This window comes from Perissodus microlepis, unplaced genomic scaffold (genome assembly GCF_051167445.1).
Source record: "Perissodus microlepis isolate ML-2025 ecotype Zambia unplaced genomic scaffold, ASM5116744v1 scaffold_38, whole genome shotgun sequence".
Lineage (NCBI taxonomy): Eukaryota > Metazoa > Chordata > Actinopteri > Cichliformes > Cichlidae > Perissodus > Perissodus microlepis.
The window spans coordinates 1-116,000 of NW_028182060.1; the positions used below are offsets into that span (position 1 = coordinate 1).

The following is a 116,000-nucleotide window of genomic DNA, read 5'->3' on the forward strand; positions in this document are numbered from 1 at the left end:
TACTTCCAAGAAAGAGGGAGAACTTACTCTTCTGCCACTCTCACATTCATCTTTATCTGTCATCAGTTCAGATAAAAGCATCACTGATTATTCTGAACACTGTTTTAAAGCGTCTGCGTCACTCTAATTTCTTCTTAAAGTTGGCAGACAGGATTATGAAGAAGGACATAGTGGATCCCCCCTTTAATGAGCATATTATCAGTGAACACTGAATACAAACAACCCAAATGCTCATTAAAGAAGCAGGTTGGCTCATAAAGTGCTCTGTACTTATTTTATGCAAGTGCTGTTTGTTTCTGGAAACAACCACCATCTGTAATCAACACAGGACTTATTGAACTGTCAGGTGTGCAGACAACATGGCACATTTTGGGAACACCTATAGTTGATGTCTTAATTATGAAAATAGCTACTATGTAGTTGATGCTTCCTGTTCTGCCAGAGCAGGTGCAGCCTTTGTGGAAGTGGGTTCCACTGGACCTGCGTCTGTGAACGATCCATTGTGGGTGATTTTTTTTGGCCTTGCATCTGTGTGTAAGGACCAACCACAACCATCTAAAATCTTTGCATGTTATTTTATCTTCTGTGTAAGAACATACACAGCATACCCCGATGATCAGCTTCAAGGGTTCTCAGCGTAGGATGCATACAGTATGTCATGCTGAAATATAGAGCACTAACAATAGAACCCACTAGAAACCAATTATTTTAGCCTAGTTCCTTAAATCTATGGCATTTTTCCATGCTGACTGATATGCTGCTCAGTGTCTTTTGCTGTCTGTGTCATGATCCTGGGCCATGTTGGCCCAGCATTCTTAGTTTCCGTATGTTTTGTGTGTTGTTCTTTATTTATGCCATGGTTTCTGTTAAGATGTTCCTTATTTGATTACCCCCTGTGTGCCCCTCTGTATATCTGTGAGCCCTCGTTTCCCCTCCTTGTGTTTTATTCCATGTTTTCCCCAGCCCGTTATGTCCGTGCTCTCCCCGTGCTGTCTCTCCTCCTCTCTGAACCTCCGTGTACTTCCTGTTTTACTTTGACAGTCTCCCGTCAGTTTTGCGTTTACTCCTGCCATGTCTCGTTATGATTATCAGTGTCACCTGTGTTCCCCGTGTGCTCCCACTTCCCTCGTTGACCCTCTGTGTATTTATGTCTGCGTCTCCCTCAGTTCTGTGTCGCGTTCTCCCTCATTCATGGCCGTGTGGTTCTCTGTGTATTACGTTATAGTTTCCCAGTTTAGGTTGTATGATTTTTCTCTCCAGCAATAAAGCTGTGTTTTGAGTTCATTCCTGCCTCCGTGAGCTTGCGTTTGGGTCCTCATCCTGCCTGCACACAGCCGCAACCATGACAGTCTGCTTTTAAATCAGATGTCACTCTGAACATAAACACAAGCTACAGCAGCCCAGCTGTCTTAGCTGAGTACAAGGATACATTTACTCTCTTTGTGTAAAATATTGTGATGATTTTACATTATATTAGGCAGGCAGCTGCCCAAATTAAACCGTGACTATTAGCAGTTTGGTTATTTTGAACGCCTCGGCTGGAAAAAATTCAAAATGGTTTGTAAGGTTGGCCACAGCTCTGTATGTAAAGGGGAGTTAGAAGATTGCTTCATATTTTAAGATTGATTAAGATTAATTAATATTTTTAATTGTTTTATTTTACATCTCACCTTTTACACTGCATTGAGTTGCTGCCATGTGATTGGCTGAGTGTGCATCGTTCTTTGTTTCAAAATGGACTTAATGCTTGGTTGAACATACAGTCATGTTTGTCTAGTTGTGATGTTTATCTCTAGATTCATTTTTTATTTTCATGATGAAAAATGGTTTGTTGGTTCATACTTGTTACCAAAGTAAACTTCAAAACAGACTTTATTATATGATATAGTTTTAAAATTGGATAAAAATTGACTTCAATTCAATTCAATTTTATTTATATAGCGCCAAATCACAACAAAAGTCGCCTCAAGGCGCTTCATAGATACAGAGAAAAACCCAACAATCATATGACCCCCTATGAGCAAGCACTTTGGCGACAGTGGGAAGGAAAAACTCCCTTTTAACAGGAAGAAACCTCCGGCAGAACCAGGCTCAGGGAGGGGCGGCCATCTGCTGGGACCGGTTGGGGTGAGAGAAGGAAGACAGGATAAAAGACATGCTGTGGAAGAGAGACAGAGGTTAATAACAGATATGATTCAATGCAGAGAGGTCTATTAATACATAGTGAGTGAGAAAGGTGACTGGAAAGGAAAAACTCAATGCATCATGGGAATCCCCCGGCAGCCTACGTCTATTGCAGCATAACTAAGGGAGGATTCAGGGTCACCTGGTCCAGCCCTAACTATATGCTTTAGCAAAAAGGAAAGTTTTAAGCCTAATCTTAAAAGTAGAGAGAGTTTCTGTCTCCCGAATCCAAACTGGAAGCTGGTTCCACAGAAGAGGGGCCTGAAAACTGAAGGCTCTGCCTCCCATTCTACTTTTAAATACTCTAGGAACAACAAGTAGGCCTGCAGAGCGAGAGCGAAGTGCTCTAATAGGGTGATATGGTACTACAAGGTCATTAAGATAAGATGGGGCCTGATTATTTAAGACCTCGTATGTGAGGAGCAGGATTTTGAATTCAATTCTGGATTTAACAGGAAGCCAATGAAGGGAAGCCAAAACAGGAGAAATATGCTCTCTCCTTCTAGTCCCTGTCAGTACTCTTGCTGCAGCATTTTGGATTAGCTGAAGGCTTTTCAGTGAGTTTTTTGGACATCCTGATAATAATGAATTACAGTAGTCCAGCCTGGAAGTAATAAATGCATGAACTAGTTTTTCAGCGTCACTCTGAGACAGGATATTTCTAATTTTAGAGATGTTGCGCAAATGGAAGAAAGCAGTCTTACATATTTGTTTAATATGTGCGTTGAAGGACATGTCCTGGTCAAAAATGACTCCAAGGTTCCTCACAGCGTTACTGGAGGCCAAGGTAATGCCATCCAGAGTATGAATCTGGTTAGATACCATATTTCTAAGATTTTCAGGGCCGAGTACAATAACCTCAGTTTTATCTGAATTAAGAAGCAGAAAGTTAGCGGCCATCCAGGTCTTTATGTCTTTAAGACATTCCTGCAGTTTAACTAATTGGTGTGTGTTATCTGGCTTCATGGACAGATAGAGCTGGGTGTCATCTGCATAGCAGTGAAAATGTATGCTATGTCTTCTAATGATGCTGCCTAAGGGAAGCATGTATAATGTAAACAGAATTGGTCCTAGCACTGAACCCTGTGGAACTCCATAATTAACCTCAGTGTGTGAAGAGGACTCTCCATTTACATGCACAAATTGGAGTCTATTAGATAGATATGATACAAACCACTGCAGCACAGTACCTGTAATACCTACAGCATGTTCTAATCGCTCTAATAGGATATTATGGTCGACAGTATCGAACGCTGCACTGAGGTCTAGCAGGACAAGCACAGAGATGAGTCCACTGTCAGAGGCCATAAGAAGATCATTTGTAACCTTCACTAAAGCTGTTTCTGTGCTGTGATGAGCTCTGAAACCTGACTGAAACTCTTCAAATAAACCATTCCTCTGCAGATGATCTGTTAGCTGTTTGACAACTACTCTTTCAAGGATTTTTGATATGAAAGGAAGGTTGGAGATTGGCCTATAATTAGCTAAGACTGCTGGGTCTAGAGATGGCTTTTTGAGTAAAGGTTTAACCACAGCCAGCTTGAAGGCCTGTGGTACATAGCCGACCATTAGAGATAGGTTGATCATATTTAAGATCGAAGAATTAATCAATGGCAGGACTTCTTTGAGCAGTTTTGTAGGAATGGGGTCTAAAAGACACGTTGATGGTTTGGAGGAAGTAATTATTGAAGTTAACTCAGAAAGATCAATTGGAGAAAAAGAGTCTAACTTAACATCAATGGTACTAAGAGTAGCTGTAGATAATATTACATCTGTGGGATGATTACTGGTAATTTTTTCTCTAATGATAAAAATTTTATTTGTGAAGAAGTTCATGAAGTCATTACTAGTTAACGTTAAAGGGTTGGTTGGCTCAACAGAGCTCTGACTCTTTGTCAGCCTGGCTACAGTGCTGAAGAGAAACCTGGGGTTGTTCTTATTTTCTTCAATCAGTGATGAATAGTAAGATGTTCTGGCTTTGCGGAGGGCTTTCTTATAAAGCAGCAAACTATTTCTCCAGGCTAAATGATGATCCTCTAAATTTGTGACACGCCATTTCCTCTCCAGATTACGAGTCATCTGCTTTAGGGTACGTGTTTGAGAATTATACCACGGAGTCAGGTACTTCTGATTAGAGACCTTAGTTTTCACTGGAGCTACAGTATCCAGAGTCGTACGTAGTGAGGAGGTGAAATTATTAACAAGATAATCAACCTCTGTTGGGGTAGCGTTCAGATAGCTGCTCTGCTCTGTGTTGGTACAGGGCATTGAAGATGATAACAGTGGGTGGATTATATTCTTAAACTTAGTTACAGCGCTTTCAGAAAGACATCTACTTTGATAAAATCTACTCTCCACCGCTGTGTAATCAATTATTGTAAATGTAAATGTTATCAGGAAATGATCAGACAGGAGAGGGTTTTCAGGAAACACTGTTAAATGTTCAGTTTCTATGCCATATCTTAAAACAAGATCTAGAGTGTGATTAAAGTGGTGGGTGGGTTCTTTTACATTTTGAGAGAAGCCAATTGAGTCTAATAACAGACTAAATGCCATGTTGAGGCTGTCATTTTTAGCATCTACATGGATGTTAAAATCACCCACAATAATTATTTTATTTGAGCTCAGAACTAAATTAGATATAAAGTCTGAGAAATCAGACAGAAACTCTGTGTAAGGCCCAGGTGGACGATAGATGATAACAAGTAAGACTGGTTTCTGAGTTTCACAGCTGGGGTGGACAATGTTAAGCATCAGGCTTTCAAATGAATTAAAAGTCTGTCTTGGTCTTTCATTAATTAATAGGCTGGTGTGAAAAATTGCTGCCACACCGCCCCCTCGGCCTGTGCTTCGAGGTTTCTGGTAGTTAGAATGACTCGGGGGTGTTGATTCATTTAAACTAACATAATCATCCTGCTGCAACCAGGTTTCTGTAAGGCAGAGTAAATCAATTTGTTGGTCAATTATTAAGTCATGTACTAACAGAGACTTGGAGGAGAGAGACCTAATATTTAATAATCCACATTTCACTGTTTTACTCTTTGGTTCAGATGTGGATACTGTACTGTTCTTTCTTTTTGATTGTTTATGTTTAAGTTGTTTGTTGCTGGTTTTTAGTTTGTTTTTTGTCTTTTTGGAAGCTGACACAGTCTCTATGGAGATGGGTTTTTGGGGGGGTAGCAGGAGGAGAGAAGCTGCAGAGAGGCGTGTAAGACTGCAACTCTGCTTCCTGGTCCCAACTCTGGATAGTCATATTTTGGGGGGTTTAATAAATTTGTCCATATTTCTAGAAATGAGAGCTGCTCCATCCAAAGTGGGATGGATGCCGTCTCTCCTAACAAGACCAGGTTTCCTCCAGAAGGTTTGCCAATTATCTATGAAGCCCACATCGTTTCTGGGCTTCAGCATAATATAAAATAATGTGTTTTCACGATACCTGATTTTTAGCACTATGTATGCATTGGTCAACTTTCAGATCTATGAAGTTCAGCTAAGTTATCTATGTTTTTATTTTTAGTTTCCATTTGCATTTAGATGCACGGCCGATTCTCTGATGTGTGATCTGTTTCTACCTGTGCTGATGCTAGCAGGACTGAAGCTGATCAAGCAGCAGTAAATATGTGAAGCAAGGCTGAAGGATACACTCATAAAATGAACAGAATCATAAGAATATAACAGCACGAGCACTGCAAATGCAACTAAAACATGTTGACATCAAATGGTATGTTATTTGAAATCTACATGAAATAATGACACATCTATGTTTTCCTTTTTTTTTTTTTTTTTTTTTTTTTTTTGTATTTATTTAGTTTTTCCACAGTTGTGTAAATCAGTCTGTCTGTGGACTGGTACAGCTGAAAAGCCGACGCAGCCAGTTCCTCTTCTTCTTCTTGGGTTTTTTCTCTGGCACAGTCTTAGCTTCAGTTTCGAGTTCAGCTGGATTGGTAGTTATCATTTTCTCTCTGTCTTCTGTTTGTTGTAGAGAGTCATGCAGAGACATATCAGTTGATGTCAGGGAGTCTTCTTCTTCTTCCTTGTCCTGTTCTTTGGTGTCTTTTTCCACCAGAAGCTCAGATTTTCCATTTGCTGAGTTGGAATTTTGTTCATTTTGCTCCTGTGTGATGTTAATGTAGGACGCTTTGACTTCTTTCAACTCTTGATAAAGAGTCTCTACTTTCATGTCATGAAGCTCGTTGTTGGAGCACAGCTGGGATTTAAGCTCACTGATTTCCATGTTCAGTGTCTCCTGGTCCTGCCTATGTTTATCTTCCTGTTCCTTGAGTTGGTGTTGAGCTTCTAGGAGCTGTTGTTGGAGTGTTCCTATTTGCTCTTGTTGAGTCTTGTATTGGACTTCAAATTGAGCCTCCTTCAGACCTACACAGTCCGTGTGTGAAGCCTCAGTGGTTTGGGTAGAAGAATCCACACACTGCTCTGTGGTAGGGTCGCTGACGTCTTCGTGCAGGACACGGATCATGTCATCCAGCATGACAACTGCTTGGTTGTCCTTTGCTTGAACCTCTGTTTTGCTCGTATCAGGCTTATTATTATCATTAGCCTCCTCCAGTTGCTCTATGAGCTCTTTAATTGTTTCTTCATGCTGTTTTTTGTCGGCGATCATCTGTGCATGAAGTTTGGTCACCTTAGACTGGTAATAAGAAGCCCTCTTATTAGCAGCTACCAGTTTCCAGTAAAGCTCATTCTGGTGGTTTTGGGAAGCTTGTAGTTGATGCCTGAGAGCAGCAATCTCACAACATGAATCATACTGGACTCTGCCATGATGGGGTATAAATCTGGGATTGGGCTGATGTTGCCACGTCCCTCCATTTGGCCCAGGGTTTTGTCCACTGGCGTTATTCATGTTTGCCTCTGTCTCCATATTCACGTCGTCCTTTGGTTCTGACATAGGGAGGGATTCAGGGTTTTCCCTTTCAGAGGTTCCTTCAGGGTTTTCTGACACTTCTTCATTTCTCAGGTTGCTTCCATCAGCCACGTTGTTTTGGGCTTCTAGAAGAGCCCGAGCATACGCCCGAGTAATCGGTCGTCTGGCTTCTTCAGCCACTCTTTTCTGTTTTTGCCCCCTTTTTTTCTTGCCTTTCACGACCACTTCGGTTTGAACTTGTGCCAGAGGACGTGTTTCAGGATTTGGTGTTTGGGGTTTTTTGAGGTCATTTTCCGATCTTTGCAAAACTGTTATATTTGGGCTCATGACCACTTCCATCTGTGCTTCTGCCATTTTATATGCGTCTGCGTCTGCGTCTGCTTCTGCTTCAGCGTCTGCGTCTGCTTCTGCTTCAGCGTCTGCGTCTGCTTCTGCTTCTGCGTCTCTGTGTCTTCCTTATCTTGGTTTTAACAAACAGGTTGTTTTGTTGTTCTGCCACCAAAGAGTTGCTACAGTTGACTGAATTTCTCCTTCCAATGACAGAATGTGATGACATCACGAGCTTTGTGCCTTTGATTCTGTGATTGGATAATTCCAAAATAAAATGTACACAAGTTTACTTTTAAAAAAGTCATTTTATTTTGTAGTATATGTTGAATTAACACTATAAAAGCTACTCGACCAGAATTGCAGTTAAAAATAAAACAAAAGCAAAACACAAGTTTTTATAAATGGTTGTTACAAACAAACCTAACCAAAGGAGAAGACGACTGTTTAGTGGAAAAATATTAGACATGCTCACTCATAATAACTGTGTAATAATGTAAACTAAGACATGTCGAAAACATTGATATTTAGTTAAAGGTATTTATTCAAACTATCCAATGACCAGCATGTTTTACTTAATGTCTGTAGGCACTGGGAGCTTGGTGGTTGCCTAGGCGACAATATGTCATCTATGTTTTGTTTCTAATTCAGTTTCACTGGTGAAACTAAGAAACAACAGGCTGTAGAGGGACACGTTAACAGAGCTTTACTAACTCTTACTGTCATATCCAGTGTGGACAAATCTGTATAGATTTATATTAATATATTAATCATTCATTTGAATAACCAAGGATGCAAAATAAATATCACAGGAGAGTTTATGAGACCACAAACACTGATGAGGTCCAGTTCAAAGAAGCAGATTTTTTGGGGGGGATTTTGTGCAAGATTGATGGTTATTCTACATTTTAATAGTTTTAATGATAACATTATCACACTCCTTTTTTAACAAATGTAAATTAAATGTTTCAGTCTGTATGGAATTCAATTTAAATTCTCATCTATAAAATTGTGTAAAAGTATTTTTTTTTACTTCTTAAGCATGTTTTATTATTATTATTACTAACCCTGGTTAATGTAGCAGTTTGAGGAAAAATCCCACTGCAGACGCTCTGGTGCTGTCTCAGGATCGTTAATTGTTTTTGCAATATGTGTGGAAATAAAAGTTGATCACATGTTTAGCAAAATGTTTGCACCTGGAGATAAGACCAAAGTATATGAAAAACATCTTTCCAGTGACTTTCAGGTAGAATTTATGACACATGTAGTTTTTTTTCTTTCAAAACTGTATATTTGCTGTTAAAATGGAACAAATAAAGCCCGGCCCATATAGCCCTCCGTACTTCATGCAGACGTGCGGTCTTGAAGCTACATTTCACATTAGTTCTCCCTCAAAGTGCATTCAGAAAAAAACCCCACTTGTGATAAACCACGGCAGACCCGGAGACATTTTCAAGCTTTTCAGTATGCTTTATTGAGGCACACGGTTGCTGAATACACATGAATGGCTGCCGCATCCCAGCTGCCAGCCAACACATCCACAACACCAACAAGTCAGACAGCGGAAAGCCTTTTAAGTTGGCGAGGCGTGCTAGCAAATGCAGCGCAGGTACATCCATCTCACCTGCAGCAGCATCGCTGACCACGCCCCCCTCCACACCACTCTTTCCTCATAGTTGCTCGCCATCGTTGCTCTCAGAGGGCAGAAGGTCCCGATCAAAGTGCACAGGTAACTTCCCTTCACATTTCACGACAATGATCCTGTTAGTGAGAAGCCTGCCTTCATACTGGCAGCTGGGTTTCCTGGCTCCCTGATGCTTTAGCTTACATTTAATTATGCGAAACGTTGCGGTACTATACGTCATGCCGCTATTTTCATCGTACCTCCCATCACCTCTACAAATGGATTTGATCTTTGCTGGAATGCTGAGGATGAATGTGTTGGTTTCCTTACAACTGTTGTCAATGTTGTAGATATTCCTATTTGATATTTCTGTGTTACACTGCTTTTCAGTCATCTTAGCATCTACATGCTGTCTTCTAAACTTTTCATAAGGTCTTTCTTCAGGTCGGTTCTTGCTTGGTTGAAAATTGTTCACTTTGGAAAATCCCTTTGCAAAGAGCAGCACGAGCATCATGCAGACAAACAGTGTCTTCATTGTCTCCTGGAGAAGAAAACACATGGGCATTTTTTCACATTAAGAATTTGGTAGATACATCCTTTTGGATCCTGAAGCTCAGTAAGTCGTCTTTGTGAGCTGCAAACACACAAGACAAGAGGGCTGATAGACCTTTTTCTTTAAATGAAAGAAGTAGTTTTATTTATAGTTTTCTTTTTGATTTATTTATAATCTTATATAGAAATTTGTTCTGTTTATTTTTCAACTGTTAGGACGATTGAAAACTATCAAGCTTTATAAATATCCTGAACAAGCCTGATGTGGACAGACAGACTCCTGGAAGCAGATTCAGGCGTGATGATGTCATTTTCAACTGGAAAAAGAAGCTTTGAAAAGCTGAAGTAGTTGTCTTTGAATGTTTAGATATTTAACCTTGTTGTATTACTTTATATTTTATATTTATCGCATTAAGACATGAAGATATTTGTTTTTGCCTTAAAATTTAGTGTTTTCATTTGTACTTTTTGTCTTTTTTTTTTATTGTGTCATTTTGCCTTTTTTACTTGATGTGATTTGGATAAATATATATTTATATCTACAGATATATTGAGAGAGTTTTTCTCTGGGTTTCACAAGCCCATTTTATAGATAAAAGTCCAGGTCATAATAAATCTGGTTCATTAAGAACAAAGTTTAAATCCTATTTAATGGAAATGCCTTTCTGCACTCAGTTATTCTTTCCTGTCATATGTTTCAGTGTGCTCTGCAGTAACAATGACACACTGCAAAATAGAAATAAAACAGAACTCAAGACACAATGGATTTTCCTTCAATTTGTATCTGTTTATGTGTAATTTATAGGATTTTTTATTTCAAGCTTTTCCAAATTAAGACACTCACCTTTTTTTTCCTTTACTAATGAGCAGTCGGCTGATTAACCTGCAGTGGTTCAGGTACAAGTTGGTTGTCTGGAACAGCAGGTGATGAAGATGTCGTGAAGGGTCTGTGGTTAATGTATATAGTGGGTTCATTACATAACTGGATAGGCAACATCTGACATTCAGTTCAAATACAAAAAGATCTTATTTAAACACAAATCAGCAAAAACAGGTCTCTCACCGTGCAAGCATACAGCTTACGTAAGTTTAGTATGCTCACCGAATCCAGTGTTTAGTGTAGCAGCAGAATTATCACAGTTTATGGAGATGTTCAACGTGAGCCTGCTGCCCAGCTTTAAAAGGAAAATCATTTAAAATTATACATAATAAGTTCTTACCAAAAGAGGAATGCAGACGGAGATGAGCAGAGATCTCTTCTAGTGCAGTTCAGATGCTGCTGTGAGTTATAGTTCACTTCTGTCACAGAGGAACAAAGTGTGTTTGGATCTGGACACTTTGATTTTTATACTTCTGATCAGCACCACCTCAAATAATCCTTTGCATCCACACCTACATCACTAGCCCACCACTTCTAGGAAACTTTAACACTTCCCTGCTTGTGACTCAGAAAGATAATGCAAATATGATGATCACTGACCACAAGAACCTGCATGTAGATGCAGCCTGTTTTTCCACATCTGGCTTTAGAAAAAAAATTCATGCACAAACAAATAGATTTAAAATAAAAAGACGTGTTGGTATATTTTGACCTTTCAAATAAACTATTAACACTTCTTTTTTCCCTTTTTTAAGTATATGTTTTGGCAAATAAAGTGAGTGTATTGACCATTTGCAGTTAAAATGTTGGACAATCTTTTTATTTTTGTTTTACTACCAGTTGGTTGTAATAATTTCATATGAGGATTTAAATGGATGTATAACAAAACAAAGGATAAAAGTGTATATATAAAAGTATATTTAATGAAGCTGATCGAACAACAGTGCAATATGTCATGATGACAGTGTTTACAATTTTGGCAGGAGAACAAAAGATAAATATTATAAAATACAAGACATGAAAATCTCAGAGGTCAGGGGTCGGGGGCCCAGGAAGTCTGACCCGCAGATTCCAGGTCTGACTTCAAGTACATAAAATATCATCTTTCTTGTGGGGAAGGAGCCTGAGTTAGAGCAGGAAGTTACACCATATTGATATTGTTGGGGTAGCCTCAATGCCAGTATTGGACTCTCCAGTTTCCTTGAAGGAGGTTTGACTTTGTGCCATTGTTGGCTGGACTCTGTGCTCATTGATATCCCAGTATCAGTGAGTTAAGACACCATGCATTTATTTTCTGTGTGGCACACAACAAGAAAACAAGCCAAGAGAGAACACATCAGCCTCCAATGACAGTTTATTAAAAAGTTTATTGGAGGTTATTTGTTGTGTTATTGAACCTCTGTGTTAATGAAAGTGTGTCCTTAATAAACGTACTCCATAAGGAAGTGTGTTCACAAGTGCACAGAACACAGTAGGGCACAGGTCAATGATCGATTTTACAATTGTATTGTTAGATCGATGGACACTCTCGGATACTTGGATACTCAGGTGATTAGAGGAGCAGAGATGATCAGCTGATCAGGATTTGGTGGGGAGTTGGATCAGGTGGTGGAGAGATACAGGACAGGCCTGACATACACAAACGTATAGTGAAGGTGCAGAGGCTCAGATCTGTGACATCGTTAAGTCCCAGCTCAGTGTCCATATTTAGATGTAACAGTGCTATATAGACTTTACCTGGTAACTTGTATGAGTAATGTTTTCATCTCAGGCATGTAAATTTCATTTGTGAATATATTTTTAATACTTGTACAACAGATTTTTTTGAGTGTTAAATAGAAAATATATGCTGAAAATGAAGTGATGGGTAGCACTGTTTAGTTCACCCCTGCTCTCGAAACAATGTAGGTGGTCCAATTAACATATTTGCATTTTTTCATTTGCTTTTGCTGTTTCACTTGCAAAATATTTCCAGTGTGACATTTGATCAGGTCTTGTAAACCTCGTCGTTAACCAAGGCTGCTGTACTGATCACCGGATCTTAACTTAATTGTCACAGTGCACTCAGAACAAAACAGCCATGCAGAGATATGAGTCACAGTGACATTAAAACTGATGAAGACAGTCGTCGTTAGAACCAGCAACCTGAATGAACTAAAAAAAATAACCTAAATTCAACTGGTCTAAAATATCAGGATCTCAGTGTTAAGTCCATATTTTTGAAGTAGAAGCTTTTACTGGTTTTACTTAAGAAAAAGAAATAATAAGGATGATTATGATGATTATGTTAGTTTAAATGAATCAACACCCCCGAGTCATTCTAACTACCAGAAACCTCGAAGCACAGGCCGAGGGGGCGGTGTGGCAGCAATTTTTCACACCAGCCTATTAATTAATGAAAGACCAAGACAGACTTTTAATTCATTTGAAAGCCTGATGCTTAACATTGTCCACCCCAGCTGTGAAACTCAGAAACCAGTCTTACTTGTTATCATCTATCGTCCACCTGGGCCTTACACAGAGTTTCTGTCTGATTTCTCAGACTTTATATCTAATTTAGTTCTGAGCTCAAATAAAATAATTATTGTGGGTGATTTTAACATCCATGTAGATGCTAAAAATGACAGCCTCAACATGGCATTTAGTCTGTTATTAGACTCAATTGGCTTCTCTCAAAATGTAAAAGAACCCACCCACCACTTTAATCACACTCTAGATCTTGTTTTAAGATATGGCATAGAAACTGAACATTTAACAGTGTTTCCTGAAAACCCTCTCCTGTCTGATCATTTCCTGATAACATTTACATTTACAATAATTGATTACACAGCGGTGGAGAGTAGATTTTATCAAAGTAGATGTCTTTCTGAAAGCGCTGTAACTAAGTTTAAGAATATAATCCACCCACTGTTATCATCTTCAATGCCCTGTACCAACACAGAGCAGAGCAGCTATCTGAACGCTACCCCAACAGAGGTTGATTATCTTGTTAATAATTTCACCTCCTCACTACGTACGACTCTGGATACTGTAGCTCCAGTGAAAACTAAGGTCTCTAATCAGAAGTACCTGACTCCATGGTATAATTCTCAAACACGTACCCTAAAGCAGATGACTCGTAATCTGGAGAGGAAATGGCGTGTCACAAATTTAGAGGATCATCATTTAGCCTGGAGAAATAGTTTGCTGCTTTATAAGAAAGCCCTCCGCAAAGCCAGAACATCTTACTATTCATCACTGATTGAAGAAAATAAGAACAACCCCAGGTTTCTCTTCAGCACTGTAGCCAGGCTGACAAAGAGTCAGAGCTCTGTTGAGCCAACCAACCCTTTAACGTTAACTAGTAATGACTTCATGAACTTCTTCACAAATAAAATTTTTATCATTAGAGAAAAAATTACCAGTAATCATCCCACAGATGTAATATTATCTACAGCTACTCTTAGTACCATTGATGTTAAGTTAGACTCTTTTTCTCCAATTGATCTTTCTGAGTTAACTTCAATAATTACTTCCTCCAAACCATCAACGTGTCTTTTAGACCCCATTCCTACAAAACTGCTCAAAGAAGTCCTGCCATTGATTAATTCTTCGATCTTAAATATGATCAACCTATCTCTAATGGTCGGCTATGTACCACAGGCCTTCAAGCTGGCTGTGGTTAAACCTTTACTCAAAAAGCCATCTCTAGACCCAGCAGTCTTAGCTAATTATAGGCCAATCTCCAACCTTCCTTTCATATCAAAAATCCTTGAAAGAGTAGTTGTCAAACAGCTAACAGATCATCTGCAGAGGAATGGTTTATTTGAAGAGTTTCAGTCAGGTTTCAGAGCTCATCACAGCACAGAAACAGCTTTAGTGAAGGTTACAAATGATCTTCTTATGGCCTCTGACAGTGGACTCATCTCTGTGCTTGTCCTGCTAGACCTCAGTGCAGCGTTCGATACTGTCGACCATAATATCCTATTAGAGCGATTAGAACATGCTGTAGGTATTACAGGTACTGTGCTGCAGTGGTTTGTATCATATCTATCTAATAGACTCCAATTTGTGCATGTAAATGGAGAGTCCTCTTCACACACTGAGGTTAATTATGGAGTTCCACAGGGTTCAGTGCTAGGACCAATTCTGTTTACATTATACATGCTTCCCTTAGGCAGCATCATTAGAAGACATAGCATACATTTTCACTGCTATGCAGATGACACCCAGCTCTATCTGTCCATGAAGCCAGATAACACACACCAATTAGTTAAACTGCAGGAATGTCTTAAAGACATAAAGACCTGGATGGCCGCTAACTTTCTGCTTCTTAATTCAGATAAAACTGAGGTTATTGTACTCGGCCCTGAAAATCTTAGAAATATGGTATCTAACCAGATTCATACTCTGGATGGCATTACCTTGGCCTCCAGTAACGCTGTGAGGAACCTTGGAGTCATTTTTGACCAGGACATGTCCTTCAACGCACATATTAAACAAATATGTAAGACTGCTTTCTTCCATTTGCGCAACATCTCTAAAATTAGAAATATCCTGTCTCAGAGTGACGCTGAAAAACTAGTTCATGCATTTATTACTTCCAGGCTGGACTACTGTAATTCATTATTATCAGGATGTCCAAAAAACTCACTGAAAAGCCTTCAGCTAATCCAAAATGCTGCAGCAAGAGTACTGACAGGGACTAGAAGGAGAGAGCATATTTCTCCTGTTTTGGCTTCCCTTCATTGGCTTCCTGTTAAATCCAGAATTGAATTCAAAATCCTGCTCCTCACATACGAGGTCTTAAATAATCAGGCCCCATCTTATCTTAATGACCTTGTAGTACCATATCACCCTATTAGAGCACTTCGCTCTCGCTCTGCAGGCCTACTTGTTGTTCCTAGAGTATTTAAAAGTAGAATGGGAGGCAGAGCCTTCAGTTTTCAGGCCCCTCTTCTGTGGAACCAGCTTCCAGTTTGGATTCGGGAGACAGAAACTATCTCTACTTTTAAGATTAGGCTTAAAACTTTCCTTTTTGCTAAAGCATATAGTTAGGGCTGGACCAGGTGACCCTGAATCCTCCCTTAGTTATGCTGCAATAGACGTAGGCTGCCGGGGGATTCCCAAGATGCATTGAGTTTTTCCTTTCCAGTCACCTTTCTCACTCACTATGTATTAATAGACCTCTCTGCATTGAATCATATCTGTTATTAACCTCTGTCTCTCTTCCACAGCATGTCTTTTATCCTGTCTTCCTTCTCTCACCCCAACCGGTCGCAGCAGATGGCCGCCCCTCCCTGAGCCTGGTTCTGCCGGAGGTTTCTTCCTGTTAAAAGGGAGTTTTTCCTTCCCACTGTCGCCAAAGTGCTTGCTCATAGGGGGTCATATGATTGTTGGGTTTTTCTCTGTATTTATGAAGCGCCTTGAGGCGACTTTTGTTGTGATTTGGCGCTATATAAATAAAATTGAATTGAATTGAATTGAATTGTGTTGGAATTTGTCCAGTTTAACAGCTGCAGTTTAACAGATGAAATCATGTTCAGCGCTTTGTCCTGTCAGTAAACAGATTCTTTATTTGCACTGAATGGGACAGCATATATTTTCACTGCTTTTGGCATAATGACAATAAAAGATAAATAAAAGATAGTTTCAAAGTCTGACCTGCAAAGCCCGTCCACCCAGTGTCCTCCTCAGTCATGCTGGTTGCATGATTGCTGTAGAAGTGCTAAACTACTGTGACCTGATTAATTGAACTGAGCTCACACTGCAATAACTAATCAGTGAGGTGGTAGTTTAAGTACTTCATTACCAGAATGTATAAATGAAGTACATCAGAAGATGTTGGGGAAGAAGGACTTTACCGGGTGGGCCTGGACCCCCGAGGCCTGTCCCTGTGCCGACCTCGTCTGAGTCTAATAGATTTATAAGATAGAGCTCATCAAAAGACTAAGATATGAATATAAACATGATATTTGTCAGTTTAATTTAATGTTAAGTTAACCAGAAACCTTTACTCTTCCAACTCCTCTACTTTGTCTAACAGTTAGCTTAGCTTAGCCTAGCCAAGTTTTCTTTGGGTTTCTCGTGTTTGTTGTTCTAGCGTGTAAAAGAAGTCATCTTGCATCACTTCTGATTGGTGAGCATGACTAGTACAAGAGAGACCATCAGTTTATATAACATCATTTTATATAACACTGTATTTCAAACCTCGATCAGGCAAAACATGGAGGCTAATTGCAGTTTTTGCAAATTGCTAATTGCATGGTTTCAAATTGCAATTTTGATTTTAAGTTGACTAATTGTTCAGACCTGCTCTGGGGCCTGTCTGAAGTATTAAATTGACATATATTTGTCTCCACACCTACGCAGGAGAACTTTTTTGTAAGTGTGAAATGGAAAATAGAAGAAGAAGTAGAGATGTGGGTGTTCCTATTTACATATTTTTATTTTCTGTTTCTTTAGCCAAACATGTTATTTGATCAGAGCACCTGCCTGTACACCTGCTGTTAACCAAGCAGTTATTTTCTAGCTGCTACACTGATCACAAAATCATGACATATGAATGACAAGAAGTGTCCAGTGTCACGTACCGATATTAATGACAACAATGATGGGTCAAAGCAACATATGATGAACATTTATTACGATATCATGATAAATGTAATGCAGTGGGATAACTTCTACAGTTATTATGTTAGCGATGATGCCTCTTTGCTTTTCATTTATACACAGCTTTGTGGCGTATGATGGAGTGTCAGGGCCACATTAAGATGATAACCTGCCACGGCTGCTGTACCCTCTACAACACGGCTTGTGTCGATGATTTAGTGAAGCAAACTGATCAGCTGTCTTATTGTGTCTTTTGTGTGTTTGGTTTTGTGTTTTCAATGAACTGAAAGCCCTCTTTAATGCACGAGGGTGTGACCATCAGTGTTGGGTAAGTTACTTTAAATTAGTAACTTAGTTACATTACTAGTTACTTCCATCAAAAGTAACTCAGTTACTTCAAGTTACTCGCTACTTTCAAAGTAACTAGTTACTAGGGAAAGTAACTTTGGTTTTACTCAGACTTCTCTTGTTAATGTGTTGCTAACTGGATACCCAGCAAGAGTGCCAGTCTTCTAGCTTGCTTACTTGCCACAGTGCACTGTGCCACCTACCAAAGGAAAAAGTAATGTGCATATTTCCACGAGAGAAATCCCACGCCTGGACCGTCGTTGACCGCCGCATGATTCTAGCCTACGTTACAGCGTCATGTGCGCTTTTTACATCCAACACAAAAACTGCAGTCGTGGTGCTTTCGATTGTATTCAGAACTCAGAAATTCTGCCTTCCGAATAGGAAGATGTAGGTAACACCAGACTGCAGATGAGTTGCATACAGAGCTGGACTGGGACAAAAAATCAGCCCGGGCATTTTGACTAGAGACCGGCCCACCATTATAGCAAAAATCATAAAGCCTTTGAATGAAAACAAACACTGTTGTGACAGTGATGTTCACTGTCTTGATGGTATACATGTATCAATCTATCAATCGTTTGTTGTAAGACTCAGATAATTATTTATTAAAAGCTAGACATTTTAAATGAGAATAAGAAGGTATTTCTTTGTGCCCCCCTTTCCCTGTTAATGCCCTACCTGGCCCCCTGGCAAAACTTTGCTAGATCCACCCCTGCACAGTTACCAGCTGTCAGCTACATAGAAAAGGATCCTGGTGTTATTTGTCTCTCAGATCAGTTCATAACTTCCCTTCAACTCATTCATGTCACCTAAAAGGTAAACCTGTTTCTCCATCACCTGTTCAGCTCTGATGATTCAGTAAGGACATCTCCTGGTCTCATCTTCATGTTTCCCTCTCACCACATATCCAAACCGATATCATGACCAGCAGCTTTACAGCTGTGGCTCCAGCAAACATCAGCTGATACTAGAAAGTAATATTAAATAAATTCTAACAACAGCTGATCAAACGTGCTGCTGTTGTTTAACGTGACATCCGGTGGTTTTCTCTTTCTGGCGCAAAGCAGATGATAAATAAACAAGAGGGAAAAGCCAATCAGCTGATCATTGATCAGTTTCATGATTAAAGTAGCAACAGGAGAGGGAGGGGAGAGAATGAGAGAAGAAGAGGCAGCTGTGCAGCGTAAACACAGAATAAATCCAGCTTTGTGTCTTTTTCATTGTAGCTGAAGTCCGGGACAAACTGTGTTCCTTTTCACCTAAATACGAAACCCGTAATATTTTCTCTGAATACGAGACGATTCCGTTTTTTAGGGAACGGTTGGCAACTCTAATAATTAACCGTATGAACAAAATAAAGTTCAACATCAGTAACATAGCACCACCCAGCTGTATAGAAACTCCGTCATGCTAGCTAGCACGCAGTATGAAAAAGTCAGCACAACGAAAATAAACTCCACCTAAACTTGGTTCATATCTGACCCAGATAGACTGCAGGTTATAACTTCTTACCTGAAGTTCAGTTCACCTGACACTCAGACGGGCGGCCGCTCCTGCCTCCCCTTTCTCTCATCCACCTGCTGGCTTCCACCACTTGAATTGAATGAATGCTTTATTGGCCATATGCAGGTTGCCCCGCAGAGGAATAGGACCCCCCCCCGACTTACACACACAACAAAGACATCACATGGGAATACAGTCGGAGATCGGCAGCGTTACAGAGAAAACACTGAAAAAGTACACAACAATGGGAAAAGTACAAGAGGAAAAAAAGAGACCTCTTCTCACGCTGGGCACCTATGGGAGGACAGCATGAGAACAGGAAACAAAAAAAAACTCCTCTGCACAGAGAGCACATAAATGTCCACATCACAACATTAGAGCACGTGACAAGCCACAGGGGTTGGATAGGGGGGTGAGGAGTGATCCGAAGGAACACAGCAGTCGTCCTACACAGCGCTACCATTTCAGCGCGGCACACAGACCCGCCGTCTTCCCCCACAGGAAACAAGCATCGAAGGCGTTTGGAAAGGGAGGGGGATGAGTGCATGCTTATCAGTGTAAGTGTATGTGTGTGCGTGTCCAGAGTCCAGCTGAGACAGTGTCCTTCGCCCTATCAGGCTAAGTAAACAGTCTGCCAGCCAACCCAGGTGGCCTTGCATGGGATGGGAAGAATAGTCATCACACAGTCGTTATCAGGGAGTTGTTTTGGTCGGCTCCAGCCTTGGGCCTGAGCAGCTGGCGCCGTGGTGTCCATATGTTGAATATTGTTGATTTCTCCTTTATGCGAGCAGCTCCGAATTTAGCACTCTGACACTGGTCTCTCGATCTCCCGTTGAAGAGCCACGAGCCTCCCCATGATGGTATCAAACTTCTGTTCCGTGGTGTTGTCATTCTTTTGCTTCTGAGACCCCACAACTGCAGTGAGCCGTTCTGCGATGTGATCCAACTTTCGCTCAAGGGTGTCATTTTGAGCAGGCCCCTCTCTGATGTATCCCATCATACGCTCAATGTTGTTATTTTGAGTCTTCACGGCAGCCGTAAGCGTCTCCAAGGTGTTAACCATGCTGCGTTCGTTGAGAGAGGTCGCGCCTCGTCCCATCGCTTCAATTCCAGCGGTCAGCCTTGGGGGGGTTTGAACAGCTGGTTCCGCTCTCTTATTTCTCCAATAAGTCAGGGCCAAGCCAGCTCCGATCAGCAAGAACCCTGTTATCATGGTTCCGAATAGGTAGATATCCTCAGCGTCCTCGATCGACAGTCCCGCCAGGCACAAGATCCTCCAGGTCTGCCACCCATCCATCGTGTATCCGGCAGGGAAAGTCCCTCCAGGGCACTCGGGCTCTCCCGAGCCCAGACTTCTCGTTGAGAAAAGGGTGTCAATAGCATTCAGAGACCAGTTGATCAAATCCATAATTCTCTTTTAGGTTTTAGAGAACGACAGTGAGAGACTGTTCGAGGGAAAGTAATAGAGACAAGACAAGGACACAAGAGGCTAAGCAGGGAAGATAAGGGGAAGGAGGAGAGGAGAAAAAGTGCGACCGCCTTCGCCAAGAGCCAAGAGAGAGCTTGCTAATGTTACTGAATCTGTGGAAGCTCCGCGATAGCCACCACACGAAGTAACGAATAACGAGCCTATCTAAATCCCAGTAACGAGTAACGCGTTCCTGATTTTGGCATAATAACTAGTTACCGTGCTCGTTACCACAATAATAACGTAGTTACTGTAACGCGTTACTTAATAACGCGTTAGTCCCAACACTGGTGACTAGGGATGGGTACCGGTATCCGGTGCCATGATGGCACCAGTTCTGACATAAACGGTAGTAACCAGACCGAAAAGCAGCGCACATTTCGGTGCTTTATTTCGGTGCTTTATTTCGGTGCTTTTTTTTCCTGAGCTGTGATACACTTTAGATTCTAGCCAATCATTTTACGTTTCCGAGGATAGTAGGCGGGTCCAGGTACGTACGTTCTTTTAGAGCAGAGCTACAGATTAAAAATGCCCAAGGAGGACCGGTCAAATGTATGGCTGTACTTCACAGCAAAATATGCAAACTCAGCAGCCTGCAACAAGTGCTTTAAACTGATACTGTGATACTGTCAAAGGAGGTAACACCTTGAATCCGATGAAACACCTGGCGACGCATAGCGTTTTTTTTAAAAGCCGAGAAATGCGCCGTATTTGATAGCTTGCTGCGAGACCTCACACCGTGCACATCTACTGCGGGTGGGTTGCCAGTTATCGACCCGGAGTTAGCAACATCCCCCAAAAACCCGAAGAATAGAGTCCTGGCCCCTAGCCCTGCCAGTGTAGCAGAAATGATGACGGATGATGATGGCAGCAGCAGCCGTTCTTCTCTGCGTGAGTAGGTTAATGTTGTTCGTGTGTAATTTACGTTGAGTAGGCTAACCACATTATTACATTAATGCATGTAAGGTGAACTAGCAAACATCATCATAGCTACATGCGGCTGTCTTGTTTGATGGCAGATACTCCCTTCACCCTGGCCAAAAAGGCTAAAATGACCAAAGAAAAAGTGGAAAACAGTTAAACATGAGAGGTTTTTGGATAAAGTTTGTGTTTTTTCCATTGTTTAAGCACTGCTTCCAGCCAAGAGTGATACCATATATGCCCCATAGCTGCAGAAAAGGCTAACATTGTTATCTTTTTACAAAAAAACAGCTGAACATGAGAGGTTTTTGGACAAAGTTGGTGTTCTCCATTCTTTAAGCACCGGTTTGAGTACCGTTTAAGCACCGGCACCTTTTCAAAAGTACCGGTTTGGTACCGGTATCGGATAAAACCTAAACGATACCCATCCCTACTGGTGACCATCCACATCCTCTCATCTGTCCAGTGTCAGCCATTCATTTTGTGCAAATGGTCTTTTTGCACCATAACTTTATTGTCCTGATACTGATCATCACACTGTGTATGTGCGCTAAAACAGCAATCATTTCACTGCTCAGGTTACAAAATCTCATAAGATGCTGCGTGGCCGTACAAGATAGACTTTGGTTAGCAACTCTCTGAGGCTTTTACTATGAAGCAGAACGCTGTCTTTTCCGGCTAACTTCAAGAGTCGAGTTATCCTTTGAACCTAATCTGCTCCAAAGCAATTTATGTTCCAAATGTGAGATCAACAGGTACAAAATCACCACCTACTAACCAGTAAGACCAAAAAGAACAAAATAAAATCACCAGTCCTGGAAGATCCCTCAGACCGCTGTGTGCAGAGAGTAGGAGGGTGTAAAATTTTTCAGCAGAGTCTGACGTCTTTGTCTTTCCATGATTAGCAACGATAATGAATATAGATTCTCTACAACTTTACTGTTTTGGAAGTATTAATATATGATCCTAAAGCAGGACACCTGCACTGTAATTAATGACCTCACATCACATGTTTAAATTACGCTTTTACATTTAACCTTTTAATCAGACCAACAAAAAGCTCATACTCCATTTTAGCAGCGGTCATTGTGACACTGATGATAAAACTTGTGTAAAATTGCAAAACTGTAAAAAGAAATAAAAAATAATTTATTTAAAAAAAAAAGCATTTTTGTAGCTCAATGTTGAAATTACAGTTAACTTCACTGGTTGGCTGTTTCACCGGTAACACTTCAAAATAACATGCTAAGGTTTAATAGGTTATAAGGAATACACTCTGAGCCCTGAGCCCTGGGCAGTGTTGTGCTAATAAGGGAAGGTTTGTGTGTGCAGTGAAACAGTAAGTTTTGTATTTCATAATTTATTGATTTTCTATTATCCTTTCTGACCTACATTAATGAAGCAGTCATTAGAGCACCATGTCTGCTCTAATAGTTCTGTAGTTTGATGCTTGAGTCATTGCACACTTGTTGAAACTCCCTCACCCGTCAAAGCAGCGTCTGTGTTATTCGCGTCCAGCAGATGGCAGTGTTTCACGGCTGTGTGAAGCTTCAACTGGATTGTTCGTTTAAATTAGATGGTTTTATAGAATAGTTTGTGTTTGCCATGTTACAGTGAGGAGGAAAAACTCCCTTTTAACAGGAATATCTAGACATGAATGAGTATTCCAGTGGGGCACTATCTGTGCTATCTATAAGAAATATTAGGAACAACAAAACAAAGGATCGCGTCCAGTGGCATTTTAAGAGAGTGAATACCGAGGCTAAATGTCTTTGTAAAGCAAAAGCACTTTGTTAGCCTTTACAGTGTAAAGCTATGGATCAATGTGCAGTGAAGAAAAATCGAGGTAGCCAGTCTGTCCTTTCCTAACCAATCACAGAGCTCCTTACATTGCACCATGTGGCTAATTTGCATTTTACTGATATTGCTGGGCTGCTGTTAATCATTTTGTCTTTATATTACAACAGAGCATTGACCTTTAACCTGTTTAATTCATACTGAGTATTTAAAAAAAATGTATTGTCATAATAAATTCTGCCTCACTGAAACACCATTTTGCATTAGCACCTGACTTGTCACTGATGATATCACTGCACGAGCAGCTTTTAGGGCAAAAGGGGAAGCTACATTTAAAGGCTTTACTATCTGGACTTTTTGTATCCCTCCCATCTGCTCATAGCAGATGGCTAACCCTTCCCTGAGCCTGTATCTGCTGGAGGTTTCTTCCTGTTAAAAGCGTGTTCTTTCTTCCCACTGTCACCAAGTGCTTGCTCAAAAGTGATCATTTGATTGTAGAGGTTGTGTATTTATGTTGTACTCACTAGCCTGCATAATGCAGGGTGAATACTTATTTTGCTGTAATATTATCTTAGAAAAACCTGGTTGACAAAAATTTACACATTATAGAAATATAAAGCTAACATGGCCACCACTTCTGCTACTTTTACCACAAATAATTTCCTGAAGCACAGTAAAAGTCTCTCTGTTACCGACTGTTAGAAACCCAGCTCATATTTGGAGACAGTGGCTTGTAGCCTCCTAAAGGAGAGAGAAGGACATTTGTTTTAGTAATAATCTAATAACAGGCCAATTTTCTTCCTTCATCCAGACTTCATTCAGCAGAGAGCCATAAGCACAAGAAATGAGATGATGAGTGAGATCCACATTTTTTTTCTCAAACCCAGAGATTTATTGCTACGTGATAATGCCCACTTACAAAGCATGGAAGCTTAGTTGCAGTTTACACTCACTGATCACATTAATCAAATGTCTTTATGTTACAGGTTTAAAAGTTTTATCCAAGCACATCTTCTCCATCACTGCTGGCTGGACACCTGTTCCATGGATGTGTCCTCTCTCTCTGTTTTCCACCCTTTCCCTGTGTGCCAGTTCCCCTCCGTCTGTCTTTTATGCGCTCGCTGTCTCTCGCTTATTTTTGTTGTGAAATGTATGAATTTGTAACCGTGTTAAGAAATGACATCAACTGAATGCAAGCAAAACTTCCAACAACAGTCAAGTATTGCTTCACTGTAAATCTGCAACCTCTGAACAAAGATCCACAAAGTTCCTTTTCCAGGACGTCTTTTTAATTCAGGAAAGTCTTCAGTTTTCATGTCTTGAATTTTCTTTTATTATAGTTATTAAAATGTACTGAAGATCGACCGATGAGCTAAAAGTCAAAGCAGAAGAGAGGACTTCTAGCTTTTTGCTTTGTCTTGCCTTGTTTTAACGCTGTGAAAACGCAGTGCAGAAAGAAAAACTAAAGCTTGTAGTGAAACAAGCAGCAGGTTTTACAGTTATTTACTCTTAATTATACAGTGACTCTGCTGTAATTCTATTGTAAAGTGCATTTTATAGCAACTCATAAGTCAGATGTTTTTCTTTACTTCTGTGGGGTTTTGTTTGTTTGTTTGTTTGTTTATTTGCAGTATAGGTTTTCGAATAAAATGGGGGGGATGTGGTTGTTAAACTGTTGCTTTGTGGAGCGGTGACACTGATGACTAGGACAGTGTTGTAAAAGGTGTAGCATAAAAAGAAGTCACAGAGGAATCCGTGTCCTTTTTCTTTCTGTTGCCTCCACAGGTCTGTTCTCTCCTTTCTGCATGACCCTCAGCTGCACACAGGTCAGTCTTTGGACTCGTCATTTTGATCTTCTATAATGTTTTGCTTGAGCATGTCCTGCTTTTCTGTAATGTTATTTCTACAGTTTTAGCAGTTCTTCTTGAGGGAAAGAGAAAGATCTAAAAATCTTATACGTTATATATGTTAAATAACATGTGTAGTGCTCACATGTAATGCAGATGTTAGCTTTGATCTAACTTCCAATAAATCCTGATTGGATGTTGTTAGCGTTAGCACTTGTGTTTGCTTCTACACGTTAATAGGAGATGCCCATATAACCAGGCTCTGCATAATGAATTCACTGTTACCATTTACCAGCTTCAGAGAATTTCACTCAGCAAAGACGTCTTTACCAACTGGTGCTGCAGACGAGTGCCTCCTGATTGAACAACTGGAACCAACCACTCATAAGTCAAGGAAAAAATGAAGGTAATCTTTAAAAATGGTGTTACAAATGCTGGGCAAAACAGAAGAAGGTGTTTCTAATTAAATACTAACATTTATGAGATGAGGTTTATTCTACTGCGTAATTATTACGCAGTAATTACGCAGTAATTACGTAGTAATTGCTGCGCAGCATTAACTAAACATTTCCAATAACGTTTTTTACTGGAACTCAACAAGCTCTTAAACACCGATTTGGGAAAGTTGATCATGTCCTGAGATTTCTAATGTAATTCTGTGTTTTTCTTCCTCAGGGAATCACGAGGGTTCAGTGTTCCTGCTTGCTGCTGCTTCTGCTCTCTGCTGCTGTGCTCACACAAACCTTTGAGTTCAAAAAGGAACACATCCTTCCAGAGGGGTCAAAAACGTGCAATGACATGATGAAAAAGATTAACAAAGAAAATACATGCAAGGCAATAAATACTTTCCTGAAAGAGAAGGTGGCATCAATTAAGGCTCTGTGTGAAGACAAAAAAAAATGACACCATCTCCCACACGTGTGACGTCATTGACTGTAAGAGGACGAGTGAGGAACCTTGCAAATACAAAAATCTAGACCTTGTCAGATTATAATATTATTTTATGCCATGTTAGACCCTTAATTAAAGATGGTGAATTATTATGTAGTTTTAGTTTGCATTATTCTCCTGAATTAGAAGAAGGTGATAACTATTGCATTTGTTAAGCTGAGTTGCATTACATTAGACTGCTGGTTTATTGTGAATGAATGATATTGTTTTATGATGCATTATACTGCTGAGTTATGGGAAATACTGTTTGCAGAAAGTCATCGCCTTATTTGTCTGATTAGAAGAGAACAGAACACACTGGAGTTTTCTGTCCCATCTCAGCAGGAGCAGATAAACAGGGAGCCAAGGTTGTAGCTTAGGCACTGTGTGAGAGAAAGAATGTGAATGTTTAGGCTTTTATGATTAGGTGGGGGCCACTAGAGGCTATAAGAGTTTGATCAATGCTCCACCATTTTGAGATCTGATGCTGTCTGCGTACGGTGTCCATCTCCCACGCGTGTGATCATTAAAATCATCGTTTGACTCAACCCGGCCGGACCAGTGTTGTTATTGTGGTTTTTCCTCTTGTATCCATCCCCAATATTTGAATCCGTAACAGTTTGGGGGCTCGTCCTGTGGTATTGGGGTGGAATTTTGGAGGTTTGGACGGTCCGAGGTTGTCGAACGGACAGGCACAAGCCAGTGGTCTGACGTGAGTGGGCATAAGCCGGCTTATACAAAGGTAAGGCACTACCTGTTGAATTATTTCCAAAGTGTGCCAAATTGGACATGATAAAATTAAAGTCTACTCACTGAAGTTACTGGTAGATGTCTGTTTGGATTTTGATGAAAAATCTCATGAGAACTGTGACAGTACTGAGTAGTTAGAGCAGTTGGACTGCTGAGTGAATTTAGTTGGATAGGGAATTGGTCATTTTGTGGGTTAGAGTCCCCATTGGTCAGACAGGTTGGACCTGCGTCAGTCATACACTTGTTTTGGGGTGTTGACTGTTGTTTCAAAGTATTATAAATTTTTCAAGAACGGCAGTTGGACTGCTAAGAAGCGCATAGCCCGGAGGTTACGCTCCCTCGACCTGTCGGCGAACAGGGTTAGTTCAGTTTGGCTTAACTGTGGGGTACGGGGCATCCTGGAATAAGCTAGGAGTTAGAGGCTCCTTACCGTTTGGAACGGTATCTGCGCTTTTTTGGGCAGCAAAGGTTGGACCTTGGGTGTCGGACACTTTTAAATTGAGTTAGGGACTTTAGAAATGAGGCCAGAAACTGTTGGACAGATACTGGTTAATTGATCACAAAAAAGTTGGACTTTTTCGGTTGGACCGTTAACTTAAATTTGTCAAAATTGTGTAGGCGCTAAATCTGCCAGGCCTGACAGTGGTTGTAAATATAAGACGTCTTTGTAATATAAAATAATAGAGCTGTGTGTGAGACGAGGCTGTGTGTGACGAGAGCGCGCTGCAGCGCTGCGAGCTATTTTTAGACGGTGTGTGAACATGCAAATGAGGTGGCTGCTGTGAAGCGCACGGAGGACTTTTGCTTCCTGTTTAGCGTGTTTTTTGAGTTTTATAATTATAATTTGCAAATACTGTTAAAGACCTGTAAATAAGACGCTGATTTTGCTGATTATAATATTACAAATAAGGTTTTGAATGACTAGGGTGAATGTTTGATGTCTGGCTGAGGTTTGAAATAGACGAGACAAATCGTGCATGATTTAGACCGACACTTCAGTCGGCAGAGTAAGACTGAGTGATAAATACAGCTGTGATTTGTTTCAGTTTTATGGTGTGAAGCAGGATTTATAAGATTTTTAAAGTGACTCTTGGTTCAGCCCAATAATATAAGCGGTTACATTTGATTTACTGTTGGTTTGATCATAATATAGGGTGTGATCAAGCACGAATTTCAGCTGTGTGTGTGACAGGAACTCTGCATGCCCATAAAAGGCAACGGCCAGACTGTGAGAAGTATGCACCGAGAGAGAGAGAGAGAGTAAAATCTAGTCAGATGAAGTGAATCAGGATGTTTTCAGAAAAGTAATAGTAAGTGAATGTTTTAGTGTGTTAATACAGGTGGATTTCTCCCAACCTGGAAACCTGAGTACAGCGACAAAAGCATAAACAGAATTGGGACGACAGACAGGCCAAGCTTTGGCTCAAAAGTTTACAGCTTGACCTCACTTTGTCCCCACCCTGAAAAGAAACTTAAAGGACATCTTCTCCTCCAGTTATCGGTTACCATCACTGGAAATTTGCAGGCAAGTTTTTGACTGAATTGTTATTGGCACCATGTGTCCCTGAATCTCACAAGCAAGCTCTAACTCCTGGCTGAAGACATGGAATGCTGTTATTTAAGGTGGGAAATCAAAATTTGGGAAACAAAATAAAAACACACACACAACCAAAGAAATATATGAGAAAGGCACGTGTTAGAGAAATGCCTCGTTTGAGAAAAAAGTTAAATTAACCCACCTACAAACGCACACACACGCAATGAAGAAACAGCTTTGGGTGCCTTGAAAAGCGCTATATAAATCCAATCCATTATTATTATTATTATTATAATTATTACATTCATGAACACGTGAAGATTTTCCAGCAAGGTTAAAGCAGCGAAACTTAACATACACCTGTTGTTGAATGAAAAAGTTTATCCACTACTAACAAATAAACTCTCTGGGTTGCAGGACAACAACTTAACTTCAAAAAAAAAGACACTGGTCTGACCAACCAGTGATGACACGACAAATTTAGTGGTTAAAAGATTCAAATTGTGACATGTTTTCTGCTGATTGATTAATACAAGTGATTACTGAATGAAAGAAAATTCTTTTTTGGGCTTTTAAACATGATTTTAAGAATTTTAACATGTACCTGTGTTGTCCTGTCAGCTTGGTGGGTTATGAGTTGATTATATAGTGAGAAAAAAAACAAAAAAAAGGGGGAGAGAAGGCTGACACAGGGCCTGGCCCCGTTGTTTCTCCCCTCTCTGAATAACACAGCCAACACAACATCATTTTCCTGTTTGTCTGTTTTTGTTTTGTTTTGTTTTTGTTTTTGTTTTTTCTCTTTATGCTTGATTACAGGCTGCTTTGCCGAGGCTGACCTGGACTCCTGCTCTCCCCTCTACCATCTTTGCTCTCTCCTCTACCATCTTTGATGTGACCCTGACCAAATGCTACAGCAGCTGGACCCACAACAACAACCTGAAAATGTCAACAGAGCGGCAGGAAAACGATCTCATGCAGCTGAGACGGAGAGCATTAAATCCAAGGCCCGTTTCACTACACGGGGGAGATTTCCAGACAGCTTCAGCTAACAGAGCTCTGACGAGACGCCCATTAAGCCCGGATGAAAAGTGAGGCCGAGCAAAAGAATGCTGACCTTAACAACTCTGCATTAAAACTGTGCAGGACAGTGACTGACCAACACGGATGATCGGGCAGCAAAAAGGGCGTGCCAGAGACAGGAGGAGTAACTGAGGTCAGGAGGCACCTCAGAATGGACAAAAGCACCAGAAGAAAATAAGCTGAAGGCACAGGTGTCGGGGCTCGGCCAGGAGCTGACCTCTGAGAAGAGCCGGACAGCAGAGCTGCAGAAGGCCGTGGAGCAAAGCAAGGAAAACATCAATAAACTTCAATCTGACGTGTACGGAAAAGACTCTGAGGTTTCTGCCCTCAGTAAGAGCTCAAGGCATCAGAGCAGAAACTGAGCATGGCTCAGGAGGAGCTGGCTGCTAATCGAACCCATCAGTCAGGCTTGGAGCCCCAGACACAGGACTTGAAACCAGGCTGGAGCTTGCTGGAGCAGGAGGTCGCCAAACCTGACAAGAAGCTCCTACAGCAGGAGCAAACCCTGAAGGAGCTACAGAAGCAAAAGGGTCAAGTTAAGGAGGAGCTGGACAAGGAGAAGATGCAGGACACTGGAGAAAAGGACTGCCTCAATTGGGGCCAGAACCAGTATGGACAGAACTTTGAGTAGCAGCACCAATGGATGCAAACAGACTGAAATGGAGGAGGGCAGGACCCCAGGGCACGCCTCAGGCCGTGGTTTACCCAGAACACCAGAACAGGAAAGTGACGAACACAAACACACACAAACACACACACATCTACATGCACTGACTCAGAATGAAGAGAAACACACATATGAACACATATGCACTCGTTGATTCACTGCACACACACACACACACACGCGCTGAGTCAATTGAGTGAGAAATGACACACACACATGCACACGCTTGTGCAATGAAGAGTGATACACACACACGCTGCTGCAATGAAGAATGCTTTACTAACAAATGCTTATGCTGACACGCAAAATGCTGCACACAAACATCCAAATACAGAATCTGTTACAACAACAAGAAGCCATTGATTGTTTATTGGTTAAATGCATTTCATGTCACCCAGAGGGCGTTTGTGTAGATTTAGGGGACAGGGTCTAAGGCAGTTTGGTTATGAAAACAATGTCTGTGCGTGATGTCTGTTTATGGCTCAAGGCCTCGACTGAATTGTTTACTGTGCTTCACACAGCCTGATAAGGAGCAGTGGTACAGAGTGAAAATGATGAATTAACGGTGTGAGCCTTATTTCGGAGCGCCACATTTTTGTGATTGAGACTTAATTGAAGGAGGAACACACTGAAAAAGAAATAAAATAATAATAATAAAAAAAATAGAGAAAAAAAGGGGCCAGCCCTTGGATTTACGTAAGCATCTCGTGTGTATTTAACACAATTGCCTCAGGCTTTAAAGATCTGTACGAAATCCAACAACTCAATTTGTTCTCATTGAGATGACACGATACAATCTAATAAGAGTGGTTAGCTGCTGAACTCACGGAATCCACAACACCGCATAAGATTTCAAACTACAGGAAAATCACTGGAGTTATAAGAGGCAGACAGCGACACACACACCACATGCATGCTATTGCTATTTATTGTGGATTAACCTGTCAAGGGCAAGAACAAAATAATTCTGCATCAAATACAGGAAATCATAGCTTTCCTGTATTTCCTACATTGTTGGCATGCTGGTTGGTGCTGTTGCTCCACAGTAAGAAGGTCTTGGGTGCAGGTCCACAGTCTGGCTAGTTTGCAGTGGTTTCTCTCTGGGTGTTCTGGTTTCCTGCCACAGTGAAAAGTCATGCAGCTATTAGAGCTAGGTTAATTGATGATTCTAAATTATCCATGAATGTGAGTGTGAATGGCTGATTGTTTCTATCTGATAGACTGGTCAGCTGTCCGGGGTGTACCCTGCCTGATAACCTATCACTTTAGGGTTATTTCCCGGCCCTGCTGCAACCAGGATAAAGATAGGAGGATGGTAGTTGTTGTAGACCCATTCAGTTTTTATGGTAACCAGGATCTAGACTTTGTTGAACCGCATGCAATATGAAGACAACATGTAGTATTTAAGTGACCAAGTAGAATTTGAATAAAAGTTATTGAATAGTGTTGAAATAAACTGACAGAATTGAAGGATCAAAATATTCCAGGATCTCAACTTACTCCATCTGAACATGTTTCAATCGTGTTTTATGAACACAAAATGCAGGTTTACTGAATATGAAAAGGTTGTGTTGATTTAACTCAGTTGTTTAAGTTTCTGTCGGAGCAAAACATTTGTGTGCAACCAGTGTCCACTGTTAAATCAAGTAAATCCAACACGTTTTTTGTCAGGGCAAAAAGGAGTTACGGTCCCTGTATTCCTACACAATATTGTCCCAGGAGGGAGAAAAACCTTCTGGCGAAGTTTTGGTTGATTTTTGGGTTTTGCTTAACACTAGGTTGATTTCATCAGTGAGGTTTGGATTGTTTTCTTTCTCTAAGAGAGAGAAAGATGGTTTTATGCTTGGACATGTTTGCAATGGGCCCCAGTATTTGTTATTATATGAGTATTTTATTGGTTACGTTTGTTTTTGCTTTTGTTACAGTGCACTGAAATAAGAACATCTGAGAGGTGTGATCCACCGGTGGCGATATTTTGGTATTTTGTGAGTTCCTGATTTAACAAATCAGCTCTTTAATCCAGGCCTGAGAGATTGAACTTTAAAGCGCTATAAAATATTCTTACTGGAAACAGTCGCAAAGTGTTTTTCTCCATGATTATAATGGGCTGGGGAGAAATTCACTTATATGGGACACTGATCACATGAGAAGTCCTGAGCCTAAAAGGATTGCAGCGAGTCAATCCAGTCAAAAAACAAGGAACTGTTTTCCTTTAAAATGATGACGTCATCTTGCTGGTGAGGGAGGCTTGAATAGGTTGCGCGTGAGACTCCATTATCAGCAACTTCTGGTATGAATGTGTGTGGATGTATGCATGTGGCTGGACTGTGATGGACTGACGACTAAAAGTTCTAATGGACTTGATACTGAGACAAAAACGGTGCCGACTTTAGGATTAGTAAATGTCCACAAACAATTCACCCAGCCTATAAAAAAAGGGTGGATGTTTTGTCTTGCTTTGATTTGTTTTTACAGGAACAGAAGGATGACAGAGACTAAAGGGGGAGACTGTAGCTTCACATGAGCGTGAACTGCAGACTGAACCCTTTGGTGGCTAATTTTGAGTTACTGATGTTTGCATTAAGAAAATTGTGTTTTAGTAGCTGTGTTTCGATTAATGTATCACATTATATTGTTGGGAAGGTTAAATGCTAAATTGAAGAAAAGGTTTGATTTCACTCATGACTGAACATGTTATTATTAACCATAGCAGCCCACTGTAAAAAGTCAATTAACTTTTATAGAGGAAAAAAGAAAAGAAAAAAGCCAAAAAAAAAAACCACTCTATTGAGGTCTGTGAATAACAGGGGAATGATAGACTTGTCACATTCAAAATGGAGATATGTAAGGATAAACACTGGTCCCCATCTTTTAGGTCCTTTCATTGAAATAGTCAATAATTCAGAAAAGTAGAGATATAACCGACAGGGGCATGTGCTGAGAGGTGGTGCTGCACAGGAACAAGAGCAAAATAAAGAAAATTTTTGTGTTTAGCTTTGAGAAATTCAAATTAAAATGTACCATTACACTCAGAGGATCAATATGAAATAAAATATATGCTAATTTTGTATGAAGTACATGACTGGTGACTGTTCTGTCCTGGGCTTTTGTTTTTACAGCACCCACTTGACCACACCAACAGTTTCTCGCCACCAAAAGGGGGTACTTGCAAAGAATAGGGAGGAATATCATCAAAACTGGGAAAGGTAAGCCCCAAAAGGGGGTGATAACACCATAACTTTCACTTATGGTCAAATTCTCAAAATTTGACCCCCGGCTTGAAAAATTCTTCAAAACATTTAGAGACGGAGTGGAGTTTTAGATAAATATAATGTGCCAAACCACATGCGGATGGAGAGTTGGAATCGATAAGATGGTGAAATAACACGCAGGAAAATATTGACCATGTTGATTATGTTTATTCAAGTGTGCAGAGATTGGCTAATCTGACCAGGAAATGTTATAAAATGAATTGTCGGAACAGTCAGCGTTAAAGTCACCTTTGACAGTCCAGAGCAAGGTTATTATCGTTCATAATTCGGTCTAAACTGCTGCAAGTGAATTGGAAACAAAATTTGAATGAATTTAGGACACTTCATACTTATAACACAAGTGATGGTAAGCCATAACTTGATTAGGTAAAGCTATTAAGATAATTGTGAGCTGCCTTGACACAAAGAAAGTGGAGTCCTTCACCCTGAAAGGATGGAATGATGCTCTGCCTCTGTAGTCAAGTTCAGACATAGGCCTTAAGCAATCATGAGCCACTAATAAGCGTGACAGAATTAATAAGCTTAAATAAAGCACATTGGGTGAGCGACCCTGACAAGAGAAAATCTATGAGCACGCAATGAAGTGGATTTGTTAGAGCCCGTTTAACATCTGTCTTTCAGAAAGATAAATAAATAAATTGATTTGCATTAACAGACACACATTAAAAAAAAAAAAAAAAAATCCCATTTGACACTGATCAATCCCTGTTCAAATAGAGTACATGTAAACGAAATATCGAAAACTAGAAGTGAAAAGAAAAAAAAACATTTTCATTAACAGAAATAAAAATAAGAACAAAAAAGGAAAACTAACTAAAACTGTAATGAGCGTTCACAAAACTAACTAAAATTAACTGAAGTTATAGCAAAGTGTGTTTAGTTTTCATTGAGGTGTGCGTGTCCTACCATAGTCAAGGGTGAAAATGAAGTTTAGTTTCCAGATTTTTTCTTGCCGTCTCATTATGCCAGCAGGTGGCAGCACGTTAGGCGAGTCGTCTGTGTTGCTGCTCCGTCCACGCGCAGAATCATGCCAGGAAAAGTCAGGAGAAAGCGCCAGAGTCCAATTTGGGATTACTTTAAATATGACTGTGTTTAGTATAAAGCAAGTGTCTTGTAGTGGAAAGAGACAAATTATGAGGGACACTTCTAAGGGGAAAAATCCCACTTTACAAACCTTAAAGTGCACTTGAAAAGCCCACACAAGAAGGCTGACCTGGCTTACCTTGAAAAGGTAAGGGGGAGCACACTCCCCCTTTTGTTTTTTGACTCCCCCTCCTCAGAGAGCTCCCCCCACTCAACCCTCATCCCCAGAAAACAGAAGCTAACCCCATGCAAGGCAGCGTGATGCATCCCGAGACAACAGGACGGGGACATCTACATAACTGTGTGAGTCAATTGCCTTCTAAAAGTTTATCAATTCACTTGAACCAAAATTACGAACACCGGCGCTGCAAGAGTTTATAGTTTCAATACCCAAGGATAAGCAGAAGAGCATGACTGATATGATGAAACTGGGATTTTGTTACACTTAATTATTACAAACACAACTAAAACTATAACTGAAACTGATCAAAACTAAACTGAAACTAAGGATTTTCAAAAAAAAACTAAGCTAAACTAGCAAACAATTGGTAAAAACTAATTACGACTGACATAAAATTGAAAATCTGAAGTCGAAGCTAAATAAAAATAAAAACTAATGAAAATTGCAAATCTATTAGAACCCTGATCCAGACTAAGATGGCATTGGACATCTTCAGGGCGGAAAAGGGTTGGTGTGACCAAGGTGTGGGTTGGCTTGGTGTATGTATATTTCGAGATGATATGGCTCTGGATGGACCAGTTACCAGGGCATGGAAGGAGGACTGACTTATCAAATGAGGAGAAGGAATTTTCTGGGATTGAAGATCCTCTGGGTGAGTGGTTGACTAAAAACATGCATAAAATAAAAGCTATTTTTCGTTATTCCTTGGTTATAGATTGATAATTGGCCACATTTACAGCTGTATTGACTTGTTGTGGACATAGTCTACTTCATGTTTAAGCACTCTAATTAACAGATTGAAAATAGAGACATTGAAGGAAGAGTATGCAGCGCCACCCTGTCAGATGCCAGTGACGATGGGGCTCAGTGATGAATCAGGTGAGCTGGATTCATGGCTGAAGCAAAACAAAGTTTCCCCTGCTGTGGTCAGTGAGGGAAAAACAGGGGGACATAAAATTAAAAGAGGCATGGATAAACGTTTATTTGTGAAGTTTGTAAACGGGATAAAAGGGGGTGTTTTACTGTTATTTTAGCATCAGCATTATTATTGCATCAGAATCATATAACAAGCATTGCATTAATGAGTTATTGAAGCTTTTGACATTATATTAACATTTGTGTTCCGGTGATTGTCATAACCTCAGGTTAATCTTCTATTTACAGGTGTCAGGATAATCGTATGATCTTTCATTGCAGGTGTAACCATGATCATTTTTATACATATTGCAGTTTGTTGCTCATTATAGAGTTGTGCTCGAGTTAATAAGGGTTAAAAGCTACAGTCAGCGCGATGGAAAATGCACCACGTGAGGAAAGATAAGGAGAAAAAAATAAGTCCCCCCAGACTGAGCTCCAACAGGGAGGTCAGTTTGAGAACAGAAAAAAAACACCTCTGCACATAGCACATGTTATTCTTTTGCCTGCAGTGTGAACATATGTGGGTTAAGTAAGAAAGTAGCCGCTTCTGTCTAATTTAACTAATTTTTTTTTTAAATAAATTATTATTATTAACAAACAGGAAAAGTGAACACATTTTCTTTTGGCAATTTACCAATCAAGTAAAAATATTTTAAGTTGCGTGGACAACAACGTGCCCAATAACAGCTTATGTCTTAACTTAATGTGATTAACTTGAGCACAGCCTTTTTTGCTAAAATAAATGTACAAGTTTCATTTAACTTACCTCTACATGCTTGCGCAGGTTTGATGTGGAATTTTTAAAAGCTGCTAACTCGGTCTCTCTGGGCAAACACAGCTTACACTGCATAATAAAGCTGTTGCCTTTCTTGCACTTGAAGCCGAAATGGTCCCTTAAATACGGCCGGGGGTTCACATCGGTTTCTTCGAGTTCAGGGTCAGCAGAATTCGATGGGGTTTCTTTTTTCGCTGGATCCGTACCACCGATGTCAGACTCCATTTTTATCGTGACCCAACGCTAATTTGTTCTACTACCCATCATTCCCTGCAGTATTTCCGAAGCGCAATGTTTTTTTGGTTTTTTTTGTTTGTTTGTTCTTTTAATTTACTCAGTAACGGGTGTGATTGAAAATGTAGCGAAGTACAATACTTTTTAAAAAATATACTTAAGTAAAAGTAAAATTACCGACTTGGAAAATGACTTTAAAAAGTACAAATACACAAAAAAAAACTACTCAATTACAGTAACGCAAGTAAATGTAATTCGTTACTTTCCACCTTTGGAAATTATAAATTTTGGGAAGTGTGCAAGAAGAAAAACCAGAGTGCATGTGGTGATGTGATGTGTGTGAGAGTCCAGTCCTACACCTGGTTCAGGGCCCGAATAGCCTGAGGGAAGAAGCTCCTCCTCATTCTCTCTGTTTTGGCCTCAAGAGAAGTGCTTCCCAGACCTCAACAGTGAGAAGAGTCCATTATTGGGATGGGAGAGGCCCATCATAATCTTCCTGGCTTTGGTCAGCAGGTCAGGAAGCTCTGATCGAATGATGCGTTCGGCTGAGCGCACCACTCTTTGCAGATCTCGTCTGTCCTGCTCGGTGCTGTTCCCAAACCAGGTGCAGATGTTTCCCGTCAGGACGCTTTCGATGGTGCAGGAGTAAAAGTTCTTGAGCACCCTCAGTGGCAGATGGAAGTCTCTGAGTCTTCTGAGGAAGAAGAGACGCTGGTGGGCTTTCTTAACCACGGTGTTGATGTGACAGGACCATGACAGGTCCTGATTGATGTGGACACCCAGGTATCGGAAACTGTCCACTCTCTCCACTGGTGTGCCACTAATGATGAGGGGCTTGTAATTCCTGCTTTGTAGTGAAGTCCACGATCGGCTCCTTAGTCTTGCTGACATTAAGGAGGAGATTATTCTCCTGGCAACTTCCTTCATTGTACAAATAAAACTTACATTCAGATTCCCTCTCACCACATATCCAACCCGATATCATGACCAGCAGCTTTACAGCTGTGGCTCCAGCTGTTGCACACGTTCTTCTCTCTGCCAAAGCAACACTGTCCTGTTAATAGGATTTATTTTATTCATATATAACTTTGTAAAAAGCATTTTAATGCTGTGAGTAATGATTTTACCGCTGGGTGACTGTTACGCGGCTCAGCTCAGTCGGACCAGGATGGCCGAGTGGTGAAGGCGTTGGACTTAAGCTCCAATGGATATGTGTCCACGTGGGTTCAAACCCCACTCCTGGTAGAGAAATAAACCTATAGCCAGCGTACAAATGATCCAGAGGGACTGGAGAAGATTGTGTCTGTTTTCTTAGGAGTGACAAAGCCACACGGACTTTTGGATGTGCTGAAAATTCATGTGGATGTGTCCTGTTGAATACAAAAATGGCTGTGGTGTGGAGGATGATCCAATCCAACATTATTTATAAAGCACTTTAAAGTACCCAGCGCAGGACCAAAGTGCTGTACAGTAAATAAGTAAAAAAAACAAACAGAATAAAACAAAACAGAATAAAATAAAACACATAGTAAAGATTAAAACAGCCCTATATTAAAAAAACAAGACAGAACAGCATATAATCAACTAAAACAACTAACATAAAAATAAACTAAAACTAACATCTTACAAGGTGTCAAAGGTCGGAGTGAAGAGATGAGTTTTCAGGAGTGATTTAAAAACAGGCTGAGAAGAGATCTGTCTAATCTCTAAAGGCAGATCGTTCCACAGTTTGGGAGATGCTGCAGCAAAAGCACGATGTCCTCTAAGTTTCCACTCAGTCCTGGGTACATTCAGGAACAGCTGACCAGCTGACGTATAAGGCTGTAGCAGCTCAGAGAGATAAGATGGGGCTAGGCCATGGAGGGCTTTAAAAGCAAATAAAAGAATTTTAAAATGAATCCTATGAAATGGGCAGCCACTGAAGTGAAGCTGAAATAAGGGAGATGTGCTCAAACTTTCGAGTGGCAGTTAAAAGACGACCTGCAGCATTTTGCACCCTCTGTAGATGAGTAATGTATGAAGCACGGACCCCCACATAAAGTGCATTAAAGTAATCCAGCCGAGTGCTAACAATGGCGTGGATAACTGTCTCAAAGTGTTGCCGCGAAAGAATTGGCTTTATTTTATCAGCTGCCTGAGGTGAAAGAAGCCTGATTTTACCACTGCCTTAATCTGACTTTCAAGCTTCAGTTCAGAGTTCACTATGACCCCCAGGTTTGTGACAGCTGGCTTATCAGTCACTTTAATTTTAAAACTGTGTAATTTTAAAATTGTGTATATACTGTATACTCTGTGCATTTATTATCTCACTCTTATTGCCTGTTTATGCCCTTTCCTTATCTTCAACGTCATGCTGCTCTGTTGTATCATAATTGCCCCTTGAGGATAAATAAAGTCTTTCTCATTCTGATTGTGATTCTCTGATTATACTGGGCCAAGGTATCTAAATTCACATTGGGGGTCTCAGTGGGGCTACCAAAAACCATCACCTTAGTCTTTTTGTCACGGAATTTTAAGAAGTTAAGAGACATCAAAGCCTTCATGTCATCAAGACACTGAGGTAATGGCTGTACGGAATATGGGCCTTTTTTCTTTATAGGGACATAGATCTGACAGTCATCAGCAAAAAAGGGAAATGCAATGCCGTATTTTCCCAGCATAGAACCAAGAGGGAGCAGATGCAAAGAAATGAGGAGGGGGCCGAGAACTGAGCCCTGTGGGACACCACTCAAGAGAGGAGCAGAAGATGACACATGGTCACAGAGAGTTGTCTTCTACTGAGGCTGAAATAAGTTCATGTAGTTTTAGAAATTTCCACTGAACAGTCTATTACAGTGTCACAACTAAGCATATGCATAGGAACTTAAACACTTTAATTGAGAATAATAGAAATTTTCCATTCCATTATCCATGCTCCATGCAGATGAACTCAACACTTCCTTCACTTTGTGCCCGCACAAGTCTGTCAGATCTGTGTATTTATATGAATGTGATGTGGTGTTTTTCCTGCAAGTCTCTGTTAACTATGAACCAAAACTGTTTGATTGTTTTTATAATTAGATTAAATTCCACTTGCCACATATTGTTTGTTTTTTTTTCTCTCTAACTTACTATGTCTCCATCTTATTGGCTCCCTAGTAAATGTGTTTTGTCCGTTTAATCAGTTATTGACAGTGAGGTGCTGTATTAGGTTTTATGGCTGTTACTGTCAAAAGGAAATATTCCCTATGAGAGGTCTGTAATTAGCACCTGGGAAATGGTCAGCGAGGCGCTTTTGTGCTTAAAAGAAAGCAGGAAGAAACTAGAGAGAGAAGGAAGGAGTAGTGACAGTTTTAGCGCCCTCTGCAGTTTGTGTGTTGAAGTGCAAAAGCTTACAGCACCTGGTATTCCCAGGCGGTCTCCCATCCAAGTACTGACCAGGCCCGACCCTGCTTAGCTTCCGAGATCAGACGAGATCGGGCGTGTTCAGGGTGGTATGGCCGTAAGCGAAAGCAAAGCTGTCAAAAAGACCTTTTATCGGTGGCAAATGTCACACAGTTTGATATATATTATTGTGCTAAACGTCATATGTTACAGCGACAACATTGAGCTGCACAAATGATTTTCTCGCAGTAACATCGCGATAAGAAGACATGTTCGTTGATTACAGCACAGTGTAAAAGTGACAGAGAGCACACAGTGTGTTCGGACGATTTGGAAGTCCAACATTTTTGTGGTTTGGAGATTTTAACTTAAATATAGAAAACAAAAAACGTAAGCGTGTATGTGTCGTTACAGCATGTATAAAAAGGCCGTTTCTGAGGTGTGCTTTCGCTTAACAGCGTGTCTGAACTGCACTTGACTTGATCTCTGCTCATCTCCAGGCTTCACTTCTCATTCGGTAAGAACTCGTTGGCTTTTGTATACTTCCAAGAAAGAGGGAGAACTTACTCTCCTGCCACACTTATACTCACATTCGCATATACTCATATCCAGACATTGGCTTAAAAAACATGCTGGCATCATCTGGCTTCTGTGAGGATGCATATCATACATATGTAATGCAAGTACTGCATGTCAGGATGGAGGCCTGTCTTTACTGATTTATGTTCAAATAAAGTTTATCTTTAATTCCACCTTCAGGGCATTTCAGTCGCTGAAGTCATCTTCACCACCTGCTCTTCCAGAATACGGACTCGTGCCTGAACACCTGCAGTTAACCAACCAAACACTGATCAGTAAAGCAAAAAAAGGTATATGTTCTCATTTGGAAAAATTCGAATTACAAGTTTTATAAATTTCTAATATAATAATTACATTTAGCAAAAATGTTGTCTCTTTGTGATCACATCTATTATCAATATCAGTGCTTACACAGCCGTGACGTGTATGAAGATAACATTTTTTTGTGACAGCTATTTCCTAACTGCATCCTTCAGGCCTGGTGGGTGTGGCCCTGCCAGGTGGTTGGCCACACCTGAAGACCATCACACAGCTGATCAAGCCTTGTCGGAGGAGCTACTTAAGAATGCGGTGGCGCTCTCTCTGACGCTGGATCATTGCGTGACTTCACGTTAGTCTCTCGACCAGTCAGTACGGATAGTCTGCCGCATTGTATGTGTCTTACGGCTGCCTGTTTGTTATCTCCCCAGGAGAAGCGTGGAGACGAGAGGGCAGCGAGCACGGGGTGCTCAGACACTGAGGAGCGGAGACAAGGAACACTAGCACTGGGAAGAGGACATTTCACGGGAGTCGGGAACGCACTGCGGATTTATTGTTATTTTCCATTCACTGTAAATAAACGCACTGCTTGCATTCAGAGCTCCGTGCCTGGCTCCTCCTTCCTCACATCCCCACGGTTGACGCTGGCCAACCGTGACAAATACCTTTTCTTAGATTCATTATTAGTTCAACATTGACAAATAGTAGTTGGCTAATATCAGGAGCCAAAAACAAAACAAAAAACAAACTAAATAAATATTTCAGATGCTGAAAATAAATTATTACGGTTGTTTAAATTTGCTGTCCGCAAGTTAGGTGTAATACATGTAGTCAATCTAATGAATCAATATTACATGTGAAAAGTACAGAACTGAAAATAAAACTAAAATATAACGGTAAATGAACTGGTTCTTGTATAAAACTTTTCTACTCTCTACAACTTGCCTCATTCATGCACTCACTTTTTTCTATGCTTTTTCTCTGTAAGTGCTTTCTATCTAACAGTAATACGCATTCATCCTCCCGATGGATGCATCGGAGAGCAACTTGGGGTTGGTGTCTTGCCCAAGGATATTTGGCATGCAGGCTGGAGCAGGCGGGGATTGAACCAGCAACTTTCTGATTAGTAGGTTTCCTACCTGAGCTACAGAAACCCCAATTTGTGGTGCTCTGGAAACAACACGTTCTCATCCCAACAGGTAACGATGCTATGTGACAAATCATCGGTATGTGTAAATGTGTTTTTTGTTCTAATCATGAATCGCTTTGTAAAACAAGACCTGATAGGGTTAAGGTTAAAGTTATGGTTAGAGTTAATGTTAGGGATAGGGCTGGAATGGACGGCTGGAGCCTCTCCTCCAAGTGTGTGTTACTGCCGCGAACAGCATTCTGTTGTATTCTGTTGTATGCTTTTCTCTGTAAGCGCTTCGAGCCTGTACTTTTTTGCTTTAACTGAGTAATGAAGTTGAATCAGTACTTTAACTTTCACTGGAACAATAGTATTTTTACTTCTACTTAAGTAGAGAATGTCTGATCTTTTGCCAACTCTGGCTGTCTCTCAGTCTTGGAATACCCACTTGTTGTCCAGCGGTGTCCTGGGAATATGGGAACTAGACAGACTGGGGAAACAATGGGAGGAGACACAAAGATGGAATCACTTTTACCATCTTTTATGTATTTGCTGGTCGTCTTATTTCTTCTATTTTGCAAGCACAGTGTTGCAATCATTGTCTTTGTGGTACAATGACACAGGTAGAATGCAGGTGTTTTCATGTAACATGATGCCAGAAAGATGAGTAATGTGTTTTGAAGAGAAGATAAAACATCATGTTTGAACAAAGATAAGCAGCAGACACGTCTGTGTGTGAGTTATTCAGGTTCAGTAAGAAGGTAATATGTCTGCAGAATTTGTAATTCTTATGAAGATATTGCTTGTACAATAAACAAAATCCCTTTAACTTCTTCTGGAGAGTGTCTTTATATATTTAGCCATTTTGGGGCGATCCTTTATTTAGTAGTAACCCTAGTCGGGGATATATATCAGAGTTTACTTTCAGATATGAGCATTGTGCTACCTGTGGATGAATGAATTATTTATTTATTTATTTATTTTTTGAAAGACGGGCTCATGTAAAATATCTGAAAGTATGACAAAGCTCTCCTGTTACACTTTATGGACACCTGAGCTTCATGTCAGATTATAATATTATTCTATGCCATGTTAGACCCTTAATTAAAGATTGTGAATTATTATGTAGTTTTAGTTTGCATTATTCTCCTGAATTAGAAGAAGGTGATAACTATTTCATTTGTTAAGCTGATTTGCATTACATTAGACTGCTGGTTTATTGTGAATGAATGATATTGTTTTATGATGCATTATACTGCTGAGTTATGAGAAATACTGTTTGCAGAAAGTCATCGCCTTATTTGTCTGATTAGAAGAGAACAGAACATACTGGAGTTTTCTGCCCCATCTCAGCAGGAGCAGATAAACAGGGAGCCAAGGTTGTAGCTTAGGCACTGTGTGAGAGAAAGAATGTGAATGTTTAGGCTTTTATGATTAGGTGGGGGCCACTAGAGGCTATAAGAGTTTGATCAATGCTCCACCATTTTGAGATCTGATGCTGTCTGCGTACGGTGTCCATCTCCCACGCGTGTGATCATTAAAATCATCGTTTGACTCAACCCGGCCAGACCAGTGTTGTTATTGTGGTTTTTCCTCTTGTATCCATCCCCAATATTTGAATCCGTAACAGTTTTGGGGGCTCGTCCTGTGGTATTGGGGTGGAATTTTGGAGGTTTGGACGGTCCGAGGTTGTCGAACGGACAGGCACGAGCCAGTGGTCTGACGTGAGTGGGCATAAGCCGGCTTATACAAAGGTAAGGCACTACCTGTTGAATTATTTCCAAAGTGTGCTAAATTGGACATGAAAAAATTGAAGTCTACTCACTGAAAGTACTGGTAAATGTCTGTTTTAATTTTGATGAAAAAATCTCATGAGTTGAAGCAGTTAGAGTCTGCTGAGAAATAAATGCAGTTAGAGTCTGCTGAGAAATAAATGCAGTTAGAGTCTGCTGAGAAATAAATGCAGTTAGAGTCTGCTGAGAAATAAATGCAGTTAGAGTCTGCTGAGAAATAAATGCAGTTAGAGTCTGCTAAGAAATTGGGTTGCAGTCCCAAGTAGTTGGATAGGGAATTGGTCATTTTGTGGGTTGGAGTCCCAATTGACCACTAGGTTGCACCTGCCTCAGTCATACTCTTGTTTTGGGGGGTTGACTGTTGTTTTAAAGTGTTATAAATTATTATAGGACGGCAGTTGGAGTCTGCTAGGAAGCGCAGTGCTCAGAGGTAACGCTTGCCAAGGTCGGGGACGCCTAGGCCTTGTCCTCTTTGAGGGATAGTCAGTTGGTCACTGTGGAGCTTGGGGCACTCCAGAATAACTAGTGGTTGCACCACTCACCGTTTGGAACGGTGTCTGCGCTTTTTTGGACACTGTTAAATTGAGTTAGGGACTTTAGAGATGAGGCCAGATACAGTTAGAGGCAGATACTGGTTAATTGATCACAAAAAAGTTGGACTTTCTTCGGTTGGACCCGTTAACTTAAATTTGTCAAAATTGTGTAGGCGCTAAATCTGCCAGGCCTGACAGTGGTTGTAAATATAAGACGTCTTTGTAATATAAAATAATAGAGCTGTGTGTGAGACGAGGCTGTGTGTGACGAGAGCGCGCTGCAGCGCTGCGAGCTATTTTTAGACGGTGTGTGAACATGCAAATGAGGTGGCTGCTGTGAAGCGCACGGAGGACTTCTGCTTCCTGTTTAGCGTGTTTTTGAGTGTTATAATTATGATTTGCAAATACTGTTAAAGACTTGTAAATAAGACGCTGATTTTGCTGATTATAATATTACAAATAAGGTTTTGAATGACTAGGGTGAATGTTTGATGTTTGGCTGGGTTTTGATATAGAAAAGACAAATCGTGCATGATTTAGACCGACACTTCAGTCGGCAGAGTAAGACTGAGTGATAAATACAGCTGTGATTTGTTTCAGTTTTATGGTGTGAAGCAGGATTTATACGATTTTTAAAGTGACTCTTGGTTCAGCCCAATAATATAAGCGGTTACATTTGATTTACTGTTGGTTTGATCATAATATAGGGTGTGATCAAGCACGAATTTCAGCTGTGTGTGTGACAGGAACTCTGCATGCCCATAAAAGGCAACGGCCAGACTGTGAGAAGTATGCATGGTTTTCAGAAAAGAAATAGTAAGTGAATGTTTTCAGAAAAGAAATACTAAGTAAATGTTTTAGTGTGTTAATACAGGTGGATTTCTCCCAACCTGGAAACCTGAGTACAGCGACAAAAGCATAAACAGAATTGGGACGACAGACAGGCCAAGCTTTGGCTCAAAAGTTTACAGCTTGACCTCACTTTGTCCCCACCCTGAAAAGAAACTTAAAGGACATCTTCTCCTCCAGTTATCGGTTACCATCACTGGAAATTTGCAGGCAAGTTTTTGACTGAATTGTTATTGGCACCATGTGTCCCTGAATCTCACAAGCAAGCTCTAACTCCTGGCTGAAGACATGGAAAGCTGTTATTTAAGGTGGGAAATCAAAATTTGGGAAACAAAATAAAAACACACACACAACCAGAGAAATATATGAGAAAGGCACGTGTTAGAGAAATGCCTCGTTTGAGAAAAAGTTAAATTAACCCACCTACAAACGCACACACACGCAATGAAGAAACAGCTTTGGGTGCCTTGAAAAGCGCTATATAAATCCAATCCATTATTTTTATTATTATTATAATTATTACATTCATGAACACGTGAAGATTTTCCAGCAAGGTTAAAGCAGCGAAACTTAACATACACCTGTTGTTGAATGATAAAGTTTATCCACTACTAACAAATAAACTCTCTGGGTTGCAGGACAACAACTTAACTTCAAAAAAAAAAAAAAAAGACACTGGTCTGACCAACCAGTGATGACACGACAAATTTAGTGGTTAGAAGATTCAAATTGTGACATGTTTTCTGCTGATTGATTAATACAAGTGATTACTGAATGAAAGAAAATTCCTTTTTGGGCTTTTAAACATGATTTTAAGAATTTTAACATGTACCTGTGTTGTCCTGTCAGCTTGGTGGGTTATGAGTTGATTATATAGTGAGAAAAAAAACAAAAAAAAGGGGGAGAGAAGGCTGACACAGGGCCTGGCTCCGTTGTTTCTCCCCTCTCTGAATAACACAGCCAACACAACATCATTTTCCTGTTCGTCTGTTTTTGTTTTGTTTTTGTTTTGTTTTTGTTTTTTCTCTTTATGCTTGATTACAGGCTGCTTTGCCGAGGCTGACCTGGACTCCTGCTCTCCCCTCTACCATCTTTGATGTGACCCTGACCAAATGCTACAGCAGCTGGACCCACAACAACAACCTGAAAATGTCAACAGAGCGGCAGGAAAACGATCTCATGCAGCTGAGACGGAGAGCATTAAATCCAAGGCCCGTTTCACTACACGGGGGAGATTTCCAGACAGCTTCAGCTAACAGAGCTCTGACGAGACGCCCATTAAGCCCGGATGAAAAGTGAGGCCGAGCAAAAGAATGCTGACCTTAACAACTCTGCATTAAAACTGTGCAGGACAGTGACTGACCAACACGGATGATCGGGCAGCAAAAAGGGCGTGCCAGAGACAGGAGGAGTAACTGAGGTCAGGAGGCACCTCAGAATGGACAAAAGCACCAGAAGAAAATAAGCTGAAGGCACAGGTGTCGGGGCTCGGCCAGGAGCTGACCTCTGAGAAGAGCCGGACAGCAGAGCCGCAGAAGGCCGTGGAGCAAAGCAAGGAAAACATCAATAAACTTCAATCTGACGTGTACGGAAAAGACACTGAGGTTTCTGCCCTCAGTAAGAGCTCAAGGCATCAGAGCAGAAACTGAGCATGGCTCAGGAGGAGCTGGCTGCTAATCGAACCCATCAGTCAGGCTTGGAGTCCCAGACACAGGACTTGAAACCAGGCTGGAGCTTGCTGGAGCAGGAGGTCGCCAAACCTGACAAGAAGCTCCTACAGCAGGAGCAAGCCCTGAAGGAGCTACAGAAGCAAAAGGGTCAAGTTAAGGAGGAGCTGGACAAGGAGAAGATGCAGGACACTGGAGAAAAGGACTGCCTCAATTGGGGCCAGAACCAGTATGGACAGAACTTTGAGCAGCAGCACCAATGGATGCAAACAGACTGAAATGGAGGAGGGCAGGACCCCAGGGCACGCCTCAGGCCGTGGTTTACCCAGAACACCAGAACAGGAAAGTGATGAACACAAACACACACAAACACACACATCTACATGCACTGACTCAGAATGAAGAGAAACACACATATGAACACATATGCACTCGTTGATTCACTGACACACACACACACACACGCGCTGAGTCAATTGAGTGAGAAATGACACACACACATGCACACGCTTGTGCAATGAAGAGTGATACACACACACACACACACGCTGCTGCAATGAAGAATGCTTTACTAACAAATGCTTATGCTGACACGCAAAATGCTGCACACAAACATCCAAATACAGAATCTGTTACAACAACAAGAAGCCATTGATTGTTTATTGGTTAAATGCATTTCATGTCACCCAGAGGGCGTTTGTGTAGATTTAGGGGACAGGGTCTAAGGCAGTTTGGTTATGAAAACAATGTCTGTGCGTGATGTCTGTTTATGGCTCAAGGCCTCGACTGAATTGTTTACTGTGCTTCACACAGCCTGATAAGGAGCAGTGGTACAGAGTGAAAATGATGAATTAACGGTGTGAGCCTTATTTCGGAGCGCCACATTTTTGTGATTGAGATTTACTTGAAGGAGGAACACACTGAAAAAGAAATAAAATAATAATAATAAAAAAAATAGAGAAAAAAAGGGGCCAGCCCTTGGATTTACGTAAGCATCTCGTGTGTATTTAACACAATTGCCTCAGGCTTTAAAGATCTGTACGAAATCCAACAACTCAATTTGTTCTCATTGAGATGACACGATACAATCTAATAAGAGTGGTTAGCTGCTGAACTCACGGAATCCACAACACCCCATAAGATTTCAAACTACAGGAAAATCACTGGAGTTATAAGAGGCAGACAGCGACACACACACCACATGCATGCTATTGCTATTTATTGTGGATTAACCTGTCAAGGGCAAGAACAAAATAATTCTGCATCAAATACAGGAAATCATAGCTTTCCTGTATTTCCTACATTGTTGGCATGCTGGTTGGTGCTGTTGCTCCACAGTAAGAAGGTCCTGGGTGCAAATCCACAGTCTGGCTAGTTTGCAGTGGTTTCTCTCTGGGTGTTCTGGTTTCCTGCCACAGTGAAAAGTCATGCAGCTATTAGAGCTAGGTTAATTGATGATTCTAAATTATCCATGAATGTGAGTGTGAATGGCTGATTGTTTCTATCTGATAGACTGGTCAGCTGTCCGGGGTGTACCCTGCCTGATAACCTATCACTTCAGGGTTATTTCCCGGCCCTGCTGCAACCAGGATAAAGATAGGAGGATGGTAGTTGTTGTAGACCCATTCAGTTTTTATGGTAACCAGGATCTAGACTTTGTTGAACCGCATGCAATATGAAGACAACATGTAGTATTTAAGTGACCAAGTAGAATTTGAATAAAAGTTATTGAATAGTGTTGAAATAAACTGACAGAATTGAAGGATCAAAATATTCCAGGATCTCAACTTACTCCATCTGAACATGTTTCAATCGTGTTTTATGAACACAAAATGCAGGTTTACTGAATATGAAAAGGTTGTGTTGATTTAACTCAGTTGTTTAAGTTTCTGTCGGAGCAAAACATTTGTGTGCAACCAGTGTCCACTATTGAATCAAGTAAATCCAACACGTTTTTTGTCAGGGCAAAAAGGAGTTACGGTCCCTGTATTCCTACACAATATTGTCCCAGGAGGGAGAAAAACCTTCTGGCGAAGTTTTGGTTGATTTTTGGGTTTTGCTTAACACTAGGTTGATTTCATCAGTGAGGTTTGGATTGTTTTCTTTCTCTAAGAGAGAGAAAGATGGTTTTATGCTTGGACATGTTTGCAATGGGCCCCAGTATTTGTTATTATATGAGTATTTTATTGGTTACGTTTGTTTTTGCTTTTGTTACAGTGCACTGAAATAAGAACATCTGAGAGGTGTGATCCACCGGTGGTGATATTTTGGTATTTTGTGAGTTCCTGATTTAACAAATCAGCTCTTTAATCCAGGCCTGAGAGATTGAACTTTAAAGCGCTATAAAATATTCTTACTGAAGACAGTCGCAAAGTGTTTTTCTCCATGATTATAATGGGCTGGGGAGAAATTCACTTATATGGGACACTGATCACATGAGAAGTCCTGAGCCTAAAAGGATTGCAGCGAGTCAATCCAGTCAAAAAACAAGGAACTGTTTTCCTTTAAAATGATGACGTCATCTTGCTGGTGAGGGAGGCTTGAATAGGTTGCGCGTGAGACTCCATTATCAGCAACTTCTGGTATGAATGTGTGTGGATGTATGCATGTGGCTGGACTGTGATGGACTGACGACTAAAAGTTCTAATGGACTTGATACTGAGACAAAAACGGTGCCGACTTTAGGATTAGTAAATGTCCACAAACAATTCACCCAGCCTATAAAAAAAGGGTGGATATTTTGTCTTGCTTTGATTTGTTTTTACAGGAACAGAAGGATGACAGAGACTAAAGGGGGAGGCTGTAGCTTCACATGAGCGTGAACTGCAGACTGAACCCTTTGGTGGCTAATTTTGAGTTACTGATGTTTGCATTAAGAAAATTGTGTTTTAGTAGCTGTGTTTCGATTAATGTATCACATTATATTGTTGGGAAGGTTAAATGCTAAATTGAAGAAAAGGTTTGATTTCACTCATGACTGAACATGTTATTATTAACCATAGCAGCCCACTGTAAAAAGTCAATTAACTTTTATAGAGGAAAAAAGCAAAAAGCAAAAAAAAACCCCTCTATTGAGGTCTGTGAATAACAGGGGAATGATAGACTTGTCACATTCAAAATGGAGATATGTAAGGATAAACACTGGTCCCCATCTTTTAGGTCCTTTCATTGAAATAGTCAATAATTCAGAAAAGTAGAGATATAACCGACAGGGGCATGTGCTGAGAGGTGGTGCTGCACAGGAACAAGAGCAAAATAAAGAAAATTTTTGTGTTTAGCTTTGAGAAATTCAAATTAAAATGTACCATTACACTCAGAGGATCAATATGAAATCAAATATATGCTAATTTTGTATGAAGTACATGACTGGTGACTGTTCTGTCCTGAGCTTTTGTTTTTACAGCACCCACTTGACCACACCAACAGTTTCTCGCCACCAAAAGGGGGTACTTGCAAAGAATAGGGAGGAATATCATCAAAACTGGGAAAGGTAAGCCCCAAAAAAGGGGGTGATAACACCATAACTTTCACTTATGGTCAAATTCTCAAAATTTGACCCCCGGCTTGAAAAATTCTTCAAAACATTTAGAGACGGAGTGGAGTTTTAGATAAATATAATGTGCCAAACCACATGCGGATGGAGAGTTGGAATCGATACCATGGTGAAATAACACACAGGAAAATATTGACCATGTTGATTATGTTTATTCAAGTGTGCAGAGATTGGCTAATCTGACAAGGAAATGTTATAAAATGAATTGTCGGAACAGTCAGCGTTAAAGTCACCTTTGACAGTCCAGAGCAAGGTTATTATCGTTAATAATTCGGTCTAAACTGCTGCAAGTGAATTGGAAACAAAATTTGAATGAATTTAGGACACTTCATACTTATAACACAAGTGATGGTAAGCCATAACTTGATTAGGTAAAGCTATTAAGATAATTGTGAGCTGCCTTGACACAAAGAAAGTGGAGTCCTTCACCCTGAAAGGATGGAATGATGCTCTGCCTCTGTAGTCAAGTTCAGACATAGGCCTTAAGCAATCATGAGCCACTAATAAGCATGACAGAATTAATAAGCTTAAATAAAGCACATTGGGTGAGCGACCCTGACAAAAGAAAATCTATGAGCACGCAATGAAGTGGATTTGTTAGAGCCCGTTTAACATCTGTCTTTCAGAAAGATAAATAAATAAATTGATTTGCATTAACAGACACACATTAAAAAAAAAAAAAAAAAAATCCCATTTGACACTGATCAATCCCTGTTCAAATAGAGTACATGTAAACGAAATATCGAAAACTAGAAGTGAAAAGAAAAAAAACATTTTCATTAACAGAAATAAAAATAAGAACAAAAAAGGAAAACTAACTAAAACTGTAATGAGCGTTCACAAAACTAACTAAAATTAACTGAAGTTATAGCAAAGTGTGTTTAGTTTTCATTGAGGTGTGCGTGTCCTACCATAGTCAAGGGTGAAAATGAAGTTTAGTTTCCAGATTTTTTCTTGCCGTCTCATTATGCCAGCAGGTGGCAGCACGTTAGGCGAGTCGTCTGTGTTGCTGCTCCGTCCACGCGCAGAATCATGTCAGGAAAAGTCAGGAGAAAGCGCCAGAGTCCAATTTGGGATTACTTTGAATATGACTGTGTTTTGGATAAAGTAAGTGTCTTGTAGTGAAAAGAGACAAATTATGAGGGACACTTCTAAGGGGAAAAATCCCACTTTACAAACCTTAAAGTGCACTTGAGTAGCTCACACAAGAAGGCTGACCTGGCTTACCTTGAAAAGGTAAGGGGGAGCACACTCCCCCTTTTGTTTTTTGACTCCCCCTCCTCAGAGAGCTCCCCCCACTCAACCCTCATCCCCAGAAAACAGAAGCTAACCCCATGCAAGGCAGCGTGATGCATCCCGAGACAACAGGACGGGGACATCTACATAACTGTGTGAGTCAATTGCCTTCTAAAAGTTTATCAATTCACTTGAACCAAAATTACGAACACCCGGCGCTGCAAGAGTTTATAGTTTCAATACCCAAGGATAAGCAGAAGAGCATGACTGATATGATGAAACTGGGATTTTGTTACACTTAATTATTGCAAACACAACTAAAACTATAACTGAAACTGATCAAAACTAAACTGAAACTAAGGATTTTCAAAAAATAAAAACTAGACTGAACTAGCAAACAATTGGTAAAAACTAATTACAACTGATATAAAATTGAAAATCTGAAGTCGAAACTAAATCATAGTCAAAACTAATGAAAATTGCAAATCTATTAGAACCCTGATCCAGACTAAGATGGCATTGGACATCTTCAGGGCGGAAAAGGGTTGGTGTGACCAAGGTGTGGGTTGGCTTGGTGTATGTATATTTCGAGATGATATGGCTCTGGATGGACCAGTTACCAGGGCATGGAAGGAGGACTGACTTATTAAATGAGGAGAAGGAATTTTCTGGGATTGAAGATCCTCTGGGTGAGTGGTTGACTAAAAGCATGCATAACATAAAAGCTATTTTTCGTTATTGCTTGGTTATAGATTGATAATTGGCCACATTTACAGCTGTATTGACTTGTTGTGGACATAGTCTACTTCATGTTTAAGCACTCTAATTAACAGATTGAAAATAGAGACATTGAAGGAAGAGTATGCAGCGCCACCCTGTCAGACGCCAGTGACGATGGGGCTCAGTGATGAATCAGGTGAGCTGGATTCATGGCTGAATCAAAACAAAGTTTCCCCTGCTGTGGTCAGTGAGGGAAAAACAGGGGGACATAAAATTAAAAGAGGCATGGATAAACGTTTATTTGTGAAGTTTGTAAACGGGATAAAAGGGGGTGTTTTACTGTTATTTTCGCATCAGCATTATTATTGCATCAGAATCATATAACAAGCATTGCATTAATGAGTTATTGAAGCTTTTGACATTATATTAACATTTGTGTTCCGGTGATTGTCATAACCTCAGGTTAATCTTCTATTTACAGGTGTCAGGATAATCGTATGATCTTTCATTGCAGGTGTAACCATGATCATTTTTATACATATTGCAGTTTGTTGCTCATTATAGAGTTGTGCTCGAGTTAATAAGGGTTAAAAGCTACAGTCAGCGCGATGTCTGGCTGATCTATGGACTGGAGTGACTTTGAGCATAGAAGGCCGCACGCGCTTACACAACACAAATATCATGCTTTTCTTGGCTCCGGGCGGAGCCTACTGGAGCTACGACACTGGATAGGAGAAAGTCTGATACTTTCTGAGAGATGAGGTCACTGACCTTTTCTTTTAATTTTCTAGCTCCGTTGATTTGACACATTGGAATGTGTCAAAAAAGGGGGGGAAGTTGGGTTTTAACATCAAACAAGGGTTATATGAACATTTTTATGACTACATTTGTTTTAATAACTTAGGTATGGTAAAGCTTGGGCTAATAGTGACCCAAAAGGTTTCCGGACCTTTTTTAGAGAACCAGTGAGAAGCATAAATCATTTTTCCATGTTTAAGCATTAATCACTGAAATGAATTGAATAGCGTTTAGAAGATAAAATGCCTGTGTTCACGAGAAGCTGAGCACCACACTGGAGAGGAAACCGTGGGACAGTAGGCGGAAGGAAACACATGAGTGGTTTTAATAATTTTCTTACACACCTTGCAAATGTGCTTATAATGAGTTGGCACTTGGTCTTTTGAAGGTCATAAGCTTCGTCCGGCGTGATGGTCCGGACTGATATATTGCAGGTATTGACTTTGAGTGCAGAGGGCTAAATGCAAACACGCTTACACACACATAGGATATGATTAGAATAAGTCCCTGGGACATTCTGAATATTCTAAACCAATTCTGAATCACCAGAAGGTCAGTAGATAACAACAGTAGATTATTAGGGCTAGGCAGAGAGGTGTTTTGGTTTTCTGTCTCTTACAGAGAAAGGAACAGACACCAGACGAGGTCACAGATATACGAGGATCCTTCGCAGCAGAGGCAGACACAGTGACTGCCGAGACACCAACTGGGTCCAAGTGTCATGGCGTTTGGGCTCTGATAAGTCACCTCAAAAGGATGGATCCCATAAACACAGCAATAACCATGAATGGGTTGGCGGAGATCCAGGAACACCAGACCAACGAGGTTCGAGAGGCTCTTGGGCAAAAGGGGGACACGTTCCTGTTCCTTTTTCTGGGGAATACACGGGATACACAGGACCCGAGGATACACAGATTGTTGTTTGACATCGGGGCAGAATAATCCCCTGATCTGTGCAACGACTGAAGGGTTGTCTAACCCCTGAGGTTAAACAAAGAAGAGCAGTGGATCACCCAACTGGAAGACACTGGTGGCTGCAGCAATAAAATAAAGGCTAAAAGCTCCTCGGACAGAGGTTCTAGTCTGAGTACGTCTGAAGGGTATAAGGTAGCACCAAAATAAAGCTGTGGGAGAACTGGGGAGTGTCATCTGTACCTGCTACTGTTGGAATAATAGTTCTTCTTGCACCTGGACTGCGCAAACACAGAGGTCATCTCACATATGGTTCGCCCAACAGGGGGACAAAGGGCCTCAGGGGTAAGAAGAAATGAACCCGGCCGCATTGGACTACAGGGTGTAGGTGTGCTCTTTATTCTAAAGAGCACAAAAGGGGGAGTGTCAGATTATAATATTATTTTATGCCATGTTAGACCCTTAATTAAAGATGGTGAATTATTATGTAGTTTTAGTTTGCATTATTCTCCTGAATTAGAAGAAGGTGATAACTATTGCATTTGTTAAGCTGAGTTGCATTACATTAGACTGCTGGTTTATTGTGAATGAATGATATTGTTTTATGATGCATTATACTGCTGAGTTATGAGAAATACTGTTTGCAGAAAGTCATCGCCTTATTTGTCTGATTAGAAGAGAACAGAACATACTGGAGTTTTCTGCCCCATCTCAGCAGGAGCAGATAAACAGGGAGCCAAGGTTGTAGCTTAGGCACTGTGTGAGAGAAAGAATGTGAATGTTTAGGCTTTTATGATTAGGTGGGGGCCACTAGAGGCTATAAGAGTTTGATCAATGCTCCACCATTTTGAGATCTGATGCTGTCTGCGTACGGTGTCCATCTCCCACGCGTGTGATCATTAAAATCATCGTTTGACTCAACCCGGCCGGACCAGTGTTGTTATTGTGATTTTTCCTCTTGTATCCATCCCCAATATTTGAATCCGTAACACTCTCCTGTTACACTTTATGGACACCTGAGCTTCACCATGAGGGCCTGTCTTTATTCACTGAAATGCACTTTTATAATGAATTCACAGTAATCACTGACACCTTCAGAGCATTACATTCATTAAAGACGTCTTCTACACCTACTCTTCCAGACGACCGACACATACTTCAACCACTGCAGGTTAACCAGCCACTCATCAGTAAAGCAAAAACTAAATGTAAATGTCCTCATGTGGAAAAGACTGAAACACAACTCCCATATATCACTAATGTAACAGATCCATTTAGGGAGAGTGAGAACACTAGGCTGGATGTGTTTTAATGCAGGAACATTCATCATGTCTTGAGTTCAACAAATCATTTACATTTAATATGTGAGCTGGATGGTTACACGATACAATATGATTGTCAACAATAACTGCAATGAACGCTGGTTTGAGGGCGGAGTCAAGGAGGCCATTTACGTGAAAAGGGAAAGACCCTCTCTGAATCGAGGAGGGGGCCTAAGGGTACATCTGTCACCATCTTACAATGCTGTGATTGCAGCTGTTCTCCAACTCTCTGTAAATGGTACTCAAGACCATTGATCAGTGGTTGTTGATCAATGGTCATGAGAATTTGCATAATCATGATTAAGGAACTGACCTCCCAGCCCATTGTGCCTTCAGTCGGCTGGTTTCTCTGACTGAAAACGCTACGTCCAGAAGAACAGAATCAACTTTTGGAGATTTACTTCCCTGGATGATTGAGCACGCATCAAGACCTTTTAATCAGGCCAACAAATATCTTGTACTCAATTTTAGCAGCAGCCATTGTGACACTGATGATAAAACTTGTGTAAAAGTGCGAAGCTGTAAAAAAGTAATTATAAAAAAGCATTTTTGTAGCTGAATGTTACTGGATAGCTGTTTCATCTGTAACACATCAAAATAACCTGCTAAGGTTTAATAGGCTATAAGGAACACACTCACTTCCTGAGCCCTGGGCAATAAGAGACGTTTTGTGTTTTATAATTTATTGATATGTTTGCTCCTTTCTGACCTGCGTTAATGGAGCCATTAGAGCACCATGTCCGCTACAATAGTTCTGTAGTTTGATGCTTGAGTCGTTGCAGACTTGTTGAAACTCCCTCACCCGTCAAAGCAGCGTCTTTGTTATTCGAGTCCAGCAGATGGCAGTGTTTCACTGTCTGACGGCTGTCTGAAGGTTCAGCTGGATTATCCGTTTGCTATGTTTGCCATGTTACAGTGGGGAGGAAAAACTCCCTTTTAACAGGAATATCTAGACATGAGTGATTACTGCAGTGGGGCACTATCTGTGCTATCTATAAGAAATGTTAGGAACAATAAAACTCTGAGGATCAGGGCTCCATTTCACTCCAGTGTTCAGTGGCATTTTAAGAGAGTGAATACCGACGCTAAATGTCTTTGTAAAGCAAAAGCACGTTGTTAGCCTTTACAGAGCAAAGCTATGGATCAATGTGCAGTGAAGAAAAATCGAGGTGGCCAGTCTGTCCTTTCCTAACCAATCACAGAGCTCCTTACATTGTTGCGCTGGAGAATAACTAAATATAATATAAATATAATATAAAGATGATATTGAAAATAATCTTTTGTAGAGTCACTACTTAGTGGGCAGAGGACAGTTATCACTTTGCTGGATGCTTTAAAGTCGCATGTTCTGTATTTGCTGTATGCAGATTAACAGGATATTAACAGATTAACAGCTTTCATTAGACTTCATATGATAATCAACAGTGAAGTGTTTCTCTTTCAGTGTTTATTCTTGCTCATTGAATGATCTCTGTTCAGATAATATGCTGCACTCATCTCATGTTTCTTTAAATACGGCATCACTTGTCCAGCTGTCAAACTCTGAAAGAGTTACAGTTTCACCACTGAGCACTTTGAACGGTTATTCTTTTATTTAAAAGTATTTATTTGAGCTGCATTATCATCAATACGACAAAAACAGTGACTTCAACAAAAATGTATCTAAAAATATTTAGGGGGAAATGTTCCTACACCCCTCATGTAAATGTTACACCTCCAAAAGGGAGAAATAATCAGAATAAGGCGTAATCATTGTCTTGATAATAATGACCATGAAAATGAAACTAGGCCTACCTTTAGTTCAGCACACTCAGTGTTACATAAAGACATGCGAACATCCCATCATCCATTCTGGAGCCTACTTTTAAAAGAGCGAGCTGTTTATTCTGGCTGAGTAGCAAACAGAACCAACCATGAAAACCTAAACTGGGAAAACACTCGGAAACCTTGAACACTGGGAATATGGAGACACAGGGGGTAGGTGAACAGACACTCTGACAAAGGACAGAGGAAAACAGAGACAATATATATAAGACAAGAAGTAACACAGACACCCTTTTCGGTGACAAAAAAGAGAAAATATCCAGTGAAAGGCAGTTCTCTTGGAAAAACTGCCTTATTGATGTCAACGGTCAGAGAAAAATGTCTGATAGGAAGGCAACCGTAGCTCATACAACCATTTGTTCCAACCAAAGAATGCAGAAGAGCGTTTTGGTCAGCTAAGAACAGGAAATTGAAGCTACAGTTCTCAAAATTTGACATGAGTAGATTGGATAAATGTTGCCTGGTCTGATGAGTTTGATTTCTGCTCTGACATGCAGATGGTCGGGTCAGAATTTGGCATAAATAGCATGAAAGGATGGATCCATGCTGCCTCATGTCAGCTGTGCAGACTAGTGGTGGTGGTGTCACTGTGGGGGGGAGGGGGGGTATTTTCTTGCTGAAACGTTACATAGTGTGTGTGTGTGTGTGTGTGTGTGTGTGTGTGTGTGTGTGTGTGTGAGAGAGAGAGAGAGAGAGAGAGAGTGAGAGATAGTAAGAGAGAGCTTGAGAGAAGCTGAGCTTTATTCAAAGTGATTTGAAACAAACTGCAGCAATAAGGGCAAACTAGTGCACAGTTATGTTTACGTGAGCGTTATTTTGTATGCATTTGACAGTTCCATAACTGTGAGAATACATTGATAGCATTTAACTCTAGTAACAGGCATTTGTACCAGTAAGCATGAAAAAGTAGGGAAAAGAACTAGTATGTAAGCACTGACTAGTACTGTAAAGTATATGTGTATATAGGGCAATCGTGGCTCAAGAGTTCGCAGTTCATCCTGTAATTGGAAGGTTGCCAGATTGAGCCCCGCCTCCGACAGTCTCGGTCGTTGTGTCCCTGGGCAAGACACTTCACCCGTTGCCTACTGGTGGTGGTCAGAGGGCCCGGTGGCGCCAGTGTCCGGCAGCCTCGCCTCTGTCAGTGCGCCCCAGGGCAGCTGTGGCTACAATGTAGCTGCCATCACCAGTGTGTGAATGTGTGAATGACTGAATGTAGTGTAAAGCTCTTTGGGGTCCTTGGGGACTAAGTAAAGCGCTGTACAAATACAGGCCATTTACTGTGCGTGTGTTTATGCTCAAGTGTATGAATAAATTAGTCAGTATTAAACAGTTGCAATTTAAACAGTAGAAGAGTGGCACTATATTTATATATTTATAAAGAATTTCAAACAACAATTAATTGATGCTCAAAGCAGGTTTATTTAATTAATATTCAGATTTCCAATTAGTTCCGAATTCATTCAGCAGCAAATCATATCACCAGTCACTTCAAGGCTGTATGTATTATTGTAAGGTAGACCCTACAATAATACATACAGAGAACCCAACAATCATATGACCCCCTATGAGCAAGCACTTTGGCGACAGTGGGAAGGAAAAACTCCCTTTTTACAGGAAGAAACCTCCAGCAGAACCAGGCTCAGGTTGGGGCGGCCATCTGCTGCGACCGGTTGGGGTGAGAGAAGGAAGACGTTTGTTGTAGGTCTGATTGAAGGACTGATGTGATGGTAAGTTGTCTGCTGCTCCGCTTTGAATATTGAGAGATTAGTTGATGGATTTCAAGCCAAATTGTGCCCAAGTTTAAGACCATATTCATTGGTTGTTTTTGTTGATGTTATTGTTTTGGGCTTTTTTTCCACAAGAATTTCTAGCTCCCCTAGAATTCTGGCCACCCAAATGATGATTGCTGCTGAGAGAGCACAAGGTTTTGTCCCCCTGTGTTATTCATATCAGTGCAGGGGGTTCTCCTTGAGAGGCGAGGGTCGAAAAAGGGATGCTTCAGAACCTCCGAGGGTGTTATGCGCTGATTTGCATCCAAGGCCAACATTTCTTTGATTAGCCTTACAAATAATGATTGGCCATTTTCCGGTCCTCGCCTAACCTTCAGCAGTTGTTCGAGGTCATCGAGACGCTTAAGTTTTATCCATCGAGTTTCCTTGGATCGATAATCTGTCTCGTATTGAAATTGTTCTGGGGTCTTAAATGTCCAGCGCTGTTCGTTGTAGTTATCCTCGATGAAATAGCAGTCAGTGTAGAAGCCAGACTTTAGAAGATGATCTGGTAGCTGACCCTGAGTTTCAATTATGAATTTCAAAACATCATAATCGTCTTCCCCAGGATAGAGAGGCACCCCTGTAGCAAGCTCCACAGCTACCAGCCCCAGAGACCACATGTCAATTGCTTCATCGTATGGAATGCCAAGCATAACCTCAGGTGCACAATAACCAACCGTCCCCACACGGTCACCAGGAATCACTGCAGAAGCAGGACATGCGAGGCCAAAGTCTATGAGTTTGACTTTGACGGGAGACTCACTGCGGTTCACAACCATGATGTTTCCAGGTTTGAGGTCAGCATGAACTATTCCCACAGAACCCAGGTGGAACAGAGCATTTGCGAGCTGATGCAAAATTGGCCTGAGTTCTCTCATTGGGAGACCCCGGTTATTCCGGTCCCCAATGTAGTCCCACAGGCTTTGGTCGAGGAGTTCGAAATTCAAGCAAATGCGCTCTCCATCGAGGAAATAGCCGTTCCATTCGACAATGTTGCACCTGTCTGGATCCAAGCGTCGTAGCTGCTCCAGGATGAAAATTTCCAGTTTTGCCTGGAGCAGAATTTCAGGGTCGCTCTTGTTGACTTTAATAGCAACAGTTTGGTTCTTTTTTGTATCGCGACATCTGGTTACCAAACCAAAGCCTCCTTCTCCAAGGAAGGCCTCTACCACGTGGTGATCTCCTAAAATGGTCCCTTCCGTTATTTGAAGATCATCTTCAGAGGCAGATGGTTTGGCTGAGGTGTTGATGTCTCCTTTTTGAGGAAATTCAACTGAGTTTTGGAAACTGCAGCTGAATTTTTGCGATCCCTGACTTTTCCAGCTTGAAGGCTGCTGAGAGAGCACAAGGAGTTCTCCCCCTGTGCTATTCATGTCAGTGCAGGGGGTTCTCCTTGAGAGGCGAGGGTCGAAAAAGGGATGCTTCAGAACCTCCGAGGGTGTTATGCGCCGATTTGCATCCAAGGCCAACATTTCTTTGATTAGCCTTACAAATAATGTTTGGCCATTTTCCGGTCCTCGCCTAACTTTCAGCAGTTGTTCGAGGTCATCGAGACACTTAAGTTTTATCGATCGAGTTTCCTTGGATCGATAATCTGTCTCGTATTGAAATTGTTCTGGGGTCTTAAATGTCCAGCGCTGTTCGTTGTAGTTATCCTCGATGAAATAGCAGTCAGTGTACAAGCCAGACTCTAGAAGATGATCTGGTAGCTGACCCTGAGTTTCAATTATGAATTTCAAAACATCATAATCGTCTTCCCCAGGATAGAGAGGCACCCCTGTAGCAAGCTCCACAGCTACCAGCCCCAGAGACCACATGTCAATTGCTTCATCATATGAAGTGCCAAGCATAATCTCAGGGGCACAATAACCAATTGTCCCCACAGCACCACCAGGAATCACTGCAGAAGCAGGACATGCGATGCCAAAGTCTATAAGTTTGACTTTGACAGGAGACTCACTGCGGTTCACAACCATGATGTTGACAGGTTTGAGGTCAGCATGAACTATTCCCACAGAACCCAGGTGGAACAGAGCATTTGCGAGCTGATGCAAAATTGGCCTGATTTCTCTCATTGGGAGACCTTGGTTATTCCGGTCCCCTATGTAGTCTGACAGGCTTTGGTCGAGGAGTTCGAAATTCAAGCAAATGCGCTCTCCATCGAGGAAATAGCCGTTCCATTCGACAATGTTGCACCTGTCTGGATCCAAGCGTCGTAGCTGCTCCAGGATGAAAAGTTCCAGTTTTGCCTGGAGCAGAATTTCAGGGTCGCTTTTGTTGACTTTGATAGCAACAGTTTGGTTCTTTTTTGTATCGCGACATTTCGTTACGACACCAAAGCTTCCTTCTCCAAGGAAAGCCTCCACCACGTGGTGATCTCCCAAAATGGTCCCTTTAGATATTTCAAGCTCATCTGAGCCGAAGGATGGGTTGGCTGACATGGTGTAATGTGTCTGTTTGCGCTGTAAATTGGTGAGAAACAAAACTGAACTTGTTTTGGTTTCTCCTGTAAATTGCTCTCAAAACTTCTCGAAAGGGTTTTAGTTGCTGCAGGTCAACGTCCGTTAAGCATAAAGTAACAGGTGAGCGCTCCTATTTATGGGTTTTGGGATCAAAGCAAAGTTATGACGTCAGAAAAGATCGAAGCAAAGTTACCACTCAAAAGCGATCGAAGCATTCTAATATGTGCGCATGCGCACATATTAGAAGCGATCGAAGCGATTCTAATATGTGCGCATGCGCACACACCTGCTTGTTTGTGTAATATTGTTCACACTAAATTTGACCCTAATCAATTTAATATCAGTCAGTCAAAGAAAATGTCAGTTTTGGAAAATTTTAAAATGACATAACTGACAGTTAAAACATTTTTTGTTCATGTATTTGTATTGTTTTCGGGGGTTTTTTGCATACCATGTCAAGCTTTTCTGTATATAGTCATGTCGTAGATTTCGGAGCAAACAAGAAATTGAATTGGATTTTAATATCGCAGTGCTTGGATTTCGGATTTGGTGCTTAAAACTTCTTGAAACTGTAACCGTATTTCATTCACCACAAATAACTATCTGATTGAATAGTTTCTTATCAGATAGAGAAATAAAATGAGTCGCAAAGTCTAAAAGCAACATTTCTCTGCCTGGGCTGTACCTCTGCACGTTAGTCTGTTTCAATGTGTGACCCCCCACCCCCTCCCTGATCAGTCGGGGGTGAGTGCACTAATGTGCCTGGAGGCCGTTTTAATGAGTGTTTGCTGGAAAACGAAAAATACAAGAAGGATTTGTACGTTTTCACAACGGGGGAGTTGCGTAAGTACTAGTAAATAATTTTCTCGAGTGTGTACGTTACACATGTTATTTTTAAAAAATTGGTATTATTATTTTGCTAGCTAGCAAACTCGCGGGATAAAGGATTGAAGTGCACTCAGTGCGATACAATACGGTGCCGCTATTCTAACAGTTAGTTATTGCAGGGTAACTTGTAGAATATGCTGTGAATTTAACCAAGATTACACAGCAGTAGCAGTAATACGAGTTACTTCCCTCAAGTGAAAGCGTTAAACGTTAGCCCGATGCTTAACTAGCCAACGTCAGGCTTTCTGATTGAAGGCTAAAAGCGACGTTGTCACCAAGTAAACAGAATATTGATGATATTTTTGTGTATTGCTGCAGCTTTTTCAAGTATTAACCTGGTGTCTTTGGGAACACCTTAGGGGGAAATGACGGTAATATGACTGAACCATATGGGAACAAAGAATAGGCACTTTTTTGTGCTACCGAAGTTTCCTCCTTTCATTCAAAATCTGTTTATCATTAAACAATTTAAACATAATGGCTTCAAGCTCACATTGAGGCCTGTGGGGCACTATCAGCCACTGAGACAGTAGACAAGTGACTATTTCACACTTTAAGGCTGCCTGTTTATTTAAGGGAGATGAACAGTACATTATAACTGTACATAATAATATCAATGATGATAGATTAAATAAATAGGTTTTTGAAAGACGCTTGTGCATTTTTAAAGTCTAAAGTGTTGAATTGATCTGAGTATGTCATCTGTTCAAAGCCTCTCCCAGTCAGTGCTGTTCTCTATGCCTGTCTTACTCTACATGATGTTATTAGCACAAACACTTTAAAGGTGATAATTAGGTCTACAACAATAACACAGACTGCAATGTAGTTAAGCGTCTTACAGTTAGTTTTGAATGAATGAACTTAAAAACCAACACAAGCAAAGATCTGTCTCCTCCTGTTTTTTGTGTCACATAAGAAAGAAGCATCAATATCTGATGAGAAGACTTATTCATTTGGCCTTTCACGTGGTCTTACTCAGGTGATGCGAAGTGAAATATGCATCCTTTTTATGGTAATGTGCTGGAAAAGTTTGAAAATGGACATTAAACGTGCTTACAAAGTGCTTGAATTTGACCCTGAAAGGTGTATGAACCCAGAAAAAGTCACACTTGGACTAAAAAACTCTCATAGCAAGTTAATCATATTCAGTTGATTTGATGCTTTCAGCACAAAATTTAGCCACACAGTCAGGACAGCGTCTGATTTGCCTTCATCGGTAAACGTGTTTATGCAGTACATAGTAACAGTGTGGCTGAGTCCTCTGGTTCAAATCAGTTCCAGTACATTTGGAGATGTAAGTCTTAACCTTTCACATGCATCGGGAAGGAAAATACAACCAACATTTAAATGTCTTAATTCAATTTATTTTAAGTGTCTTAATGAGCTGCTGCATGTGAAAGTTAGCAACCGTTGATTTTACTGGCCAACAGTTACTCAGTGTTAGCTCATTACTCTTTACTCTGAGTTGTTGGAAGAAAGCTTGTCTGTTGTTGGTTAATCTGATTCCTGAGCGCTTGTGTTTGTGCTCAGCCAAAGACGTTGTTTTTTTAAAATGATGAAGCAGCTCCGCTCTCTATAGTATTTATTTGTTGGAGGGAATGTGTTTTGATCATCCTCATGTTCATTTCCAACATGATATTCTTATTCTTGGACTCTACTAGAGTAGCTTTGCATGCTTCTTTATCTTAAACGAAGCTCCTCTTTTTCTCCTCTGCCTGAAAAACAGGGGTTGTGCCTTTAAGCTAACTTTACTCTTATTGGTTGATATTAAAAAGACTTGCTATTAATGATCAAGGCTTTTTTAATATCATGGATCGGGTGTTCTTTTTATTCATGCTTTTTTCTGGGGTCTATGATGGATATTTTTGCATAAATTAAGATCTGATTAAAAATATTAGTCTCACACGTTGCATTAATTTCATTCAAAAGTGAGTCGGGTAGGTGTTAAGTAGAAATACAGCAGAATAGTGAAATTAATCTTGTATTTATCGTCTAATCTTGATCACATGTTCAGCGCTCGTAAAAATATATTTGGAAAACAAAAATATTTGTGCTTATTATTTAGTTTATTTATTACAGAGGAAAAAAACATGACACTCTTCCTCACCACTTCCATTCAACCTCTTTCCTCAGGACTCATTTTAAGCTGCGTACAGAAGGATTCAATCAGTCTGCAGAACACACACATGCATCTGCTTCAGTGGCAATGAATGAAAACATCTGGCTGTGTTATCATGCATACTGAAATAGGAAAATAAAGTAAGATGAATGAGTTGAGCGCTCTGAGCTGGATGTCTTTCTGAAGTACAACTCTCCTGCCTCTGAGCTTCATGTGAAATGTCTTTACTTGCTCAAATTTAATCTCGTAAAAGTCGATCAGAAAACTTATGAAAGCGTGTCTAACTTCCTGGGATCTAACTCATTTTAGATATTTGTTTCTATGTGCTGCGTGTGTTATTTGTTATTCAGATGTGAAGTTTAAAAAGGTTTAGCTGAGTCTTCATTTAATAAATGTTATTTCTGGGGTTTTGTTTTGCTTGCTAATCGTCGATACTGTGACGGTGTGTCACTGTACAGATCCTCCAGGGAAAATGTTTTTGTTTTTTCACATTTTGACTGTTGTGATTCATTATTTCCACCTTTCAATCTTTCCCGTTTCATTATCTAACACACACATTATTCTCTCCCACTGCGCTCCGACTTTTTAATTCTTTCAAAAAAACATTTGATCTGCACAGTACTGCCGAAGTGCAGCGATACATTGTGAAGTGCACATTTCCATTTCTCATACAGTACCGAGCAAAAGTCTTGAACCACCCCCTTATTTTTTCATGTTTTGCCAGGTCAGTCTGTGTTAACGGTGTTATTAACTGCATTCTTCAACTAAAGAAGTGAGAACAAATGATGTGGGGTCTTGTTTTTTTGCAATAGGCTGCAAGTAAATGTGTAAAGATACAATTTCAAATTGGTTCTTTGTTAAGTTTTCTGGTCCTTTCCGTGACTTAGGTGTCTGTTTATGTTTGAATGTTTCAGAGATTAGTGTGAAGGGTCTTAACAGACAAAAACTGGTCAAATACAAGCCCTGGATTAAAAATCAGAAACACTTTAAAAAGCCTGGAGAGCTATTCCTTAATACCACTTTAAAGATTACAGGGAAGTCCGGATCCCTGGAAGCAAATGAGGGATGGCTCAAGACTTTTGCACAGTGCTGTACATGTCATGTTCCCTGTTTTATAGCTCAGCTCAAACTGACACGTTCTCACTAACTGCTTCTCATTTTCTCCACAGTAAACTTTGACCACTTCCAGATACTGCGGGCCATCGGGAAAGGAAGCTTTGGAAAGGTAATGCGGCCTCCATTTTTCACGCGACTTGTATATTGTTTGCCCTTAATTACCCACCACAGTCGTCGTCTCTAAAGAATCGGTGCAAGCGAAGCGAAATGTGCTGGGATTACACTTTAGTTCTCGTGTGCTGCTGTTATTTAATAACAGTTATAAATGCAGCTTATGTAATTATTTCTATAAAGTCAGTTAGAGGAGAGCCGATTTATATTTCATCTCACTCAATCTAGGTGGGAATTTTGACCCCACGTCTCAATTTAATTACACAGCAGCAAAATTCCGCGGCTCTATTTGTCATCGCGCTCAACGGTTGGGCTGAAGGCAGGAGGAGAACTTGGTGTGTGTGTGTGTGTGTGTGTGTGTGTGTGTGTGTGTGTGTGTGTGTGTGTGTGTGCGCGCTGCATTTTGTGAGACCAAATTACCCACAGCTCTTTTCAACCTTGTCACAGGTGCCAAAATCACCGCTGGTGGCCATTGTTGATAAAACCGTCATTTTGGATTAACTTGTGGGCCATTTTCTTTCACCTCCTGCCGAAGAATTCCTTTGTGTACACATTGAACGTCTGGATGAGACTTCAGTAATGAATTCAGGACTGTGTGTGTGTGAGATACACAATTGGGGCTCCAGAGATTGGAATAGTTTACCTTCATTTTAAATATCACTGCCCTGTGCACATTGTCGGCTTTAAAATTCAAACTTAAAGAGTTTGTAAGTAAACTGGCTGAGATGAGACAGACGATGCACCGGGTCCTCGTCTGAGTGCTGGCTTTCAGTTGTGCTGTCTCTCTTCCCCAGCCATGCACACACAGACACTGTGCTACACTTACACAGTGAGACAGATGCTCACAGAGACGTCCAGATACATTTTGTCCTTGCTGGAGGTCATCTTGTGTGTGTTTTTTGGCCCACTGTGGCCTCACACCGAGCTCCTGCTGTTTTTTGAACACTTTAACAGCACCAGTCTTTAGCTTCCTGTTGAACACACAGTGTGGGGTGGGGGGGTAGGAGGTAATAAATCAAGTTTGATTATCCTAATGTATAGCTGTCTTTATGTTAAGGATTAAAATGAAATTCACAAGAGGAAGGTGTTGGTGTGTGTGGTTGGGAAGAGAAGGGAGAAGCTAGAATGAAGCACAAACAGAGGGAGGTGTTTGCCTCTCGCTGTAGCGCTGTGAAACATGATCTGTATATTGCAGCTTGTGTAGGTGCTCCAAGAAAATGGGTTCATCGGCATGCAGCACTGTAGATGTGCACGTATGCACTCGCGAAAGAGAGAGGATGCTTGTGTTGCTGAGCTCGTTCTTGCACAGCGGGGAGATGCTGGTGTGGCGGAGGTGTGGTCCCGGGCGCGGCTGCAGGGGAGGAGTGGTGTGGTGAGCTCAACGGGGCCGTGCTGGAGACGCAGGTGAGAACAGCTGATGGCGTTTTGGACTGATGATGGTTTCCTTCCCTTTTATAGTGAGACGGGAGAGGAGCGGGAAATCATCTGAGACCGACAGCTGTCAGACTGTGGTCGGTCATAACACAGGAAACTATAAATAAACGTGGCATCTGGAGACAAAGACCTGTGCGTGTGTGTACCTGTGTGTAGTGCATTTCACAGTGAGGTAGGTTGGGGCTACCTCATAACTCCCCGCTGTGAGGCTGCCAGATGGGAAAAAGAGGAAACCGCCTCGTTCTCCTGAAACGCTCATTTTCCTCTGCTCACTTTTCATCTTTACAATCTCAGCACTTGGGTGTGTATCTTCTTGCAGTGGGCCTCTCAGTTTCATTCTTATTCATAAGAGCTCCTCTTTGTGTTATTTAGTTTGTACCTGAAAAGTCTAATTTATGCCCGAGTACACAAGTACAAATAAAAGGAGTACCACGTAATTTAATGGGTCAGCTTGGGTCCAGAACTGAATTAGAGATAATGTAGGGCTGTTTTAGGTCTGAGCCACTAACCTGACGAAAACGCAACACAACTGCTGGTAAGTGCGTGTTGTTTAAAACAGATAGTTGGAGAGGCAGGTCAGTGCTTTTAAAGGTTTATCAGGTGCCAAATCATTTTATAGATGTGAAATGTAGGACTGTGCAAAAGTTTGAGCCACACCTTAATTCTAACATATAACTTGCTGGGTAATGGGAAACGGGTGCAACAGTTTAAATTTGAAAAGTTTACATGAAAATACAGTATAAAAGGCGTCATACAGAGTTGATATAATGAGCTAATGAGCTTGAGCATCTTTATCTTCAGCACGCCCTGAACTCTCTTAGGCACATTTCTTTGGAATTCCTTTAAGTAGTCTTCAGGAATAGTTCTCCGGGCTTCTTTAAGGACATTCAGAGCTCTTCTTTCGATATTAGCTGCCTTTTTGTTCCATTCTCTGCCGAGATGATCCCACACGGCTCAGGTCAGTCCATGAATGATGGTGTTTCGATGTGTTTAGTAAGCTGCTGCCGATCAGACGCTTTCCAGATGGTATTGCATGGTGCATCAAAGTCTGGTGGTACTTTTCATAATTCCATCAATTTTGACGAAATCCCCAACACCCTGGCTGAAATGCAGACCCAAACTATGACAGAGCTGTACAGTAGTTTACAGGTGGTTGTAGACATATTACCAGCAATTTCAACCAGAAATGTCAAATTTTGGTTCATCACTCCACCAGACCTGCTGCCACTGATTTTCAGTCCAGTTCTTGTGTAATTTGGCATCCCTCAGCCTTTTCTCCCTGTTCCCTTCCTTAATAATGGCTTCTTGACAGCCACCCTTCACTGACACCATGAGATGAGGCTTTGGGTAACACTAGATGGATCAACTGAAGGACCAAGTGCATCTTTCAGGTCCTGTGTCAGGTGTTTGCTGAATTTTTTTTGACATGACTTTCAGGTACTGTTCCTCCACTGTAGATAGATTTTTCAGCCTGTCCCCTTTTGTTCTGTCTCCTACTTTCCCAATCCAAAGAAATTAAATGGTGTGTTTCTGTGACAGGTTGCTAGTAACAAAGTACCTAAAGATAAAATTTAAAATTGGTTCTTTGCTAAATTGTGTGTTTTGTATTGTATTTGACAACTCGGGTTTGTCCCCTTGAGTTAGGTTAAGTGGTTTAACCCCCCCAAAAAACAAAAATATCGCTCTGAAAGTGATCAGGTACAAGGACTGGACTGAAAATGGGTGAAAAAGCAGTTAATGTCCAAAGAAAAACTCTAAATGACCTTCAGAAAGTCTAAAGAAAGGAAGAAGAAGAACATCTGGCTCAGTACAGGCAAAATATAAAGAACCGAGGAGAGGCTCAAGACTTATTCACAGATAATCAATCAAATTAATCAAGCGTCATCTGGAAGCAGCCTCCTGGCTGTAAGAGCGTCTCGTTTTTGTCTCATTAACTGTCTGGTGGCGCTCACAGTAGTCTGCTGTGACGGGGTCCTCGAGGACTAATGTTACAGGGAAATCATTAGGAAAGTGCTTTGGACTGAGCTTTACTGAAATCTCAGTTTTCCCCCTGTCGGAGAGCTCCACCACCTCCACCCCCCTCCTCCTCCTCCTCCTATTCCTTCTTTTTAAATGTCAGTACAGGTACCGTCTCCCTCCCATCCCTGTATTTTTGTTACATAGTACTTAGTGGCTGTGCTCACTGTTCAATTCAAGTTGGTTTAAGAGAGATGGTAGTTTAAAAAACACAAAAACAAGCTGTTTTGGTAAAGCAATATATATGATTATTAAAGATAAAATATAGTGTTAATTTTGTTTGAGTTCCTGCCGTCTCTCTTTACTTCTCACTCTGTTTTGAAGCATCTGCCTTCCAGCAGATGGGGGAGACTGTAATGGCAGCTGCTTTCCAGGAGGATGTAGCTCATCTGTATCATTTCCTGCTCTCTCTTTTCCTCTCTAACTTTTCCCTGTGTGCATCAGACTTTCGCCCCCCTCTTCTTTGTCACTCCAATGTTCTCAGCTCAGGCTGCATAGGAAGCTGGCATTTCTCTTGCCGGGCTTATTAAAGCCTGTGCTTTAGAGCTCTGGAGGGGGGCTAACACTCGAGGGGGACATGACAGTCATTGGCAGTGACAGCAGTTTAGTGACAGCTTCCTAATGTCAACAGTCACATGGACAGGTAAACATCTAAACGGATAGAAGAGAGGTGGATGGAGAGAGACAGGGAAGGTCAGAAGTTGTGGATGACTCAGCGTGCGGTTCCTGCGTCTTCTTTCCCTGCGCCGTGCAGCTGCTTCAGTGGGAATAAAGCCTCATTAGGATGGAAATGGGAAGGCACACTAACAGAGACGGCTGCTGGAAATGAGTGGGAGTAAAAACGAGATGGAGATGAGGGAGTAGATGATCAAGCCTTCAACGTTTTCAACTTTTTTTTCTTTTTTTTAACATCCGTTGGGCTCCCAGACGGCCAATCAGTCCTTCTGTCTCTAAAGACTGACAGTAGCTGCTTTTTACTTCTCATCCCTCCCTTCTTTGCACCTCTCAAAACCAACTCTCGTCTTTACTTGATGAAAGTTGGTTTTGCAGAGTTAATCTTGCAGCTCAGCCACAGCATAGCCCTCGGCAACCAAGAGCATGCTAGCGGGCCGTTGTTATTATGTTATTACTGTGTTTTTCGGAAAATAAGGCACTCTAAAAATCAGTCCTTTGATTTTTCTGGAAATCGACAGTGCTCCTTATAATCCGGTTCGCCTTATGTCTCTACCAGCTTTGCACATCTACAGACTGAAATCTTTGCCCATTCTTCCTTCCAAAACAGCTCCAGCTCAGTCAGATTAGATGGGCAGCGTTTGTGAACAGCAGTTTTCAGATCTTGCCACAGATTCTCGATTGGATTTAGATCTGGACTTTGACTGGGCCATTCTAACACATGGATATGTTTTGTTTTAAACCACTCCATTGTTGCCCTGGCTTTATGTTTAGGGTCGTTGTCCTGCTGGAAGGTGAACCTCCGCCCCAGTCTCAAGTCTTTTGCAGACTCCAAGAGGTTTTCTTCCAAGGTTGCCCTCTATTTGGCTCCATCCATCTTCCCATCAACTCTGACCAGCTTCCCTGTCCCTGCTGAAGAGAAGCCCCCCCAGAGCACGATGCTGCCACCACCATATTTGACAGTGGGGATCGTGTGTTCAGAGTGATGTGCAGTGTTAGTTTTCCACACATAGCGTTTTGCATTTTGTCCAAAAAGTTCCATTTTGGTCTCATCTGACCAGAGCAGCTTCTTCCACATGTTTGCTGTGTCCCCCACATGGCTTGTGGCAAACTGCAAACGGGACTTCTTATGGTTTTCTGTTAACAATGGCTTTCTTCTTGCCACTCTTCCATAAAGGCCAACTTTGTGCAGTGCACGACTAATAGTTGTCCTATGGACAGATTCCCCCACCTGAGCTGTAGATCTCTGCAGCTCGTCCAGAGTCACCGTGGGCCTCTTGGCTGCATTTCTGATCAGCGCTCTCCTTGTTCGGCCTGTGAGTTTAGGTGGACAGCCTTGTCTTGGTAGGTTTACAGTTGTGCCATACTCCTTCCATTTCTGAATGATTGCTTGAACAGTGCTCCGTGGGATGTTCAAGGCTTGGGAAATCTTTTTGTAGCCTAAGCCTGCTTTACATTTCTCAGTAACTTTATCCCTGACCTGTCTGGTGTGTTCTTTGGACTTCATGGTGTTGTTGCTCCCAATATTCTCTTAGACAACCTCTGAGGCCGTCACAGAGCAGCTGTATTTGTACTGACATTAGATTACACACAGGTGCACTCTGTTTAGTCATTAGCACTCATCAGGCAACGTCTATGGGCAACTGACTGCACTCAGACCAAAGGGCCTGAATAATTACGCACACCCCACTTTGCAGTTATTTATTTGTACAAAATGTTTGGAATCATGTATGATCTTCGTTCCACTTCTCACGTGTGCACCACTTTGTGTTGGTCTTTCACGTGGAATTCCAATAAGATTGATTCATGTTTGTGGCTGTAATGTGACAAAATGTGGAAAAGTTCAAGGGGGCCGAATACTTTTGCAAGCCACTGTATGAATTCTGGTTGTGTTTACTGACCTCGAAACGATTTTATGTACACGGCGCTCGAAAATCTGTCAAATGTTTTAGTACGACTTTGCTAAGCTACGAACCCGCACCGTTTAATGGATTGTCGGAGCATTACGGCTATCGTAGGCAGGAGCCTCGCGGAGTGATACGTACTGTGCTTCAACATAATATTACCATATTGTGTGTTTGTTTAACCTCTTTTTAAGTTTTGTGGATATTTACATGGTTATGCTGAGGATATGTCGGCCAATTTCCACTGGAAATGCCTTTTGGTTAAACTGTCAGCAAGGAATTTGCATTTGCACCGTTACATTTTTATATAACTTTAATGCACATGAAAAACAGCTGCTTATTTAAGTGAAAATACATTGATGGGTTTTTTTGCACAAATGAAGTGGAGTTGTAAAGTATTTTGTCTCGTGTCAGTTATATCGTTATCGCACATTTTCAAATTTATATCGTGATGAATATTTTTGGCCATATCGCCCTGCTCTACTTCTACAACACGCCTTGTGTAGATGAGTTAGTGAGGCAAACTGACCAGCTGTCTTATTGTGTCTGTTGAGTGTTTGGTTTTGTGAACGGCCTCTTTAATGCACGAGGGTGTGACCATCCACATCCTTGTATCTGTCCACTGTCAGCCATTTCACTTTGTGCAAATCTGGCCAAGTCTTCCAAGTGTGCGTGTTTTTTTCCTTCTGACCAGATGCAGCTTTCTGCAACATCACTTTAATGTCCTTATACTGATCACCACACTGTGTATGTGCGCTAAAACAGAAATCATTTCACTGCTCCTTCGTAGTGGCAGGTTACAAAATGTCATTAGATGCTGCGTGGCCGTACAAGATAGACTTTGGTTAGCAACAACTCTCTGAGGCCTTTACTGTGAAACAGAACGCTGTCTTATCCGGCTAACTTCAAGGTTTAATGTGGGATTTTTTTGTAATCCACGACATAATGCCAGGTCAACTCATGCTTTGAACCTAATCTGCTCCAGAGCAAATCATGTTCAAATGTGAGATCAACAGGTAGAAAATCACAACCTACTAACCAGGAAGACCAAAAAGAACAAAATAAATAAAATCCCCGATCCTGGAAGATCCCTCAGACCGCTGTGTGCAGAGAGTAGGAGGGTGTAAAATCTTTTAGCAGAGTCTGATGTCTTTGTCTTTCCATGATGAGCAACAATAATGAATATAGATTCTCTACAACAACTTTATTGTTTTGGAAGTATTAATATATTATCCTAAAACTTCTACATTTAACCTTTTAATCAGACCAGCAAAAATCTAGTATTGAATTTTAGCGCAGTCATAAAAAATTATTTGCTAAAAGCATTTTTGCAGCTGAATATTTTAAATTACAGTTAACTTTACTTTTTGGCTGTTTCACCTGTAAGACATTAAAATAACATGCTAAGGTTTAATAGTCTATAAGGAATACACTCTGAGCCCTGGGCAGTGTTGTGCTAATAAGAGAAGGTTTGTGTGCGCAGTGAAACAGTAATTTTTGTATTTCACAATTTATTGATATGTTTGATCCTTTCTGACCTGCGTTAATGAAGCAGCCATTAGAGCACCATGTCCGCTACAATAGTTCTGTAGTTTGATGCTTGAGTCGTTGCAGACTTGTTGAAACTCCCTCACCCGTCAAAGCAGCGTCTGTGTTATTTGCGTCCAGCAGATGGCAGTGTTTCACTGTCATATGACGGCTGTCTGAAGCTTCAGCTGGATTATTCGTTTAAATTAGATCGTTTTATAAAAATTACAACAACAGGCCTGAACCTGCTTAGCTCCAAAGAGCTGGCTAAACAATGGGGCATGTTCAGAATCTTCCTGAAGTTTAACAATTCCCCAAAAAGCTACACAAAGTGAATTTCCATATAAGACAAGAAAGAAAGAACAGGGTGTGACGTGGAAGGGGCACTCTGGCAAACAAATTACTGCTTTTATTAAGTTACAAAACTCGCAGTCTTGTTCACGAGTGATCGGAGAAGGGAACAGGAGATCGACAGATGGATTGGTGCTGCGGCTGCAGACTCTTTACCAGTCCGTCTTTACCAGTCGATTTACGTCCGTAACCTCTGTCACAACGGGACTGAACGGACTCACGCGTAGGCTCTGAGTAGGGAACAATAAAGGGTTTTTATTTACAGAAGCACCAGGTGATCTATTTACAAAGTGGGGAAAAGACGGGTTCTGGGACTCCACACACGAACAGGAGGGGGGAAAGACACTTGCAGTCCACACACGCTCCAAAGTCCTCACTCCATCCACGCTCCACGCTCGGCTTCACACTCCACAAGAAACACAAAAGCTCGCTCCAATCCTCACACACTTGATCGCTCAGGTAACACAGGGGCAGGTCCAGGGAAATCTATTCACAGAGATGCAAAAGGTTACTGTAAGAAGATCGCTAGGGAAACACGAGAATGAACTGAGCTGGGGTTAACACTGACGAGAGTCGGCAACGGTCCAGCGACGAGAAATACAGGGCTGCCATCTTATAAGGGGACAGGAACACTGTTGGGTGATGAGCCACAGGTGTGACCAGGTGCGTGGGCCAAGGGCAGGAGCCCACAGATGAGCTCCGCCCAGGCAGTGAGAGAAGGAGGGACAGAGAGGGAGGGAGAGAGCGGGGACAAAATCAAAACAAAAAAACACATGTAGCCACAGTGAGGCGACCGGGTATACACAGGGACCCTGACACCTCCACAGGACAAGACTCAGCTGTCCATCTGCATCTTAAGGATAAAGGACACTCTTTCGAGGATGCCAATGTTCACATTTTGGACCGAGAGGACAGATGGTTTGAAAGAGGAGTGAAAGAAGCCATCTATGTGCACTGTGAGCGACCATCTTTGAACAGAGGCGGTGGTTTACGACACCAACTGTCTGCCATCTATAATCCAGTTTTGAGTTCCCTTCCCAGACGCCTTAACGCCCACTCACATCCTGGGCCATCTGACCTCAGGAATTCGCATGATAGGGTGGGGCCAGGTTTCACAATGAACTCACCCGAAACTCTGGCTGATTGGGACCCACACCCACTTTCACACCTTGGCTCAGGCGATTAGAGGATCATCAGGGGGTCCTTTTGTCCCTCTGTGGGGGGAAACTCCCACTAGGTTTATATCTGGGACTCTCCACCATTTGACCTTAGAACTGAAGAAGCTTCTCGGATGAGAGGTGAAACGTCTTCAAGTAACTTAAAGAAGTCCAGACGCTTTTCTTTGCAAGCTCCTTTGACTGACACCCTCACCTTTTTCAGAAATGTCATGTATGAAAATCTATAATAACTCCAGTTATACGGATATCAATATCCTCATATACTGAAGACTTCATAATTTACCACATATGGACATGACTAACGGACGTGTTCAGAAATTCGAAAACCAGCATATCAACATGATCCCACAAGGGGGATGTGATGATCTGATAGCAAACGGAGATAATAATGGTAACTGTAAGCGCAAGAATACCTTTATCATTGGTGACTTTAATCAAGTTAGAACAATTTGTGATCCAAGCAATCGTATCAATGCAAATAGAAATCTTTATGAAAGCCCCACAGACATGCACATTCTGTATTGTAAACTGCTGGGACAAACAACCGATACACATTGTACATACAAACAGATACAGATGAAAAGGCGTATTGTAATTGCATGTGATAAAATCAATAATTTCCTTCAGTCTGTACGCTTTGAATGTTGCTCTTGAGTTGAGAGATGCTGTAAGCTTGCTGCTATCTTTAAACATCACTTCATGATTCTGGTGTAGATGCTTTATAAGACTTTGTTACGTTTCTTAAACAGTGATGAAAATAATAAAGAGGAAATATGAGAGAAGTGATTTTCAGTGAATGTTGAAAAAAATACCACAATAACAAAAATTATGGCAACATTGCTACACTTTGCTTTCTTAGCTTGCATATTGTACATTTTGACAGTTGTTTCTAATTGGCTACATCTTCTCTCGTTGTCACAGCTATTGCTCAACTTTCAGCACTCATTAAATTAAAAAAACAACAAAAAAAACCAAGTTGCTGCTGGTAAGGTTGGCATTCTTGCAAGACTCAGTAACACATCTAGAACTACATAAAAAAATAAATAAAAAAAATGCACATCCCATGTTTATCCCGTGTTATTCCAGGCTGAGTTTATGCATTTATGCTTATTTGTTTATAAAATATTATAAGCTGGTCTGAGGTCATTTGTTACTAAAGAAAAACAAACAAACAAACACTGTGTCATTATTTAATCCACTAAAACTAAGACACAATGCAGAAGCAGTGTGTGAAAACTAAGTGCACCTTCACTGGTGTAGCATCTGCCTTAGAAATAATGAACTCAAATTAAACTGTTTAATCATCTCTATGTGCTAAAGGCTCATTTTAATGCAGCATTAATCACGTTGCTTTAACAGTGCTGCATTTTAATAATGTTTATCATGTTCTTTGTAGATTTTAATTATCACCATCGTCGCTGTGATAACATGTCTGGTTGGAGCAGGCGGCACTCAGGGATCATGTTGTGTGGAAGAAGAGTCATGTGATTGTTTTTTTTAAAGATTTTTTTATATGAGTGCACAGAGTGTGAAACAGAAAGATAGGATTGACAGAGAAAGCTGATCATGTCTGTTGTGACACCTGCAATCCCTGACTAGAGTTTTAGGTTTTGTCAGGCAGCTAACACGAAGAAAGCCTGGCTTCATTGTACAAATACAACTTACATATACAATACATGACATATTACACAGAGTCGTTATTTATTCAACAAAAACTAAGCCAGATGCAGTTTTTGGATTTTATTTAAAAATGTTCTTATTCTGATTGTTTACTTAATATATTTAGACACATTTGGTTTATTTATATAAAAATGATATTTTACACAAAACTTCAAATAGCTGCCTGCAAACATGGCTCTTTATTGTAAAGCCAGGTATGAACAACAACCTGCAGCTGCATGCTGTTGTGGTCATTGGTGTCACATTAAGTTCTGAACCACAAACAGAGAAGTTTCTTAGAACTGCTGGGCTAGTGATGTAGGTGTTGATGCAAATGATTGCTTAGGGTGGTGCTACAGCAATGTATAAAAACTGAAGCTCCCAGAGCCAAGTTTTATTTGTTCTTCCGTAACTGAGGTGAACTATAACCTGCTCAGGTAGAATTTAATAACAGCGAGTCTGAACTGCTCATCTCCAGGCTTCACGTCTCATTCTGTAAGAACTTGTTGTTTGTTTATTAACTTTTTATAAACAACAGGCTTTTGTATACTTCCAAGAAAGAGGGAGAACTTACTCTTCTGCCACACTCACATTCATCTTTATCTGTCATCAGTTCAGATAAAAGCATCACTGATTATTCTGAACACTGTTTTAAAGCGTCTGCGTCACTCTAATTTCTTCTTAAAGTTGGCAGACAGGATTGTGAAGAAGGACATAGTGGATCCCCCCTTTAATGAGCATATTATCAGTGAACACTGAATACAAACAACCCAAATGCTCATTAAAGAAGCAGGTTGGCTCATAAAGTGCTCTGTACTTATTTTATGCAAGTGCTGTTTGTTTCTGGAAACAACCACCATCTGTAAGCAACACAGGACTTATTGAACTGTCAGGTGTGCAGACAACATGGCACATTTTGGGAACACCTATAGTTGATGTCTTAATTATGAAAATAGCTACTATGTAGTTGATGCTTCCTGTTCTGCCAGAGCAGGTGCAGCCTTTGTGGAAGTGGGTTCCACTGGACCTGCGTCTGTGAACGATCCATTGTGGGTGATTTTTTTTGGCCTTGCATCTGTGTGTAAGGACCAACCACAACCATCTAAAATCTTTGCATGTTATTTTATCTTCTGTGTAAGAACATACACAGCATACCCCGATGATCAGCTTCAAGGGTTCTCAGCGTAGGATGCATACAGTATGTCATGCTGAAATATAGAGCACTTACAATAGAACCCACTAGAAACCAATTATTTTAGCCTAGTTCCTTAAATCTATGGCATTTTTCCATGCTGACTGATATGCTGCTCAGTGTCTTTTGCTGTCTGTGTCATGATCCTGGGCCATGTTGGCCCAGCATTCTTAGTTTCCGTATGTTTTGTGTGTTGTTCTTTATTTATGCCATGGTTTCTGTTAAGATGTTCCTTATTTGATTACCCCCTGTGTGCCCCTCTGTATATCTGTGAGCCCTCGTTTCCCCTCCTTGTGTTTTATTCCATGTTTTCCCCAGCCCGTTATGTCCGTGCTCTCCCCGTGCTGTCTCTCCTCCTCTCTGAACCTCCGTGTACTTCCTGTTTTACTTTGACAGTCTCCCGTCAGTTTTGCGTTTACTCCTGCCATGTCTCGTTATGATTATCAGTGTCACCTGTGTTCCCCGTGTGCTCCCACTTCCCTCGTTGACCCTCTGTGTATTTATGTCTGCGTCTCCCTCAGTTCTGTGTCGCGTTCTCCCTCATTCATGGCCGTGTGGTTCTCTGTGTATTACGTTATAGTTTCCCAGTTTAGGTTGTATGATTTTTCTCTCCAGCAATAAAGCTGTGTTTTGAGTTCATTCCTGCCTCCGTGAGCTTGCGTTTGGGTCCTCATCCTGCCTGCACACAGCCGCAACCATGACAGTCTGCTTTTAAATCAGATGTCACTCTGAACATAAACACAAGCTACAGCAGCCCAGCTGTCTTAGCTGAGTACAAGGATACATTTACTCTCTTTGTGTAAAATATTGTGATGATTTTACATTATATTAGGCAGGCAGCTGCCCAAATTAAACCGTGACTATTAGCAGTTTGGTTATTTTGAACGCCTCGGCTGGAAAAAATTCAAAATGGTTTGTAAGGTTGGCCACAGCTCTGTATGTAAAGGGGAGTTAGAAGATTGCTTCATATTTTAAGATTGATTAATATTTTTAATTGTTTTATTTTACATCTCACCTTTTACACTGCATTGAGTTGCTGCCATGTGATTGGCTGAGTGTGCATCGTTCTTTGTTTCAAAATGGACTTAATGCTTGGTTGAACATACAGTCATGTTTGTCTAGTTGTGATGTTTATCTCCTTTAGATTCATTTTTTATTTTCATGATGAAAAATGGTTTGTTGGTTCATACTTGTTACCAAAGTAAACTTCAAAACAGACTTTATTATATGATATAGTTTTAAAATTGGATAAAAATTGACTTCAGCATAATATAAAATAATGTGTTTTCACGATACCTGATTTTTAGCACTATGTATGCATTGGTCAACTTTCAGATCTATGAAGTTCAGCTAAGTTATCTATGTTTTCATTTTTAGTTTCCATTTGCATTTAGATGCACGGCCGATTCTCTGATGTGTGATCTGTTTCTACCTGTGCTGATGCTAGCAGGACTGAAGCTGATCAAGCAGCAGTAAATATGTGAAGCAAGGCTGAAGGATACACTCATAAAATGAACAGAATCATAAGAATATAACAGCACGAGCACTGCAAATGCAACTAAAACATGTTGACATCAAATGGTATGTTATTTGAAATCTACATGAAATAATGACACATCTATGTTTTCCATTTTTTTTTTTTTTTGTATTTATTTAGTTTTTCCACAGTTGTGTAAATCAGTCTGTCTGTGGACTGGTACAGCTGAAAAGCCGACGCAGCCAGTTCCTCTTCTTCTTCTTGGGTTTTTTCTCTGGCACAGTCTTAGCTTCAGTTTCGAGTTCAGCTGGATTGGTAGTTATCATTTTCTCTCTGTCTTCTGTTTGTTGTAGAGAGTCATGCAGAGACATATCAGTTGATGTCAGGGAGTCTTCTTCTTCTTCCTTGTCCTGTTCTTTGGTGTCTTTTTCCACCAGAAGCTCAGATTTTCCATTTGCTGAGTTGGAATTTTGTTCATTTTGCTCCTGTGTGATGTTAATGTAGGACGCTTTGACTTCTTTCAACTCTTGATAAAGAGTCTCTACTTTCATGTCATGAAGCTCGTTGCTGGAGCACAGCTGGGATTTAAGCTCACTGATTTCCATGTTCAGTGTCTCCTGGTCCTGCCTATGTTTATCTTCCTGTTCCTTGAGTTGGTGTTGAGCTTCTAGGAGCTGTTGTTGGAGTGTTCCTATTTGCTCTTGTTGAGTCTTGTATTGGACTTCAAATTGAGCCTCCTTCAGACCTACACAGTCCGTGTGTGAAGCCTCAGTGGTTTGGGTAGAAGAATCCACACACTGCTCTGTGGTAGGGTCGCTGACGTCTTCGTGCAGGACACGGATCATGTCATCCAGCATGACAACTGCTTGGTTGTCCTTTGCTTGAACCTCTGTTTTGCTCGTATCAGGCTTATTATTATCATTAGCCTCCTCCAGTTGCTCTATGAGCTCTTTAATTGTTTCTTCATGCTGTTTTTTGTCGGCGATCATCTGTGCATGAAGTTTGGTCACCTTAGACTGGTAATAAGAAGCCCTCTTATTAGCAGCTACCAGTTTCCAGTAAAGCTCATTCTGGTGGTTTTGGGAAGCTTGTAGTTGATGCCTGAGAGCAGCAATCTCACAACATGAATCATACTGGACTCTGCCATGATGGGGTATAAATCTGGGATTGGGCTGATGTTGCCACGTCCCTCCATTTGGCCCAGGGTTTTGTCCACTGGCGTTATTAATGTTTGCCTCTGTCTCCATAGTCATGTTTGCCTCTGTCTCCATAGTCATGTTTGCCTCTGTCTCCATATTCATGTTTGCCTCTGTCTCCATATTCACGTCGTCCTTTGGTTCTGACATAGGGAGGGATTCAGGGTTTTCCCTTTCAGAGGTTCCTTCAGGGTTTTCTGACACTTCTTCATTTCTCAGGTTGCTTCCATCAGCCACGTTGTTTTGGGCTTCTAGAAGAGCCCGAGCATACGCCCGAGTAATCGGTCGTCTGGCTTCTTCAGCCACTCTTTTCTGTTTTTGCCCCCTTTTTTTCTTGCCTTTCACGACCACTTCGGTTTGAACTTGTGCCAGAGGACGTGTTTCAGGATTTGGTGTTTGGGGTTTTTTGAGGTCATTTTCCGATCTTTGCAAAACTGTTATATTTGGGCTCATGACCACTTCCATCTGTGCTTCTGCCATTTTATATGCGTCTGCGTCTGCTTCTGCTTCTGCGTCTGCGTCTGCGTCTGCTTCTGCTTCTGCGTCTCTGTGTCTTCCTTATCTTGGTTTTAACAAACAGGTTGTTTTGTTGTTCTGCCACCAAAGAGTTGCTACAGTTGACTGAATTTCTCCTTCCAATGACAGAATGTGATGACATCACGAGCTTTGTGCCTTTGATTCTGTGATTGGATAATTCCAAAATAAAATGTACACAAGTTTACTTTTAAAAAAGTCATTTTATTTTGTAGTATATGTTGAATTAACACTATAAAAGCTACTCGACCAGAATTGCAGTTAAAAATAAAACAAAAGCAAAACACAAGTTTTTATAAATGGTTGTTACAAACAAACCTAACCAAAGGAGAAGACGACTGTTTAGTGGAAAAATATTAGACATGCTCACTCATAATAACTGTGTAATAATGTAAACTAAGACATGTCGAAAACATTGATATTTAGTTAAAGGTATTTATTCAAACTATCCAATGACCAGCATGTTTTACTTAATGTCTGTAGGCACTGGGAGCTTGGTGGTTGCCTAGGCGACAATATGTCATCTATGTTTTGTTTCTAATTCAGTTTCACTGGTGAAACTAAGAAACAACAGGCTGTAGAGGGACACGTTAACAGAGCTTTACTAACTCTTACTGTCATATCCAGTGTGGACAAATCTGTATAGATTTATATTAATATATTAATCATTCATTTGAATAATGCAAGCATGCAAACTAAAAATCACAGGAGAGCTCATGAGACCACAAACACTGATGAGGTCCAGTTCAAAGAAGCAGATTTTTTGGGGGGGATTTTGTGCAAGATTGATGGTTATTCTACATTTTAATAGTTTTAATGATAACATTATCACACTCCTTTTTTAACAAATGTAAATTAAATGTTTCAGTCTGTATGGAATTCAATTTAAATTCTCATCTATAAAATTGTGTAAAAGTATTTTTTTTTACTTCTTAAGCATGTTTTATTATTATTATTACTAACCCTGGTTAATGTAGCAGTTTGAGGAAAAATCCCACTGCAGACGCTCTGGTGCTGTCTCAGGATCGTTAATTGTTTTTGCAATATGTGTGGAAATAAAAGTTGATCACATGTTTAGCAAAATGTTTGCACCTGGAGATAAGACCAAAGTATATGAAAAACATCTTTCCAGTGACTTTCAGGTAGAATTTATGACACATGTAGTTTTTTTTCTTTCAAAACTGTATATTTGCTGTTAAAATGGAACAAATAAAGCCCGGCCCATATAGCCCGCCGTACTTCATGCAGACGTGTGGTCTTGAAGCTACATTTCACATTAGTTCTCCCTCAAAGTGCATTCAGAAAAAAACCCCACTTGTGATAAACCACGGCAGACCCGGAGACATTTTCAAGCTTTTCAGTATGCTTTATTGAGGCACACGGTTGCTGAATACACATGAATGGCTGCCGCATCCCAGCTGCCAGCCAACACATCCACAACACCAACAAGTCAGACAGCGCAAAGCCTTTTAAGTTGGCGAGGCGTGCTAGCAAATGCAGTGCAGGTACATCCATCTCACCTGCAGCAGCATCGCAGACCACGCCCCCCTCCACACCACTCTTTCCTCATAGTTGCTCGCCATCGTTGCTCTCAGAGGGCAGAAGGTCCCGATCAAAGTGCACAGGTAACTTCCCTTCACATTTCACGACAATGATCCTGTTAGTGAGAAGCCTGCCTTCATACTGGCAGCTGGGTTTCCTGGCTCCCTGATGCTTTAGCTTACATTTAATTATGCGAAACGTTGCGGTACTATACGTCATGCCGCTATTTTCATCGTACCTCCCATCACCTCTACAAATGGATTTGATCTTTGCTGGAATGCTGAGGATGAATGTGTTGGTTTCCTTACAACTGTTGTCAATTTTGTAGATATTCCTATTTGATATTTCTGTGTTACACTGCTTTTCAGTCATCTTAGCATCTACATGCTGTCTTCTAAACTTTTCATAAGGTCTTTCTTCAGGTCGGTTCTTGCTTGGTTGAAAATTGTTCACTTTGGAAAATCCCTTTGCAAAGAGCAGCACGAGCATCATGCAGACAAACAGTGTCTTCATTGTCTCCTGGAGAAGAAAACACATGGGCATTTTTTCACATTAAGAATTTGGTAGATACATCCTTTTGGATCCTGAAGCTCAGTAAGTCGTCTTTGTGAGCTGCAAACACACAAGACAAGAGGGCTGATAGACCTTTTTCTTTACATGAAAGAAGTAGTTTTATTTATAGTTTTCTTTTTTATTTATTTATAATCTTATATAGAAATTTGTTCTGTTTATTTTTCAACTGTTAGGACGATTGAAAACTATCAAGCTTTATAAATATCCTGAACAAGCCTGATGTGGACAGACAGACTCCTGGAAGCAGATTCAGGCGTGATGATGTCATTTTCAACTGGAAAAAGAAGCTTTGAAAAGCTGAAGTAGTTGTCTTTGAATGTTTAGATATTTAACCTTGTTGTATTACTTTATATTTTATATTTATCGCATTAAGACATGAAGATATTTGTTTTTGCCTTAAAATTTAGTGTTTTCATTTGTACTTTTTGTCTTTTTTTTTATTGTGTCATTTTGCCTTTTTTACTTGATGTGATTTGGATAAATATATATTTATATCTACAGATATATTGAGAGAGTTTTTCTCTGGGTTTCACAAGCCCATTTTATAGATAAAAGTCCAGGTCATAATAAATCTGGTTCATTAAGAACAAAGTTTAAATCCTATTTAATGGAAATGCCTTTCTGCACTCAGTTATTCTTTCCTGTCATATGTTTCAGTGTGCTCTGCAGTAACAATGACACACTGCAAAATAGAAATAAAACAGAACTCAAGACACAATGGATTTTCCTTCAATTTGTATCTGTTTATGTGTAATTTATAGGATTTTTTATTTCAAGCTTTTCCAAATTAAGACACTCACCTTTTTTTTCCTTTACTAATGAGCAGTCGGCTGATTAACCTGCAGTGGTTCAGGTACAAGTTGGTTGTCTGGAACAGCAGGTGATGAAGATGTCGTGAAGGGTCTGTGGTTAATGTATATAGTGGGTTCATTACATAACTGGATAGGCAACATCTGACATTCAGTTCAAATACAAAAAGATCTTATTTAAACACAAATCAGCAAAAACAGGTCTCTCACCGTGCAAGCATACAGCTTACGTAAGTTTAGTATGCTCACCGAATCCAGTGTTTAGTGTAGCAGCAGAATTATCACAGTTTATGGAGATGTTCAACGTGAGCCTGCTGCCCAGCTTTAAAAGGAAAATCATTTAAAATTATACATAATAAGTTCTTACCAAAAGAGGAATGCAGACGGAGATGAGCAGAGATCTCTTCTAGTGCAGTTCAGATGCTGCTGTGAGTTATAGTTCACTTCTGTCACAGAGGAACAAAGTGTGTTTGGATCTGGACACTTTGATTTTTATACTTCTGATCAGCACCACCTCAAATAATCCTTTGCATCCACACCTACATCACTAGCCCACCACTTCTAGGAAACTTTAACACTTCCCTGCTTGTGACTCAGAAAGATAATGCAAATATGATGATCACTGACCACAAGAACCTGCATGTAGATGCAGCCTGTTTTTCCACATCTGGCTTTAGAAAAAAAATTCATGCACAAACAAATAGATTTAAAATAAAAAGACGTGTTGGTATATTTTGACCTTTCAAATAAACTATTAACACTTCTTTTTTCCCTTTTTTAAGTATATGTTTTGGCAAATAAAGTGAGTGTATTGACCATTTGCAGTTAAAATGTTGGACAATCTTTTTATTTTTGTTTTACTACCAGTTGGTTGTAATAATTTCATATGAGGATTTAAATGGATGTATAACAAAACAAAGGATAAAAGTATATATAAAAGTATATTTAATGAAGCTGATCGAACAACAGTGCAATATGTCATGATGACAGTGTTTACAATTTTGGCAGGAGAACAAAAGATAAATATTATAAAATACAAGACATGAAAATCTCAGAGGTCAGGGGTCGGGGGCCCAGGAAGTCTGACCCGCAGATTCCAGGTCTGACTTCGAGTACATAAAATATCATCTTTCTTGTGGGGAAGGAGCCTGAGTTAGAGCAGGAAGTTACACCATATTGATATTGTTGGGGTAGCCTCAATGCCAGTATTGGACTCTCCAGTTTCCTTGAAGGAGGTTTGACTTTGTGCCATTGTTGGCTGGACTCTGTGCTCATTGATATCCCAGTATCAGTGAGTTAAGACACCATGCATTTATTTTCTGTGTGGCACACAACAAGAAAACAAGCCAAGAGAGAACACATCAGCCTCCAATGACAGTTTATTAAAAAGTTTATTGGAGGTTATTTGTTGTGTTATTGAACCTCTGTGTTAATGAAAGTGTGTCCTTAATAAACGTACTCCATAAGGAAGTGTGTTCACAAGTGCACAGAACACATTAGGGCACAGGTCAATGATCGATTTTACAATTGTATTGTTAGATCGATGGACACTCTCGGATACTTGGATACTCAGGTGATTAGAGGAGCAGAGATGATCAGCTGATCAGGATTTGGTGGGGAGTTGGATCAGGTGGTGGAGAGATACAGGACAGGCCTGACATACACAAACGTATAGTGAAGGTGCAGAGGCTCAGATCTGTGACATCGTTAAGTCCCAGCTCAGTGTCCATATTTAGATGTAACAGTGCTATATAGACTTTACCTGGTAACTTGTATGAGTAATGTTTTCATCTCAGGCATGTAAATTTCATTTGTGAATATATTTTTAATACTTGTACAACAGATTTTTTTGAGTGTTAAATAGAAAATATATGCTGAAAATGAAGTGATGGGTAGCACTGTTTAGTTCACCCCTGCTCTCGAAACAATGTAGGTGGTCCAATTAACATATTTGCATTTTTTCATTTGCTTTTGCTGTTTCACTTGCAAAATATTTCCAGTGTGACATTTGATCAGGTCTTGTAAACCTCATCGTTAACCAAGGCTGCTGTACTGATCACCGGATCTTAACTTAATTGTCACAGTGCACTCAGAACAAAACAGCCATGCAGAGATATGAGTCACAGTGACATTAAAACTGATGAAGACAGTCGTCGTTAGAACCAGCAACCTGAATGAACTAAAAAAAATAACCTAAATTCAACTGGTCTAAAATATCAGGATCTCAGTGTTAAGTCCATATTTTTGAAGTAGAAGCTTTTACTGGTTTTACTTAAGAAAAAGAAATAATAAGGAATTGTGTTGGAATTTGTCCAGTTTAACAGCTGCAGTTTAACAGATGAAATCATGTTCAGCGCTTTGTCCTGTCAGTAAACAGATTCTTTATTTGCACTGAATGGGACAGCATATATTTTCACTGCTTTTGGCATAATGACAATAAAAGATAAATAAAAGATAGTTTCAAAGTCTGACCTGCAAAGCCCGTCCACCCAGTGTCCTCCTCAGTCATGCTGGTTGCATGATTGCTGTAGAAGTGCTAAACTACTGTGACCCGATTAATTGAACTGAGCTCACACTGCAATAACTAATCAGTGAGGTGGTAGTTTAAGTACTTCATTACCAGAATGTATAAATGAAGTACATCAGAAGATGTTGGGGAAGAAGGACTTTACCGGGTGGGCCTGGACCCCCGAGGCCTGTCCCTGTGCCGACCTCGTCTGAGTCTAATAGATTTATAAGATAGAGCTCATCAAAAGACTAAGATATGAATATAAACATGATATTTGTCAGTTTAATTTAATGTTAAGTTGAACTGGAGTTAACCAGAAACCTTTACTCTTCCAACTCCTCTACTTTGTCTAACAGTTAGCTTAGCTTAGCCTAGCCAAGTTTTCTTTGGGTTTCTCGTGTTTGTTGTTCTTGCGTGTAAAAGCAGTCATCTTGCATCACTTCTGATTGGTGAACATGAGTACACAAGAAAGAGACCATCAGTTTTAACATCATTTTATATAACACTCTATTTCAAACCTGGATCAGACACTTTGCAAAACATGGAGGCTAATTGCAGTTTTTGCAAATTGCTAATTGCATGGTTTCAAATTGCAATTTTGATTTTAAGTTGACTAACTGTTCAGACCTGCTCTGGGGCCTGTCTGAAGTATTAAATTGACATATATTTGTCTCCACACCTACGCAGGAGAACTTTTTTGTAAGTGTGAAATGGAAAATAGAAGAAGAAGTAGAGATGTGGGTGTTCCTATTTACATATTTTTATTTTCTGTTTCTTTAGCCAAACATGTTATTTGATCAGAGCACCTGCCTGTACACCTGCTGTTAACCAAGCAGTTATTTTCTAGCTGCTACACTGATCACAAAATCATGACATATGAATGACAGGAAGTGTCCAGTGTCACGTACCGATATTAATGACAACAATGATGGGTCAAAGCAACATATGATGAACATTTATTACGATATCATGATAAATGTAATGCAGTGGGATAACTTCTACAGTTATTATGTTAGCGATGATGCCTCTTTGCTTTTCATTTATACACAGCTTTGTGGCGTATGATGGAGTGTCAGGGCCACATTAAGATGATAACCTGCCACGGCTGCTGTACCCTCTACAACACGGCTTGTGTCGATGATTTAGTGAAGCAAACTGATCAGCTGTCCTATCGTGTCTTTTGTGTGTTTGGTTTTGTGTTTTCAATGAACTGAAAGCCCTCTTTAATGCACGAGGGTGTGACCATCAGTGTTGGGTAAGTTACTTTAAATTAGTAACTTAGTTACATTACTAGTTACTTCCATCAAAAGTAACTCAGTTACTTCAAGTTACTCGTTACTTTCAAAGTAACTAGTTACTAGGGAAAGTAACTTTGGTTTTACTCAGACTTCTCTTGTTAATGTGTTGCTAACTGGATACCCAGCAAGAGTGCCAGTCTTCTAGCTTGCTTACTTGCCACAGTGCACTGTGCCACCTACCAAAGGAAAAAGTAATGTGCATATTTCCACGAGAGAAATCCCACGCCTGGACCGTCGTTGACCGCCGCATGATTCTAGCCTACGTTACAGCGTCATGTGCGCTTTTTACATCCAACACAAAAACTGCAGTCGTGGTGCTTTCGATTGTACTCAGAACTCAGAAATTCTGCCTTCCGAATAGGAAGATGTAGGTAACACCAGACTGCAGATGAGTTGCATACAGAGCTGGACTGGGACAAAAAATCAGCCCGGGCATTTTGACTAGAGACCGGCCCACCATTATAGCAAAAATCATAAAGCCTTTGAATGAAAACAAACACTGTTGTGACAGTGATGTTCACTGTCTTGATGGTATACATGTATCAATCTATCAATCGTTTGTTGTAAGACTCAGATAATTATTTATTAAAAGCTAGACATTTTAAATGAGAACAAGAAAGTATTTCTTTGTGTCCCCCTTTCCCTGTTAATGCCCTACCTGCCCCCCTGGCAAAACTTTGCTAGATCCACCCCTGCACAGTTACCAGCTGTCAGCTACATAGAAAAGGATCCTGGTGTTATTTGTCTCTCAGAAACAGTTCATAACTTCCCTTCAACTCATTCATGTCACCTAAAAGGTAAACCTGTTTCTCCATCACCTGTTCAGCTCTGATGATTCAGTAAGGACATCTCCTGGTTTCATCTTCATGTTTCCCTCTCACCACATAACCAAACCGATATCATGACCAGCAGCTTTACAGCTGTGGCTCCAGCAAACATCAGCTGATACTAGAAAGTAATATTAAATAAATTCTAACAACAGCTGATCAAACGTGCTGCTGTTGTTTAACGTGACAACCGCTGGTTTCCTCTTTCTGGCGCAAAGCGGACGATAAATAAACAAGAGGGAAAAGCCAATCAGCTGATCATTGATCAGTTTCATGATTAAAGTAGCAACAGGAGAGGGAGGGGAGAGAATGAGAGAAGAAGAGGCAGCTGTGCAGCGTAAACACAGAATAAATCCAGCTTTGTGTCTTTTTCATTGTAGCTGAAGTCCGGGACAAACTGTGTTCCTTTTCACCTAAATACGAAACCCGTAATATTTTCTCTGAATATGAGACGATTCCGTTTTTTAGGGAACGGTTGGCAACTCTAATAATTAACCGTATGAACAAAATAAAGTTCAACATCAGTAACATAGCACCCACCCAGCTGTATAGAAACTCCGTCATGCTAGCTAGCACGCAGTACGAAAAAGTCAGCACAACGAAAATAAACTCCACCTAAACTTGGTTCATATCTCACCCAGATAGACTGCAGGTCATAACTTCTTACCTGAAGTTCAGTTCACCTGACACTCAGACGGGCGGCCGCTTCGGGTCTCTCCTCCTGCCTCCCCTTTCCCTCATCCACCTGCTGGCCTCCACCACTTGCTAATGTTACTGAATCTGTGGAAGCTCCGCGATAGCCACCACACGAAGTAACGAATAACGAGCCTATCTAAATCCCAGTAATGAGTAACGCGTTCCTGATTTTGCCATAATAACTAGTTACCGTGCTCGTTACCACAATAATAACGTAGTTACTGTAACGCGTTACTTAATAACGCGTTAGTCCCAACACTGGTGACTAGGGATGGGTACCGGTATCCGGTGCCATGATGGCACCAGTTCTGACATAAACGGTAGTAACCAGACCGAAAAGCAGCGCACATTTTGGTGCTTTATTTCGGTGCTTTTTTTTCCTGAGCTGTGATACACTTTAGATTCTAGCCAATCATTTTACGTTTCCGAGGATAGTAGGCGGGTCCAGGTACGTACGTTCTTTTAGAGCAGAGCTACAGATTAAAAATGCCCAAGGAGGACCGGTCAAATGTATGGCTGTACTTCACACCAAAATATGCAAACTCAGCAGCCTGCAACAAGTGCTTTAAACTGATACTGTGATACTGTCAAAGGAGGTAACACCTCGAATCCGATGAAACACCTGGCGACGCATAGCGTTTTTTTTAAAAGCCAAGAAATGCGCCGTATTTGATAGCTTGCTGCGAGACCTCACACCGTGCACATCTACTGCGGGTGGGTTGCCAGTTATCGACCCGGAGTTAGCAACATCCCCCAAAAACCCGAAGAATAGAGTCCTGGCCCCTAGCCCTGCCAGTGTAGCAGAAATGATGACGGATGATGATGGCAGCAGCAGCCGTTCTTCTCTGCGTGAGTAGCGTAATGTTGTTCGTGTGTAATTTACGTTGAGTAGGCTAACCACGTTATTACATTAATGCATGTAAGGTGAACTAGCAAACATCATCATAGCTACATGCGGCTGTCTTGTTTGATGGCAGATACTCCCTTCACCCTGGCCAAAAAGGCTAAAATGACCAAAGAAAAAGTGGAAAACAGTTAAACATGAGAGGTTTTTGGATAAAGTTTGTGTTTTTTCCATTGTTTAAGCACTGCTTCCAGCCAAGAGTGATACCATATATGCCCCATAGCTGCAGAAAAGGCTAACATTGTTATCTTTTTACAAAAAAACAGCTGAACATGAGAGGTTTTTGGACAAAGTTGGTGTTCTCCATTCTTTAAGCACCGGTTTGAGTACCGTTTAAGCACCGGCACCGTTTCAAAAGTACCGGTTTGGTACCGGTATCGGATAAAACCTAAACGATACCCATCCCTACTGGTGACCATCCACATCCTCTCATCTGTCCAGTGTCAGCCATTCATTTTGTGCAAATGGTCAAGTCTTCCAAGTGTGCGTGCTTTTCCTTCTGACCAGATGCAGCTTTTTGCACCATAACTTTATTGTCCTGATACTGATCATCACACTGTGTATGTGCGCTAAAACAGCAATCATTTCACTGCTCAGGTTACAAAATGTCATAAGATGCTGCGTGGCCGTACAAGATAGACTTTGGTTAGCAACTCTCTGAGGCTTTTACTATGAAGCAGAACGCTGTCCTTTCCGGCTAACTTCAAGAGTCAAGTTATCCTTTGAACCTAATCTGCTCCAAAGCAATTTATGTTCCAAATGTGAGATCAACAGGTACAAAATCACCACCTACTAACCAGTAAGACCAAAAAGAACAAAATAAAATCACCAGTCCTGGAAGATCCCTCAGACCGCTGTGTGCAGAGAGTAGGAGGGTGTAAAAATTTTTCAGCAGAGTCTGACGTCTTTGTCTTTCCATGATTAGCAATGATAATGAATATAGATTCTCTACAACTTTACTGTTTTGGAAGTATTAATATATGATCCTAAAGCAGGACACCTGCACTGTAATTAATGACCTCACATCACATGTTTAAATTACGCTTTTACATTTAACCTTTTAATCAGACCAACAAAAAGCTCATACTCCATTTTAGCAGCGGTCATTGTGACACTGATGATAAAACTTGTGTAAAATTGCAAAACTGTAAAAAGAAATAAAAAATAATTTATTTAAAAAAAAAAGCATTTTTGTAGCTCAATGTTGAAATTACAGTTAACTTCACTGGTTGGCTGTTTCACCGGTAACACTTCAAAATAACATGCTAAGGTTTAATAGGTTATAAGGAATACACTCTGAGCCCTGAGCCCTGGGCAGTGTTGTGCTAATAAGAGAAGGTTTGTGTGTGCAGTGAAACAGTAAGTTTTGTATTTCATAATTTATTGATTTTCTATTATCCTTTCTGACCTACATTAATGAAGCAGTCATTAGAGCACCATGTCCGCTCTAATAGTTCTGTAGTTTGATGCTTGAGTCATTGCACACTTGTTGAAACTCCCTCACCCGTCAAAGCAGCGTCTGTGTTATTCGCGTCCAGCAGATGGCAGTGTTTCACGGCTGTGTGAAGCTTCAACTGGATTGTTCGTTTAAATTAGATGGTTTTATAGAATAGTTTGTGTTTGCCATGTTACAGTGGGGAGGAAAAACTCCCTTTTAACAGGAATATCTAGACATGAATGATTATTCCAGTGGGGCACTATCTGTGCTATCTATAAGAAATATTAGGAACAACAAAACAAAGGATCGCGTCCAGTGGCATTTTAAGAGAGTGAATACCGAGGCTAAATGTCTTTGTAAAGCAAAAGCACTTTGTTAGCATTTACAGTGTAAAGCTATGGATCAATGTGCAGTGAAGAAAAATCGAGGTGGCCAGTCTGTCCTTTCCTAACCAATCACAGAGCTCCTTACATTGCACCATGTGGCTAATTTGTATTTTACTGATATTGCTGGGCTGCTGTCAATCATTTTGTCTTTATATTACAACAGAGCATTGACCTTTAACCTGTTTAATTCATACTGAGTATTTAAAAAAAAATGTATTGTCATAATAAATTCTGCCTCACTGAAACACCATTTTGCATTAGCACCTGACTTGTCACTGATGATATCACTGCATGAGCAGCTTTTAGGGCAAAAGGGGAAGCTACATTTAAAGGCTTTACTATCTGGACTTTTTGTATCCCTCCCATCTGCTCATAGCAGATGGCTAACCCTTCCCTGAGCCTGTATCTGCTGGAGGTTTCTTCCTGTTAAAAGCGTGTTCTTTCTTCCCACTGTCACCAAGTGCTTGCTCAAAAGTGATCATTTGATTGTAGAGGTTGTGTATTTATGTTGTACTCACTAGCCTGCATAATGCAGGGTGAATACTTATTTTGCTGTAATATTATCTTAGAAAAACCTGGTTGACAAAAATTTACACATTATAGAAATATAAAGCTAACATGGCCACCACTTCTGCTACTTTTACCACAAATAATTTCCTGAAGCACAGTAAAAGTCTCTCTGTTACCGACTGTTAGAAACCCAGCTCATATTTGGAGACAGTGGCTTGTAGCCTCCTAAAGGAGAGAGAAGGACATTTGTTTTAGTAATAATCTAATAACAGGCCAATTTTCTTCCTTCATCCAGACTTCATTCAGCAGAGAGCCATAAGCACAAGAAATGAGATGATGAGTGAGATCCACATTTTTTTTCTCAAACCCAGAGATTTATTGCTACGTGATAATGCCCACTTACAAAGCATGGAAGCTTAGTTGCAGTTTACACTCACTGATCACATTAATCAAATGTCTTTATGTTACAGGTTTAAAAGTTTTATCCAAGCACATCTTCTCCATCACTGCTGGCTGGACACCTGTTCCATGGATGTGTCCTCTCTCTCTGTTTTCCACCCTTTCCCTGTGTGCCAGTTCCCCTCCGTCTGTCTTTTATGCGCTCGCTGTCTCTCGCTTATTTTTGTTGTGAAATGTATGAATTTGTAACCGTGTTAAGAAATGACATCAACTGAATGCAAGAAAAACTTCCAACAACAGTCAAGTATTGCTTCACTGTAAATCTGCAACCTCTGAACAAAGATCCACAAAGTTCCTTTTCCAAGACGTCTTTTTAATTCAGGAAAGTCTTCAGTTTTCATGTCTTGAATTTTCTTTTATTATAGTTATTAAAATGTACTGAAGATCGACCGATGAGCTAAAAGTCAAAGCAGAAGAGAGGACTTCTAGCTTTTTGCTTTGTCTTGCCTTGTTTTAACGCTGTGAAAACGCAGTGCAGAAAGAAAAACTAAAGCTTGTAGTGAAACAAGCAGCAGGTTTTACAGTTATTTACTCTTAATTATACAGTGACTCTGCTGTAATTCTATTGTAAAGTGCATTTTATAGTAACCTCAGATGTTGTTCTTTACTTTTGTGGGGTTTTGTTTGATTGTTTGTTTCCAGTATAGGTTTTCAAATAAAATGGGAGGGATGTGGTTGTTAAACTGTTGCTTTGTGGAGCGGTGACACTGATGACTAGGACAGTGTTGTAAAAGGTGTAGCATAAAAAGAAGTCACAGAGGAATCCGTGTCCTTTTTCTTTCTGTTGCCTCCACAGGTCTGTTCTCTCCTTTCTGCATGACCCTCAGCTGCACACAGGTCAGTCTTTGGACTCGTCATTTTGATCTTCTATAATGTTTTGCTTGAGCATGTCCTGCTTTTCTGTAATGTTATTTCTACAGTTTTAGCAGTTCTTCTTGAGGGAAAGAGAAAGATCTAAAAATCTTGTACGTTATATATGTTAAATAACATGTGTAGTGCTCACATGTAATGCAGATGTTAGCTTTGATCTAACTTCCAATAAATCCTGATTGGATGTTGTTAGCGTTAGCACTTGTGTTTGCTTCTACACGTTAATAGGAGATGCCCATATAACCAGGCTCTGCATAATGAATTCACTGTTACCATTTACCAGCTTCAGAGAATTTCACTCAGCAAAGACGTCTTTACCAACTGGTGCTGCAGACGAGTGCCTCCTGATTGAACAACTGGAACCAACCACTCATAAGTCAAGGAAAAAATGAAGGTAATCTTTAAAAATGGTGTTACAAATGCTGGGCAAAACAGAAGAAGGTGTTTCTAATTAAATACTAACATTTATGAGATGGTTTATTCTACTGCGTAATTATTACGCAGTAATTACGCAGTAATTACGTAGTAATTGCTGCGCAGCATTAACTAAACATTTCCAATAACGTTTTTTACTGGAACTCAACAAGCTCTTAAACACCGATTTGGGAAAGTTGATCATGTCCTGAGATTTCTAATGTAATTCTGTGTTTTTCTTCCTCAGGGAATCACAAGGGTTCAGTGTTCCTGCTTGCTGCTGCTTCTGCTCTCTGCTGCTGTGCTCACACAAACCTTTGAGTTCAAAAAGGAACACATCCTTCCAGAGGGGTCAAAAACGTGCAATGACATGATGAAAAAGATTAACAAAGAAAATACATGCAAGGCAATAAATACTTTCCTGAAAGAGAAGGTGGCATCAATTAAGGCTCTGTGTGAAGACAAAAAAAAATGACACCATCTCCCACACGTGTGATGTCATTGACTGTAAGAGGACGAGTGAGGAACCTTGCAAATACAAAAATCTAGACCTTGTCAGATTATAATATTATTTTATGCCATGTTAGACCCTTAATTAAAGATGGTGAATTATTATGTAGTTTTAGTTTGCATTATTCTCCTGAATTAGAAGAAGGTGATAACTATTGCATTTGTTAAGCTGAGTTGCATTACATTAGACTGCTGGTTTATTGTGAATGAATGATATTGTTTTATGATGCATTATACTGCTGAGTTATGAGAAATACTGTTTGCAGAAAGTCATCGCCTTATTTGTCTGATTAGAAGAGAACAGAACATACTGGAGTTTTCTGCCCCATCTCAGCGGGAGCAGATAAACAGGGAGCCAAGGTTGTAGCTTAGCCACTGTGTGAGAGAAAGAATGTGAATGTTTAGGCTTTTATGATTAGGTGGGGGCCACTAGAGGCTATAAGAGTTTGATCAATGCTCCACCATTTTGAGATCTGATGCTGTCTGCGTACGGTGTCCATCTCCCACGCGTGTGATCATTAAAATCATCGTTTGACTCAACCCGGCCGGACCAGTGTTGTTATTGTGGTTTTTCCTCTTGTATCCATCCCCAATATTTGAATCCGTAACAGTTTGGGGGCTCGTCCTGTGGTATTGGGGTGGAATTTTGGAGGTTTGGACGGTCCGAGGTTGTCGAACGGACAGGCACAAGCCAGTGGTCTGACGTGAGTGGGCATAAGCCGGCTTATACAAAGGTAAGGCACTACCTGTTGAATTATTTCCAAAGTGTGCCAAATTGGACATGATAAAATTAAAGTCTACTCACTGAAGTTACTGGTAGATGTCTGTTTGGATTTTGATGAAAAATCTCATGAGAACTGTGACAGTACTGAGTAGTTAGAGCAGTTGGACTGCTGAGTGAATTTAGTTGGATAGGGAATTGGTCATTTTGTGGGTTAGAGTCCCCATTGGTCAGACAGGTTGGACCTGCGTCAGTCATACACTTGTTTTGGGGTGTTGACTGTTGTTTCAAAGTATTATAAATTTTTCAAGAACGGCAGTTGGACTGCTAAGAAGCGCATAGCCCGGAGGTTACGCTCCCTCCTGGCCGTGGACGCGCGACCTTGACCTGTCGGCGAACAGGGTTAGTTCAGTTTGGCTTAACTGTGGGGTACGGGGCATCCTGGAATAAGCTAGGAGTTAGAGGCTCCTTACCGTGTTAAACGGTATCTGCGCTTTTTTGGACACTGTTAAATTGAGTTAGGGACTTTAGAAATGAGGCCAGAAACTGTTGGACAGATACTGGTTAATTGATCACAAAAAAGTTGGACTTTCTTCGGTTGGACCCGTTAACTTAAATTTGTCAAAATTGTGTAGGCGCTAAATCTGCCAGGCCTGACAGTGGTTGTAAATATAAGACGTCTTTGTAATATAAAATAATAGAGCTGTGTGTGAGACGAGGCTGTGTGTGACGAGAGCGCGCTGCAGCGCTGCGAGCTATTTTTAGACGGTGTGTGAACATGCAAATGAGGTGGCTGCTGTGAAGCGCACAGAGGACTTTTGCTTCCTGTTTAGCGTGTTTTTGAGTGTTATAATTATGATTTGCAAATACTGTTAAAGACCTGTAAATAAGACGCTGATTTTGCTGATTATAATATTACAAATAAGGTTTTGAATGACTAGGGTGAATGTTTGATGTCTGGCTGGGTTTTGATATAGAAAAGACAAATCGTGCATGATTTAGACCGACACTTCAGTCGGCAGAGTAAGACTGAGTGATAAATACAGCTGTGATTTGTTTCAGTTTTATGGTGTGAAGCAGGATTTATACGATTTTTAAAGTGACTCTTGGTTCAGCCCAATAATATAAGCGGTTACATTTGATTTACTGTTGGTTTTATCATAATATAGGGTGTGATCAAGCACGAATTTCAGCTGTGTGTGTGACAGGAACTCTGCATGCCCATAAAAGGCAACGGCCAGACTGTGAGAAGTATGCACCGAGAGAGAGAGAGAGAGTAAAATCTAGTCAGATGAAGTGAGTGGATGTTTTCAGAAAAGTAATAGTAAGTGAATGTTTTCAGAAAAGAAATACTAAGTAAATGTTTTAGTGTGTTAATACAGGTGGATTTCTCCCAACCTGGAAACCTGAGTACAGCGGCAAAAGCATAAACAGAATTGGGACGACAGACAGGCCAAGCTTTGGCTCAAAAGTTTACAGCTTGACCCCAACTTTATCCCCACGCTGAAAAGAAACTTAAAGGACATCTTCTCCTCCAGTTATCGGTTACCATCACTGGAAATTTGCAGGCAAGTTTTTGACTGAATTGTTATTGGCACCATGTGTCCCTGAATCTCACAAGCAAGCTCTAACTCCTGGCTGAAGACATGGAAAGCTGTTATTTAAGGTGGGGAATCAAAATTTGGGAAACAAAATAAAAACACACACACAACCAAAGAAATATATGAGAAAGGCACGTGTTAGAGAAATGCCTCGTTTGAGAAAAAAGTTAAATTAACCCACCTACAAACGCACACACACGCAATGAAGAAACAGCTTTGGGTGCCTTGAAAAGCGCTATATAAATCCAATCCATTATTATTATTATTATTATAATTATTACATTCATGAACACGTGAAGATTTTCCAGCAAGGTTAAAGCAGCGAAACTTAACATACACCTGTTGTTGAATGAAAAAGTTTATCCACTACTAACAAATAAACTCTCTGGGTTGCAGGACAACAACTTAACTTCAAAAAAAAAAAAAAAAGACACTGGTCTGACCAACCAGTGATGACACGACAAATTTAGTGGTTAAAAGATTCAAATTGTGACATGTTTTCTGCTGATTGATTAATACAAGTGATTACTGAATGAAAGAAAATTCCTTTTTGGGCTTTTAAACATGATTTTAAGAATTTTAACATGTACCTGTGTTGTCCTGTCAGCTTGGTGGGTTATGAGTTGATTATATAGTGAGAAAAAAAACAAAAAAAGGGGGAGAGAAGGCTGACACAGGGCCTGGCCCCGGTGTTTCTCCCCTCTCTGAATAACACAGCCAACACAACATCATTTTCCTGTTCGTCTGTTTTTGTTTTGTTTTTGTTTTGTTTTTGTTTTTTCTCTTTATGCTTGATTACAGGCTGCTTTGCCGAGGCTGACCTGGACTCCTGCTCTCCCCTCTACCATCTTTGCTCTCTCCTCTACCATCTTTGATGTGACCCTGACCAAATGCTACAGCAGCTGGACCCACAACAACAACCTGAAAATGTCAACAGAGCGGCAGGAAAACGATCTCATGCAGCGGAGACGGAGAGCATTAAATCCAAGGCCCGTTTCACTACACGGGGGAGATTTCCAGACAGCTTCAGCTAACAGAGCTCTGACGAGACGCCCATTAAGCCCAGAGGAAAAGTGAGGCCGAGCAAAAGAATGCTGACCTTAACAACTCTGCATTAAAACTGTGCAGGACAGTGACTGACCAACACGGATGATCGGGCAGCAAAAAGGGCGTGCCAGAGACAGGAGGAGTAACTGAGGTCAGGAGGCACCTCAGAATGGACAAAAGCACCAGAAGAAAATAAGCTGAAGGCACAGGTGTCGGGGCTCGGCCAGGAGCTGACCTCTGAGAAGAGCCGGACAGCAGAGCTGCAGAAGGCCGTGGAGCAAAGCAAGGAAAACATCAATAAACTTCAATCTGACGTGTACGGAAAAGACTCTGAGGTTTCTGCCCTCAGTAAGAGCTCAAGGCATCAGAGCAGAAACTGAGCATGGCTCAGGAGGAGCTGGCTGATAATCGAACCCATCAGTCAGGCTTGGAGTCCCAGACACAGGACTTGAAACCAGGCTGGAGCTTGCTGGAGCAGGAGGTCGCCAAACCTGACAAGAAGCTCCTACAGCAGGAGCAAGCCCTGAAGGAGCTACAGAAGCAAAAGGGTCAAGTTAAGGAGGAGCTGGACAAGGAGAAGATGCAGGACACTGGAGAAAAGGACTGCCTCAATTGGGGCCAGAACCAGTATGGACAGAACTTTGAGCAGCAGCACCAATGGATGCAAACAGACTGAAATGGAGGAGGGCAGGACCCCAGGGCACGCCTCAGGCCGTGGTTTACCCAGAACACCAGAACAGGAAAGTGACGAACACAAACACACACAAACACACACATCTACATGCACTGACTCAGAATGAAGAGAAACACACATATGAACACATATGCACTCGTTGATTCACTGACACACACACACACACGCGCTGAGTCAATTGAGTGAGAAATGACACACACACATGCACACGCTTGTGCAATGAAGAGTGATCCACACACACACACACACATGCACACACTTGTGCAATGAAGAGTGATACACACACACGCTGCTGCAATGAAGAATGCTTTACTAACAAATGCTTATGCTGACACGCAAAATGCTGCACACAAACATCCAAATACAGAATCTGTTACAACAACAAGAAGCCATTGATTGTTTATTGGTTAAATGCATTTCATGTCACCCAGAGGGCGTTTGTGTAGATTTAGGGGACAGGGTCTAAGGCAGTTTGGTTATGAAAACAATGTCTGTGCGTGATGTCTGTTTATGGCTCAAGGCCTCGACTGAATTGTTTACTGTGCTTCACACAGCCTGATAAGGAGCAGTGGTACAGAGTGAAAATGATGAATTAACGGTGTGAGCCTTATTTCGGAGCGCCACATTTTTGTGATTGAGATTTACTTGAAGGAGGAACACACTGAAAAAGAAATAAAATAATAATAATAAAAAAAATAGAGAAAAAAAGGGGCCAGCCCTTGGATTTACGTAAGCATCTCGTGTGTATTTAACACAATTGCCTCAGGCTTTAAAGATCTGTACGAAATCCAACAACTCAATTTGTTCTCATTGAGATGACACGATACAATCTAATAAGAGTGGTTAGCTGCTGAACTCACGGAATCCACAACACCGCATAAGATTTCAAACTACAGGAAAATCACTGGAGTTATAAGAGGCAGACAGCGACACACACACCACATGCATGCTATTGCTATTTATTGTGGATTAACCTGTCAAGGACAAGAACAAAATAATTCTGCATCAAATACAGGAAATCATAGCTTTCCTGTATTTCCTACATTGTTGGCATGCTGGTTGGTGCTGTTGCTCCACATTAAGAAGGTCTTGGGTGCAGGTCCACAGTCTGGCTAGTTTGCAGTGGTTTCTCTCTGGGTGTTCTGGTTTCCTGCCACAGTGAAAAGTCATGCAGCTATTAGAGCTAGGTTAATTGATGATTCTAAATTATCCATGAATGTGAGTGTGAATGGCTGTTTGTTTCTATCTGATAGACTGGTCAGCTGTCCGGGGTGTACCCTGCCTGATAACCTATCACTTTAGGGTTATTTCCCGGCCCTGCTGCAACCAGGATAAAGATAGGAGGATGGTAGTTGTTGTAGACCCATTCAATTTTTATGGTAACCAGGATCTAGACTTTGTTGAACCGCATGCAATATGAAGACAACATGTAGTATTTAAGTGACCAAGTAGAATTTGAATAAAAGTTATTGAATAGTGTTGAAATAAACTGACAGAATTGAAGGATCAAAATATTCCAGGATCTCAACTTACTCCATCTGAACATGTTTCAATCGTGTTTTATGAACACAAAATGCAGGTTTACTGAATATGAAAAGGTTGTGTTGATTTAACTCAGTTGTTTAAGTTTCTGTCGGAGCAAAACATTTGTGTGCAACCAGTGTCCACTATTGAATCAAGTAAATCCAACACGTTTTTTGTCAGGGCAAAAAGGAGTTACGGTCCCTGTATTCCTACACAATATTGTCCCAGGAGGGAGAAAAACTTTCTGGCGAAGTTTTGGTTGATTTTTGGGTTTTGCTTAACACTAGGTTGATTTCATCAGTGAGGTTTGGATTGTTTTCTTTCTCTAAGAGAGAGAAAGATGGTTTTATGCTTGGACATGTTCGCAATGGGCCCCAGTATTTGTTATTATATGAGTATTTTATTGGTTACGTTTGTTTTTGCTTTTGTTACAGTGCACTGAAATAAGAACATCTGAGAGGTGTGATCCACCGGTGGTGATATTTTGGTATTTTGTGAGTTCCTGATTTAACAAATCAGCTCTTTAATCCAGGCCTGAGAGATTGAACTTTAAAGCGCTATAAAATATTCTTACTGAAGACAGTCGCAAAGTGTTTTTCTCCATGATTATAATGGGCTGGGGAGAAATTCACTTATATGGGACACTGATCACATGAGAAGTCCTGAGCCTAAAAGGATTGCAGCGAGTCAATCCAGTCAAAAAACAAGGAACTGTTTTCCTTTAAAATGATGACGTCATCTTGCTGGTGAGGGAGGCTTGAATAGGTTGCGCGTGAGACTCCATTATCAGCAACTTCTGGTATGAATGTGTGTGGATGTATGCATGTGGCTGGACTGTGATGGACTGACGACTAAAAGTTTTAACTGATTTGATACTGAGACAAAAACGGTGCCGACTTTAGGATTAGTAAATGTCCACAAACAATTCACCCAGCCTATAAAAAAAGGTGGATGTTTTGTCTTGCTTTGATTTGTTTTTACAGGAACAGAAGGATGACAGAGACTAAAGGGGGAGACTGTAGCTTCACATGAGCGTGAACTGCAGACTTAACCCTTTGGTGGCTAATTTTGAGTTACTGATGTTTGCATTAAGAAAATTGTGTTTTAGTAGCTGTGTTTCGATTAATGTATCACATTATATTGTTGGGAAGGTTAAATGCTAAATTGAAGAAAAGGTTGGATTTCACTCATGACTGAACATGTTATTATTAACCATAGCAGCCCACTGTAAAAAGTCAATTAACTTTTATAGAGGAAAAAAAGAAAAGAAAAAAGCCAAAAAAAAAAAAAAAAACCCTCTATTGAGGTCTGTGAATAACAGGGGAATGATAGACTTGTCACATTCAAAATGGAGATATGTAAGGATAAACACTGGTCCCCATCTTTTAGGTCCTTTCATTGAAATAGTCAATAATTCAGAAAAGTAGAGATATAACCGACAGGGGCATGTGCTGAGAGGTGGTGCTGCACAGGAACAAGAGCAAAATAAAGAAAATTTTTGTGTTTAGCTTTGAGAAATTCAAATTAAAATGTACCATTACACTCAGAGGATCAATATGAAATCAAATATATGCTAATTTTGTATGAAGTACATGACTGGTGACTGTTCTGTCCTGGGCTTTTGTTTTTACAGCACCCACTTGACCACACCAACAGTTTCTCGCCACCAAAAGGGGGTACTTGCAAAGAATAGGGAGGAATATCATCAAAACTGGGAAAGGTAAGCCCCAAAAAAGGGGGTGATAACACCATAACTTTCACTTATGGTCAAATTCTCAAAATTTGACCCCCGGCTTGAAAAATTCTTCAAAACATTTAGAGACGGAGTGGAGTTTTAGATAAATATAATGTGCCAAACCACATGCGGATGGAGAGCTGGAATCGATAAGATGGTGAAATAACACGCAGGAAAATATTGACCATGTTGATTATGTTTATTCAAGTGTGCAGAGATTGGCTAATCTGACCAGGAAATGTTATAAAATGAATTGTCGGAACAGTCAGCGTTAAAGTCACCTTTGACAGTCCAGAGCAAGGTTATTATCGTTCATAATTCGGTCTAAACTGCTGCAAGTGAATTGGAAACAAAATTTGAATGAATTTAGGACACTTCATACTTATAACACAAGTGATGGTAAGCCATAACTTGATTAGGTAAAGCTATTAAGATAATTATGAGCTGCCTTGACACAAAGAAAGTGGAGTCCTTCACCCTGAAAGGATGGAGTGATGCTCTGCCTCTGTAGTCAAGTTCAGACATAGGCCTTAAGCAATCATGAGCCACTAATAAGCATGACAGAATTAATAAGCTTAAATAAAGCACATTGGGTGAGCGACCCTGACAAAAGAAAATCTATGAGCACGCAATAAAGTGGATTTGTTAGAGCCCGTTTAACATCTGTCTTTCAGAAAGATAAATAAATAAATTGATTTGCATTAACAGACACACATTAAAAAAAAAAAAAAAAATCCCATTTGACACTGATCAATCCCTGTTCAAATAGAGTACATGTAAACGAAATATCGAAAACTAGAAGTGAAAAGAAAAAAAACATTTTCATTAACAGAAATAAAAATAAGAACAAAAAAGTAAAATTAACTAAAACTGTAATGAGCGTTCACAAAACTAACTAAAATTAACTGAAGTTATAGCAAAGTGTGTTTAGTTTTCATTGAGGTGTGCGTGTCCTACCATAGTCAAGGGTGAAAATGAAGTTTAGTTTCCAGATTTTTTTCTTGCTGTGTCTCATTATGCCAGCAGGTGGCAGCACGTTAGGCGAGTCGTCTGTGTTGCTGCTCCGTCCACGCGCAGAATCATGCCAGGAAAAGTCAGGAGAAAGCGCCAGAGTCCAATTTGGGATTACTTTGAATATGACTGTGTTTCGTATAAAGCAAGTGTCTTGTAGTGAAAAGAGACAAATTATGAGGGACACTTCTAAGGGGAAAAATCCCACTTTACAAACTTTAAGTGCACTTGAGAAGCTCACACAAGAAGGCTGACCTGGCTTACCTTGAAAAGGTAAGGGGGAGCACACTCCCCCTTTTGTTTTTTGACTCCCCCTCCTCAGAGAGCTCCCCCCACTCAACCCTCATCCCCAGAAAACAGAAGCTAACCCCATGCAAGGCAGTGTGATACATCCCAAGACAGCAGGACTGGGACATCTACATAACTGTGTGAGTCAGTTGCCTTCAAAAAGTTTATCAATTGACTTGAACCAAAATTACGAACACCCGGTGCTGCAAGAGTTAATAGTCTCAATACCCAAGGATAAGCAGAAGAGCATGACTGATATGATGAAACTGGGATTTTGTTACACTTAATTATTACAAACACAACTAAAACTATAACTGAAACTGATCAAAACTAAACTGAAACTAAGGATTTTCAAAAAATAAAAACTAGACTGAACTAGCAAACAATTGGTAAAAACTAATTACAACTGACATAAAATTGAAAATCTGAAGTCGAAACTAAATCATAGTCAAAACTAATGAAAATTGCAAATCTATTAGAACCCTGATCCAGACTAAGATGGCATTGGACATCTTCAGGGCGGAAAAGGGTTGGTGTGACCAAGGTGTGGTTTGGCTTGTTGTATGTATATTTCGAGATGATGTGGCTCTGGATGGACCAGTTACCAGGGCATGGAAGGAGGACTGACTTATCAAATGAGGAGAAGGAATTTTCTGGGATTGAAGATCCTCTGGGTGAGTGGTTGACTAAAAACATGCATAAAATAAAAGCTATTTTTCGTTATTGCTTGGTTATAGATTGATAATTGGCCACATTTACAGCTGTATTGACTTGTTGTGGACGCAGTCTACTTCAGGTTTAAGCACTCTAATTAACAGATTGAAAATAGAGACATTAAAGGAAGAATATGCAGCGCCACCCTGTCAGACGCCAGTGACGATGGGGCTCAGTGATGAATCAGGTGAGCTGCATTCATGGCTGAAGCAAAACAAAGGTTCCCCTGCTGTGGTCAGTGAGGGAAAAACAGGGGGAAATAAAATTCAAAAGAGGCATGGATAAATGAATATCTTTCTTTATTCGAGCAACCAAATAATAATAAAGTTATTGTAATGTACAATTGTGATATACAATTACACACACAATAAAAAAAAAAAAAAAAAAAAAAAAAAAAAACAAGTTTAGCTCGAAAAGGAGTGGGATGAAGACAAGCTTTTTAACTCCCACCCCTACAATCTTATCTGAGTTTTAAATTTTGTAGTTACGCAGTACATTTAAATATTTGTGACATACAATTACAATTATAAAATTATCACATTGTCATAATTACAACATACAGTAGTGTAAATATTAAGCATCAGTAATACAGTCTTTGTTACTACCGTTGAGTATCACAGTCATCACCATCATGGTCATTACATCCTCTCCATATATTATTTATATTTTAGCTATGAAAATATCAATGAAGTTTGCTTCCATTGTATAGTAGTAACTTTATCAATTTTACTTTTGAGAATTAATTCTGGTCTACTCTTTCCTAATAATGGAGATAGCAGTAATAACAACAGCATAAGACAATATCAACAGTGTCCATTTCAACTCTACAAGATAATTGTTTATATAAGTATTTGTTGTTAGCATTCTATATATAAACAAGGAAGAAAGAAAGAGAAAGAGAGAAAGAAAAAAATAAATCATACAAGGAATATATTGTTATTTACTATCCTGGATAAACAATCACACACTCGATTCCTCTTTGTACCTTGACAATATACATTTTTTGTACCTCAATTTAAACAGATGAATATTTGGACATTGCTTGAGCTCTACATCCAATCTGTTCCAAAGTTTCACTCCACACACAGACACACACAAACTTTTCCTGGTGGTTCTAACTATCTGCCTTTTAAAGTTACTACATCCCCTCAAATTATAACCTCCTTCTTTATGTGTAAAGAGCTTTTGGATATTTTCTGGCAGTATACCCTTATTTGCCTTATATAGTAGTTGAGCAGTCGAGAATTCAACTAAATCAATCAATTTTAATAGTTTTGACTGCAAAAACAAAATATTAGTGTGACTATAATATCCTACCTTATACATTATTCTTATAGCACATTTTTGTAGTATAACCAGGTGATGCAGAGAACTTTTGTAATTATTGCCCCACACCTCTACACAATAAGTCAAGTATGGTAGGACTAGTACACAGTATAGCAAAAACATTGCATGGCAGTTTAAGAAGAACTTGGCTCTATTTATGATTGAGATACTTTTGGACACTTTATTTTGTATATGTCTGATGTGTGATTTCCAGCATAATTTGCTATCAATCATTACTCCCAAGAATTTTATTTCTGATACTACATCTATGACTACACCATCTATTTTTATTGCAGTATCTACATTTACATTGTAATTCCCAAAGAACATTACCTTGGTTTTGCTCAAATTTATAGATAATTTGTTAACATCCATCCATATTTTTAATTTCCTTAACTCATTGTTAATGTTAAGTACTAGGTCACTATGGTCGTCGTTAGAATAAAAAATATTGGTGTCGTCAGCAAATATGACTAATTTTAATAACTTTGATACATTAAATATGTCGTTTATATAAAGGTTAAATAGAGTTGGTCCCAGAACTGATCCTTGTGGCACTCCACAGCTAATGCCCAAATACCCCGATTCAAACTCGCCCATCTTCACATACTGCTGTCTCTCAGTCAAATAACTTTGGATCCATTTCAAAGCCACTCCCCTAATACCATATCTGTCTAATTTTTTAAATAATCTGCTATGATTAATCGTATCAAATGCTTTCTTCAAGTCAATAAATATCCCTGCTGCATGTCTTTTTCTATCCAGACTGTTGGTTATCTCTTCTATTGCATCAATGATAGCCATTGAAGTTGACCTTCCTGTCCTAAATCCGTACTGACTTTCATTAATTAGTTTATGTTTGTCAATAAATTTATCTAGTCTATTATTATAAAGTTTTTCTAATATTTTAGAAAACTGAGGGAGCAGGGACACTGGTTGATAGTTAGTGAAGATGTGTTTGTTTCCACTTTTATATATGGGTATAACTTTAGCTATTTTCATTTTCTTTGGGCATTTCCCCGTTTGAAATGATAAATTACATATATAAGCTAGAGGTCTGGCAATGCTATGTATGATTCGTTTAACTAATGTCATATCTATACCAAAACAATCAGTAGAGGTCTTGTTCTTACAGTTGTTAACTACATCTAAAATATCTAGTTCGGTAACTCCCGACAAGAACATCGTCTTTGAATTTATTTCTATCAGTGACATTTCGCTGCGATTACTTTTTGGAATTGTTGTAGCCAGCTCTGGTCCCACATTTACAAAAAAGCTGTTAAAGCACTCCACCATCTCGTTTAGATTGTAATTGTCACTGTTATTATTAATGAAATAATCTGGATATGAGCACTTTTTTGTGTTACCTTTAATAATAGTGTTAAGTATTCCCCATATCTCTTTAGTGTTGTTTTTATTTTTATGTATTAATTTAGTATAGTATAATTTCTTACTAGTTCTTAATATTTCCGTTAGCTTATTTTTATATTTTTTATATCTATACTCTGCTTCTTCGGTTCTTAGCTTAGTGAATTGTCTATATAAAGAATTTTTCTTCTTACAGGCCTTGTGTAGTCCTTTTGTTAACCACGGGCATTTAATAGATTTATTGTTGATACTGAATTGCCCGACTGGGCAATTTTTATCGTACAGGCAGTTGAAGATATCCAAAAATATTTCAAAAGCACTATCCACATCATCTCCAACATACACTGCATTCCAATCTTGATTCATCAAGTCCTGATAAAGGAGATTAATTGCATTTTCTGTTCTTACTCGTTTGTAGATATATTTCTGAGGTACTTTCTTACATACACTCTTAACATCATACACTATAAATATTGGCAGGTGATCAGTTATATCACATACCATTAGTCCGCTAGCAATTATTAACTCTAAATTATTTGTAAAGATGTTATCAGTAAGGGTAGCACTATGAGATGTTATGCGACTTGGTCTTAAAATTGTGGGATATAAACTCATACCAATCATCCTATTAATATACTCCTCGGTGGTCTTGTGATTGTTTGGGTTTATCAAATCGATATTGAAATCTCCACAGATGAATAATATTTTATTACTTACAACTGAAAATATTTTTTCTATCCAATCAGTGAATACTTCTAGACTCGAACCAGGTGATCTATAAAGACAACTAACAATAATGTTTTTCTCTTTTTCATTGATAATTTCTATGGTTAAGCATTCAAGTAAGTCATTTATTGTCAATGTCATACTTTCCAATATTCGAAATTTAAATTTCCTATGGACATATATAGCAACACCTCCTCCTGCTTTGTTTGTTCTATTAACATAATTAAGATTATAATCCTTTAATTCAAAATCAACACCTTTTTCCTCTTTAATCCATGTTTCTGATACTGCTATAATACTAAATGGATCGTGAAACTGTTGTAAATATTCCTCAATTGAACTGAAATTTGCATACAAACTTCTACTATTAAAGTGAATAATTGAGAATTTCTTATCAGTTTTAATTGAGGAATTATATTCTTTTTCAGAATAATATTTACAGTCATTTGGGTTGGCTAATAGGAAGTGGTTGTCAGGGTCTAATTGTTCTTCTTGATCTAAAGCATTATGATCAGTATATTCGAAATGCTTCAATTCCAAATCCTCAAGGTTTAAACTCCGTTCTTGTATTTCTAGTTCATCTTTTGTCAGATTTAAGGAGTATTTAGATGTCATTGTATGAGTTTACGCTCCCTTAACTGACACAGGTTGTGCAGACCCTCAGTAATATTCATTCATATTTGTTCAATTCCTCTATATCTCTGATAATCACTACTTTAGCTTCCTCAGGTGTTCCTTTCAGTTTGATGTTTACCTTACAGTTCATGACCCAAGTATTCTGTATCTTGTCCTGCTTCCTCATGATTCTGGCTTTTTTAGCATTGTCCGCATTTCTTTTAATCAAATGATCATTCAGATAGACGTTAGTACCCTTTAGCTTTTTCCCTTGCTTCATTAATGCAACTTTGTTTTTTCTGCTGACAAACCTCAGGAACACCGCCGGCATGTTGTTCTTCGTGGGAAGAGGGTGACAGGCATCAATGGTATTTACATCCAAGTGTATATTTTTAGACGCAAAAAAAGACACCACCTGTTGCTCCGTCGAGTTCTCCTCCCGTAAGCCGGGTTCTTCATTGTTACCGGAGGTCACAGCATGAGCATAAGAGCGGGGTTTGATCTTAATCCCAGTCACAATAACATCATTTATCCTTGAGTATTGCTCCAAATCCTCAACTTTCTTCTCTAGTTCTGTTATTTTTTTGTCCCGCTCAGCAAGGCGTACACGCAACTCTGTTACTTCCTGCACTAGGTTAAGTATTTTGTCTTGTTTAATTTTGATGTCATTTACATCCTGTGATAGGAAGTCCAGTGATCTTTTGATGTCCTCCGCCTCCTCCAAGGCTGAGTTTTTCTTAGGTGGCATTGTCAGGGGTAGTCCAGAGTCTTTAGCGCCGAGACTACCGATGGCTTCTTGATTAGCTGATTAGCCACAGTCCAAAGTTAGCTGTTGTGCTAGTTATCTTCTCCCTCACCGACTGTGAAGACCGATCATTTAAAGATGATCAATTTCCACCACAGCACAATCAGTACTTTACCTCACACTGCACATTCACCCCTCATCTCCAGGTTTAGGAATAATAGCTTGGTGCAGTCCTCAGTTTTGACATTGATAGTGATAAACGTTTATTTGTGAAGTTTGTAAACGGGATAAAAGGGGGTGTTTTACTGTTATTTTAGCATCAGCATTATTATTGCATCAGAATCATATAACAAGCATTGCATTAATGATTTATTGAAGCTTTTGACATTACATTAACATTTGTGTTCCGGTGATTGTCATAACCTCAGGTTAATCTTCTACTTACAGGTGTCAGGATAATCGTATGATCTTTCATTGCAGGTGTAACCATGATCATTTTTATACATATTGCAGTTTGTTGCTCATTATAGAGTTGTGCTCGAGTTAATAAGGGTTAAAAGCTACAGTCAGCGCGATGGAAAATGCACCACGTGAGGAAAGATAAGGAGAAAAAAATAAGTCCCCCCAGACTGAGCTCCAACAGGGAGGTCAGTTTGAGAACAGAAAAAAAACACCTCTGCACATAGCACATGTTATTCTTTTGCCTGCAGTGTGAACATATGTGGGTTAAGTAAGAAAGTAGCCGCTTCTGTCTAATTTAACTCATTTTTTTTTTAAATAAATTATTATTATTAACAAACAGGAAAAGTGAACACATTTTCTTTTGGCAATTTACCAATCAAGTAAAAATATTTTAAGTTGCGTGGACAACAACGTGCCCAATAACAGCTTATGTCTTAACTTAATGTGATTAACTTGAGCACAGCCTTTTTTGCTAAAATAAATGTACAAGTTTCATTTAACTTACCTCTACATGCTTGCGCAGGTTTGATGTGGAATTTTTAAAAGCTGCTAACTCGGTCTCTCTGGGCAAACACAGCTTACACTGCATAATAAAGCTGTTGCCTTTCTTGCACTTGAAGCCGAAATGGTCCCTTAAATACGGCCGGGGGTTCACATCGGTTTCTTCGAGTTCAGGGTCAGCAGAATTCGATGGGGTTTCTTTTTTCGCTGGATCCGTACCACCGATGTCAGACTCCATTTTTATCGTGACCCAACGCTAATTTGTTCTACTACCCATCATTCCCTGCAGTATTTCCGAAGCGCAATGTTTTTTCGGTTTTTTTTGTTTGTTTGTTCTTTTAATTTACTCAGTAACGGGTGTGATTGAAAATGTAGCGAAGTACAATACTTTTTAAAAAATATACTTAAGTAAAAGTAAAATTACCGACTTGGAAAATGACTTTAAAAAGTACAAATACACAAAAAAAAACTACTCAATTACAGTAACGCAAGTAAATGTAATTCGTTACTTTCCACCTTTGGAAATTATAAATTTTGGGAAGTGTGCAAGAAGAAAAACCAGAGTGCATGTGGTGATGTGATGTGTGTGAGAGTCCAGTCCTACACCTGGTTCAGGGCCCGAATAGCCTGAGGGAAGAAGCTCCTCCTCATTCTCTCTGTTTTGGCCTCAAGAGAAGTGCTTCCCAGACCTCAACAGTGAGAAGAGTCCATTATTGGGATGGGAGAGGCCCATCATAATCTTCCTGGCTTTGGTCAGCAGGTCAGGAAGCTCTGATCGAATGATGCGTTCGGCTGAGCGCACCACTCTTTGCAGATCTCGTCTGTCCTGCTCGGTGCTGTTCCCAAACCAGGTGCAGATGTTTCCCGTCAGGACGCTTTCGATGGTGCAGGAGTAAAAGTTCTTGAGCACCCTCAGTGGCAGATGGAAGTCTCTGAGTCTTCTGAGGAAGAAGAGACGCTGGTGGGCTTTCTTAACCACGGTGTTGATGTGACAGGACCATGACAGGTCCTGATTGATGTGGACACCCAGGTATCGGAAACTGTCCACTCTCTCCACTGGTGTGCCACTAATGATGAGGGGCTTGTAATTCCTGCTTTGTAGTGAAGTCCACGATCGGCTCCTTAGTCTTGCTGACATTAAGGAGGAGATTATTCTCCTGGCAACTTCCTTCATTGTACAAATAAAACTTACATTCAGATTCCCTCTCACCACATATCCAACCCGATATCATGACCAGCAGCTTTACAGCTGTGGCTCCAGCTGTTGCACACGTTCTTCTCTCTGCCAAAGCAACACTGTCCTGTTAATAGGATTTATTTTATTCATATATAACTTTGTAAAAAGCATTTTAATGCTGTGAGTAATGATTTTACCGCTGGGTGACTGTTACGCGGCTCAGCTCAGTCGGACCAGGATGGCCGAGTGGTGAAGGCGTTGGACTTAAGCTCCAATGGATATGTGTCCACGTGGGTTCAAACCCCACTCCTGGTAGAGAAATAAACCTATAGCCAGCGTACAAATGATCCAGAGGGACTGGAGAAGATTGTGTCTGTTTTCTTAGGAGTGACAAAGCCACACGGACTTTTGGATGTGCTGAAAATTCATGTGGATGTGTCCTGTTGAATACAAAAATGGCTGTGGTGTGGAGGATGATCCAATCCAACATTATTTATAAAGCACTTTAAAGTACCCAGCGCAGGACCAAAGTGCTGTACAGTAAATAAGTAAAAAAAACAAACCGTAGAATAAAACAAAACAGAATAAAATAAAACACATAGTAAAGATTAAAACAGCCCTATATTAAAAAAAACAAGACAGAACAGCATATAATCAACTAAAACAACTAACATAAAAATAAACTAAAACTAACATCTTACAAGGTGTCAAAGGTCGGAGTGAAGAGATGAGTTTTCAGGAGTGATTTAAAAACAGGCTGAGAAGAGGTCTGTCTAATCTCTAAAGGCAGATCGTTCCACAGTTTGGGAGATGCTGCAGCAAAAGCACGATGTCCTCTAAGTTTACACTCAGTCCTGGGTACATTCAGGAACAGCTGACCAGCTGACGTATAAGGCTGTAGCAGCTCAGAGAGATAAGATGGGGCTAGGCCATGGAGGGCTTTAAAAGCAAATAAAAGAATTTTAAAATGAATCCTATGAAATGGGCAGCCACTGAAGTGAAGCTGAAATAAGGGAGATGTGCTCAAACTTTCGAGTGGCAGTTAAAAGACGACCTGCAGCATTTTGCACCCTCTGTAGATGAGTAATGTATGAAGCACGGACCCCCACATAAAGTGCATTAAAGTAATCCAGCCGAGTGCTAACAATGGCGTGGATAACTGTCTCAAAGTGTTGCCGCGAAAGAATTGGCTTTATTTTATCAGCTGCCTGAGGTGAAAGAAGCCTGATTTTACCACTGCCTTAATCTGACTTTCAAGCTTCAGTTCAGAGTTCACTATGACCCCCAGGTTTGTGACAGCTGGCTTATCAGTCACTTTAATTTTAAAACTGTGTAATTTTAAAATTGTGTATATACTGTATACTCTGTGCATTTATTATCTCACTCTTATTGCCTGTTTATGCCCTTTCCTTATCTTCAACGTCATGCTGCTCTGTTGTATCATAATTGCCCCTTGAGGATAAATAAAGTCTTTCTCATTCTGATTGTGATTCTCTGATTATACTGGGCCAAGGTATCTAAATTCACATTGGGGGTCTCAGTGGGGCTACCAAAAACCATCACCTTAGTCTTTTTGTCACTGAATTTTAAAAAGTTAAGAGACATCCAAGCCTTCATGTCATCAAGACACTGAGGTAATGGCTGTACGGAATATGGGCCTTTTTTCTTTATAGGGACATAGATCTGACAGTCATCAGCAAAAAAGGGAAATGCAATGCCGTATTTTCCCAGCATAGAACCAAGAGGGAGCAGATGCAAAGAAATGAGGAGGGGGCCGAGAACTGAGCCCTGTGGGACACCACTCAAGAGAGGAGCAGAAGATGACACATGGTCACAGAGAGTTGTCTTCTACTGAGGCTGAAATAAGTTCATGTAGTTTTAGAAATTTCCACTGAACAGTCTATTACAGTGTCACAACTAAGCATATGCATAGGAACTTAAACACTTTAATTGACAATAATAGAAATTTTCCATTCCATTATCCATGCTCCATGCAGATGAACTCAACACTTCCTTCACTTTGTGCCCGCACAAGTCTGTCAGATCTGTGTATTTATATGAATGTGATGTGGTGTTTTTCCTGCAAGTCTCTGTTAACTATGAACCAAAACTGTTTGATTGTTTTTATAATTAGATTAAATTCCACTTGCCACATATTGTTTGTTTTTTTTTTCTCTCTAACTTACTATGTCTCCATCTTATTGGCTCCCTAGTAAATGTGTTTTGTCCGTTTAATCAGTTATTGACAGTGAGGTGCTGTACTAGGTTTTATGGCTGTTACTGTCAAAAGGAAATATTCCCTATGAGAGGTCTGTAATTAGCACCTGGGAAATGGTCAGCGAGGCGCTTTTGTGCTTAAAAGAAAGCAGGAAGAAACTAGAGAGAGAAGGAAGGAGTAGTGACAGTTTTAGCGCCCTCTGCAGTTTGTGTGTTGAGTGCAAAAGCTTACAGCACCTGGTATTCCCAGGCGGTCTCCCATCCAAGTACTGACCAGGCCCGACCCTGCTTAGCTTCCGAGATCAGACGAGATCGGGCGTGTTCAGGGTGGTATGGCCGTAAGCGAAAGCAAAGCTGTCAAAAAGACCTTTTATCGGTGGCAAATGTCACACAGTTTGATATATATTATTGTGCTAAACGTCATATGTTACAGCGACAACATTGAGCTGCACAAATGATTTTCTCGCAGTAACATCGCGATAAGAAGACATGTTCGTTGATTACAGCACAGTGTAAAAGTGACAGAGAGCACACAGTGTGTTCGGACGATTTGGAAGTCCAACATTTTTGTGGTTTGGAGATTTTAACTTAAATATAGAAAACAAAAAACGTAAGCGTGTATGTGTCGTTACAGCATGTATAAAAAGGCCGTTTCTGAGGTGTGCTTTCGCTTAACAGCGTGTCTGAACTGCACTTGACTTGATCTCTGCTCATCTCCAGGCTTCACTTCTCATTCGGTAAGAACTCGTTGGCTTTTGTATACTTCCAAGAAAGAGGGAGAACTTACTCTCCTGCCACACTTATACTCACATTCACATATACTCATATCCAGACATTGGCTTAAAAAACATGCTGGCATCATCTGGCTTCTGTGAGGATGCATATCATACATATGTAATGCAAGTACTGCATGTCAGGATGGAGGCCTGTCTTTACTGATTTATGTTCAAATGAAGTTTATCTTTAATTCCACCTTCAGGGCATTTCAGTCGCTGAAGTCATCTTCACCACCTGCTCTTCCAGAATACGGACTCGTGCCTGAACACCTGCAGTTAACCAACCAAACACTGATCAGTAAAGCAAAAAAAGGTATATGTTCTCATTTGGAAAAATTCGAATTACAAGTTTTATAAATTTCTAATATAATAATTACATTTAGCAAAAATGTTGTCTCTTTGTGATCACATCTATTATCAATATCAGTGCTTACACAGCCGTGACGTGTATGAAGATAACATTTTTTTGTGACAGCTATTTCCTAACTGCATCCTTCAGGCCTGGTGGGTGTGGCCCTGCCAGGTGGTTGGCCACACCTGAAGACCATCACACAGCTGATCAAGCCTTGTCGGAGGAGCTACTTAAGAATGCGGTGGCGCTCTCTCTGACGCTGGATCATTGCGTGACTTCACGTTAGTCTCTCGGCCAGTCAGTACGGATAGTCTGCCGCATTGTATGTGTCTTACGGCTGCCTGTTTGTTATCTCCCCAGGAGAAGCGTGGAGACGAGAGGGCAGCGAGCACGGGGTGCTCAGACACTGAGGAGCGGAGACAAGGAACACTAGCACTGGGAAGAGGACATTTCACGGGAGTCGGGAACGCACTGCGGATTTATTGTTATTTTCCATTCACTGTAAATAAACGCACTGCTTGCATTCAGAGCTCCGTGCCTGGCTCCTCGTTCCTCACATCCCCACGGTTGACGCTGGCCAACCGTGACAAATACCTTTTCTTAGATTCATTATTAGTTCAACATTGACAAATAGTAGTTGACTAATATCAGGAGCCAAAAAGAAAACAAAAAACAAACTAAATAAATATTTCAGATGCTGAAAATAAATTATTACAGTTATTTAAATTTGCTGTCCGCAAGTTAGGTGTAATACATGTAGTCAATCTAATGAATCAATATTACATGTAAAAAGTACAGAACTGAAAATAAAACTAAAATATAACGGTAAATGAACTGGTTCTTGTATAAAACTTTTCTACTCTCTACAACTTGCCTCATTCATGCACTCACTTTTTTCTATGCTTTTTCTCTGTAAGTGCTTTCTATCTAACAGTAATACGCATTCATCCTCCCGATGGATGCATCGGAGAGCAACTTGGGGTTGGTGTCTTGCCCAAGGATATTTGGCATGCAGGCTGGAGCAGGCGGGGATTGAACCAGCAACTTTCTGATTAGTAGGTTTCCTACCTGAGCTACAGAAACCCCAATTTGTGGTGTTCTGGAAACAACACGTTCTCATCCCAACAGGTAACGATGCTATGTGACAAATCATCGGTATGTGTAAATGTGTTTTTTGTTCTAATCATGAATCGCTTTGTAAAACACTACCTGATAGGGTTAAGGTTAAAGTTATGGATAGAGTTAATGTTAGGAGCCTCTGCTCCAAGTGTGTGTTACTGCTGCGAGCAGCGTTCTGTTGTTTTCAAATGGGAATCTGGAGCGTCTCATAAGGATGCGGAAAGATACCTTTCACGTTACTATGAGATGCCTCAGGCCATGACAAACTGTTGGTATGTTACGTGTTGGGAATAAGAACTGAGGGCAGCTGTATTTGGGCCTTCATTGGCTAGGGGTAAGGAAATGTGGCTTCCAGTAATTGTCCTGAACATACACCTGAAAAAATTTCAAAATCAGAAAAAAAGCGTCAAAGTAATCTTAAAATGTGTAATGTGCTTGTTACTCTGCTACAACTGGGATCATGTACCGCATAAAAAGACTAGATAGTCTATGTGATGTGGATGCTAGAGCGAAAGCCATGGTTGATATTTGACCTTGTAGTATTTTATAGTTGCCTTCCTGGAGCCAAATAGAGAAACAAATGAAGGCCCCAATTGCAAGAAGATGCTAGCATAAAACAAGCAATATAAAGACAACATATTTTGATCAAATAGCGCTGCAGTCATTGTCTTCATACTGGTAGTGATGATGCATTTCTGATAAATGCCTGTAAAAGAAAGACTAACCATATATGGTGCTCAGTGGTGAAACTGCTTTGTAAGTTCCTTACAAACCATTTTATACTGATTAAAGAACCAGAAATGAGAATGCTATATCTGAGCAGAGATAAGCAACAGACAGCTGTGAAAGTAAGATATTCAAATTCACTGAGCCAAAGACGCAGCTACAGAACTCATGACTCAAGAGTTTGCAAAATATATCCTTTCAAGAAACAAAGTTAAAAATGAGCTTATTGTTCATTATGATAGCGAGCGATATTCCACAGGGCATTGACAGATCCAAACCACTTCACACACTTTAGAATTAATCCTGAACAGCTCA

General features: G+C 40.3%; 1 protein-coding gene, 2 long non-coding RNA genes and 4 other non-coding genes across 7 annotated transcripts; 4 read left to right on the forward strand and 3 right to left on the reverse strand.

The window, feature by feature from the left end:
* The first annotated feature begins 24,737 nt into the window (after positions 1–24,737).
* On the forward strand, positions 24,738–25,986 carry LOC146360520 (uncharacterized). The gene is made up of 3 exons (XR_014799647.1): positions 24,738–24,903; positions 25,220–25,330; positions 25,600–25,986. It is a non-coding gene; the product is annotated as an uncharacterized LOC146360520 (long non-coding RNA).
* An 11,527-nt stretch (positions 25,987–37,513) lies between these two features.
* On the forward strand, positions 37,514–37,596 carry trnal-uaa (transfer RNA leucine (anticodon UAA)). Its single transcript has one exon. It is a non-coding gene; the product is annotated as a tRNA-Leu (tRNA).
* A 2,123-nt stretch (positions 37,597–39,719) lies between these two features.
* LOC146360522 (5S ribosomal RNA) lies at positions 39,720–39,838 on the reverse strand. The gene has a single exon (XR_014799648.1). It is a non-coding gene; the product is annotated as a 5S ribosomal RNA (ribosomal RNA).
* Positions 39,839–58,048: 18,210 nt separating this feature from the next.
* On the reverse strand, positions 58,049–61,334 carry LOC146360523 (uncharacterized). Its single transcript, XM_084922780.1, has one exon. It carries the CDS (start codon positions 61,098–61,100, stop codon positions 58,764–58,766), a length of 2,337 nt encoding a protein of 778 aa, XP_084778906.1. The 5' UTR covers positions 61,101–61,334; the 3' UTR covers positions 58,049–58,763.
* Positions 61,335–63,200: 1,866 nt separating this feature from the next.
* On the forward strand, positions 63,201–93,735 carry LOC146360524 (uncharacterized). Its single transcript, XR_014799646.1, has 3 exons — positions 63,201–65,353; positions 93,243–93,283; positions 93,600–93,735. It is a non-coding gene; the product is annotated as an uncharacterized LOC146360524 (long non-coding RNA).
* Positions 93,736–110,727: 16,992 nt separating this feature from the next.
* trnal-uaa (transfer RNA leucine (anticodon UAA)) lies at positions 110,728–110,810 on the forward strand. Its single transcript has one exon. It is a non-coding gene; the product is annotated as a tRNA-Leu (tRNA).
* Positions 110,811–112,937: 2,127 nt separating this feature from the next.
* LOC146360526 (5S ribosomal RNA) lies at positions 112,938–113,056 on the reverse strand. The gene has a single exon (XR_014799649.1). It is a non-coding gene; the product is annotated as a 5S ribosomal RNA (ribosomal RNA).
* Positions 113,057–116,000: the final 2,944 nt, after the last annotated feature.

Bases quoted from the DNA above. Each gene is read 5' to 3' on its own strand.
- LOC146360523 (XM_084922780.1), bottom strand. From the start codon at position 61,100: ATGTCAGCCAACCCATCCTTCGGCTCAGATGAGCTTGAAATATCTAAA.